Source organism: Primulina tabacum, chromosome 1 (assembly GCF_025594145.1).
Source record: "Primulina tabacum isolate GXHZ01 chromosome 1, ASM2559414v2, whole genome shotgun sequence".
In the NCBI taxonomy this organism is placed as follows: Eukaryota; Viridiplantae; Streptophyta; class Magnoliopsida; order Lamiales; family Gesneriaceae; genus Primulina; species Primulina tabacum.
This window is the reverse complement of record NC_134550.1, coordinates 54,561,112-54,700,173: the sequence shown is the minus strand read 5'-3', so window position 1 is coordinate 54,700,173 and position 139,062 is coordinate 54,561,112. Positions and strand designations below refer to the sequence as shown.

At 33.9% G+C, this 139,062-nt stretch overlaps 21 protein-coding genes, 1 long non-coding RNA gene and 2 pseudogenes across 35 annotated transcripts; 17 read left to right on the top strand and 7 right to left on the bottom strand.

Moving 5' to 3' along the window:
* The first annotated feature begins 1,882 nt into the window (after positions 1-1,882).
* Positions 1,883-5,564, top strand: LOC142550677 (F-box/kelch-repeat protein At1g55270-like). Its single transcript, XM_075659753.1, has 2 exons — positions 1,883-2,366; positions 3,942-5,564. The coding sequence occupies exons 1-2, from the start codon at positions 2,304-2,306 to the stop codon at positions 5,181-5,183; spliced, it is 1,305 nt and encodes a 434-aa protein (XP_075515868.1). The 5' UTR covers positions 1,883-2,303; the 3' UTR covers positions 5,184-5,564.
* Positions 5,565-5,603: 39 nt separating this feature from the next.
* Positions 5,604-7,303, bottom strand: LOC142550681 (uncharacterized). The gene is made up of 2 exons (XM_075659758.1): positions 6,790-7,303; positions 5,604-5,899 (listed from the first exon to the last, which is right to left on the bottom strand). Exons 1-2 carry the CDS (start codon positions 7,291-7,293, stop codon positions 5,855-5,857), a joined length of 549 nt encoding a protein of 182 aa, XP_075515873.1. The 5' UTR covers positions 7,294-7,303; the 3' UTR covers positions 5,604-5,854.
* A 2,611-nt stretch (positions 7,304-9,914) lies between these two features.
* On the top strand, positions 9,915-14,882 carry LOC142550673 (uncharacterized). The gene is made up of 9 exons (XM_075659749.1): positions 9,915-10,083; positions 10,607-10,993; positions 11,361-11,486; positions 11,573-11,612; positions 11,704-11,786; positions 12,558-12,635; positions 12,762-12,815; positions 12,923-13,057; positions 13,151-14,882. Exons 2-9 carry the CDS (start codon positions 10,703-10,705, stop codon positions 14,627-14,629), a joined length of 2,286 nt encoding a protein of 761 aa, XP_075515864.1. The 5' UTR covers positions 9,915-10,083; positions 10,607-10,702; the 3' UTR covers positions 14,630-14,882.
* Positions 14,883-15,836: 954 nt separating this feature from the next.
* On the bottom strand, positions 15,837-16,718 carry LOC142519812 (uncharacterized). The gene is made up of 3 exons (XR_012813801.1): positions 16,636-16,718; positions 16,260-16,462; positions 15,837-16,167 (listed from the first exon to the last, which is right to left on the bottom strand). It is a non-coding gene; the product is annotated as an uncharacterized LOC142519812 (long non-coding RNA).
* A 124-nt stretch (positions 16,719-16,842) lies between these two features.
* On the top strand, positions 16,843-19,887 carry LOC142513382 (cytochrome b5, seed isoform-like; annotated as a pseudogene).
* Positions 19,888-28,742: 8,855 nt separating this feature from the next.
* LOC142550664 (E3 ubiquitin-protein ligase SINAT2-like) lies at positions 28,743-30,859 on the top strand. The gene is made up of 3 exons (XM_075659742.1): positions 28,743-28,974; positions 29,806-30,189; positions 30,401-30,859. The coding sequence occupies exons 1-3, from the start codon at positions 28,762-28,764 to the stop codon at positions 30,722-30,724; spliced, it is 921 nt and encodes a 306-aa protein (XP_075515857.1). The 5' UTR covers positions 28,743-28,761; the 3' UTR covers positions 30,725-30,859.
* A 575-nt stretch (positions 30,860-31,434) lies between these two features.
* LOC142513366 (UDP-glycosyltransferase 87A2-like) lies at positions 31,435-32,169 on the top strand. The gene is made up of 2 exons (XM_075619721.1): positions 31,435-31,646; positions 31,755-32,169. The coding sequence occupies exons 1-2, from the start codon at positions 31,435-31,437 to the stop codon at positions 32,167-32,169; spliced, it is 627 nt and encodes a 208-aa protein (XP_075475836.1).
* A 1,560-nt stretch (positions 32,170-33,729) lies between these two features.
* LOC142513350 (uncharacterized) lies at positions 33,730-37,030 on the top strand. Its single transcript, XM_075619720.1, has 2 exons — positions 33,730-36,148; positions 36,891-37,030. Exons 1-2 carry the CDS (start codon positions 33,730-33,732, stop codon positions 37,028-37,030), a joined length of 2,559 nt encoding a protein of 852 aa, XP_075475835.1.
* Positions 37,031-37,960: 930 nt separating this feature from the next.
* LOC142513319 (secreted RxLR effector protein 161-like) lies at positions 37,961-39,953 on the top strand. Its single transcript, XM_075619719.1, has 2 exons — positions 37,961-38,539; positions 39,849-39,953. The coding sequence occupies exons 1-2, from the start codon at positions 37,961-37,963 to the stop codon at positions 39,951-39,953; spliced, it is 684 nt and encodes a 227-aa protein (XP_075475834.1).
* Positions 39,954-46,152: 6,199 nt separating this feature from the next.
* LOC142519804 (uncharacterized) lies at positions 46,153-47,269 on the top strand. Its single transcript, XM_075622830.1, has one exon. It carries the CDS (start codon positions 46,236-46,238, stop codon positions 47,127-47,129), a length of 894 nt encoding a protein of 297 aa, XP_075478945.1. The 5' UTR covers positions 46,153-46,235; the 3' UTR covers positions 47,130-47,269.
* An 11,840-nt stretch (positions 47,270-59,109) lies between these two features.
* LOC142550659 (xyloglucan endotransglucosylase/hydrolase protein 2-like) lies at positions 59,110-60,842 on the top strand. Its single transcript, XM_075659737.1, has 4 exons — positions 59,110-59,362; positions 59,740-59,840; positions 59,904-60,097; positions 60,179-60,842. Exons 1-4 carry the CDS (start codon positions 59,173-59,175, stop codon positions 60,567-60,569), a joined length of 876 nt encoding a protein of 291 aa, XP_075515852.1. The 5' UTR covers positions 59,110-59,172; the 3' UTR covers positions 60,570-60,842.
* Positions 60,843-61,357: 515 nt separating this feature from the next.
* On the top strand, positions 61,358-66,191 carry LOC142550650 (uncharacterized). The gene is made up of 5 exons (XM_075659731.1): positions 61,358-61,657; positions 62,386-63,636; positions 64,122-64,268; positions 64,363-64,543; positions 65,820-66,191. Exons 1-5 carry the CDS (start codon positions 61,445-61,447, stop codon positions 66,002-66,004), a joined length of 1,977 nt encoding a protein of 658 aa, XP_075515846.1. The 5' UTR covers positions 61,358-61,444; the 3' UTR covers positions 66,005-66,191.
* A 1,222-nt stretch (positions 66,192-67,413) lies between these two features.
* Positions 67,414-71,190, top strand: LOC142550637 (uncharacterized). Of its 3 annotated transcripts, none has more exons than XM_075659721.1 (6): positions 67,414-67,698; positions 68,151-68,321; positions 68,422-68,711; positions 68,860-68,931; positions 69,021-69,083; positions 70,885-71,190. In XM_075659721.1, the coding sequence occupies exons 1-6, from the start codon at positions 67,596-67,598 to the stop codon at positions 70,927-70,929; spliced, it is 744 nt and encodes a 247-aa protein (XP_075515836.1). In that variant the 5' UTR covers positions 67,414-67,595; the 3' UTR covers positions 70,930-71,190. The 3 variants fall into 3 exon arrangements, with proteins under 3 accessions (XP_075515836.1, XP_075515831.1, XP_075515840.1); XM_075659716.1 differs by having other exon boundaries at positions 68,422-68,720; XM_075659725.1 differs by having other exon boundaries at positions 67,416-67,698; positions 68,257-68,321; positions 68,422-68,720.
* Positions 71,191-72,284: 1,094 nt separating this feature from the next.
* On the bottom strand, positions 72,285-75,461 carry LOC142550624 (uncharacterized). Of its 3 annotated transcripts, none has more exons than XM_075659710.1 (3): positions 75,034-75,461; positions 74,580-74,917; positions 72,285-72,861 (listed from the first exon to the last, which is right to left on the bottom strand). In XM_075659710.1, the coding sequence occupies exons 2-3, from the start codon at positions 74,857-74,859 to the stop codon at positions 72,491-72,493; spliced, it is 651 nt and encodes a 216-aa protein (XP_075515825.1). In that variant the 5' UTR covers positions 74,860-74,917; positions 75,034-75,461; the 3' UTR covers positions 72,285-72,490. The 3 variants fall into 3 exon arrangements, with proteins under 3 accessions (XP_075515825.1, XP_075515821.1, XP_075515816.1); XM_075659706.1 differs by having other exon boundaries at positions 74,580-74,935; positions 75,034-75,460; XM_075659701.1 differs by having other exon boundaries at positions 74,580-75,460.
* A 2,863-nt stretch (positions 75,462-78,324) lies between these two features.
* LOC142550617 (RPM1-interacting protein 4-like) lies at positions 78,325-81,311 on the top strand. The gene is made up of 4 exons (XM_075659694.1): positions 78,325-78,515; positions 79,729-80,277; positions 80,556-80,738; positions 80,834-81,311. Exons 1-4 carry the CDS (start codon positions 78,510-78,512, stop codon positions 80,855-80,857), a joined length of 762 nt encoding a protein of 253 aa, XP_075515809.1. The 5' UTR covers positions 78,325-78,509; the 3' UTR covers positions 80,858-81,311.
* Positions 81,312-82,223: 912 nt separating this feature from the next.
* LOC142550595 (uncharacterized) lies at positions 82,224-89,305 on the top strand. 6 transcript variants are annotated; one of them, XM_075659688.1, is made up of 6 exons: positions 82,224-82,246; positions 86,055-86,311; positions 86,446-86,503; positions 87,392-87,501; positions 87,999-88,236; positions 89,041-89,305. In XM_075659688.1, exons 2-5 carry the CDS (start codon positions 86,084-86,086, stop codon positions 88,233-88,235), a joined length of 633 nt encoding a protein of 210 aa, XP_075515803.1. In that variant the 5' UTR covers positions 82,224-82,246; positions 86,055-86,083; the 3' UTR covers position 88,236; positions 89,041-89,305. The 6 variants fall into 6 exon arrangements, with proteins under 6 accessions (XP_075515803.1, XP_075515790.1, XP_075515787.1 ...); XM_075659675.1 differs by lacking the exon at positions 82,224-82,246 and adding an exon at positions 84,520-84,639; XM_075659672.1 differs by lacking the exon at positions 82,224-82,246 and adding an exon at positions 84,526-84,677 and having other exon boundaries at positions 87,401-87,501.
* Positions 89,306-89,935: 630 nt separating this feature from the next.
* On the bottom strand, positions 89,936-93,228 carry LOC142550584 (ethylene-responsive transcription factor-like protein At4g13040). Of its 2 annotated transcripts, none has more exons than XM_075659660.1 (7): positions 93,092-93,228; positions 91,800-91,859; positions 91,568-91,698; positions 91,040-91,124; positions 90,571-90,751; positions 90,291-90,412; positions 89,936-90,201 (listed from the first exon to the last, which is right to left on the bottom strand). In XM_075659660.1, exons 2-7 carry the CDS (start codon positions 91,840-91,842, stop codon positions 90,095-90,097), a joined length of 669 nt encoding a protein of 222 aa, XP_075515775.1. In that variant the 5' UTR covers positions 91,843-91,859; positions 93,092-93,228; the 3' UTR covers positions 89,936-90,094. The 2 variants fall into 2 exon arrangements, with proteins under 2 accessions (XP_075515775.1, XP_075515780.1); XM_075659665.1 differs by having other exon boundaries at positions 90,571-90,745.
* Positions 93,229-96,642: 3,414 nt separating this feature from the next.
* On the top strand, positions 96,643-97,668 carry LOC142550577 (wound-induced basic protein). The gene is made up of 2 exons (XM_075659653.1): positions 96,643-96,822; positions 97,423-97,668. The coding sequence occupies exons 1-2, from the start codon at positions 96,752-96,754 to the stop codon at positions 97,493-97,495; spliced, it is 144 nt and encodes a 47-aa protein (XP_075515768.1). The 5' UTR covers positions 96,643-96,751; the 3' UTR covers positions 97,496-97,668.
* Positions 97,669-100,938: 3,270 nt separating this feature from the next.
* On the top strand, positions 100,939-102,569 carry LOC142550570 (uncharacterized). Its single transcript, XM_075659646.1, has one exon. It carries the CDS (start codon positions 101,138-101,140, stop codon positions 102,389-102,391), a length of 1,254 nt encoding a protein of 417 aa, XP_075515761.1. The 5' UTR covers positions 100,939-101,137; the 3' UTR covers positions 102,392-102,569.
* A 4,772-nt stretch (positions 102,570-107,341) lies between these two features.
* LOC142550562 (nuclear transport factor 2-like) lies at positions 107,342-112,212 on the bottom strand. Its single transcript, XM_075659638.1, has 10 exons — positions 112,021-112,212; positions 111,796-111,863; positions 111,570-111,707; positions 110,961-111,240; positions 110,630-110,868; positions 110,267-110,438; positions 110,047-110,168; positions 109,873-109,938; positions 108,171-108,237; positions 107,342-107,934 (listed from the first exon to the last, which is right to left on the bottom strand). The coding sequence occupies exons 2-10, from the start codon at positions 111,844-111,846 to the stop codon at positions 107,648-107,650; spliced, it is 1,422 nt and encodes a 473-aa protein (XP_075515753.1). The 5' UTR covers positions 111,847-111,863; positions 112,021-112,212; the 3' UTR covers positions 107,342-107,647.
* A 2,944-nt stretch (positions 112,213-115,156) lies between these two features.
* LOC142550554 (uncharacterized) lies at positions 115,157-118,432 on the bottom strand. The gene is made up of 6 exons (XM_075659631.1): positions 118,027-118,432; positions 116,447-116,646; positions 116,115-116,255; positions 115,939-116,019; positions 115,692-115,819; positions 115,157-115,351 (listed from the first exon to the last, which is right to left on the bottom strand). The coding sequence occupies exons 1-6, from the start codon at positions 118,355-118,357 to the stop codon at positions 115,306-115,308; spliced, it is 927 nt and encodes a 308-aa protein (XP_075515746.1). The 5' UTR covers positions 118,358-118,432; the 3' UTR covers positions 115,157-115,305.
* Positions 118,433-120,727: 2,295 nt separating this feature from the next.
* Positions 120,728-123,387, top strand: LOC142513303 (cyclin-C1-2-like; annotated as a pseudogene).
* Positions 123,388-124,604: 1,217 nt separating this feature from the next.
* LOC142550541 (GTP cyclohydrolase 1-like) lies at positions 124,605-127,328 on the top strand. Of its 3 annotated transcripts, none has more exons than XM_075659618.1 (3): positions 124,608-124,972; positions 125,243-125,446; positions 126,022-127,328. In XM_075659618.1, the coding sequence occupies exons 1-3, from the start codon at positions 124,957-124,959 to the stop codon at positions 127,191-127,193; spliced, it is 1,392 nt and encodes a 463-aa protein (XP_075515733.1). In that variant the 5' UTR covers positions 124,608-124,956; the 3' UTR covers positions 127,194-127,328. The 3 variants fall into 3 exon arrangements, with proteins under 3 accessions (XP_075515739.1, XP_075515733.1, XP_075515736.1); XM_075659621.1 differs by having other exon boundaries at positions 124,609-124,972; positions 125,127-125,446; XM_075659624.1 differs by having other exon boundaries at positions 124,605-125,446; positions 125,964-127,328.
* A 4,334-nt stretch (positions 127,329-131,662) lies between these two features.
* On the bottom strand, positions 131,663-137,430 carry LOC142550533 (serine/threonine-protein kinase MHK-like). Of its 2 annotated transcripts, none has more exons than XM_075659608.1 (18): positions 137,272-137,430; positions 136,245-136,621; positions 136,057-136,135; positions 135,890-135,958; positions 135,664-135,753; positions 134,884-135,022; positions 134,682-134,784; positions 134,540-134,592; positions 134,177-134,243; positions 133,785-133,893; positions 133,614-133,679; positions 133,477-133,545; positions 133,350-133,401; positions 133,171-133,275; positions 132,767-132,798; positions 132,641-132,686; positions 132,431-132,506; positions 131,663-132,088 (listed from the first exon to the last, which is right to left on the bottom strand). In XM_075659608.1, the coding sequence occupies exons 2-18, from the start codon at positions 136,250-136,252 to the stop codon at positions 131,959-131,961; spliced, it is 1,293 nt and encodes a 430-aa protein (XP_075515723.1). In that variant the 5' UTR covers positions 136,253-136,621; positions 137,272-137,430; the 3' UTR covers positions 131,663-131,958. The 2 variants fall into 2 exon arrangements, with proteins under 2 accessions (XP_075515723.1, XP_075515727.1); XM_075659612.1 differs by lacking the exon at positions 137,272-137,430 and adding an exon at positions 136,761-137,129.
* Between the last annotated feature and the right edge of the window lie 1,632 nt (positions 137,431-139,062).

Sequence of the window (139,062 nt, the reverse complement as noted above, 5' to 3'; positions counted from 1 at the left end):
GAAAAATGAGTTCATATTTAATTTTCTACTCTATTTAATCAAAGTCTGAAAAAATAGTTGTTAGAAAGTGAAATGCACCAGGGTGGTCCGTTGATATTCATAATTCAATTATATTTTATGATGAAATAAATTAATTAATAATTATGCAGCCGGCATTGTCATACTCCCCAGCTTTAATTTTCCATGCAAAATTAATCACCGTTTATTTTCATTCGACCAACTCACTCATATTTTCCTTCTCTTGAATTACTAATCAAAAGAAGCTTTGGGAGTGAGTCTGATCATGTGAGACCGTTTCACGGATCTTAACCTATGAGACGAGTCAATCCTACTAATATTCACAATAAAAGTAATACTCTTAGCATAAAAAGTAATATTTTTTCATAAGATCCGTATTACAAATACGACCCGTGAGACCGTCTCACACAAGTTTTTACCTTTGGGGATAATAGTTAAGATGATCATTTTTAACTTCTGAATTTGCCTGTTTCGGATCACAGTCGATAAATATTCAAATTTAGGTTGTTGTCGTAAAAGTTAGATTGTGTTTTAGCTTTTGATCATTTTTTAATACATGAAATGTTGATGTGACGTTGGACACATTACGATTTTTGGATATAACCTAAGTATTTTGGCTTCACGTCGATATCTCCCACGAAAAAAACCCAAGACCAAGACCAAAACCTAAACTTACTAACAAGGCCAAAATCCAAATTTGATTATTTATATGAAACTCAGTGGACCATTTTGATTATTTATTGTATTTTGCAAATTGATTGTGGATTATATACATTTCATGTAAATCACTCATTTCTCATGTAATTTTTTTTTAAAAAATTAATACAATACTGTTGAATTTTGTCAAAATTTCGTATTTTTTCATGAGGAGTCAAATTTTATGCAATGTTTTTTTCTTTTTGGGAGAAGGGGCCCATTTAGGTAGAGACATTAATGCTTGAATTTATTTGCAAATCATTTGTCAAATAAGATATATTAAAACTTGGAGAATAAAGTTAAGTTTATTTAACTTTAATTGTTAGGTTAAATTTTTTTTAATTAATATGTTCAATTACTAATTTTATAGCTTATAAACCATGATAATCATATAAATCACCCTGAACAAATCATATGCGACATACTCATGCGAGAAAATGTTCGTAAGTTTTTTTAATATTTTGATAATTATAAGTTGGTATATAATTTAAAAATATTTCGAATAACTTATTAAAAAAAAACTGGTCTAATTTTTTTAAGAAAGAAATACTTTAAATCGATTCCATGGACTTGTTCAAATGTAATAATTTTTCAACCCAAGACGTCGTTTTCTAACTAGTAGTTTAAAATTGCTATATAATGTAATATCACGCAACACATGGAATAACATGAATTTTTTCACCATATATAATTATATTTTATTTTATTTAAAGAAAACTGTCGACCAAGTTAATTGATATATATATATATATATATATAGTTTTTCCAATCAATTGAATCAATCTCTGTGTCCATCAATAAGATATCATTCATCTATTTTCACAATACATGTGTTGAAATATATCAAAATTTTATATTCATTTAACAAATATCACTTCATTGATAGATGCACAAGTTGACACGATTTATAACAAAGCAAAACTATATATTTATATGTAATTTTAATTCAATAAATGAATATCATTCCATTGATAGATTCGAAAGTTGACACGGTTTATAACAAAGTAAAATTATATATATTTAAATACATTCAGAATAATAATTTTATAGACTATATTGGCCCTTTAATTAATGCAAAAATTGAAAAATCTGACCAGCTTTCAGGTCTGCAGCACAAGATTGGAAGTCAATGAGGTAATTTACACATATCTTAATTAAGGATGGCATATTAATGCGGAATTCTGCAAATAAATCCAAGTTTGTTGACGCTAAAGACAATGGGACCAGCTGTAATCTTCAGTTAGCCTTTTATAAGTCTACCACTCGGTCAGATATCTAAAAATACCAGCTTGTATGTATGTGTATGTATAGATTCAAGTGCGTCTTTGTGGTGTGTAGATAGAGAAAGCCGGAGAAAGAGCTGCCCTTCGCGGTTTGAAGGGGCTGTATCCAAACACAAGTTTTGCGGTTTGGTTTTCTTGTTTATGTTTGAAGAGCTCGAAAAGGGATCCGGAAAGAGAGCTCTTTCCGTGGCCTTGTGGGTTTTTCGTTTTCTGCATCAACTTTTGAGATATCCAGATTTCATTATTTTGGCTTTCGGGGGACGGTGATCTGTATTTACGAGAGAGAGGCGCATTTTCTGCATACTCATGGAGCAAATTATTGAGAGGTCTTCAAATGTACACAGGAATTTTAGAGCTCGAGCTCCACTGGTGAGACTCACAGCTTGTGATTTTTTAAATTTGTTTGATTTTGAAGATGCCCGGATGAGATTCTTGGTAAATGTGGTGTGTTATGTCGCTATATTCCTTTGTTTTGTGAGTAGAATTTGTTCTGGGTCTTTCTTTCGTCTTGAAGTTCACGTTGTTTGGATTCCGTTTTCCAAATTTTTATGGTATCCAGCTGAATTTATGTTAAAGATACTATGTTATTAATATTTGACTTCTCGTTCATTTAGTTACCTGTTTATAAATGTTCTGCTTTTTTCCATTAATGGCTGTTCTTATCTACATTTTATATGATGGTTGCACAGAGACTTGGATGCTTCTTCTATGTTGTTGCCGTGATTTTCCTGACAAATTCAGGGTTTGGAACCTGATTTACATCTTAACTTGGATTTGAATTCGTTGGGAAGTGGGAACACTAACAATTTGACAATTACTCCATTAATTTGATCTTGTAACTTAAAATTTCTTATTGCTTGAATTCATCCTCGAATGAGATTTACTAAGCCGTTTTGTTTCTGGAAAATCAATTATGGTAATTGACCGGATGTGTTATTTGTCTCATGTTTGACAGTTAAGAATATCTCAACTTATCATTTTTGGTCTTTAAGTGTTGGCCTTTACTTGATTCTACCGTTTACATTTCACCATAAAATGTCTCATGTTCGATCTCCTAGCTTTCCTTCCAACTTTTATATTGGCTCTTCTACCCTTTTTGCATTTTTCTGGATGTTCCTGTTTATCTCACTGATAAGTGACGCTAGAATAGGCACCAAATCGGTTTTATATCCCTGCTCCATGAAGATGCACATGTTAGCTCAAGTATGTCAAACTTATTTGGCAGGATTTGCTGTTCTCTATGCCAAGTGAGCTCACAAACATGTGTAGTAAATAACTCAACAGTTGCCAACACCCCTAGTGGTTGAGTGACGTAAACCTCTCATATCTTTCCCCCAACATGGGAGAGGCATTGGATCAAACCCAAGTATAGATGCACAAAACAAGAATGAATCCTTATGACTGGATCAGTCAAAGTTGTCCTTAGATAGCCTAGAGTGCACATTTAACGGTTACTCCTAAATTTTATGCTCATCTGCCAGGGATATTGCAATGTTGCTGTCTTCCAATTTCCGTCACAATGTTTTTGGATGAAATGTATAACCGAAGTTGGCATATGAATTCCAATCATCATTGATAGGGATATTCAAACCAACCCGACTTTGCTAAAGTTAAATCTTTCTGAATCCCGAAATTTCTCCAGCTACAAAAGAGGCTGAAACACGTGATTTAAATATCATCTTTAAATGTATTTTTTTCCGCTTTTTGGGTACGTTATGGGTATTGTGAGGAGATTCAGCTTCTATGATGATGCAACTATTTCAAAAGGTCAGATGCATAATTTGTTTCGGGCAGTTGGTAGGTATGTATATGGAATCCTGGCTAATATTCGAGTGCAAATGATGTGGTACTTAATGAACGTCAGAGTTCCTATTAATTATTTGTTGTTCCTGTTACAGTGCTGTTATTGCCACTTTGTGTCATCCTGACCAAGAAATGTTGCAGGTTGACTCGGTATCATGTTATTGCAAAGTCGACTCAGGGTTGATTGGGGCAGGAAAATTTGTTCCAGGATCTAAACTTTGTATCCAACCTGATATTAATCCTCGTGCGCACAAGGCAAAAAACTCACGTAGGGAGAGGAGCAGGGTTCAGCCACCACTTATACCTGGACTCCCTGATGATCTTGCAATTGCTTGTCTGATCCGAGTCCCTCGCATTGAACATAACAAGCTCCGCCTAGTTTGCAAGAGATGGTACAAGCTGTTGGCTGGAAATTTCTTTTACTCTCTGAGGAAGAGTCTTGGAATGGCTGAAGAATGGGTGTACGTAGTTAAAAGAGATCGTGATGGGCGCATCTCCTGGCATGCTTTTGACCCAACCCACCAATTGTGGCAGCCGCTTCCGCCTGTTCCCATCGAGTACAATGCAGCAGTTGGATTTGGCTGTGCTGTACTTAGTGGCTGTCACCTTTATCTTTTTGGAGGAAAAGATCCACTGAAGGGCTCAATGAGGCGGGTCATTTTTTATAGTGCTCGAACGAATAAATGGCACAGGGCACCTGACATGCTTCGTAAAAGGCACTTCTTTGGTTCCTGTGTAATCAACAACTGTCTTTATGTTGCAGGAGGAGAATGTGAAGGAATCCAGAGAACTTTACGTTCTGCTGAAGTGTACGACCCAAGCAGAAACAGGTGGAATTTTATTGCTGATATGAGCACGGCTATGGTGCCGTTCATTGGGGTAGTTTATACTGGAAAGTGGTTCTTAAAAGGTCTTGGAGCACATAGGGAAGTTTTAAGTGAAGCTTATACCCCAGAAACGAATTGTTGGAGCCCGATTAATGATGGTATGGTTGCTGGTTGGCGAAACCCGAGTATCTCTATGAATGGTAAGCTTTATGCGTTAGATTGTCGAGATGGGTGTAGACTTAGAGTTTATGATGAAGGCACAAATTCTTGGCACCGATTCATAGACAGCAAGCTCCATTTGGGCAATTCTCGCGCCCTTGAGGCTGCTGCTCTTGTTCCTCTTAACGGGAAGCTCTGTATAATTCGGAACAATATGAGCATTAGTATGGTTGATGTGTTGAATCCGGATAAACAGGTGGAGAGCAACCCTAACATTTGGGAGAATATAGTTAGTAAAGGTCATTTCCGAACTTTGTTCACGAATTTGTGGTCTAGTATCGCTGGGAGAAGTGGATTGAAGAGCCACATTGTGCACTGCCAGGTGCTTCAAGCATGACCGTGTAGCATATTTCTCCCGCTTCATCATCTAAAGATTCAGTATGGCTATCAAAATTGGATATCTGCAGATTTTTCACTCGAATTCATGATTGAAAAACGCACGAGTCGAGTATGAATAATAGAGCATTTGAAAGGCTTGTGGCCGGACGTGTCAAGAATCATGTCTGGTTTCTGGTTCTAATCGGGTACATCTTATGAGATGGGATCATCTGTTTTTTCACACGAGTACATTTTTGTTGTTCCAATCAATAGTCTGTTAATTGCTTACCTGTGGTATTACTATTGTGATATTGGAGATCCTTTCTTGTAAATACGAGTGGTGTAGAAAATTGAGTCAGCATTAGACAAAATGTTATTCAAATACTTGATTCTTGCTTCACCTGCTCTTTGTCAGCTCTTGCCAGCTAAAGACGAGATATGGAAAATCCCCGCACTGTTACATTTGGTCAATTTAGCATTTCGACGTTTCTTATTAATTTATCTGAGTATGAGATGTTTCTCCATCGCTCTGTTACATGATCAAAACCTTTAGCTAAAGTACATATAGTTACAGGTACACTGGCACTCGAATAACTAGCAGTCGAGCTTGAATATATAGTCCACACGTGGTAGCATTTTATTCAGATTCTTCACAGCTTCACCAGCTATAAAATGTTGCATGTTCCAACACTAACCAGCTAAAAGCATAGGTGCATAGTTTCTTGGAACTGGAAGCTGTGATTACCAAACGAACCAGGTGAGATACAATACAAGAACACCACGTGAATGAAAGTTCAAAGTTGTTTCATAATTTCACACAATCCATTTTGTAAATGCTATAAAACAATGGCAAGAGAGATCCAAGATTACCAAGCAAAATACACACCAAATAAACGTAAAAGTAACAAAATCTTAAATTGTTGATCACACAATCAGATCAGAATACTAAAAAATATATGCTATGTTTCCTATCTTAAAAATTACTCGTTAGACTCGACCTTTCCCCTTTTATATGATTATATCTGCATCTAAAGTCCCAGATGAAAATTAAATCCCTACCTTGGGCCAAAGGAGATACAACTCATTCAACTCGTACAAAGAAATCTTCTCCCATCACAACAGATTCGTTCAACTTCAAACAAACCCATCGAGTTTCTAGAATCGAAAATTTTGCGTCATGTTTGTTCATGTTATCTGGATGTGTTTTTCTCAGCAAACACAAACACAAACGCATACCCATATTATTTTCAAATTCTTGAGCCAAAATTTCATCCCACGAATACTTTCCTTGGTAATATTCGTGATTTTGTTCAACTTTCCACCGCTCTAAATGTAAATTATAACATGGTACTTTATTCTATATCAAAATAGACATAGTTAGATTTTAAAGGGTACACAAATTCACATGAATATCAAAACAGAGACATAACATCAAAGCAAAAATCCTCCTGGAATAACCACGAGTTCACACTTTGTGTACACAAAAATAAAACACATGATCCCCGGAGTAAGAACGAACTTTTCAGTTGTTCAAGAATTTAAAAGCAAGAAATCCAGTTAGAAAATGCGTTCAACAGTTTAAAGATTTCAGTAAAGAACAGCAACTTACAGATGATGATATTTACCTGCTTTAAAGTGAAGGCCTTATCTTTGCAGGAACGCACAGTTAAGAACTGATCCACGTCAAGCTTCTTGTCGATGATTCCAACACTGAAATAAATACTACGAGAAGGAGGCAAGTCAACCTTGATCTCACCAACATTGAACCAGAAAAAAAATCTTTGCACCTCAATACCCTTCAAATCAGTGATAGACCCAATACTCAACTTCCCGGTAATCTTTTTCTCGTAATAAACCGTGTACTCGAACTTTATGTAACAGGGTTTCTTTAAATCCACCTCAAAATTTCCATCTTGATCGAGCGTGTAGTTGGTGACAGAATCAGGCAAGAGACCACTGGGGAGGCCGTATTTTGGGAGGAGTTCATACACCGTTGGTTCGGGATTCGATGCAGTGGGGAAAGAAGAAGAACACGTGATTAGGTGATGGAAAATGAAGAAGAAGATGAAGAGCTTTGGGATTTTGGACGCCATTGATTTTTCTGGATGTGTGCGTGTGCGTATGGTCATTTGTCAGGTTTAAATATATATATATATATATATATATATATATATATAAATATAAAATCGCGAAATGACAAAATAGCGGTGTGTGGTAGGTGGTCGTACTCTGATTTATTTTATTCTCCTTTTAATTTATAATTATAATTATAATATATCCAAAAGTAGTGTCAAAATTACAAATGACAACGAATATTATATATAAATATAATGTAAAAATATTTTTTTTTTCAGATTTAGTCCTTTTTTATCAAATTTTTTAATTTATTTCATATTATAACTAACTAATAGGTCTACTGTGAGATTGTGTCAGGACTCTATATTTATGAGACAGGTTGATCCGAGTCATATATATCAGGAAAATTGAAAATTAATAATTTTGGCATAAAAATAATATTTTTTATGAGTTGAGTCATGTTGAAGATTTGTCTCATAAAATTGATCCGTAAAACGATCTCACGATAATTTTTTTGATCAATAAATTATTACGATGTAGTGCGCTTGATTAATAACTAGTGAGCAAGATTAGGAAAATCGAGAGTTTAATCACACTATGGATATCGGATTAATTAATATTAGAAAATATAACAATCAGTTGTCAATCCTAGCTACTATTTTTTGTAAAATATTAATAAAAATGAACAAAAAAAATTGTCAATCCTAGCTATAAACTTTGATAAAGTTTTAAAAAAATTAGTTTTTTTCATGAGAGACTTTAAATTGGATTGACTCGATCCATATTTAGAGTGAAAAATATTATTTTTGATATAAAAAATAATATTTTTTTATAGATTGCGTCGAGTCAAATATGTCATGTATTTATCTCATAAAATTAAAATTAAATAATTTATTTTCTAAAAAATGTCATCTCCCACTAAAACAATGAGGACAATAGACTAACTTAAAAACAAAGAAACATACTTTACTATATCCTATCATTATTCCAATATATTTAATAATTAAAGGAAAATGAAAGTAAAGTCTACAGTGAGATTTCGAATTTTTATTTATGAGATGAATCAATCATGTTCATGGTTGCAATAATAAGAAATATTTTTGACATTAAAAATAATATTTTTTCATGAATAACCCAAATAAGATATTAACTCACAAAATTGACCAGTATGAGTTTTTGTGTAAAAATAAATTAATCACCGGAAAACTTCTTACATTATCTTGTCTTTATCTCATTATCACGTCTTATTTACCACTATCTCATTATCCTAAAAAAAAAGTTATTAATAAATTCAAATTTACAAAAAACATATCAATAATAATTATTATATATGAATCAAAGATTATATCATACCTTATTCAACGTACAAACAAATGATATAATTAATTAAATTATGATAGTGTTAATAAAAGATTAATAATCAAATTCTATTTCGATATCAAGGACAAGGATCAAGAAACATATTGTAAAATGAACCATAACCGCCGCCACCTTCTACGAGAGCCATAGCGCAATCTCCGGCAGTAAGAATCCTCCACCACTCTGTGGCCTCGACTTGGTTTCCGTCCCATTATTCGAACTTCGAAAGCCTACCTTTAGTTGAATCATGCAAGTCACTCAGTTACTAAACGAGGTCTTCCTCTACGTTGGTGAAGCCGACATCTATGCGAATCAAATGTCACCCTACCCTTAAATCTAGGGGTGGGTACGGTACGGTATACCGTACCGAAAATATCGGTATGAAATTTTTCCATACCGATACCTATACCGGAAATTCGGTATACCGCACATTCGGTATACAGAATTTTCGGTATGAAAAAGTTCATACCGGTACCGTACTGACACCGAAAATTTTGTCGGTATACCGAACTTAAATTTAAAAAAAATAATAATAAAAAATTATTTTCGGTATTTCGTTATATACCGAAATACCGAAAAAAAAAATATTCTGTACCGATACCGATACCGAAAATTTCGGTACGGTTTCGGTATTTTTTCGGTACGGTATTTCGGTATTTGGGTATTTTTTCCCACCCCTACTTAAATCTCATCACATAGTTGTAAAAATTGTACCAAAAAAGGAAATCAAGCAAAACAAATTTCAAAGATCAATATTTCATCTCTCTAAACAAAATTTAATACAATAATCCCTTCGGTGCCATTGTTCGCAAAATTATCGAACAGTTAAGCATCGGGTGAACCCCATGCCAAATGCAAAAGGCTTTTCAAGAAAACATAAACATAAAACTATCCAGACATTGAATAGATTTTGGCGAAAACACTGAATTTAGTCTATTGATTCGAAGTTCAAATCACACCAGATACCTGAATAATGATAATGATGATTATGATAATGATATATAATAGAGTAGGTATCTTGTGAGACGGTCTAACGAATCTTTATTTGTGAGACGGGTCAATCCTACCGATATTCATAATAAAAAATAATATTCTTAGCATAAAAAGTAATATTTTTTTGGATGACCCAAATAAAAGATCCGTCTCAATAAAATACGACTCCTGATATCGTCTCACACAAATTTTTTCTTGCGCAGTAAAAATGATGCAAAGTGTATTAGTTCGAGATTTGTGGTAACAGCTACAGGTTTTATCTTTTAACAATAAATGCTGGATAAATTTCAAATTTAGTAAATTCTAACCATGATATGTAAAATAGACCTAATCAAAAATGGAAATTTACTCTCATTTCAGAGTAGGAAGGAGGGGAAACCCTAATTAAGCTCTCAAAATAATGAAGAACCAATTTCCCCAAACTCGCGAATGATCAGCATAATCATTCACATGGTCGACCGCGAACCCCTTATCTGTCAATCCCCTTTCAGGTATAACTGTAGGCGTAGGCGTATATGAACATTTGCTTCGTGCATATGGTTTTTTACGCTTCTGATTGGTGAAATGATTTTTTTATATTGTGGAATGTTGGTTGCCAAGGAGGATACAAGATAATATTGGAGTGAAAATGACTGATGTATCAACTGTATTTCCATGATTGATCTTTTTCTCTGATATAACTTGGATGCCGTGTGTTGTTAAATTTGTAGCAGTTTTTGTTTTGATACTCTTCGAGTATTTTGCTGCGACTGCACTTTTTATCCTCTTTTTATTCTTCAGTGTAGGCATTTGATTATGCCTCTTTTTTACAAACGATCTTAAGCACATAAATTTTGATCTAAAATCCAAAAGTGCAAAGTTTATTTTGTTTGAGGACAATGCAAAGAGAGATAGGGAATGTATTCTGGTTGAAACTGTGAAACCAGCGGTTTGTTTGGGAATTAGATAAATTTGGAGTTTAGCCTTTCATTTACATGTTTTGATGTCCATCACAGTAATCATTGACTATAACAGGGATCATTCCTAGAGTTGGATTTATTAACCATGACTCATATCCAAACCATTTGTTCCTGAAAGTAAAGTGATTGGTGGGAGCATTTCTGTTGTAAGATGGGAATAGAGGTTGAGCATACATCTAGCCCTATCCAGACTGTTACACTGACTCAATCATCTGCATCAACTAGTGGGCCAAAGACATCCATGTTCACAAAAAAACCAGGATTTGTTATCCCAAAAAACAAGTTATCTGGTTCACTTGTTCCTTTATTTCGGGGTGCTAAAAAGGGAGATGGTGACGCACTGAATGAGGAAGCTTCTAATCGGGTTCAGAGGAAAACCAAATGGGGCCCTGATCTGAACCTGGATACCACTGTTCGAAAAGGGAGAGTTTCGGCGTATCAGGTATTCGGATTTTCTCTTCCTTGGTATATGAACGTCAATAGCTTTTTTTTTCTTCTCCCCAAAAACTCGTGCAATTATGTATATGTATACATTTATGCCATGAAAATGCTTTTTTTTTCTTTTCCCAAGCCATAGTATTTAGTTGAAATTTTGCTTGAATAGAAGAATTTAGTTCATCGGATTGGGCTGAAGGCACATCGCCCAACTATTGGGTGGGAATTTAATCGCTCTCTGGAAAAATAAATATCTCTGTTCAAAATGGGCGAAACATGTCAGTATATCATTTTCAGCAGCTCTGATTAACTTCACATATAGGGGCTTTAACTGATGCTATTTCTGCTTTTGTGGTGGTGCACATTTTGGACAGGCTCGAATCAATCAAATATCGCAGCAGCTGGCCTTAGGGTCGCTGGCAGTGGATAACAACCAAGGACCATTATCCACATCTGAATTTTATGACGGGAAGTCATCGTATCATCAGCTTAGTCGGGAGGTAAGTTAACTTTTCAGAATGTATTTTTTGGTGCTTTGTATTTTCTTTATTATTCATAGACTTACACTATGGGATACGGATGATAGGCATTGGAAATGCTGGAAGTTGAAAAGCGAGAAATTATCGGTATGTAGAAAACAGAATCCAAAAATGTTTTTACAACTTTTATGTTTTTCTTGTGAAGTGACTCAGTTTGCTTATTCTGCTCTATTTTCAGGTGAATTACTAAAGTTAAATCCAAGTTACAAGGCTCCCCCTGATTACAAACCTCTGTTAAAAGAGGCAAATGTTCCAATTCCTGTGAGTATTTCTTGGCTTGGATTTGTTTTTTGTACCTGTGCATTCATGTTATTGTGATCACATTCAATCATTGCAAGCTGTATGGAAATGTTTGATTCATATATTTTTATGAATATATGTCAATAAACAAAGACACTTCTTTCAGAAAAGATTATATAGATGATCTCTGCAGTGAAAAACAGTTTGCGAGATATTAGTATTATGCCAATGTGTAAATGTCGTTACCATCTTCTTAAGAATCGCGAGAATACCAGAAATATGTAACAAGCGTTGCATGTGAATTGATAATAAGGTAGAATAACTAGGAAAAATGAGAATGTGACGGCAAGAAATACTTTATAACAGAGATGAATGGGCGAGTCTTTTTTTTTTTAATTATGAAACAGAGCTGGAATAGCAGTAAGATAATGATATATGCCTGCTGAAATATGCAAAAACAAGAAGCATGATTGTGCATGAAAGAAGGCTTGGATAGTGCATGAAAGAGAGATAAATCACTCGTAAAAGAGTATTCCCATGGAATGTACTGTCCATGTTAAAAAATTGTCCTTTCTTTGGTCACTTCAATTTGTTCAGACTAGATACATTTATTTGCAGCTTACTGTTCTTGCATAAATTGTCCCTTCTGTGGTCACTTCAGTTTGTTCAGACTAGATAATTTATCTGCGACTCACTTTTCTCGCGTTACTGTAACAAGCTTGTCATCCTTGTGTTTGATTATAAATGTTGTGATGGTTCGTTATGAGAGCCTGCCTATATCTCTCTGTGCAGATCAAAGAATATCCTGGATACAATTTGATTGGTTTAATATTTGGTCCTGCAAGTGATACTCAAAAGAGATTGGAAAAGGTATGTAATCTTTATTACTCTTTTGCACCATTATGGTTGGTCTATTTGGCGAGTTTTTTCATTGCACTAACTAAAATATGCTGTCATATGAAATGATATTTTCTGCTTTCTTGGCTTACAAATCAGGAAACAGGAGCTAAAATACGAGTTTATGGCACAAAAGCAGATAAGGGAGGGAAGGTAAAAGACTCCAGCAATATATTCCGTCCATTCATGTCTTAATCTTGTCCATATCATAACATTTTACTCGACCTGACCTAGCTACTCATTTTCCCTGTATTTTATAGTTTGAGGTTAATTCTACCGATACCAAAGAAACAGTCCGTTCTTATGAAGATCTATATGTACATGTATCAGCTGACACATTTGAGAAAATTGATGCAGCTGTGGCTTTGATTGAATTGCTAGTCACCCCGGTTTCGGTTCGTACCTAGTACAAAACCAAGATATTAAGCTGCGGTTTACTTTGTACAATTGTTGTCATGCGTTAACTTGCTATTTCTGCTTTTTGTCAGGTGAACCCATTGTCTTCTTCAACAACATTGACCTCAACAGCTGATGAAAGTATGATAGCTGATCCAATTCAACGCATGCCAAGCTCGTTTAAGGCGCCTACACTGGTAAATCAGGGAATAGCTCAGCCATCTGCAGGACCTTTACCAACTCAGACTCAAGGTTACATGCCACAATATCCTCAGGCATGGTTTTCCGCAGGTCCAACGCAGATTCCATTGTTTCCACAGTCTGGATTAGTCCCCCCAATAAATTCTTCTGCACCATTACTTGGCAATCCTGTCCAAGCAAATTCCACTAGCATCCCTTCATTTTTTGGTCCTCCACCGGTTATACCTGCAAGCTTCAGTCAAGTTGCTCAAAATTCTTCCTTTGTTGCCTCCAGACCTCAACCACCCATTGCTTTACAGCCACCACAAATACCAATGGTTCCACTGCTTGTTCGTTCTCAAGGAAATAGTGTTATGGCTTCTCAAAATGTGGCCATGTCTGTTGCTCCTCGAGTGAACATCCCTAACAACATGATATCATCTATACCTGCTCCAACCCAATCCAATGGAGCCCCATTGGGCCATCCTATTACTTCTTTATCTTATGGTTCTGCTCCACACCCTCAAAGGGGCTTCTCTCCATTGCTTCCATCAATGGCATCTGAGTCGGTAACTTCATCAATTGGACCGATGCAGCCTGCTATACCACCTGTAGCATTGCGTGCTCCATCCCCGAACATTATGACACTGGTTCCTTTCCCGAGAACATCTTCAGCGTCATTTCCTGGAATGAATATTTCTATTTCTGCAGCAATTCCAAGACCTCAGCATGGCAGTTCCGGTGACTTCACGTTTCAGCCTCAACGCCCACAGAATACTGTCTCTCAGGTGTCTTTGCAAAGCAGTCAACCTGCGAACCATAATCTGGCACCCCCAATTCAAACAGGGCACACACCTTTAACGCCACCGTCTCCTTTGGTCAGACCGTTGATTAATAATATGAATCCATATCAGGTTCAGAGTTTCCCAAGGATTCAGGTCAGCCATCAGATGAATCAACCAAGACCACAGATTTCCACGAACTTAGTCGGGAGTCCAGCAGCCCCTCTTGTACCACCTAGAGGTCTGTCATTACCAGGTCACAACACCATTTCATCTGGTACATTCCAACATATGCAACCAAGAAACTTTACTCCACCTCACGTTATTGGTAATCAAGCTGGTCCTTTTCCTCCCAGAGCAGCAAACCAGATAAATAGTTTTCCACGAAGTCATTCTCCTGGAGCAACCCCGCAGAGGTTCCCAAGCCCACGTCCACATTTTGGTAACTATTCTGGCAAGCCATTTTCTGGTGGCACACAGCAAATATATGATCCCTTTGTACCCACTTCTGTACCTCTCAACCCTCAAATGGGTGGTGATGCAGCCAAGGTACATAATGAAACTGATCCAGAGTATGAGGACCTGATGGCCTCTGTGGGAGTTAAGTGATTTGTTTTGTCAACCATAGTTGCGAAGTTTTTGGGCATCGGTTGTGGCTTCGTCCAAATGATTTCTTCAGTAAATTTGGATGTTCTGAGGCTGGATCTTGGATTGTACCGTGCAAGAGCTGCGACATTATTTGTTGGTCTCTTGTAATTGTTGATTTTATGTCATTGAGTCGCATTCTTAGCAAGGTGTAGCAACTAGCTAATGCCAAATGGAAACTTGATGAGTAAGATCAGCTAAAATTGATGTTATGTTTTATATTTGGTATGTTCAAATTCGATAAGAGGGTGCATGTGAATTCAGTAGATCAACCAAAAAAACTTGAAAATGACATGGTCTGGTTTGCATGCACGCGTTGTGACCTTTTATGTACGACCAACCACTGCGGATGTGTATTTTGCGCTGTTGGCTATACAGTTTCCGATCTTTGTGAATGCATGTCTTTGTGATTATAATAATTCAAAATTTTTATGTTTTGTGGGACTTGAGAGATTTGTTTTGAGAATGAATGCAACGGAAACATTTTAATGGATCTCTGACTAATTTTCTACTGATTATGTTTTTTTGTGTATTGTCCCCCCCATAAGTAGTAGTGTACACCTATTACTTTACCATCAATTATCTTTGAAAATTTGCTTTGTAGTGTGCAACGAATGAAAGATTATTTCCGAACTCTCTCTTCGATCAAAAATGAAAATGGACTAAAAACATGAATATTAGATGGTTTGTATGCTATAATGCAATTATTGGATGCTTGGAAGATGAGCTCCTGTCTATATAGTGTAAAAATTTGGAGGCGCCTTTTCACAAATAGACATTAGATCATAGTCTAATGGTCAATATTGCACCCTTCATAAAGGATCATGGCCATTCAATGTCTGCATCCATCATATCGAACCTGATGCATCAATATTGTTAGCATAGAAAATATATTTAGAAGGGTCGAATAATTTTTTTAAAAATTTTGAGTGACTTCAACTGAATTAGCAATTAAAGTCATTCTCCATCCAACTAGCGCTAGGTGCATAAAAACCTTGTAGCAGTTAATTGGCTAATTTCCGAAAATCTATACATTTTTTCATTTAAATGTTATTAATGAAGTAGAGATATTTTTTCTAAAAAATAATAATAAGAAGAAGCAGAAAATTTCTTTAATACTAGCAATATAGCACACACTTCGTGTGAAAATTACATAAAATATAACAACGGAAGGAAAAAAGATAAAGAACATGAAGAGCTATTTAATTTTTGGATGCAAGTATTTTAGACTGTTAGATTTCCCACGGTTGAGACTTATCATTTCGTTTGCAAAAACACGTCTTAAAAGTGATACAGGGAAAACTCTAAATCAATAATCTGTGAAGATGAACTTGAAAAAATCTCATTCATGTATTGATTAAGCATGTGTTCTGATACTATAAGTCAAGAAAGGTGAAATCAAGTATTATGAGACATAGAGAACTCAAAAACTCTCTGCACAGATTAAATCCAGAAGGATGAGACAATGGCAACCCTGCAACACATCTTCAACCAGCAAGCAGCTGAGTACACAGATATCAAAGAAAAATGTGAGAAAACAAAAAAGTATGAGAGCGAGAGACAGAGAGAGTGTGCTGAGTGAGAGAGGTAATACCTCAGGATGAAACCACTGAACTCAACAGTAACACCCGAATCGTCCAGGTTAGTTGAATAAAACAGATTTTTGAAAAATAGTATAGTAATTCAAGTGATTCAAGTTATTCAGGAAATAAAGAAGTAAAATCTTTGTCTAAATTTAGACTGTTAGATTCCCCACGGTTGAGACTTCTCATTTCGCAGCCAAAAACTTTTAGTCCCCTGTAATTGGCAAAAAATATAATGTCATAGCTACTTCATGCAAGCACTTCAGAAGGGTAATAAAATAACAATAACTAAAGAAAAACACGGGTAGATGAGTTCACAGCAATAGGTTTTAAGAACAAGAAGGTTCCATTTTCTGATATTTTATTCTAGAGAAAAGAAGAACTTACTTTTGTGTTAATTTCCTTCAGAGTCTCCAATGACTCCGAAAGTTCTAATTGTTTGGATGCCGTTGCAAGCAAGGCAAGCAAGGCCTGTACACAACAATTTATCTCTGTAAGTCATAATCATCAATCATTTCAAGGACCAGATTCAATGGAATCAATTTATGCATATCATGTTAAAGACTGAACCATTAACTACACATAATACCTTCTTCGTCTTCTGTAAGTCGTACTCAATTGATTTTATGCGGTCCAGAGATTCAAGTAGTATGTCATCTTTTTCTGGTGGAATTCTTGCAGGTTTTTTCAACAGTTCAGTCACCGCATTCTCTAAATGCTGCAATTTCTGGCAGCATGGATGGAGAAGCTCCACAGTGTTTGGCTGTGCAAACTGTTGATCCTGAGAATTTCCTTGATGATTTTCTGTTGCAATCTCGTTATTTTGCTCCTTGAATAATCTTCCTACCAGCGCACCGAACGATAGACATATATATACAAGTAGTCTGAAGATTATATCTGTCAATGTTGTAGTGATTGATCCCTTTAATAGCCTTGTTCGATAAGCCAGCCTAGTCAAATCTATATTTGGCAAGGTCAAGATTTGTATCTGATGCTAGAGATACATGTAAACTGCTTCCCAACAACTATGAAATACTCAATGACCTGATACTGATGAAACTTTATTCTTCTAGAAATTGATGCAACTTATAGATGCAGAACATGGTAATGCTGCATTAAATGTTTTGACAGTAGATCTTCGTCGTCTCACAGATTAGTGAACAGAACATAAGCTTCTGAATCCATTACTTACATTCATAATTTTCCAAGAACACATAGAATTGAAGTAACTTCTGATGCACAGCAGAAACGAAAAAAGTAACATAATTTTCAAAGCACCTTTAGTTTAGCAAATGCTATACTACTGCACATCTATGCTGCAAGTAAGACATGCATGATTCCAGCAGGTAAATAATCAGAATATGAAAGACATGATTAAGCAAAATCAGCCTGATGTTTATGTACCAGATGGACCATGACTGTCATCTCTCGCCACAAAATTATAGGGTCTCGATATTGTTCCCTGAGTCAAACAACAAAAAAGAAAAAAGAAGGAAATAAGATTTTTCACCTTAAAATAGTTAGCCATGTGGCATTCTTCAAATAGAGCAAAAGATTTAAAATTGTGGTCTGAGAGTCCAGTAGTAGGGGAGGGAATGGATATATTACTAAGATGTAGGAAGAAGGCTAGAAAATATTATCTCATCCCATCCTCAGCCAGACTTCTCTTTCTGCCTCTTTATTAAAATTTGGCTACCTCTGTTAGGCGCAGAACCCTGTGAGTGTGAAGGCAAAAAAAAAAAAGAGAAGCTCTGGAGACTCGCTTGGTAAACTAGATCACTTTAATTTCCATTCAATAGGTGTGTAGAACAAGATAGTGCCGCCAAATGATGAAACTCTCATAGCATCAATAAAATTATAGTCCTTAAAGTTGCTAATCAGTAGAGAATCACTTTGCTCATTCCCACCCACTTGATTCGCTGAAAGACATCCATTTGACAGGCGGATCTTTTAACAAACGATAAGATCTTCTCTCACCTCAAGAAATTGCATACAAGTGAAGTGCATGATCCCACTTTCTAAATGAAATATTCCTCCATCTTCAAGCGTGAAACGGAAAGAAAATCTTGCGATCTCATATTTAGACCATGCCAAATATGAAATCCAAATTATCTTTTGTTAAAATAGTAAGTTGTTTCAGGGAAATATGGCACATCCTTGTAACGCATCCTTGTTTCCCGTGACCGGTTTCTTCATATATCCTTGAAACAGAGCCCTTCTTCCCTAAATGGCGGCCACGGTTCTTTCCTTTGCGGAGGTTTCCGAGCATAACACCAAGAAGGATTGCTGGCTCATCATTAATGGCAAGGTTCGTTTCATGAGATGGGTTTTGGTTGTATCCATGTCTTCTAATGTTTTGATTGATATACATGTTTTTCAGTACCATCCAGTGTTTCTCGATATCATGTCGACAGGTTTATGATGTGGAAGATCACCCTGGTGGTGATGAGGTAGGTAACGTTGTTTCTTGTTTCCTAATATTTATATTATCATACACATATGCTGGTGGTTTAACCATTTGGCAGGGAAGGACGCAAGCCAAGATTTCGAGGCTGTCGGAATTCTACGGAGGCGATGTTAATTTGTCGACAATTCCAACCAAGATCAACTACAGGCCTCCAAAGCAACCACACTGTTAGAACTCGTGTTGTTTGACCGTTAATAAAGTATATCCAATATAACCAAATCGGTATAAGATGCAAATTCGTGTTTTATCAGAATTAAATTACCAGATGTTACAACATTTCAAACAATGAAAATTAAAGTTTGTAACAAAAATTTAATTAAAATAAATAGATGAACGAGATTAAATATGCACAAGTATTTATACTTGTGCGGTGCCTTATGACAAAAATTAATCACTAGAAAACCAAAAACGTTTACACAAAAACCAATCACTAGTGATTATTACTAAAATCAATTTCTTCAAGAAGGTGAGAAAATAAATGTTTTCTAAAAACAAATAACCAGAAAAAAAAACTAAAACAATAAAGCAAAACGTGATGCCGAAAGGAGATCCACGAAAAACAGTCTTCAGCCAACTTCTTCACAGATGTTGTCCACAGATGTTCTCAACATTCACGGCAACACGCTATCACCACTCCTCAAAACACAGCACGTCTCTTGAATATGATTTTCTCTGAAATTCTGAACGTGCACATGTGAGTGAATATTGACCGAGGAAGAGGAAGAGCTACAATGATGTCCTTGGTCTCTTATTTATATATTTATAGTTTTACCTCCATAAGAAAACCTATTTCATAAGTAAAGTAGAGTTTAATTAGAAATAAACTATATTTAAACATTGATATCATATTTTATTAAATCACTCTAATAAATATCATATCTAGAAGATATTTTCATAGTTATCTCATCATCTTAGAAAGACAAAATTATATTAAATATTATACTCAATTAGATGAACAAGGAAACATAATATTAGAGAAATAATTTAAATCAATAGAATATATCAATTAAAATCGGAAAGATTATTTACCTTCACACACTACAATCAGGACAAAACACCTCAATCATAGTGAAGTTGCACCAATTCTTGGTTCCCCTTTCTATATTGGGCTTGGCATTCGATTCTATACCAAACGGGTTTTGTTTTTTGTTTTTCCTCCGAGCAGGATGTAAAAACAGTGTTTTAGGCTGAGTTACACATTGTAGCTGTCTAAATTACTGGGTCCAGTTTTGCACGTGAGCAACTAAATTGCTGGAAATATTAGTAAGAAATTTTGATAATATTTAAATGAATTAAAATATGACTAATATCATTTATTAATTGAAACAAATCAAACCACAAAATCAAAAATCATGACCATAGACGGTATATGAATCGGAGAAGTTATCTTATCCACATGATTCACTTTTCAATATATTTCTTGGTTGATTTTGATAACTCAACAACTATTTGTCGTAGTTTGTATAATATACATATAATCATTTTGGTATACTCAGCAAGTATTTGATCGTTTTTAACATCTATTATGTTATTTAAAATTCTCATCTGAGATCCGACATGCTCGTAGTTTACTTCCCTATCAGGACGTTTTTTCGGGTTTCTACATTGTTTTTATCCAGTAATCTTATTTTCCAAATATTTATTTTATTGTTGAATGATTTTTTAGTTTTTGACAATCATCAACTATAACTCATAAAAATAAATGTTGTTTTTAGTTGTGATTGGTTTCTACTTGTGTCTAAAAGTATGTATAACCTATATATTCTTCAACAATATAACCAATGAATGCTGCTGTAATTTCTTCAAATATCGTGATATCTGTAATATCATTTTTATATATTTAGTATCAATATCATCATCAACATATATCTATAAGTTTAATAAATTTTTAACAATTATTTCTTAATTTGTGTGAGAAAAAAATTGAAAATCTTTTCAAATGACTATATCTTATAATTGTGTTATTGTTTATTTTGACGTAATTCAAGAAAATCATTTCGTTCGTCATTTTTTAGAAGATTTGGAACAATGATTGCGTGCATCATGTAACGCCCCAGATTCGACGACTGTCCTCATTGTATCAAGATGGGTCTTCCAGCGTGCTAATGTCCTCACTCACACGCACCCTAGAAAACTTCCTAGGGGGTCACCCATCTCAAAATTGCCCCAAGTCAAGCACGCTTAACTTTGTAGTTCTTGTGTGATAAGCTACCGAAAAGAAGATGCATTCTTAACTGCACAGTCCCATAACTGAACAGTTTCGGAATCCCTCTTCTTCCGGTGTAAGATCAGTTCATTCATGTTCCCTCCGCCTAGAAGCCTGTCAGGAGCCGCTCATTGTCCGTGCAACCTCATGGCACCGACGATCACCCCCGTCCTCTTCGGCCCCGGGCCTCACATGCCCACCAGCTTCCGCTTGGTTCGTCCCCAACCACACCGTACTCGGAGAGGTCGGCTCTGATACCAACTGTAACGCCCCAGATTCGACGATTGTCCTCACTGTATCAAGACGGGTCTTTCCAGCGTGCTTATGTTCTCACTCACACGCATCCTAGAAAACTTCCCAGGGGCTCACTCATCCCAAAATTGTTCCAAGTCAAGCACGCCTAACTTTGGAGTTCTTGTGTGCTGAGCTACCGAAAAGAAGATGCATTCTTAACTGCACAGTCTCCATACCTGAACAGTTTCGGAATCCCTCTCTTTCCGGTGTAAGATCAGTTCATTCATATTCCCTCCGTCTAGAAGCCTGTCAGGAGCCGCTCATTGTCCGTGCAACTTCATGACACCGGAGATCACCCCCGCCCTCTTCGACCCCGGGCCTCACACATCATATCATGGGGATTATATAGTTTCAATCTGATAAACAAAACAAATTTTATTCTATCGAGTTTACATTTTATTTTATAATATTTTATATATTGTGGAACGACATACAATATTAATTATTGTATTTTAAAAATCTTGAGAAGGACACGGATAACGTAATTAAGATATGTATATGAGATATCATTCAAATATATATATCAAAGTTTTTGTCTTATTCAATATCTCATCTAATTGTACAACTGTTTAGATTTCATGAGCATCTTATAATAGACAAAATTAATTTGATGAAATATTGTATAATTCAATTTGAATTTCATTATTCAGCTAAGTGAATTTATTTGGCGAGTAGTTCTCTACGTTATCATCGTATATCTCACGAATTAGTTTGTTAGCCACTTTAACTAAAAAATAGACAAAAACAACCTCTTAGCCACCTCGAAATCTATCGAGATAATATTGGAAGAAATAAAGTGCAACCAACTCAATGTCCCAATTTACTAAAAATGCACAAAATTGATCTATTGTGTCCACAAAGCTATAGAATTGTTCTCATACCATTAAAAATAGAATGAAAATTATACACAATTTTTTTCATGTATTTCTTTTTCTGAATGAATAATTTTTTCTTTTTGTTTATTCTTTGAGAAATTATTGATATTTTATGTGGCATCAATATGTTGCAAACCATGAAGAAACAACATAATCACTATATAACCCTTAAAGGTTTACACATACAATTTTCCAATTTCTTCTTCATTGTGATGCGTTGAAATTTAAATATGAATCATTCTTGATCTTAATATTTTGCTTTAAATACGCCTTCAAATATATATGTATATGTTTCATGTCACTTAGTTAGACCAAATTTCAAATATCTAAAAAAAATGTGTTTGAATTATATCATACAGAAATAGGAACATAGTAATACACAACATTATTTTTTTTAACATATTTTTTTTCATCCACTATCTATTTAATTTGATATTGTAGTTTGTTGAAACATTTCATGTTCGCAATCTTGATTTTGATGTTAACAAAATTATATAATTCACAGAAATCATATATTACCCTCTGCATAGAACATAAGACACAAAATATGTGGCTTTGATTGGTGTACTCTCATACATATTTTTATATAAACAACAAGACAAATAATAGAATATCAGAAAAATCAATTGCCGCCAACAATACTAAACAATATGAATTTAAAAAATTCTTGACACAAACAACCTTAATAAAAAATGATAACTCAAAATTCAAAAATAATTTATTTAGTACAATAACAAAGAAATTGAAGTGTATACGAACAACAAAAAGCATAAATCACTCTCAAATTAAATACTAACTCATATTATTCAAAATTTTTATAAATTTTTCAATATTTTTTTTCAAATAAAGAGAAGGCGCCTTATTAACGTCATGGTTTCATAAATATTTTACTTTTAAAAAAAACACACAAAGAAAAAAATGGTGCCTCAAAATCATCATGAAAAATCTTTTAATAAAACCTTAAGAAATAAAAATATAATACGAAGTGATACAATTTTCCTTAAATCAAAGAAAAATATTAGACCGTTGACAAAATATATCTGGCAATGACAAAACATACGTTAACTTGTGATACAATTAAAATTTAGAATCATGCATAATCATTTAATTAGAACAAAATCGTATGCCAAAAATCTACTTGATATTATCTCTTTTAACAATTTATCCATGTTTGTCGTCCACCAGAGGACTCATAGATCCACTAATTTTTTTAGTCCACATATTAATTTCACAATAAATAATACTACAAAAATAATATAATCAAATACATAAAAACTCAAATTCAAATACCTTCAATCAATTTTCAATTTAAATAAAAAATTTTGAACAGAGAATATAATAATGTTGTAAAAATTTTGAATAATGATTTATAGACAGAAGTCTGGAAATATATTTGTCCCAATAAATAAAAAATATTATATCTTTATATTATGAGATATAAGCTAAAACGAAGAAACATTTCATCATTTTTAATATTTTGTAAGTCGCTTCAAACTAAGTCATCTAAGCAAACTGAAAACATGCATTATGTGTTTAAGAATTAACAAAATATCTCTAGGAAAAAAATTAAAAATAATCATTTTTGTGGGATATATGGTTTTGTTTTATATTTTCTTTCGGTGAACAAACAAATCACATAAGGAATCCAAACACAACATGATCAATACAAACGATATATAACACCAAAACATATAATGATATGTTAAAAAACTCATCTCATTGTAAGAACACAAAATGATCAAATGAAGCATATTATTTAGTGATATTTATTTAGCAACATATATAAAAAATTGACTAAATAGCTTAAAAACAATGTTTGAAATAACTTACATACAAACATTTCTCTCAATCATGTATCTCTATTGACATATAAAGAGTTTGAAAATATCATTGTTCTAAATGTGAGAAAGAAGTTTTATATAACCTTAATATTTATTAATAATTTATTTTTATTCAATCCGACTCATCTCCTTTCGTCTACCCATTATTACCTATCATCAAGATGGTAGATATTTTTCATGAAAAATGGCTTAAATAACATCATGAACATGACAAATTGTAAAACAAAAAATGGTAAAATGGTAATGTTATAAATGAAAATCATATATTTAATAGATAATATTTATTTAACATCATATATCGAAAATTGACTAAATAGCTTAAATGTTTATATTGAAATCACCTACATATAAATATTTTCTCTCAATCACATATATTTGTTGATACATAAATAGTCTTAAAATATCTCTATTGTAAATGAGAAGAAGATGTTTTATATGAACTTAATATTTTTTAATTATTTAATTTTTTTCAATGTCACTCATCTCCATTCGTCTTTCTATTATTACATTAATGTTCGTAATATTAATAAATTTTTTAATGTATAACATTATGAGAGTGATTTTCTATTAATTTGATGTCATGATATAAACTAAAGTAAATAAATTTAAATTTAAAAATAAAAGTAAAATTTAAATTTAAAAACAAAAGTAAAATTAAAATAAGAAATAACTTGATTAAGTTAAGTGCTCTATTAATAATCCTATTAAACTAACCTAGAAAATAACTTAAAGAACATCATGAACATTATACAAATTATAAAACAAAAAGGTTAAAATAGTAAGTTTACAAAGTAAAATAAAATCAAAATAATAATTAATTTGATTGAGTTAAGTACACTATTAATTATCATATTAAACTAATATGAAAATGAAAATAAAAAAATCGGTAAAATAGTAAGTTTACAAATAAAAGTCACATATTTATAATAATAAAATAAAATAAAATAAATGTTAGTAATATTAGCAATTTTTTTAAATGTATAACATTATGATAAATTTATAAGTAAAATCAAAATAATGATTAGAAATTTTTTTAAATGTATAACATTATGATAAATTTATAAGTAAAATCAAAATAATAATTAATTTGATTGAGTTAAGTACACTATTAATTATCATATTAAACTAACATGAAAAATGACTAAAAGAACCTCATTAATATGACAAAATATAAAACAAATGAAAGGGTAAAAAAAAAACTCACAAATGAAAGTTAAGTACACTATTAATTAACATATTAAACTAACATTGAAAATTACTTAAAGAACCAAATGAACATGACAAATTATAAAATAAATGAAAGGATAAAAAGGTAAACTCACAATTCAAACTCATATATTTATACTAATAATAATAATAATAGATAATAGATAATAGATAAATATAAACACATATGTCTTTGTGTATATGCATAATAAGAATCTCAAAGTATAAATCAAAAAGATGATAAACAAAAACATATTTTTCTTTCTTTCTTGTTTTTAACACAATATATCTTTACCAAAATATTTATATATTTTAAGAGCTATAAAAATAAATACATTATATACAGTTGTGCATTTTTACTACATTCAGAATAACATTATCGGCTTTCCACATTTTAGTTTCCTTGTGAATGATTTCACATGTAAATAGGTATTACTAAAAATTAGCAATATGAGTTATCAGCTATCAAAATAAATCATGTGTTTGTATCTGAATAGAGTGATTTGACTTCTAGAGAATGATTTCATAAGTGAATTTATAGATGCAAAAACTTGTGTGAGACAGTATCACGGATCGTATTTGTGAGACGGATCTCTTATTTGGGTCATCCATGAAAAAGTATTACATTTTATGATAAGGGTATTGTTTTTTATTGTGAATATCGGTAGGGTTGAGCCGTCTCACAGATAAAGATTCGTGATACCACCTATTCTTTATTATAATTTAAATCTCATTATCTTTATATATAAACAAGTTTAAAATGAGAAATTATAGATTTTAAATCAATGAGATTGGAAAAATGTAATAAATTGAAGGGGAAATAGTTAAAATGAACTTTTAAATTTGTATATTTTGTATTTTTTTAAAGTCTATTATGTGTTTTAGTTTTGTTAATTAGGTTTTATTTTCGGATTTGATTTTTTTTGTCGAGAAATGTTATGTATTCGATATCATGTTAATATTATATTTAAAAATTTAAATACAAAAATCTATATTTTATTAATTAAATACATATAATCTAATATGTGATTACAAGGCACACGTAATGTCTACAACTGTATCTTTTTTGACGTTTTGAAGTCTTAAAGTCCAATTTTTAGACAAAGCATGGGAAAATAAAAACGGGATTCAAGGATCGAGTTCCAGTTCGGAACTCCCCTGCGCTCTGTCTTGTTTAAGATCCCAGTATTGATTGCACTCGAATATGCGTTGATTTCAACATATTTTGCCTTTGGGCTGCTAGTTCCTCTTCTGGGTTTTTTTTGCTTTTCTTGGTTAGATTTTGCTTTCTCTATTTTCTTATCTTTGTTGTTTGTATCTAATTATAGGCGAAAATTTGAACTTTTTCCCTTTATTGATGGATTTCGATTTGCTATTAATGTTCATTTCGTCCCTGGTTAATTTTTCTTGGAAGAAAAGCGCAAGAACGTTGAGTCGATTTTTTGTTTATAGATTCCGAGCTAGCTAGTCTATTCTAAGCGATGGGAGGAAGTTTAAATTCTTGATTTTTATTTTATGGGGAGCTTGAGCGGATCAGTACTGGTCCTTGTGTCGTTTCACTATTTTTGTTGGTTGGTTTGGCAAGGTATTACTAAATTTGTCGGAATTTGATGTGAAAAAATTTGAACTTTATCTCATAAAAATGTGATATAAGGATCCCGAACTATATTGGGTTTTTAGTTATTTTATTTACCATGTGAATCTTTTAGGAACATACGATTTTCAAGTTGTGTATGTGATTGATATTTCTAATTTTGTGCCCAAGTTGAAAGACTTTACTGTGATGTGACTGGAGTTATGCATTACATAATCCCTACTCTGGGCTTGTGAAAAGGTTATGTAGGGGGTTTTTTACTGAATAATATAATGTTAGATTATCTAATGGGAGTAAAAGGTGTTTTATTTGCTGATTATGTGGAGTGAAGAGATTTTCTGATTGCTTGGCTTTTCTTTTCTCGTGTTCAATGTTTTTGGTTTTGCTGCTGCCTTTATGGCGTCTCTTTAGGTGAAATTTTTTGGTGTTACTCTTAATTGAGCAATCTTTGAGTAAGAGGGGTTCCCTTTTCAACTAAAAGCAATGATCTCAACAATTTTTATTCTCTAGTAAAACCAAGATAGCTGTGTGTCTATGCTTAGGAATCAAGTATGAATACATAGCTCATGTCAATGTGCTGGATGCTTCTGTTTTTGTTGCTTTGTTGTGTTCTTAAAGTAATGATTGTATTCAGGAAAAGAGTAAGGAAATTTTGAGATCTTGGTTGGTGGTTCTAGCTTTGAATATTTTCTAATCTTGATTTTGAATAGAACTAGAATACTTAGTGTCCTTGACAGCCTTTGTTCATACTTTTCAGTGTGAACCTAGGCCATCCTCCCCACACGGCTCTTGTTTAAAGTGAGTAGAATCTCACTTGAATCTGATCGATGTTGATTAATTATTTGTTTAAAGACAACATTTGCAGTTCTATTTGTGATTCTTTGACTTTACTCGTGGCTACATGATGTTAAAGTTGCTCTTCTATCTTATTGTGATATAACCAGATGAATTTACAGCCAGAATCTTTAGCCATTTTCTTCTTTTATTTACAACTTTAGACGAGGAGCATGCCCTTTTTATCCAAGACTATATAGCAATTGTTATGCTCCAGGATTGTTGGACTTTTTATTGTTCGCGTCGATATTGTGGGGTAAAAAAACGAGATTTTAGTATATCCCCTCTTGAAACAAAACAAGTGTAATCCATGCATGTATTTTGATATTTGTTGCATTAAATATTAACTAACTCAACCGCCCTGTTGTGGTAATTTCGGGTTTCTCTTGCATATAAATGAAAATGGCCATCTCAATCAAACTTAATATTTTTCCATTGTACAGATGCCTTGCGTGAATTGTGCTTGTGTTGATTGCACAGTGCCATAATGTTAATGGTCACCGTAATTAATTAGTAGCTTAAATGAATAGTTGGCACAGACAAGAAAAGCATCGGTTTTTTTTGTTGTCATCCCAAGTGGATAGAAAACACTGAATCCTAGCCAAAATTTGCAGAACTTAAGCATAATGTGTGAATTTGTTTTTGATGGGTTGTACTCTTTTCACCCCAAAAAGTAGCTGCCGCTCAGCGAGTATTATATGTTGTCTCCAAAAGAATGCTAATTAACTCTCGTTGAAAGTAGAGGAAAGCATATAACTGAAATTATTTATATACTTTATGAGAAGTGATCAGTTAATGTGTGAGGTACTTAGTTGGCTTATTGTTTAGAAAAATGAAAACAAGACACCACTTGGCCAATGAGATATGATAATATAGTGTATAGGATACGTGGATAATAAATTGAAAGATACGGGTAACATAAATATTTTTAACCTCAATTATTCTAAAGAACTCGAGCCAAAAGCGTGGTGAAACAGGGATGTGGAGTCGCACCGAACGAAGCCTAAGTTGAGAAAAAAAGAATTAATTGAACTTTGTGGATCAGTTATTATTTTGACACCCCCATGTCTTTCGCCTCTTCATTCTTACAACAATTTTAAATTTTTAATTAAGTAATTTTTTTTTCTTTAAATTAATTTTTTTGTATTTCTTCGTGGACAGACTCATAATACCGATATTTTGAAAAGGAGGAAACAATGACCCCTGGAGGTGGCACTTATGAAGGAGTAATTGGATCTCTCAATGGAAATTACGATATTGCACCTGAAAGTGTTGAACTTAGGGTGTCTCCTCGTAGAAAAGTTTCGACTCTTACCGGTGCAAACCGTGGCGTAGCATCAAATACCTCAGTTCATGAACTTCTGGAGTGCCCTGTCTGTATGGGAGTTATGTACCCCCCTATTCATCAGGTAAGCTGTCACCTGATCTAGTTACGGATTTTTTGTACTTCATCTGTACTCTGAACATCTAAAGGAGCTCCAAGTAAGACTGTTTCAGGTTTAGTTTAAACTGTCTTTCAGTAAATGCTAATATGGTAAATCTTGTAAGATATCACTTATTGTTCATGTATTAGATGGTTTAATTTTTTTTATAAATAGATGGTGTAGAATTTTAATGTTCTCTGAACCTGAGGAGTGCATACTACAGACTTGTATAGTCAGTCAGTTTGGAAATTTTCCCTATTAAATTTAGCTATTCCCATCAAATTTGGCCACACTAAAGTTTGTTTAACTTTTAAATGCTAAGTTTCTAATGTATCCTTTTCTACCATATTATTATTTTTAAATGACATGTTCAGTTCTCTAAACTTGCAATAAAACATTATTTCGGTACACCGTCATATATCGTAATATCAAGATTTTAAAGAAGTTATATTCTAATTTTTAATGCACTTGCTGGAATATTATTACTGAAGGAAGAGAAGTGTAGAGTTTTCCATTAACATTTTTGTTTCCGGAGAGCGTGATCACGATAATACAGATTTTCTTAGAACAAAAAGGTAACTTGAACTATATTGTGTGTATCGAGCGTAAGACTTTGCAACTATGCTCTTCTACGCTGCTTTACTGGTATAGTTATCATATTGTTATTATTGCTACCCAGTTAATACATTGTGCAAAAATTAGAATATGGGCTACATCATCACAATCTATTTTCTTCATCTGAAAAATGTACAATTATTATAGTTAGATAGATACCATTATGCTGACAATAAAGCGACGTCATTTTTCCCATTCCAGTGCCCAAATGGCCATACTTTATGCTCCAAGTGCCAGTCGAAGGTGCATTGTTGTCCAATATGCCGGCACGAGCTTGGGAACATAAGGTGTTTGGCATTGGAGAAAGTTGCGGAATCACTGGAACTGCCGTGCAGATACCAAATCCTAGGCTGTCAAGATATACTTTCCTATCATAGCAGGCTAAGACATGAACAGAATTGCAGGTTTCGTCCCTACAACTGCCCATACGCCGGAGCTGAATGTCCCGTTACTGGTGATATTCCATTCCTCGTGGCACATCTCAAGAGTGATCACAAAGTTGATATGCATGATGGGTCAACTTTTAACCACAGATATGTCAAGTCTAATGCCCAAGATGTTGAAAATGCCACATGGATGCTCACAGTAAGGGGTCCATCTTTCATCTTGTCCCCGTATATTTTGGATTATAGTTCAGTTTTGATCTCGGTTTCTCCTTTTTCTTGCTGAACAATAATTTTCAAACGACGCACCGGATTTCATGTTTCTTGATGGTCAATGATACAAGCATCTTGCATCATATAATGACCATATCTTGGAGAATGGAAAAAGTGATGTTACTCTTGCATTTATGCAGGTTTTCAACTGTTATGGGCATCAGTTCTGCTTGCACTTCGAGGCTTTCAGTATAGGCATGGCCCCGGTTTACATGGCATTCATTCGTTTCATGGGGGATGATCATGACGCTAAAAAGTTCAGCTACAGCTTGGAGGTTGGTGGAAATGGCAGAAAGATGACATGGCAAGGAGTTCCGAGGAGCATTCGTGACAGCCACTCAAAAGTTCGAGACAGTATGGACGGGCTAATAATTCAGAGAAACATGGCCCTTTTTTTCTCTGGAGGTAACAAACAGGAGCTTAAGCTGAAAGTGGCCGGACGCATTTGGAAAGAACAATCATAACTTTTTATATCCAAATTTTTGCGTTATCTTAGTGCTATGTAACTTAGCCAATAAGCTTATGTAAAACTAAATCTCAAGTATTTCTGTTATCTGAATGTAAATGGCTTACTTACAAAAGTGGATGGATTTGCTATAGTCCCTGAATTGAACGAGAGAATGATGCGCCAGGAATGGGAGAGTGGCTGAAGACTTGTGGTAATTTCTTTAAATGGCCCATTCATTTGGATACTTGTAGTCCCCCGTGTAGTTTGAACCATTGAACACTCCCCGTGTACCATAGGATTTGGTGTAACGTCGGGACAAGGATAGGTGGTGGATATGGCTGGAAAAGAGCATCCAGTGCGTCAATATATCTGAAACTTATTATTCACCCAACTCTTATTATAATACCACATCCATCACGGATCTTCAGATTAACTTGGCTTAGCATTTTTTTGCAACATATGAATAACAGTTAAGTTTTTTATGTTTAAAATTAAAATTGATATGATTAATAATGTCATAAATTGATGTGATCAATGGGAAGATTGGCACAAACCCTTTCCCAAACTGGGAAAAAGTATCGATTTCACTGTTTAGTTAACATCAATATCTCAAATTTAAGATATCGAAATCGAGATATAATGGTAACAAATCATCTTTCAAATGTAAAAATATTAAATAATTCTAAATAATGTGGTAACTTTTGCTCATTTCTCCTCTTGTAGTGAATGGACTGTGGAATTGTGGATGGTAATCCGGGCCTTGCTCCATCTCGTGTTGCAGATCTTCCAAGCATAATAAGAGATCAAGAAATGGCCTCCGCTTTCCTAAAAAGTACAACCCCAAGAGTCCAAAGCAAATATCTCATCAAAGCAAATATCTCATCTTCACTGCTATTTACCATCTTGAATCCCAAGCATTTGATGCTTTCGAGCAAAAGGTTGCGTTTTCTATCTACAATGTCGGACCAGCTACCTCATTTTTAAAATCCAAAGCCATGACTACGTACGATCAACTCTGCGACTGATAAAAGCAACACCAATGCCAGCTACTTGGAATGGTTGAACCTCCAGTCTCCTGACTGGGTACTGTACAGTTCATTTGGCAGTTTCTTCCCCGTTTCGGCAGCCCAAATGGACGAAATCGTGACCGGGTTGAATAAAAGAGGCGTACCTTTCTTGCTGGTGATGATGCAAAACGAAACGAATCGGCTGCAAGAAATTTGCGGAGATAATGAATTGTTTGTGGAGTGGTGTGATCAAGTGAGTGTGCTCTGCGATCCTCGTGTTGGATGGTTCTGGTCGCATTGTGGGTGGAATTCGACGAAAGAAGCTGTGTTAGCAGCCGTGCTCCTGCTTGCTTTCCCTATAGTAATGGATCAATTTCTTAATGCAAATATGATTATTGAGGATTGGAGAATCGGATGGAGGGTGAAGGAGGAGTTTGGGGATGAGTATTGTTAGGCGAAACGCGACGATATCGCGGATCTTGTGTGGAGGTTTATGGACATGGAGAGTCCAGAGAGGAACTAAGAAGAAATGCAAGAAAATTACGGGAGGCTTGTGAAAGTGAATTTTCGGACGGAAGATCGTTTCAGTCCAGCGTTGAGGAGTTCACTAAATCAATCCTACAGAACGGATGATGTGTTCATACTCAAAGTTTGGTAAATGCGGATTGCATGCAAGTTGTTGGATCTGGTGATGACTCCCAAGGTTAGTAGCCGTTGGAATACACCAAAGAAATGCTAAGGGCGGTTAATGGTCATAACCGAAATCAGTTAGCAATAAGCTTGGGTAAAGGTATTCAGCTGGACGACTTGCATGAACCAGAAAGAGGAATCAGTTAAGAGGCACCCCCATGCAGTCAGAAATAAGAGGATGTGTATAAAGGGGTGGGAAAAAGAACAACAGACCACAACACAAAAGGAACTCAGAAGCCGAGAGAGTGCATGGATAGCATGACGAAGATTGAGAACATTTGAGAGGAAAGAATCTTTCATGTGTGATTCAATTGCTTGGCTATTGTTCTTTGCGATTGTGAGTTTCGATTGTTGATTTGATTTATAAAGTGATTGGCGTGTTCTCCCGTGAACGTAGGCGATTCAAACTTGAAAGGAATTTTATTCCTTGATATATTTTTCTTTTTTATCTTTAATATTTTGCCTTTCTAGACATGAGGATAATCTCGAAATTGATGATATGATCTCTTATAAATTCAATATGTGATATAAGACTATATTTTGATATGACTCGTAATATCTTTAAGATATGATATCATAATATCTTTAAGATATGATATCACGATATCTTTAATATGATATCCTTGTTTTAATAAGAGTTTGTTTCCTAATGAAATTGGTTTTTCTATGTTAAATAGGACTCAAAGGAGAAGAAAAAAAAGTGTGAGAGAGTGACGATACAGAGCAAAAACTTTCGGAGAGACAGAGATGCATTTGTACGAAGAAAAGATTTTCTGATTGAAGCCATCTCGTGATTGATAACTTGTTGCTGTGAAGTGCTGCCAACATCCGAAGACAACACCTAATCACCGTGTTGATTAGTGTGTGGAGTTTTGAAGATTTTTTTCACTTCTCAGTTGATGCATCCTATGTATTTTGGTTATACGGTTTGTTAGAGGTTCAGGATGCAATTTGTTACTCGCCTTAATAAGGGAGTTGTTTTATTCTTTCACTAGTATTGGTTTTTGTAAACTTACAAGTTTTTCTAGTGAATTATTTTGCCCTGAGGCACCGCACAAGTATTTTATACTTGTGCATAATTTATATCTCGTATTATTATCATTATTCCAGCTACGTGTAGGTGTGTTAAAATCATAATTTCCGCTGCATGTTGTCGTGGGTGTTACAACACCTACGCACAACACCTACATTCTGATACACACAACACTCACTCTCAACTCACACATACACTGTGGAAACAGAACTTTCAATTGGTATCAGAGCTTCCACTTGACGCTACTAAGTGAGATACTGTTTTGTTTTGTTTTCAGAGTGAAAAGGAATTATGGAAGGATCAACAAATACTGTTTTTAGGCCTCCCGTGTTGGATGGATCAAACTATGCATTGTGGAAAGTAAAGATGAGGGTTTTTATTAAATCCATTGAAGAAAGAGCTTGGAAACGTGTACTTGATGGTTGGAGTCCACCAAAACTCGAGGATGCTGATGGAGACACACGGCTCAAACCTGAAAGTACATGGACTGTCGATGAAGTGCAAACTTCAAACTTTAATTCCAAGGCTCTCAATGCTATATTTTCATCTGTTGACACAAGGATGTTTAATTTAATCACCACTTGTGTATGCGCCAAAGATGCTTGGGAGATACTCCAGAAGCACTGTGAAGGATCCGCAAGTGTGTGTAAAACTAGGCTAAGGATGGTGACATCAAAGTTCGAAAGTTTGAGAATGGAGGACAAGGATTCTATTCTTGAGTATGACTGCCGGTTGAGACAACTCTCAAATGAATCACATGGCCTAGGAGATCCCATACCAAATGAAAGATTGGTGAACAAGGTTCTAAGATCTCTTCCTGAGAGATTCAATGTCAAAGTTTGCGCTATTGAAGAATCTAAAGACACTTCAACGATCAACTTGGATGAACTAATGAGTTCTCTCAGAACTTTTGAGATGAATCTTGATCTACAAAGAAAGGATAAAGGGAAGACAATAGCCTTTGAAGCCTCAACCGAATCTTATGATGAAATCCTTCAAATATCTAAAGAGGTGGATAAGTCTGATTTAGGTGAAGAATCGATCTCTCTGTTTACTAAGAAATTTGGTGATTACTTGAAGACTATGAGAGAAAAGAAGAAAATTGGACAAAAATCTGAACTGCCCAATAACACCACTTTTGCAAAAGCTCAAAAGTTTACTCCTATGAAAGGACAGTTTCGACCAAAAACCGAAGTGCAAATCCAATCTAATGTCAAAAACCTGGACTCGGTGCAATGTAGAGAGTGTTCGGGATATGGACACTATGCCAATGAGTGTGCCAATCGACTTAGGAAAAACAAAGGCATGACTGTCACCCTGAGTGATGAAGAGTCTGATGATGATCAAGGATCAAGTGAATCTGAAAATCACACATCGTTATCTTCTGTGATCAAGGAAAAACGCTCAATGCAAATCAATCCTTTGGGTGTTGCCACAGGTGTTGCAATACCTGACCGCAACACCTCTTCGAATTCAGTATGTCTTAAATCTACAACCCTTGCGGAGGCAAGTCAGTCTGAAACTCAAGAGGTAGATGATGATGAAGTCACTCTAAAAAGTGTGCAGACGATGTACGAAGAATTATATGAAGACTGGATCAAAAGAACTAAAGAAAATGCAATTCTCTCCAAAGAGAATGCTGAGTTAAAGTCACAAATTTCACGACTTGAAGTAATCTTAAGCAAGAAAGATTTGGAATTATGCAAAGTCAAAGAGGAACTTGGAGAAGCAACTCAGATTCTTGCCAAGATGAATTCAAGTTCATCCAAACTTGATTCACTTTTGATGATTGGACAAAATGACAAAGCTGGACTTGGTTATCCGAACAGTCTGTTCGAAATTGGAGAATCTTCCAATACTGAGAGAAAACCAACTGTTTTTGTCAAAGGAAGTGTTGAAACCTCAAATGCTACACAAACTGAAAAAGGTGCTCCATCTAAAAGGCAAATATCTACCAAGAAGTCCAAATTCAGAAAATGCCACTTTATCTGCCACTATTGTTTTAGACCTGGTCATATCAAACCCTACTGCTTTAAACTGAGAGATGATTACAAGAGATGGGAATCAGAACAGGTGTTGCCACAGGTGTTGTATAACACCCGACGCAACACTGCCAACAGAAAACCAACGGTAAAAAGGGTTTGGGTACCAAAGGCTAAGATTCAATGTTCCGTTATTTATACTTCATTAAAGACTAACATTGCAGGAATATGGTACTTTGACAGTGGCTGTTCGCGCCACATGACAGGTTCTAAAGACCATTTGATTGACTATGTTGAACCGAGGAGTGGTCATGTGACGTATGGTGGTGGTGCTAAAGGAAGAATTGCTGGCAAAGGAACCTTGAATGTTGATGGACTGCCTAATCTACACAATGTGCTGTATGTCGAAGGGCTTAACTCAAACTTAATAAGCATAAGTCAACTTTGTGATGACGGTTTGCATGTTAAGTTTGATAAAGACAATTGTGAAGTGTTTTATAATTCTAATACTCGTATTTTGAGAGGTACAAGGTCTGCTGATAATTGCTATCAACTTGGAGAAGACTTAGTATGCAATCATTCAAAGGTGAGTGAATTAAACTTGTGGCATCAAAAATTGGGTCATGCAAACTTCAAGACATTAAAGAACCTTGGTAAGTACGATGCTGTGAGAGGTATGCCTAATTTATCCTCTGGAATTCCGTATGTTTGTGGTGCATGTCAAAAGGGTAAGCAAACACGTGTTCCCCATCAAGTGTTGCAACACTTTGGGACAACACGGTGTCTTGAACTCTTGCACATGGATCTTATGGGTCCAATGGAAGTGGAAAGTCTTGGAGGTAAGAAGTATTCATGCGTTTGTGTGGATGATTTCTCTCGCTTTACTTGGGTAAAATTTCTTAGAGAAAAATCCGATACATTTGATGTTTTCAAGAAATTACATGCTAAGATTACTAATCTACATAATCTGAGGGTTGGTAAGATAAGGACTGACCATGGTAAAGAATTTGAAAACTCACACTTTATATCATTTTGTGAAAAGAGAGGGATAAACTCATGAATTTTCGGCCCCTAAGACTCCTCAACAAAATGGAATAGCCGAAAGGAAGAATAGGACACTGCAAGAAATGGCTAGGGTCATGTTAAGTTCAAAGAATATTTCAAAGAGATTTTGGGCCGAGGCCTTGAACACAGCATGTCATATTTCAAATCGTGTGTACTTAAAGAGTGGTTCTACTATGACATCCTATGAAATCATCATGGGAAAGAGGCCGAACCTTAAGTATTTTCATGTCTTTGGGTGTGTATGTTATGTTTTGAATGACCAAGACCATCTTGCAAAGTTTGACTCTAAAAGTGACAAATGTTTATTCGTTGGTTATTCATCTAATAGTCGTGCCTATCGCGTGTATAATCTGAGAACAAGAACGACTATGGAGTCTATTAACGTTGTTTTTGATGATCTTGCAGATCTAACGGGAAAAACAATCGAGGATGATATTGATGGGCTGCTGAACGAAAGTGAGACACTGCCTAACACAGATGTTGCACCCGGTGTTGTAACACCGGAGACAACACCTGCACTGGCAGAATCAAATGATGAACTATGAAAGTATACTGAGAATGATGACAGTGTAACCAATGAAGAGATTGATGTTCCCAGCAAGGTTCAGAAAAATCATCCATCATCTCAGATCATTGGAGAAACATTTGGAGGAATGCAAACGAGAAGAAAGGAGAAGGTAGACTATCGCAAAATGATGGGACTAGTATGCATGACTTCCGTATACTCTCAAGTAAGTCACTCTTGTTTTTTTCACTCATGGAATCCAAAAATATAAATGAAGCCTTAAAAGATGAATTTTGGGTTGATGCAATGCATGAGGAACTTGAACAATTTGTTAGGAATGATGTGTGGGATTTGGTTCCCAAACCCGATAATGTGAATGTTATTGGAACCAAATGGATCTTTAAAAACAAAACTGATGAATCTGGAATTGTTGTGAGAAATAAAGCTAGGCTAGTGGCTCAAGGGTATACTCAAATTGAAGGAATTGATTTTGATGAAACGTTTGCCCCTGTTGCCCGGATTGAATCGGTTAGACTTTTACTTGCTATTGCATGTTACATGGACATAAAATTATATCAAATGGATGTGAAAAGTGCCTTTTTGAATGGCATCTTGAAAGAAGAAGCTTATGTAAGCCAACCTAAAGGATTTGAAGATCCACACCACCCGAATCATGTCTACAAGTTGAAGAAAGCACTCTATGGACTTAAACAAGCTCCAAGAGCATGGTATGGAAGGCTTACTGAATATCTGCTTGACTTAGGCTTCAAAAGAGGTGAGGTTGATAAAACCCTTTTTATTTAAAAAAAAGAAGCATGATATTCTTGTGTGTCAAATTTATGTGGATGACATCATTTTTGGTGCTTCTTCTCAAAAGCATGTTGATGAATTTGTTAAATGCATGTCTACCACATTTGAAATGAGCATGGTAGGAGAATTAAGTTTCTTTCTTGGATTGCAAATTAAACAAATGCATGATGGTATCTTTCTATGTCAATCCAAGTATGCCAAGAATTTGGTGAAGAAATTCTCTACTGAGAACACTAAGCACATGAAAACACCAATGGGGTCGACTGAAAAATTGTCCAAAGACGATGTTGCGGCAGGTGTTGACAACACCCAGTATCGCAGCATCATAGGCAGTCTTCTTTACTTAAGTGCAAGTCGTCCCGACATCATGTTTAGTGTTTGTTTGTGTGCTAGGTACCAGGCTGATCCTAAAGTCACTCATCTAAAGGCTGTCAAAAGAATTTTGCGATATATATCTGGAACAGTTGACTTAGGTTTATGGTACACCAAAGAAACAAACACCAATTTAGTGGGTTTTAGTGATGCTGACTGGGCTGGAAACTTAGATGATAGGAAAAGTACCATGGGTCGGTGTTTTTATCTTGGTAACAATTTGGTGTCATGGTATAGTAAAAAGCAAAATTGTGTATCTCTGTCCACTGCTGAATCTGAATATGTTGCAGCTGCTAGCTGTTGTTCACAACTTTTGTGGATGAATCAAATGATTAAAGACTATGGTTTCAACAGTGACACCTTAATTGTATACTGTGACAATTCAAGTGCAATTGATATTTCAAAAAATCCAGTACAACACTCTCGAACGAAACACATAGACATTAGACATCATTTTATTCGAGATTTGGTTGATAAGGGTACAATTCGAATGGAATTTGTTGGAACTAAGAACCAACTGGCTGATATCTTTACAAAACCATTGGATTTTTAGAGATTTTTCAATCTTAGGAAGTCTCTCAGCTTGTGTACACAATGATCACTCACGGATGTTGTCCTCGGTGTTACAACACCTGTGGACAACACCCAGCATGCATGTACATTTTATTTTTAGGATGCTAGACATATTGCATACATCCTGCTTTGTGTGAAGCCTGTACAAGTGTAGGATACTGAATGGCGTGCTCTCAGTTGTGAATCAAACTTTCCATCAATATTCTCCAAAGAATGGTGTGTGCTCAATCTAAGTCATAAAGCTGTTGAGGATGATCGTGTACCACATGATCTTGTCCAATGTAGATAATGACTTAGAAAATTCTTGAGCAATATGGTGAAAAATAGAAAAGAGAATAAAATAGAACAAAAAAATATTTAGAAAAAAATGGAAAAAGCTACCTACAGGAGTCCAATGAAGACCGTTCTTCTAGTGTGGGAGCTACCACTTCTAAGTCAAAATACAGATGGAAAAAGCTACCTAGAGGAGTCCTATGAAGACCGTTCTTCTAGAGTGGGAGCTACCATGTCTGAATTAAACATATTCAAGAAAGTTTGAGTCCAATCTGTGAGTGTTGCCAAAAGGTGTTGCCAACACCTGAGTACAGACCGATCACTGTTTAATCACATGTGTGTGTATTTCATTTCTTTGATCATATTTTAGGCATAAACTTAGGTCATTCATACTGTTGTTTTGTGAATTCATCATGTCCAGTGGGCTACTAGTTTTTGATTCATGAAATTCGAAGAACACCCTAACCAACGTAATTTTGAAATATCTTGATTGCTAACTGTTTGTGGGGTTAATTCGACGTGGTGTTTTATCCTGCCTGATTTCTTGAAATAATGATGGCACTGTTTCAGAAAGTTACCGTTGGGTGAGAGTAAAAATTGAGTTGAAAAGGTGCTGAAGTTGCGGCTCAACAGAATGTTACCGTTGGAGAGGTGTGCTTAAATATTTAGGGATAAATAAGGAACAACTTTACGGCTTACTATTTTCCCTCATATTCTAAAATCTCTCCTACCCTAACTATTTGTTTTCTTTTTCGCGCAAAAGTATCTGTGTTCTTCGTAAATTTCTGTCTTCTTCGAACTTCCCTACTTTGCTATTCTCTATTTCGCAGATGGCTGGCTTTGATCCTCAAGACATTAGGAGTGAAGTGGCTGACTATGAGCTTCTGCTGGGTGAAAGTGTCCATTCTGGACAAAAATGGGGAGTAGATATGTAGATACAGATATAGCTGGAACCAGTGGAGCAAAAATGGCTGATGATGATGGCAGTAATGAAGGATAATGAGATTTTGAGTTTTTTTTCTCTCTTGATGGTTTTAGTATTTTAGTTGTCCTTTTATTCTCTCTGATCTTTATCCCTCCTGATTAATGAACTATTTCGGTGTTATGATCTGAATGTTGCAACATCTAACATACAACATCTGTTTGAACTGTATTTTCATCAGGGGAAGGCTTAACGGTAGAATTCAGGGGGAGTCAACTAAAGTTGGCTGAGTCACTGATTTGCTAACTCAGGGGGAGCTGAGATGTACAACCATTTTTGGGTTGTTTTGTCCAGAAAGGCAAAAAGGGGGAGATTGAAAGGAATTTTATTCCTTGATATATTTTCCTTTTTTATCTTTAATATTTTGCCTTTCTAGACATGAGGATAATCTCGAAATTGATGATATGATCTCTTATAAATTCAATATGTGATATAAGACTATATTTTGATATGACTCGTAATATCTTTAAGATATGATATCATAATATCTTTAAGATATGATATCACAATATCTTTAAGATATTATCCTTGTTTTAAAAAGAGTTTGTTTCCTAATGAAATTGGTTTTTCTATGTTAAATAGGACTCAAAGGAGAAGAAAAAAAAGTGTGAGAGAATGACGATACAGAGCAAAAACTTTCGGAGAGACAGAGATGCATTTGTACGAAGAAAAGGTTTTCTGATTGAAGCCATCTCGTGATTGATAACTTGTTGCTGTGAAGTGCTGCCAACATCCGAAGACAACACCTAATCACCGTGTTGATTAGTGTGTGGAGTTTTGAAGATTTTTTTCACTTCTCAGTTGATGCATCCTATGTATTTTGGTTATACGGTTTGTTAGAGGTTTAGGATGCAATTTGTTACTCGCCTTAATAAGGGAGTTGTTTTATTCTTTCACTAGTATTGATTTTTGTAAACTTACAAGTTTTTCTAGTGAATTATTTTGCCCTGAGGCACCGCACAAGTATTTTATACTTGTGCATAATTTACATCTCGTATCTCATATTATTATCATTATTCCAGCTACGTGTAGGTGTGTTAAAATCATAGTTTCCGCTGCATGTTGTCGTGGGTGTTACAACACCTATGCACAACACCTACATTCTGATACACACAACACTCACTCTCAACTCACACATACACTGTGGAAACAGAACTTTCAAAACTGAACCACGTAATTCTCGCGTGCATTTCTTGTTTTGCATGACAGAATGTTTGCTTGCATTTGATCGAGAGAGTGCGGTGTGAATCGTGAACGAAAAAAGTTAAGACAAGTTTAACCCTCGGATTTTGCATAACCCGTAATGAATAGAGTAAGTATTGTATGAAATGATATTAATGATATATATTTATAAGATGATCGATTTGATTCATATTTATAGTGAAAATTTATGAAAATTACGATGACGATGATAATATATATAGAATATGTCTTTTGTGAGACGGGCCAATCCTACCGATATTCACAATAAAAAATAATATTTTTTCATTGATGATCCAAATAAGAAATTCGTCTTACAAAATACAACTCATGAGACCGTATAACACAAGTTTTTATCATATATGATTTGTGAATAAGATTATAATTTGTGAATAAGACCGTCTAACACAAGTTTTTATCATATATGATTTGTGAATAAGATTATGTTGGTAATATATTAATAATCTATATCTATATAAATATATGAATGTGAATTTACATAAATATCATTACCTTCATTTAATAATAATCATTAATACATGTTTTCTTTTTCATATATTCTTTTAATAATAATCATTAATACATTTTTATTTTTTCTCATATATTCTTTTAATAATAATCATTAATACATTTTTATTTTTAAATTTAAAATTTACTTTTTTCATATATTCTTTTAATAATATTCTATATCTATATCTCTATTATCCTTACCTTCATTTAATAATAATCATTAATACATGTTTTCTTTTTCATATCTTCTTTTAATAATAATCATTAATACATTTTTATTTTTAAATTTAAAATTTATATAAATTAATACATGTTTTCTTTTTCATATATTCTTTTAATAATAATCTATATCTATATAAATATATGAATGTGAATTGTGAATCTAAATATATCTACAATTCACATTCGAGATCAAATTCACAGAAAATCACTATCATAATATTATAAATTGTTAGTATTACGAACATTAAGGTAATAATGAGAAGACGAATAGAGATGAGTGTGATTAAATAAAATTAAATTATTAATAAATATTAATGTCATATAACACATTTTTTTCTCATTTAGAATGTAGATATATTTAGATTACTTATGTATCAACAAAAATACGTGATTGATAGAAAATATTTGTATGTAAGTGATTTCATTGCAAACATTTAAGTTATTTAATCAATTTTCAATATATGATGCTAAATACATATTACTAAATAATATATTATCTATTAATCTATTAAATATATGACTTTCATTTGTGAGCTTACTATTATATTATTTTTTTTGTTTTACAATTTGTCATGTTAATGGTGTTATTTAAGTCATTTTTTATCTTAGTTTAATAAGATCATTAATAGTGTATTTAACTCAATCAAACTAATTATTATTTTAATTTATTTTTAAATTTAATTTTAATTACTTAAATTTATACATTGCCGTCAAATAATAATAGGAAGACAAAGGGAGATGAGTCGGATTGAATAAAAATAAATTATTAATAAATATTTAGTCAATTTTTTTTATAAATGATGCTAAATAAATATTACTAAATAATATGCTCCATTTGACCATTTTGTATTCTTACAATGAGAGGAATTTTTTTAACCTAGCGTTAATATGTTTGATTGTTATATGTCATTTGTATTGATCATGTAATTGTGTTTGGATTGTTTATTGATTTGTTTGTTTGCATAAAGAAAAGAGAGAACAAAATCAAATATCCAACAAAAATGGTTATTTTTCAATTTTTTGTTGTTGAGATATTTTGTTAATTTTTAAACACATAATGCATGTTTTCTGTTTGCTTAGATTACTTGGTTTGAAGTGACTTAGAAAGTATTAAAAAAATTGAAATATTTATTCGTTTTTACCTTATGTATCAGAATATCAATAGATAATATTTTTTATTTATTGGGGCAATTGCAATTAGAGGAGTTTTTTTACCCTAGCATTAACATGTTTGATTGTTATATGTCATTTGTATTGATCATGTAATTGTGTTTGGATTGTTTATGTGATTTGTTTGTTTGCACAAAGAAAAGAGAAAACAAAATCAAATATCCAACAAAAATGGTTATTTTTCAATTTTTTATTGTTGAGATATTTTGTTAATTTTTAAACACATAATGCATGTTTTCTGTTTGCTTAGATTACTTGGTTTGAAGTGACTTAAAAAATATTTAAAAAATTGAAATATTTCTTCGTTTTTACCTTATGTATCAGAATATCAAGAGATAATATTTTTTATTTATTGGGACAATTGCAATTAGAGGAGTTTTTTTACCCTAGCGTTAACATGTTTGATTGTTATATGTCATTTGTATTGATCGTGTAATTGTGTTTGGATTGTTTATGTGATTTGTTTGTTTACACAAAGAAAAGAGAAAACAAAATCAAATATCCAACAAAAATGGTTATTTTTCAATTTTTTATTGTTGAGATATTTTGTTAATTTTTAAACACATAATGCATTTTTCTGTTTGCTTAGATTACTTGGTTTGAAGTGACTTAGAAAATATTAAAAAAATTGAAATATTTCTTCGTTTTTACCTTATGTCTCAGAATATCAAAAGATAATATTTTTTATTTATTGGAGCAAATGTATTTCCAAACTTCTGTCTATAAATCAATATTTAAAATTTTTATGACATTATTATATTCTCTAATCAATTTGTTTTACTTAGATTGATAGAAGGCATTTTAGTTTGAGTTTTTATGTATTTGCTTATATTATTTTTGTAATATTATTTATTATGAAAATAATAGGTGAACTACAAAATTTGGTAGGTCTAAGAGTCATCTGGTGAACGACAAATATGAATAAATTATTAAAATATATAATATCCAGTAGATTTTTGGCATGCGATTTTGTTATAATTCAATGATTATGCATGATTCTAAATTTTTATTATATCACAAGTTAACACATGTCTAATATTTTTCTATGGTTTAAGAAAAATTGTGTGACTTCCTCCAATATTATCTCGATATATTTCGAGGTGACAACAAGATTGTTTTTGTCTCTTTTTTTAGTCAAAGTGTCTGACCAGCTAATTCATAACATATATGATGGTAGCATAGAAAACCCCTCGTCAAATAAATTCACTTAGCCAAATATTGAAATTCAAATAAAATTCTACAATATTTCATCAAATTAATTTTGACTATCATAAAATGCTCATGAAATCTAAATGGTTATATTATTAGATGAGAATCATGAGATATTGAATGAGACAAATACTTTGACATATATTTGAATGATATCTCATATGCATATCTTAATTACATTATTCGTATCTCTTCTCAAGATTTTTAAAATACAATAATTAATTTTGTATATCGTTCCACAAGATATAAAATATTATAAAACAAAATATAAACTCGATAGAAGAAAATTTGTTTAGTTTCAATGAATAATATAATATTATGTTCTAAACGCAACAAATGAGATTGAAACTATATCATCCTCATGACATGATGCACGCAATCATTATTTCAAAGCTTCCAAAAAATGACGATCAAGATGACTTTCTTCAATTGCGTCAAATTAAATGAGGACACAATTCTAAGATATAGTCATTTGAAGAGATTTCAAGTATTTTTCTCACAGTGATTGAGAAATAGTTGTTAAAAATTTATTAACCTTATAGCTATATGTTGATAATATTGATACTAAATATATAAAAATGATATCACAAATATCACAATATTTGAAGAAGGTGCAACATCATTCATTGGTTATGTTGTTGAAGAATATATATGTTATACATATTTTTAGTCACAAGTGAAAACTTATCACGAGTAAAAGCATTTTTTCTTGATGATTGTCAAAAGCGGAAAAATCATTTAACAATAAAAAAATAATCGGGAAAATAAGATTATCAGATAAAAACAATGTAGAAAACAGAAAAATGACGTGATAAAGAAGCAAACTACGAGCATGTCAGATCCCCGATAAAGATTGTAAATAACATAATAGATGTTAAAGACGATCAGATACTTGCTGAACATACCAAAATAGTTATATGCATATTACAACAAACTGCGACAAAGAGTTGTTGAGTTGTCAAAATCAACCAAGAAACATATTGGAAAGTGTGTCAAGTGGATAAGATAATTTATCTGATTCATATACCGTCTATTAGGTGCACGTCCAGCTACTGAACTCCACTTAACATTAACTGCTCTAAATATTTAATTTCTTTTATATATTAATATATATACATTAATATATATTCTGAGTAGGTCTGAGGTTATTTTGTTGAGATGAATTGACTTGATCTATATTTAAAGTTCAATATTAATATATATACATTAATATATATTTTGAGTAGGTCTGAGGTTATTTTGTTGAGATGAATTGACTTGATCTATATTTAAAGTTCAAAATTATAATTTTGATATGAAAAATAATTTTTTTATATCAATTTATAAAGTAGGTCGAGTGGCGTCGGATAAATTTTTTTTTTATAAAATTAACTTGCGAGAACTTTTCGTTTTTTAGTTTTTGAATTTTTTTTGTTCTAGAGTGTACCGATAAATGCTTGATCCTCTCTCCAATTATTGGTTTTTGTTCTCCGCACTTTGTCATTCTTTATTGTCTTATCTCATCGATTTTGCTGATATCGCTTTAAATTTGAGCTACGCATGAATATTTCACTTGAATGCATGGATGTTCTTCGAACGAGGGTTGGTTACACTGTTAAGAATTTTAAATTTTTGAACTGTAAATTTTAAATTATGGATAATAAATGTTAAATAACAGTTTTTATAGAGATTTTTGTAAATATTTCATTGGATAAACTGGTGCAACAGCAGTTTATATACTCCCAAATGTTCAAAGTTCAAAGTACTGAATAGTATTTTTACTATGGAAACATAAATGAAAATGTGAGGTTTACATTTGTTTTATTATATAATCCGATAGCAGGGGTATCCAATGTTTTCATCAGATAGCGAGCGGGCCAGTAGTTTCAATTTCTTCCTTTTCAACTGGTCGTTTTCCAAGAAACCCGCGTTGTTTTTCCGCTGAATGGCAACCACCAGCGGCGGCGCGGGCAGATTGAGCTCGCAGAACTTGCGAGACTTTCTGAGAATCGAAGAAGAAGACCATCACCACATCCTAATCAACAGAGCCACCACAAACAGCGCCGTCGAACGGAACTCTATTTCCGGTCTAACATTAAGCGCCATTCTCGGAGATAAAGTGAGACCACCAGCCGAAGAGCCGCGGCCACGTGTACAGTCTTACCGGACTCTCTTAGATATTATCCAAGATGATCAAGACCCCCTCGGGGAAGACAGCGGACAAAGCTGGCGACAGTTGACGGAGAGGCTTCGCCTCAGATCCAGCGGCTCCGGTTTGACCTCAGCAGCCCCCAGCCTCACCGTTAACAATACTGACGCCGGAAATCGCATGATGCCCTACCGGCTCTCCAGATTTTCTTCCGATTCGACTGAGCCCAACATTTCAACAGAAAGAGCAACCGGGAGATTTGAGCACACGAGCTCAGTCCTCCCAATGAGAAGATTGCAAAGGGAAGTCGATAACATCAACCAAAACAGTAATCCAAGCGAGGGAGGCGGCGCCGGCGCCGACGCCGTGGAAATCGAACAGCAGCAGTACTCAGGGAGAGTATCTCTGATGACGTTGTTGGCGGAAACGGATGCACATCTAGGACTAACGGATGGATCGATTTATATGCTGGAGGATGAAGAGAAAGGAATTGATTTGGAAGAGGTCGCCGGCGGTGGAGGTGGCGGAGGAGATAACCATTGCTGTGTGTGTATGATTAGGCGGAAGGGGGCGGCGTTTATTCCGTGCGGGCATACATTTTGCCGGCTGTGCTCCCGGCAGCTGTTGGTGGAAAGACGAAATTGCCCCCTTTGCAATGCCCCGATACACGAAATTCTTGATATCTTCTGATCATCAATCACCCGTTGCTTTTTCTTTCTCCCACTTTTTTCTTTTCATTGTGACAATTTTACAATTTCTACGAGAAAAAAAGGAAAAAAAAAATCATCGCTAAGATCTTTTTTTATTATTATTATTTTTTCTCGGATTTGATTCTTTAATTTCGTCTTACGTTGATATTGTTGTGAAAAAGTAAAAATTTATGGTAAAAAGTAAAAATCTCAAACTCTCAAAATTTACCAAACTACACACTTTATAATATTTTTCTCTCTACTCAATTGTGATTTTCTTCACAAATGAGAGATCTATTTATAGAAAATCTTTACAAATAATCCAAAAATAAAATACATCATTACCTACATCATCACACACTAATTTTCAATATTTACAACTCTTATTTTCAACATTCAAATATTCAACATTCAAATATTCAATACTCACATTTTAAATATATTTTTCAACACTCCCCCTTGTGATGATGATCATAATGATTGTCTTCATTACGTGTTTTTATACTGCCTCATTAAAAACCTTACTAGGAAAAACCCATTGGGATAAAAACCATAGTAAGGGAAAAAGAGTGCAGTCACGTAAACTCCCCCTCATGTTGACACGAACAATTCTTCACAAATTTCGTAGATTGCGCATCCCAATATTATATATGTGCTTTCTGAATATTGACGTAGGAAGTGCCTTTGTGAAGAGATCTGATGAGTTTTCACTTGATTGAATGTGACGAACATCAATATATTTATTCTTCTCTAGCTCCTTAGTGAATGCGAAGAACTTAGGAGGAATATGTTTAGTTCTGTCGCTTTTTATGTATCCTTCTTTCATTTGAGCAACACATGCAGCATTATCTTCATATAGTATCACAGGCTTCTCATCAGATGATAATCCGCATGAAATTTGGATATGTTGGGTCATTGATTTTAACCACACACATTCACGACTTGCTTCATGTAGTGCAATAATCTCGGCATGATTTGATGAAGTTGTTACGAGCGTTTGTTTCTGAGAACGCCAAGATATTGCAGTGCCTCCACGAGTAAATACATATCCAGTTTGGGAACGTGCCTTGTGTGGATCAGATAAGTATCCAGCATCAGCATAACCAATTATACTTGGATTAGCATCTTTTGAATACAAAAGTCCCAAGTCTGTCGTTCCTCGTAGATAACGGAATATATGTTTAATTCCGTTCCAGTGTCTCTTTGTTGGATATGTGCTAAATCTTGCCAACAGATTCACGGCAAAAGATATATCAGGCCTTGTACAATTTGTAAGGTACATAAGGGCACCGATGGCACTTAGATATGGTACTTCTGGACCAAGAATATCTTCATCATCTTCACATGGACGGAATGGATCCTTTTCTATGTTTAATGATCTAACAACCATTGGAGTACTTAAAGGATTTGCTTTATCCATATTAAAACGTTTAAGGATCTTTTCTGTATAATTTGTCTGGTGAACAAACATTCCACATTCTTTTTGTTCAATTTGTAAACCCAGACAATACTTGGTTTTTCCAAGATCCTTCATTTCAAATTCTTCCTTCAAGTATGACACAACTTCTTTCTTTACTCGTTCCAATGATGTTTAAATCATCAACATATACAGCAATAATTACGCATCCGGATGTTGTTTTCTTAATGAAAACACAAGGGCATATTGAATTATTTACATATCCCTTTTTCATCAAGTGATCACTTAGTCGATTATACCACATTCGACCTGATTGCTTTAACCCATATAATGATCTTTGTAATTTCACAGAATAACATTCCCTGGGTTTTGAACTTTGTGCTTCAGGCATCTTAAATCCTTCAGGGATTTTCATATATATATTACTATCAGGTGATCCATATAAGTAAGCTGTAACAACATCCATAAGACGCATTTCTAAATTTTCAGATACCGCCAAGCTAATCAAATACCGAAACGTAATTGCATCCATCACAGGAGAATACGTTTCTTCATAATCAATTCCAGGCCTTTGAGAAAAACCTTGTGCAACAAGTCGAGCTTTATATCTTACTATTTCATTTTTCTCATTTCGCTTTCGAATAAAAACCCATTTGTATCCAACAGGTTTTACACCTTCAGGTGTAAGGACTATAGGTCCAAAAACATTACGTTTATTTAGCGAATTTAATTCAACCTAGATGGCATCTTTCCATTTTATCCAATCCTGCCGATTTTTACATTCACCAAAAGATTTTGGTTCATGATCTTCGTTATCATTTATGATGTCGATTGCCACATTATAAGAAAATATATCATCAATTTCATCTATATCTTTTCGGTTCCATATTTTTCCAGTATTAATATAATTGATAGAGATTTCATGATTCTCGTCAGTTTGTGGTTCTGATAGAACATTTTCATCATCATGTGTTTCTTCAGGAACACCATTCTCTATTTTGTGATCATCATGTGTTTCTTCAGAAACGTCATTCTTTATTTTGTGATCATCGTGTTTCTCTATGAATTTTCTTTTTCGAGGATTTTTATCCTTGGAACCGACTGGCCTTCCACGCTTCAGGCGTTTAATGACATCATGAGTATCTTCCATTTGTTTCTTTGGAATTTCAATTCGAGCAGGGGCATTTGCAGCATGTATATATGATTTAGTTACCCCTTTTGTGTCTGCAAATGCATCTGGTATTTGATTTGCTATTCTTTGCAAGTGTACAATTTGTTGTACATCTTTTTCACATTGTTTTGTTCTTGGATCCAGATGTAACAATGATGATACATACCATGTAATTTCTTTTTCGGTATGTTTCTGTTCTCCCCCTAACATTGGGAAGATTTCCTCATTAAAATGACAATCAGCAAAACGTGCTGTGAACACGTCGCCTGTCTGAGGTTCAAGATATCGAATGATTGATGGACTATCATAACCGATATAAATTCCAACCTTTCTTTGAGGTCCCATTTTCTTTCGTTGCGGTGGTGCAATAGGCACATACACCATACATCCAAAAATTCTCAGATGAGAAATGTCTGGTTCTTTACCAAATGCAAGCTGCAATGGGGAGTATTTATGATATGCACTTGGTCTGATGCGAATTAATGAAGCAGCGTGTAAAATTGCATGTCCCCATATAGAAATAGGGAGCTTTGTTTTCATTATCATTGGTCTAGCAATCATTTGCAGACGTTTAATCAATGATTCAGCCAATCCATTCTGTGTATGTACATGAGCAACATGATGCTCAACAATGATTCCCATAGACATACAATAATCATTGAAAGTTTGGGAAGTAAATTCACCAGCATTATCAAGTCTAATTTTCTTGATTGTATAATCGGGAAATTGATTCCTCAATTTTATTATTTGAGCAAGTAATCTTGCAAATGCAACATTTCGAGTTGATAATAAACATACATGTGACCATCTGCTGGAGGCATCAATCAATACCATAAAGTATCTGAATGGTCCACATGGTGGATGGATTGGTCCACAAATATCACCCTGAATACGTTCAAGAAACATTGGTGATTCAGTTTGGATTTTGACTGGTGATGGTCTTATAATAAGTTTTCCAAGAGAACATGCTTTACATTGAAACTTATTATTCTGAAAGATCTTCTGGTCTTTCAGTGGATGACCATGTGTATTTTCTATAATTCTTCGCATCATTGTTGAACCAGGATGTCCCAATCGATCATGCCAATTGGTTAATATCGAAGAATTATCAACTACCATGTTTGATTCAATGGGACTTATATGTGTATAATGCAATCCAGTAGGGAGCATTGGTAGTTTTTCAATCACATATTTCTTTCCTGATTTATATGTGATAAGACACATATATTTCTCATTCCCTTCATTCATTGTTTGAGTATCATACCCATGGGAATATATATCATTAAAACTCAACAAATTTCTTTTCGATTGTGGTGAATATAAAGCATCATTGATCAAAAATTTTGTACCATTAGGTAACAAAAATTGTGCTTTACCACATCCTTTAATCAAGTCTACAGGACCTGATATTGTATTCACCGTTGTTTTTGTTGGTTTTAGTTCCAAGAAATATCTTTTATCTCGGAGGATAGTGTGCGTTGTACCACTATCGGGTATGCAAACTTCAGCTTTGCTCATAGCATTTTCCATATTTGAACTTCAAAAAAATATGCAATGAAATAAATTACTTGCAATATATATTTAAATATAACACAAATCATAATTATACAATAAAACATTATTCTATGAAAAATAGATTATTGTACATTTATATTCTACCATTATATTGTTCATTTTCAGAGAAATCGTTGAGAAAATCTGCAGCATCAATATTGTTCATTTCTATCCCACCAACATATTGATCATTTCCAGAGAAATCATTCATAAAATCACCAGCATCAAAATGAGTTGAATCACTCAAACGGTCACTACGTTCAGTGAAGTTGGTCTCCTTTTCTTTCCCCTTTAATGATTCTTTATAGAGTTTACAAAGGTGCTCAGGGGCTCGACAAACTTTGGACCAATGTCCTGGAGTACCACATCTGTAACAAGAACTTTCATATCTTTTTGAGTGCTTCTCATTAACACTTGTATTCTCATGATGCCTTTTCTGTGGATGGTTTGGGACGTTCTTTTGAGATGAGTTATAAAAATAACTATCTCGATTATTTTCAAAACCACGGCCTTGACCACGACCACGGCCAATTCCACGTCCACGTCCACGTCCACGACCTCGACCTCGACCTCGACCAAAACCTTGTCTTTGAATTTGATTTTGGTTTCCAGGTTTAAATTCATTTTTACTTACAGCATTTACTTCTGGAAATGCTGTTGATCCAGTGGGTCGGGACTGATGATTTCTCATTAATAGCTCGTTGTTTTTTTCCGCCACAAGAAGACAGGCGATGAGTTCAGAATATCTCGCGAATCCACGTACTCTATATTGTTGCTGTAGAGTAATATTTGATGCATGAAACGTGGAAAATGTTTTTTCAAGCATCTCAGATTCTGTGACCTCATGTCCACAAAATTTTAATTGCGAGATTATTCTATACATCGCCGAATTGTAATCACTGACTTTTTTAAAGTCTTGGAATCTCAATGTATTCCATTCATCCCTGGCGGTCGGAAGTATAACTTCTCTTATATGTTCGAATCTTTCTTTTAATCCCTTCCACAAAGCCATGGGATTTTTTTCAGTCAGATATTCACATTTCAATCCATCGTCGAGATGTCGACGCAAAAATATCATGGCTCTTGCCTTTTCTTGTGACGTGCATATGCCATTTTCTTTAATGGTCTCGCTTAGACCCAATGACTCAAGATGCATTTCTACATCTAGAGTCCATGGCATATAATTCTTTCCCGTGATGTCGAGCGCAACAAATTCGAGCTTTGTTAAATTTGACATGGTGGTACTAAAAAATTACGATGCATTTTATTAGTTAATAATTATTGCAATACAAAGTAACGGATAAACAACAAGTACAAGTATTTGTAAAAATAAAGAAAACACACGAGGAGTATATTCTCCGATAAATAAAAGACTCGTGAGTATGATAACCAAAATAATTAAAAATAACCTTGAGAAAGCCATCTTCTTTTTTCTTCGAAAAATTTGATGATGAATAATTTTTAGAGAAGAAGAGAAAGTTGGAGTGATGGAATGTGTTTGTGAGATCATATTTATAGGGCAAAAAATAGCCGTTGTTTACCATTTATGACCGTTGGGGTACAAAAAAAATAAAGGTATGTATTTGTATAATTTTATGATAATAATATGATATATATGATATTAGACATGTTTAAATAATTATGTATATCATATCATAATATTATAATGAGTGTCATAATTTATTTTGTTTAAAAACCTTATAGGCTTTTATACTTGTCGTATCCCTTACCGGGAGTGTGGGATGTCGTCTTAACATCCTCCCAGGATTTATAACAAGTTTATGAAAAATTTATTTTTATTATTTCTAATAATAACATTATATTGTATATTAAATAAATACACAATAAATAAATAACAGTAAAATAAATATAATTATTTTTGTTACCTTTTTCTTCTGTTTGGAGCTTGGAAAAGTATGTAGGACTTTTAGAGCTTCGTGCTGATAACGTGTTGTGAAAAAGTAAAAATTTATGGTAAAAAGTAAAAATCTCAAACTCTCAAAATTTACCAAACTACACACTTTATAATATTTTTCTCTCTACTCAATTGTGATTTTCTTCACAAATGAGAGATCTATTTATAGGAAATCTTTACAAATAATCCAAAAATAAAATACATCATTACCTACATCATCACACACTAATTTTCAATATTTACAACTCTTATTTTCAACATTCAAATATTCAACATTCAAATATTCAATACTCACATTTTAAATATATTTTTCAACAGATATTTCTTTTTTCCAATTTTTTCTGGACATTCGTTTTCGTTATAATATCCACCACCTCCATATATCACATATACATTATATAAATCTCACATTTGATTCATTCATTTTATTTTTATTTAAAAGTAAATAAATTCAATTTTAAATTAATAGTTAATTAGTCGATAAAATATTTTTTTAATATTTTTAATAAAACTAATAGTTAATATTTTAATATTATTAAAAAAACTAATTTTTTAACTATTTAAATAAATTATTAAATTAAATAATATACATATATATTATATATATAGATACATGGAATTAATTATGATCACTTTTTCACTTTCAAATTCAAAAGAAATACAATAAAATATAAAAAAAAATGAAGTGACGTGGGCTTCACCCGTATTGGGTTTGAACATGAATGTAGATGTCCTTGTAATTTTATAGTTTTCTACTAATTTTTGTCATGAATGCATCGAATAACTATGATCAGTAATAATTAATATTTTGAAAACATGATTGTTGAAAAAGTCTATTGCTATCAGACATTCTACACTTTTTGTCAAATTTCTTTTTTGAAGATAATGAATATGGATATATTAATCTATTCTATCTACCTTTGGATACTGATGTTGTTGAAATCCGCGATGATTACTGGGAGGTCGGATTTTTGTTTGGGGAGCTCGGATCAGACCTTCGAAAGGTATCTGGGAGGTCGGATCTTCGCTTGGGGAGCTCGGATCGATCCTTCGAAATCTGGAAACACAAACAAGAGTGTTAGAAGGGGGCCAGAAGATTGTTCCGGCGTAGCCCCTCCGACGCTCAAGTCAGATAACAGAAAATTGAGAGAGCAATGTGTGTGCTGAGAGAATGTGAGTATATGAATCAATAAACAATGAACGAGACCTGGTATTTATAGGAGGATGATAGAGTCCTGATTTGGTAGATTTAGATCCTCAGAATATTGAAAGATTTGGTTAGATCTTTAATGGGTTTTATCTTTCTGGGCTTTGATTTTTGTGGGCTATGTGCTAATGTCTGAGTAAGAGCTCTCGTAGGTATGAGCCTGCCTGAAGTCTGGACCCTATGAGAGCTCGGCGTGGGAGCTCGGCCGAGACGTTTTCAATCAAACCGATACCATAATCTTGGAGGTCGGCTCGGCTTCATGTTGGGAGGTCGACATGGGAGCCCGGCGTGGGAGGTCGGTTGACCTCTCTAATCGACGGAACTTCTGATATGAGAGGTCGGCTTGGATGACCTCCCAGATGACATCCTGTGCTTATCTGAATGCCGGGTCCTCAACTAGATGGGCTACCGAGAGCGGGCCGAGCTCATCCTCAATCCGGGGGTATCAGATACCTTTGGAAAAGTTGATCCAATTGTGGTAAAACAATCACATTAGAAGATGAAATGAAAATTTTTCCCAGAATATGTGTCATCGTGTTAGTCGATCATTTGATATGATATAAATATAATATCATAAAGCTTTTTATCAACTCTTTGATCTCTGTTGCAATGGTTTCCATGTATTCAAAATCCTCATATGGTTTAATGACTGCTTGCACCGTCAATAAAAAATCTGACGTAACACGAACTTTCTTTGTATTTCTTGAATTTTTTAAAAATTCACCTCTTCATTATTAATTATTTTTTGTGTATAAGAGATTTGATAATATTGATAAAAGATTAACAATTCAAGCTTTTCGTAAAATTTGGGTACTGCACGTTGATGTAACATGAAAATTTAATTTTTTTTCTGAATTTTGTGTTCAAGTCATTTAAGATGGAACATGGATAGATAGTCAAGACAAATAGCTGTCGAAAAAGACATGGCACGCACCCTGGTCCAATAAATGTACACCATTTTCTAATCGCACGAAAATATTAATAATCAATATTTTAGAATTTATTTATTATTGATAAAGAAATACAAGTTTAATTAAGTATTAATGCCTTTTCTGATTAATCAAAATAACATAACGAATATAAATGTGGTTAGGATAAATAATTTATCTTTATACCAGAAGATATAGTTTTTAGCTAAAGTGTGATTTTTTTCTTTATACTCGTGGCAGCGTAAAATGCACCTATTTGAGTGCTAATAAGTTGGGTTGTTAGGCCTATGAATCTGGAGAAGTGCGTGTCTATATATTGGTATTGTCTCATATATCATATATATATGTCTTATCTTTTGTCTACGGCTGATCATGTCCCCAACAGAGACAATATTACCCGTTAAGATCTTGTGTCACTTTTTACGGTCCACCTGCCCACAGATCAAGCGGTACAACGTCGGCAGTTTGACGCACGAGAACTTCCCAGGAAGTCACTCATCACAATACTACTTTCATTTATGCACGTTTAACCCAACATTTCCTTCCCCAATAAGTATATAAATATGTTTCTTGAGAGACTTGAACACATGACTTTGTTCTTAAACAAATAGTTAGAATCAAACGTTTATTACTACTAAGCCAAAAGGTATAGCTGTTAGCCAATTCATAATTTTATTTTTTTATACTCGTGACAGCGCAGAGTGCACCTATTCGGGTATTAATTGGTTAGGATGTTATGTCCATAAGTTAAGAAAATTGCACATCTTTCTTTCGGTAATATCTCATATAACTTATATATCAGTATTACGCTTTCATTACAGTCGGCCATATCTCCAACAGAGACATGATTATCTGTTAAGATCTGACGTCAATCTTTTACAGCCCACCTAGCCAATCAAATCAAGTGGCGCAATGTCAGCATCAATAGAACTTCACATGATGTCACTTATTCCAGTCCACTTTTGATCATGCATACTTAACCCAATAATGTATTATTTAGTTTGATATTATTTGGTTGTGCAACGAAATAAGATACACAAAATCCAAAACATAAATGATAAAGCATCAAATTAAAATCTTAACACTTCTAGGTTTGAAAACTCTTACACACAAAGAACAATTCCGAACATTGACAAAAGCTTCAAAATTTATTATTATTATTATTGATAAGTCGACTAATAAGAAATTTTATAGAGTAGATGAGATTATATCTAATTGGATTAAATTTCATGAAAAGACAAAAAACTATAAATTAATTTTTTTAGACTATGTTAAGATTGACACTTGGATCTAACTCATCTCCAAAAGCTAGCTCAAGGGAGGAGGATTGCCCAAGTCCATATATACAACACCAAGGTTATTTATCCAATCGATGTGGGACAATCAACACACCCCTCTCACGCCAGGAATGAACATCTGGAGCGTGGAATTTACAAATGATCCAATTATAGGCAGAACGGGTGATCTAATTATAGGCAGTCCAACACATAACGGTGGAACCTGGGCTCTGATACCATGTTAAGATTAGAACTTGGACCTAACTCATCCCCAAAAGCTAGCTCAAGGGGGAGGATTGCCAAATCCCATATATACAACTCCCAACAGGTTATTTATTTAATCGATATGGGACAATCAACAGACTATTAAAAAATGTTATAAATAGGAATATATAATCGTGTAGAAAATATCAAATGCATGGTTACATAAAAATTTAACAAGTGTGGCGGAGTAGTTCACCAGAAGATAACTTCGTTTGTACCACGATTTAGGTTGTCTGAATATTCAACTGCTCGAATATCAAACAATGCGAACCTCTATTCAAAATTTTAGTCTCTCGTTATTCCATGATATCACAAAGCCACATGACACACACATGACTGATAAAAAAGATAAAAGTAATTTTTTGTTAGACGATCTTACAAATTTTTATCTGTGAGACGGGTCAACTCTACTGATATTCACAATAAAAATAATATTCTTATAATAAAAAAGTAATACTTTTTTATGGATGACCCAAATAAAATATTCGACACACGGAATTGATCCGTGAGACCGTCTCACAAGAGTTTTTGTGCAAAAAGATTTATTCGACTCTATCTTTGTTAAAAAGATCGCATTATATTTTCACGTTGATCAATATATTGTATTATACGATAAAACTACGTGATATCTTTTTGGTCATTTGATTGACCCTTGAAAACAATACATCATAGTTTTCAATTCCACAAGCCATCAAGATTCAACACTCGATTATATAATTTATATTCCCAATCTCACGCCGTAGCATGATACTTCCATTTTTTTATTAAAAAAAAAAAAAGAAAAAGAAAAGAAACAGAAGACCAGTATGAATAATTTTTTCAAATTGTAAGTTTAATTAATTGTTATGTTTCCAAAATGATTTTTTTTTTAAAAAAACTGAATCATGCATTAAAGAGTTGAGCTTAAAAATTAAAGAGTCCATCTTAGATCCTCTCAAAAAGGATTCTATACTAGATTTTCCGAGTTTGCGTTCGCTTCCCCATGAATCTTAGAATAACTAGATTTGTAATTTTAATAAATGAAAAAAAATACTCATCCTTTTATCCAATAAAATTTATTATAACAACTTATTTTGATAGATTCTAAAAATAACTAAATGACTGTTGATCATAATCAATAACTTAAAGTTTTTTTTTTAAAAAAATAATTACGTTAAAAATACGTGCACACGAATTATTTTACGTATAAATTGTGTATAAATTGCTGGTTTTAATGGCAAAAACTTGTGTGAGACGGTCTCACGGGTCGTAATTTGCTAGACGGATCTCTTCTTTTGGTCATCCATGAAAAACTATTACTTTTTATACTATGAGTATTATTTTTTATTGTGATTATTGGTAGGGTTGACATGTCTCAAAGATAAAGATTCTTGAGACCGTCTCACAAGATACCTACTCGGTTTTAATAATATTTACAATGATAATATTACATAAATTCATTTGTTGGGGATCTACCAAATGGCGTTATCAAAAGTGTGAGCCGAAAGAAGATATTTCATGGATCTATCTCATTGAGCGATGAATGAAGTGTGAAATTTATTGATACTAAATGAAGGTGTTAATAAGAGTAGAATTTATTAAACAACGTAAAATGGTTAATTTGTCATAGGATGAATCTCAAAACCGATCATTTATGACTGATGAAATTTTTATAATTCTGAAGGATTCATTTCATAAACCAGTTATAAATATGAATGGGGGATTCAGGCCCTGATCAATATTACAACCAATCTTTTTAGTCGAATATAATTTTATTTTTTTTTAAAAAAAAACCCGCATCCGTAAGCACGATTTGCTTCGCTACTATACTAGTAATCGCTGCGCACGAGTTACCACATGCTCACACAATTTTATTACAATGGTACGTAGGAATTTATTTTGTTTTAGTTCGAAAAGTTTGTTTGATATATTTCTCATGATCATGCATGGCTTCAAATATTTTTCCAACAAGAAGTATACCATTTTTTTCATTTGTGAAAATATATATATTTTTTTAAAAAGTGTCCAACCAAACATCACAGGTATGTAAATGTTCAGATATATTTTGCAATAAAGTTTTTAACTTTTGAAAACCCTTTACAATCGGACACATTTTAAGCCATTACCAAACAAGAAAATGTGATCTAATAATCAGTTATGGGTAATAGCTAGCATGGACAAAATTAATGCCGTGCGGACAAGTTACAACATAATGATCACACAATCCTTGCCCTTATTTAATTTCCCATCTTAATCCATATCTAGTGTAATAAGATTGATATTAAGCATAATAATTAGGGGACGACGTTTCCCTCCTTGTGTTTTGAAACCATGAATTCTAATTACAACTCGAGTACTTCTCTTGCAGTGCTTGCTCTGGTAATGTGTGGCGTGCTGGTGATTAATGTTGGAGCCAAAGACGTAAAGTTCGATGCCAACTACGTTGTTAGATGGGGAAATGGCCATGTTTTTACCATCAACCAAGGAAGAGAAGTTCAGCTTTCGCTCGATAAGTTTTCCGGTTATATACTAGCTAGCTACCCTTATTTTAATATTTGTTCATTAAATTTGGGAAATTCATTTTTTTTTTTGGCGATTTGACACTTTTTGTCATGACTAATTGGGAGTACTGATGTTGTGCTACACGAGTCACAACTGCATTGATATCACATCGAAAAATAAATAAAATTGCAAAAATATATATATATATATATTTGTCTCAGACTTAAATTTGACAGATATATGACCAAAAATGCGATTTTCTCTTTATATGTATGAAACTTACGTAGACAAGGGTTACGCGTATGAATATCACATAGGGTGAACTCATTTTGAATTTGATTTTTGATTTATATAGCAAAATAGCATAAAAAATATGTATATATATATATATTATAGGGGCGGGATTTGGATCCAAGCTAAGCTATGGATCAGGATTCTTTCACATGAAGATCAAGCTGCCTGGCAAGAACTCTGCTGGAGTTGTTACGGCCTTCTACGTACGTATAATTTCGTATATTTTCATATTCTATATTATATTTATGATACATTTATACGTACAGCTGACTTCAACTGGGAAGAATCACGACGAACTTGACTTGGAATTCTTGGGCAATAGAGAAGGTAAACCTATCACACTACAGACCAATGTGTTCGTCAATGGCCAAGGAAATCGAGAACAACGAACCCTTCTCTGGTTCGATCCCACCGCAGATTTTCATTCTTACAAGATACTCTGGAACCAATACCAAATAGTGTAAGTAGACCGACAGTACTTTAAAACACTTACCTAATCGATCTTCACCATTGGTTGTAATAATTAATTTGTCGTCTTCAGTTTCTATGTGGATGATATCCCGATTAGGGTATTCAAGAACAACACGAATATTGGTGTAATGTACCCAACACAAGGCATGCAATTAGAAGCCAGCCTGTGGGATGGAGATAGCTGGGCAACAGATGGAGGACAAACCAAGACTGACTGGTCCAATTCACCATTCACAGCCAATTTCCAGGGCTTCAACATCGTTGGATGCCCAGCAACTTCGACTTCAGCTCATTGCTATTCATCTAAATATTACTGGTGGAATCACAAGAAATTCTGGACCTTAGATCACCATCAGAGAAAGGCATACGAACAAGTTAGGAAAAAATACATGAATTATGATTATTGTGCTGATAGGCCGAGGTATCCTAAACCTCCTCCCGAGTGCGTTCGACCATATTAGCAAAATTTTCTATACACACACACACATACATACATGTGTGTGTGTGTGTGTGTGTGTTAGTATGGATATTGAAATGAAATTACTATGATTATAAAACTTAATAGTTTAAAGTAGACGGAAAGTGGATACCCATATCGTATAAAAAATCGAAGAAATCACAATTGATTTAGAATCTTTTGTGACCTCTCTTCTGATGACAATGATGCTTATCGATGGTCCGACGCCAATTATGAACGGAAAAGAATCTATTTATCAATCCAAATTCTTAAATAATTATGATGTGTTTTAATTTTTTGCTTTCAAATGAAAATCAAGTCACGAAATTTACTTTGTTTCTGATGTGCCTTTTTTCATTAACTTTTTTTTATCCAAATGTGGAAGTTATGAGAGTTATTATTCAAAGAATTCAAAATGTTCTATTTTAATGTATTTGAGTCGGGTCCGCCTTCATGTACGATTCGTTTGACGCTTTAGTTATTTCTTAAAACGACGAATCGAACCAGTTTGTGAGTAATATTTGAAGCTACTCTATCTCAACTCGATTGAACTTTTGGAATTTTTTTAAGCTTTATTAAATCACTTACTATAAAATGAATCTAAACTAATGACAGATTAATTTTTTAAAATAATATTGATATATATCCTCTTAATTTTTTACAGATTACATGAGAAATATGAATAAAAAGGTTTAATCGGAGAGGAGACTTGCAAAGATCTAATAAATAATAACTAAATGGGCCAAGCCCATATCAAGTCCAGGCCCATTAATTAAACACTTTGACCGTAGTCCCCTCCCTCATCCCTGTCCTGCAGATGTCGAGCTAAAATTGAATCTCCAATGGCGGAATGTGTCTCTTGACAGAGCTTCCTACGAGATGACTCGTTTAAAAATAATTTATTTGGCTTTTTTAGTATTGATATTTAATTGTGAGTCTCTAGAATTGGATGAAGAGTTTACAGAAGCATTGCTTTTGAGGCCCTTGCCCGATCGGAAAGTGTTGGCTCACTTTCACTTTCAGAGCAATTTGCCGCCGACTCGTATCTATGGCCGCCACCACCATCTCTTCCCCAAAGCAATTTATCAGTTGGTAATTATAATTTTCAGACTTTGATTATGTGCAGCTGTTTTACTGATTTTCTCGAAACTAAATTGAAGCGTCATCGTTTTGTGCTGATTCTCTCTCTTCCTTCTGTTTTTTCGGTAGTTTTGCATATTTATGTTTTGTTGAATAGTTCGAATGAAATGGATTGAGTGGTAAATATTTTGTCAGATTTGTGAGTTGTAGTGAGATGAACTACAATGGATGAACTTTTGATGGCTTTGCTTTTAAGTTGGTTTAATTTTGATGAGAAAACAGCTATTCGCATTTTCTCGACAGAGAAATTCAGACGAATATAATCATTTATTGTTATTTGTGAATTCGATGTGATGGAGATTAATAAGATGAACTTGTGAATATTAAGCTGTAAACATGTCCTGAGCGAACAGAGTTATTTCTCTTCCGGTTTGTGTACGTGCAGTTAAGTAGAATACCAGATTATTGAAGTACCAAACATGGTGTAGAATCTGATAGAAAGCAGCTATCTGGATTCTGGAATCTCTATGATAATTTAATTTAATTTTACTTGTAAATTTTTTGTTTTGATAATTATTTCTTATTATGAAGTTTTCTGTTTAATTGTTATTAGAAATTGTTTCTTTATTGGTCCTTATTTTTCTGTGCCAATTTCGGGTTCTTTGATGACTTTAATGCTCTTTACCACTGCTTTATGCAGTCCTGCTCTATAACTAGTTGTCATTTGGGTGCTCAATCAGGTTCACAAATTCCAAATCCGAGAAATGGAGTTATCATTCACACAAGGTCGCTGGAACTATGAGCGCTGGGGCGGATATGACCCCATCTCAAGCAGCAAAGCGAAGCCTCCTGGAGTTGAATTATGGGCTGAGTTTGATGTTCCTCAATACCAGGTTGACGAGTCCTGGAAAAATCTAACCCATGCTCTTTCAGGACTCTTTTGTGCTTCAATCAATTTCCTGGAGCATTCAACTGCATATTTTGCACCTCAGTGGAGCTTTCGCTCCTTATCAGGCAAATTGCGTTATGGTACATTACCCCGTGAAGCAGTTTGCACTGAGAATCTCACTCCTTGGTTGAAGTTGCTTCCTTGCCGAGACAAAGCTGGGCTTTCTTCATTGATGAACCGTCCTTCAATATATAGGGGCTATTATCATTCTCAACGCCTGCATTTGACATCAGATGAATTCGACGTGTCTACGTCGACTTCTGGGATGATGCTCGAACAAACCCTGACAGTCGTTCTTCAACCAAGCACTTTGGGAGCTGGAGTTTCTTTTTCTGACAAGTTATCACAACCAAGTTGGTCTCTGAGCTCATTATTTGGCAGGAAAGTTCATGGAAAATGTTCTCTTTCCAAGTCCAGCAATGTGTACATTCAATTTGAGCAGAATCTAGTGTCTGAACTTAAGAAACTATTGAAACAAAGTGAAGAGTCAGATAAAGAAATTATTATTCACGAGGGTTTTCTGAAAAACTCTGTATGTGAGATGTTGCATTCTCCCAAAAGGGTTATAAAAGAAATAGAGAATTTGGCGAGAGAGGGCTCTATCCTCTATGAATTTCCAGTTGATGGATATGATGAATCTGAACCACTAGATTTGGGATTGAGATGGAAAATTCCAGTCATCTGGTCATGCCAACAGGCACCTTTACATGCTAGCAGATTTTTATTGGGAAGTGGGAACGAAAGGGGTGCTATAGCCATCCTGTTGAAGTCTACTGGGAGCAATTATGGGGAAAAAACCTATTATAATGAGAAAGAATGCTGGATGAGAGTTGAAATTTTCCAATTGGTTCCTTGGTATGTCAAGGTTTATTATCATACTCTGCAATTTTTCATGGATGGAGTACTTCAATCTACATCAGATAACATAGAGAACATACGTATTTCACCTTCTGAAGACAAGGTTTCTCCTGGAGTAATGGAAATGGTCTTGAGACTACCTTGTGGAGTGAAAACAGCTGCATTGACTCTAGAGTTTGATAAGGTATGTTGGACTTCAATTGAATCAGAACTATTGGGGATCATGGTTTAGTCAGTTTTTATTGCTATCCATTGATAATGAGTTGAAAAGCAGCCGATGGGATGCCTTAACGTGGAGATTTCGGTTCTTTCATATTTGTTGAATCTAGAGGGTAAAAAACTGGAGCCTTGTGACTTCCTACCTCGATTTTTGAACACTTCAATCGAAACATCGGTTAAAACATAAGTTGTTTTAGTAGTTAAAAAGTTAATTTGGTTTAAAAAAGAGGTGTGCCAATGTGCAAAATTGAGTGATTTCCGTCGGAAGAACCAAAAGTGTTAAAGTGATCACAGATATATGCCAAATATCGATAAGTGCGTACGTACATGACTAAAAATGAGATACCCCTGTAGTTTCAGGATCAAAATTGCCGAAGTAACTTAGCAGATAACGTTAGTTGCAGGATCAAAATTGCCGAAGTAACTTAACAGATAATGTTCTTTTGACAGGGATTTCTGCATATTGATGAATATCCTCCAGATGCTAACCAGGGCTTTGACATTCCATCAGCTATAGTGAACTTTGCTGACTTTCAAGCAAATATAAGTTTTGATGATGGATACTCAAAAAAAATACCCATATTAGCCAAGTTACAGGTATTGAAACAAATTGTCTCGATACCTGTTGGTTTCTTGGTGCTTCTCTTTTCTTTTCTATACATTATCTAAACCATCCTTAAATTTTTTTCAGGAAAGATATCCCGTTCTTTCTTACACGGAAGTACTTCTTGTGCCTTTGACAACTCCTGATTTTAGCATGCCTTACAATGTTATCACTATTACGTGTACCATTTTTGCTTTATACTTTGGATCGTTGCTCAATGCACTGCGAAGACGCGTCGGAGAGGAAGAAAGGCTTCTAAAAAGCAATGGTGAGATGTTCTTAAAATCTGTAGCTTTTGGGTCCTGTTATCACCATGGTCATCATGACATGTAGTTACTGCTTTTTATCAAAACATATATCACCATGGTCATCTGGACATGAAGTTACTGCTTTTTATCAAAATATGTTTCATTAGTAGTTTCTTAGTTTTATCACTATTCTACTGATTCCACCATCAATTTAGGAGTACATATTCCACCATCAGTTTTGCATTGTGTTCACATATAATTTATTTCATTCAAACTTTTGCAGTTTCGTATTTGTGGAGTCCTTGTTTGATGACAAAGATGTCTATTATTGTTGATAATCGTTCTGACGCTGCTGATTCATGATATAGGCTGCTGGGGGTTATAGCCATCACAATTATTTAAGAAAAATTGGGTGATTCAGTATCTTGAATAGTATGATGTCATTACAGGAATATCTTGTTCTTTCCCCTGTTTTCATGCCATTTTGGCTTGAAATAACCCTAGATGTGCCCTTTTCTCACATTTGATCATGAATTGGCTTTTGCCCTTCTATGTGCTTCTTTTCACTCGTTGCATCTTTTTCATAGTTACGTGAATATGGTACTCTTCTTTTCACAAGTCTTGTTTATATTATCTTCGACTTATTTTTCTTTTATCATACCAAAGTGCACCTTGTTTTAGTTTCTCTTACTGGGTACCGGTTCTACAATTATAAAGCTTTGTATCTACATAATCAACCCCCCACAACCATGAATCTTTTGCTAGTTTGGTGCTCGGTAATTAGGAAATATGCTTCAAAATTGCAGCAAACTTAGACCTTGTACTAGTTCCACGTTACAAATCACACATTAGAAGCGTTAATATCACACATTAGAAGTGTTAATAGAAACACAGTTTCTAAATTTCTCTGATGTTTTCTGACATGATATATGTCGATGGTCTCAAACTTTTATATGCTGAGCATGCTGTTTTGAATCTCAATCTGGTCGTTATAGAAATGAAAAAAATCTCAAGGATAAAGCTTTATTTATCATGTGCCATCTGTTGAATTTGTGCTTAATCAGCTCAAGACTTCAAAAAGTCTCGGTTTGTTCAATTTTCTTGTTGATTTAATCGTGCAATGGCTCTGATCACGGGATTAAAAATTTATATCTAGATTTGAATGTATTAACGAAACTAATAATAGCATTGAAGAAATATAAGGGGGTGGACAAGTAGAATAAATTTGCAGGATAATTTGTTTCGTCCATTTCTGGTTATCTTTAAGCCTTTCTTGATGCAATGCTTTGCTTGCAGCGGCAAAGAAGGCAGGCCCATTGACGTTGATGCTATCAAAAATATATGCTAAGTTGCGGGGAAGGCAATGGGAACCACCAAAATCTTCGTCATCACCTACAGGATCAAGCACAAAATTTAAGCTGATTGCAAAAGTTGTATTAGTAGCTGGGCTTGCCGTTGCTTGGCATTATTATTCTGAATGAACATGAGGAAAATAGAAGACCTATTTTTTTCGGCCGTTAGTATGGATTAGTGATATGTAACATATTCTTCAATGTCCACTTGTACTGAATCTAGTAACATTGAATCACATAATGCTTAAATTCTCCCACTGGTTTTGTCAGCTGGGAAACAAATGCAGAAAGAGCAATGAACAACATTTATGATTCATTCGGGTTTTTGTATTCGCTAGTTCGAGTGGAAAGAATCCAGCTTCACCGAACATTTCATTATCACATTTAGTACTTCTAATAGACCAACATGCTACACTATAATATGTTTTTTGTGTTATACAAAATTTTGTTAAAACTAACAAAGACCAGCTAATTTACATCAGAAAAAACTGCCCAGAGATCTGAAATTACTTCTCTGTTTTTCCCATGATGTGTTAAATAATTAAAGTGGAAAAAAAAAATTTGAACCCAATGTAAGAAGTACATATAAAATTTGTCTAAAACTAGGAAGAGTAGTTGTTGTTACTTTTAAAAAAAATATTCATATAGAAATTAAATGTTTAAGAATATAATAATGTTATTCTCATTTTATTTATCTGATTTATTTACATTCGGTCCATTTAATAGATTTTATGCAAGTTCTAAAATCAGTTTTTTTTGCCGATTAATATTACTCGTTTATATAATGAATTTTCTTATTTTTCAAAATGTAGGGATGCAAATGAACCAAACCGTTTGTGAGCTATTTGAAGCTCGATTCGATAAAAGCTCGTTTGAGCTCGTTTAATTCGGCTCGTTAAGATAAACAAACCAAGCTCAAGCTCTACAATATTCGGCTCGTTAGCTGGTGAACATGTTCGTTAGTAAATTCATAAGTAATATCTTAGATGAAAAATAATAATTTTGATATTTAATTTATTGATTTAACACATTAATTATGAAATATATAGAAAAATATATTAAATTTATTTATTATAATAAATTGACAAATTTTAATAAGAATATTATATTTTTTTCTAAATGTATAATGTATTTTTTAATGAATATTTAAATGTACAATTCATATTTATTGAGCTCGTTTAGGTTCGATAAAAGCTTTTTGAATAAGCTCGTGAGTCATGAATATATTCATTAAATAAAGCTCGAGCTCGGCTCGATTATAAACAAACCAAGCTCAAACATTCAAGAGTTCGGCTCGGGGCTCGACTCGATTACATCCCTATCAAAATGTAATCGAGATCTTCTTTATCAAATATAAAAATTATAATACATAAGATATTTAAATGTCAAACATCTTAAACACAACGAGGATGAATGCAAAAAAAATAAAATTGAATGTAATCTAAAATGCATTTCTTAATAATTAAAATTATTTTTGTTTTAAATAGATATTTGATTTGATAGAGTATGCGAGGGATTGATTATTAGTTATAAAAAGCCGGTTCGAGTCGGTTCCCTCCTACATGACATATCAGAATTCCGAGTTCAGAATTCAGCGCTCTCCTGCAAAATTCTTAACCACAGATTCCAATCTCTCTGCGGGCTTGCGAGAATCATTTGTTAGGGTTCGGTTCCGAGCGTCGAATTGTGCTGTGGCCTAACGACAGCGGCCTCACCATGTATGCTGATCAAGTCGAGGCTCAATCCAATAGGTCAATTAGAGAGCGACTTAACGGAGGTACCACAGCAGACTCCGGTCGTCGGGTACAAGTTCCCCGCAAGAGGTTAACCTCCTCTCCGTTCAATACGTCAACTCGCGTCGGTGAAAATAATATAATTTTTTCTAGGTTTTCTTGTGTGCTTCTGCTTTTGACAGAAAGGAATTGTTTTTGTGTTTCTAAACACTGATCTGATACTTCTTCTATCGTTTCATATTTTGATTACGAATTTTTATGCTGTGAAGCTATTTAGTCTTTTGTTTAACTGCAAATGACAATTAGATGTTATGATTTCAGAATGTTTCTTTTTTGGTTGGAAGAAATTATGTGACGCCTGGTTTCTTAACGTGTTAGTATAAAAGTTTACTGAAACCCATGGTAGTCTGCCATAGAACTGTCATCTACCGGGTGAATTGGGGTTGAGACTTGAGATGGGGTTTGTGGTAACCCATTTGTTTGTTGCATTTTGTTAGCATTTAAAGAGCTATTGGTATATTCACATTTGATGATGAATGCAGACATTTTTACATGTGGGAGACGTATCCAGAAGATAACAAAATCGGTGCTCTCTCTTTCTTTGAGAAAACAGACCCTTATTTTAGCAGATTGTGAATTTTCATGCAGACAAAGAGAAGATGATGACAAATGGGAACATGATCTTTTTGAAGATGGTGGATCTCAAGTCTCAAGTATGGAGTTTTTGTAGTAAAGTGCTATTAAATATGAGGTTTTGCATTTATTTTTCATAATACGTTGTTAGCTCAATCCTTGCATTTATGGGCTGTATAGATCGTCAGATAGGTCATAAAGATCTTCGTTTGAAGCTCCAAAGGAAGAATATGGAGCGAGCTACTCAAGTTATACGGGGATCTATTGTGGGAGGCACAAGGGATTTACGTGAGAAACTCTCTGGTACATTATATTCTCGGCCTGTTGAGTTCGAGCCTCCTCCGTTGAGACCAAAACCAACAACTGAAGTCATTAAACCTACCAGGAGAAGTGTCATTGCTGAAGCCGCCCCTGTTTCAGAAGCAAAGAAAGTTGCTAGCTCTGTGCCCAAGAAGAAGGCAAAGCAAACGGTTGGAAAAGTACCATCATCTCTTTTCTGATATTTATTTCTGTGGCATGAAAATGTTATCCTAATTCCTTCTCACCTGGGAGAAATATTGGGAATGCTGATAAAACCCTCTGCAGCAATGTGTTTCACCCCCTTAAATTTTCATGCAGGTCCAGTCGGTAGATAATTTCCTGCAGTCCCTGGGCCTCGAGAAATATTCAATTACATTTCAGGTCGAAGAAGTAAGCTGGCTTATTGTTTCAGTTCGATATTATCCATAGATATATTTTCCGAATGTTACCAATATATATTGTTTGCTGTATTTTGACAGGTTGATATGACAGCCCTTACGCATATGAGTGATGAAGATCTTAAAGTTTTGGGAATACCAATGGTCAGTATTGACTCATTCGTTAAATTGCTTTGCTGATGGACTTCATGTCGGTTATTCATGTTGTGGAATTATTCATGAATAAAATAATTATCAGGAAGGGACAATTGTATAATATAAAGTTTTATAAGAGATAGCTCTTTTTTCCTTGGGAGGCCAAGTACGCATATTTATTCCCGTCTGTCTGCGTTATTATAGACATCAGTCCTGAAGCCTTATTTGTGTGTTTGCTGAAGCTTTCTCATTATTCAGCTTTTACTGAATTATTTGTCACTTCTATTGGTTGTGTATAACTGTAAATATATTTTATTTATCTCTCGCAATTTTTGCTGCTTCTTGCCTTTTTTTTTCTTCTGGTAAAGCATATTTAATTGACAAGCATTTTGGCATGCCTATGATTTTACTTCAGTAGCTGTGATCAAACTGAATCTTATTGCTTTATGATTTTCAACTCGGTTTTCAACTTTTATAGTCAGTCCTTGCCTTGCGCAACTGAAATTAATACTCTGACCATACTCCATCTTCTGATATGTACACGAAACTTGCTCAACCTTGTTTCTGGCATGTCCTGAGCTTCCTGAAATAATGTTTGTCATCCAACTCCGAATTAGCCTATCCTCATCTCTTAACTCAGGAAAGTCTCATCTCATGTATGTCTGGAATCAACTATAGGCATCATCTTCTTTCAATATCTATACTTGATTATAGAACCATCTTGTTTCCTCCGAAATATTATCTTTTATGTAGAACCAGAGGGGTTTTACGGAAGACTAACAAAATCTCTGTAGAGAAATAGATAATCCTTGTTGTGACATTGGGATGCTGCATGTTTCTGGTTGGAGTCTTGATCCTCATTGCACAACGGTAGTATAAAATCAATAGCCCGACATGAGAGTTTCGGGGAAGAGGTTGCAAGTGATCCTTCCCTCCTACTGAAACTGGGCACTTACACGTCAATTTATTACCCCTTCTGAGCTATCTCAACATGATTATAGAATAGGCTAAATGTCTTAAAAATTGTAATCTATGAGAGATCCAGAAGTTTTTCAACACTACCGAAATCATGCGTAATAATGCTGCATGTTTGTGTATTGGCAAAACTGTAGTGGCAGGCGTAAACGTTAACTACACGGTTTAACCCGAGAAGATAAATGAATATTATACCTGTTTGAGTAAAACATTGTCAAATTGATTCTACGCTCTAGCTTTCATGAGCTAACCTCATGGAGTAAATTGGCTCTTTGATTAATCTTTGAACTTCGCTTGATTGGACAAATAGTATGCTGGTTTGAGGAAGTAAAACTTTTATCAATTGTTGGTTAATCTGTAGCTCCATTGACAGGATTGACTTCTCTACATATCTCCTCATATTCCTTCCTGGGAGGGTATTCATTCCATGTATTTACATGTTGGAAAATATATCGGGTTGGCCTTTGTGAGTGCTATAATATTAATACTTGGGTATAATTAAAAGCTCTATTAAGTGATGAATTCACAAAGAATGTGAAACGAGCTTCTAGTGGCAATTCTCGTGTATAAAAGTTGCTACATCTGTTGTTTTTTTCCATCTTCTCATATTCCCTTGAACACAATGATAAAAGTGGCCAATAAAGTGAAAGAGTCGCTGGTGGTTGCATTTTTTCCAGTCCCTTTCATGTTTACCGTTCTCTTTCGTGTTCTACTTGCTATATTTTGTATAAAAGTATCAGGAATGATATAGTCAAGGACTGAACTATGCAACTATACCATTGTTATTCTTGATGAATTGGCGGTCAAACTTAGTGGTTTGCTATTAATTTTTCAGGGTCCAAGAAAGAAGATTCTTCTTGCTTTGGAGGCAAAAGTCTAAGTAATGCCTGGTTAGAATTGGTCATTCATTGGCGTACTAGATTTTTTATCACACAAAATGTCGACCATCTCGCAGACCAGAAGTTTAACGAATGTATGTTATGAGGTCATCTTATCGTTTCGAGTAATTTCAAGTTGTACTACTGACTATTGGATTCGCTTATGGTTGTGTTTGGATATAATAGATAATTTGACAGGATTTAAGGACTTGTGATCCAAGTTGGTGAATGAGTTGCTTTGTCTATTTCAGTTTATTCCTTCATCCTTTGTGTGAAAACATTAATTAACATGCAATGCTAATATTTTTGCACATGAATATTTGTGGGTGATCTTTTTTTTTCCCCTGTATTTTTCATGAATTAATACGCACGTGACGTCATTTTTTAGGAAAACCGTACAATCATTTCTATTTTCGGCCACTTAATTTAGTTAAAAACCGACAGATTATGCATTGTTTCCATAAAACTAAAAACAATTAGTTCATTTCATATCGAACAAAAAATAGTTCAACAATCGAAGCATACATGCTGTCAAAAATTTCGAAGTAAACTATGTATACAAAAATGATACACCTAAACAGTAAGTCATCGAACTATTCTGCTGCTACTAAATGAAAAATCATTACACGAAATCTGTCATAATAAATAAATAGTTATATAAGAAAATTAATTGGACAAGTATCAATTCATATACACACGGACTCATGAAGTTGTCTTTATGTAGAATGAGACTGAGAGGTGAAGTTTCTTTTAGTATGAGATGAAACAAGAGGTATGGGGATATAATGAAAAATTTAAGAAAAATCATCGCAACACCAAAAATAGCTTTATATACTACTCAAGTCTAATAATATAGTAAGAGATGAAATAAAACAACTATAACTATAAAATATATGTCCAGGACATCAGTAGAATCAACCCATGTAGGATGAAACCGATGGTTGATGTATCACATTTAGAGCTTGCAAAATAGAATTATGTTTGATTATGAGAAACCGATGGTTGATGTAACTGTTCGGAAAATACAGATTCACTCTTATCGTTGCATCCCAGAAGCTATTGACATTGTGTGTGACTTTACTTAGTTAGCTTCTCTGCTGATAATGTTTTCATGATGTGTTGTTTTGTCGTTGCTCTTGTGTCTTTTCTTAGTTGTCTATGATGTTGCTTTATGATTTTTTAAGGTTGCCCGATGTATTTGTATTCGTAACTTTTTTGCCTTTTAATGAAATTAGTTTCATTAAAAAAAAAAAAAAAAACAATGGTGCCTCCTATTCCACGAATACCATTTTACGAATCCATTTGAAAAAGAAGATGAACAGTAGCCCAGATTCAAGTTTCTCTAGGAAAACCAATATATTGCAAAACATGTAAGCCAGTTGTCATTCCACGATCGATTATATCCTCTTTCTCCAAACGGAAAAACCAAAACAAATGAAAATATCGTGCCCAAAGTTTGATAAATAGACACGACTATTCGATATCCCTCTTCCAACCAGAAAAGTCTGTCAATCTAAATTTACTGCCACCAAATATATTTTCAACTCATTGTTGTGATTTTTGTCAATTCCGATAGCCAAGAGCTTGATTCTGAAGATTTTGGTTATCTTCCAAAAGACGATCGTATTCTAGGAGTAAATCTGCAGCTTGTTTCTGAAGGGCAGTAACATGACTTTCTGCAGTTTCAACTTTCTTATCTTTTTCTGTAGACTCCAACTTAAGCTTCTGTATATTTTCGGTCAAGCTAGATACTTCTTTCTGCAGGCGCTTCACTTCGCCAGAAGCTTTCTCTTCTTTTTCCTTGAGCTGTAATTTTTCTTTTTCGAGTCTATCAACTTCTTGTTTTGAAACTCCAGTGCTGCCCCTTAGCTTGATCAATTTTCGCATATAATGATGCATACGGTCGATTAAAAATCCAAGGAAGAGAGAAAATCCTGCAAGATGAGTACCGAATTGAAACAACACAGATGTAAAGGATGGAAATGAGAAGGGAAATAGAAGTTCATGAAAATGGACAATCTAATGTCTCTCGAGATTTTACTTGTACAAGAATTAACTTCTAGTTCCAACTAATAAATATGCATTTTAATTTTAATCCAATAAAATACATTTAGTTAAGAAATTGAATATAAACATCACATAACTTGGTATGATCAGTAAAGGAAATGCCAAATATGTGTTGGACTAGTTCTATGCCTACTTAAAAAATGGAACTGCAAGAGAAATAAAAGATATATGCAATAATATTTCACTTTGCGGAATAAGTAAAGATTCTCAACCTCAGGAACTGGTGTCGTATCCATGGAAGTCAAACAAAATACAGTTAGATCAATGGATGTCAATCTCTATTCTACTACGACGGACGAAGGTTTAAATTAGAAAAAATATTGCAGTTGGTGTCGCCCAGATGTTGACACGAGGTTCATAACCATAAGACATGGTTGAACTTTGAAAGGCTTCACGTGAAAAACGAAGCAAGATGACATATTTCTTGCAATAAATTCAAGCCCTACTGTAACCTACTGAAAAAAGATTGAGCATGGTAGTTGAGGGGTTGGTACACACCCCTTCCTCAACCCTTTCATCCTTTTCTTGGGTAATAACTACGTCCCACTTCAATTTGTGGAAGGATTAAAATGAGTTTACAGAGACACATGTGAAACAATCTCTAGCAGAATCCATCACCTACCAAGGATATACTTTATCCTTGGCCACTAGATTCTGTATCTGAAGATTAATGTTAAATCAAGTTTACTCCTACGACAACTGCAAAGCAGATTTTCGAATAACCACAAAACGGATTGTGTTCTCTTACAAGTACATAACCATTGAACGCAAATATTCAATGACATAGAGAAAAGAGCATCGAGAAATAAGCAAGAACAATGCACTGCAGCAGCTAATGTTTCTTCATTCATTTTAAAAGACTCTGTCTACAATGAGTTGGCAAACTTCATGCAGTCGTTGCTATATAACTTCTACAAGTTATGCAAGTTCGGAAATTACAAGACTAGAAAAAGCAAACATACCACAAAGAAAAGTATGTCAACAGGGGATTAAAGTCATCAATATAAAAATATAAAGTGATATTAGCTCATTGATCTGTCCTAAGAGAGTTTTAGCCTTCTGAAAAAGGGAGTCACCATACAATTTACCCTATAGATTATGCATGGGAAAGTTAAAATATGAAAACAGCTTTGACAGACTAAAAAATAAATGGATATTACAAAATTGATAAATGCACATACAATTATACAAAGCAATAAGAACATAAAAATTTTTCCTCATATCGATCCTTCAACTGAAAGTCTATCACATTAAACAAATTTTATATGAACATTAATCTGCTAATCTCTGAGAAATCAAATCATCAATGAAACACCTAGACAACCACAAATTGCAATAAAATGTACCAGAAAAGATAGAGCAAATGAGCATTGAGCAGAACATTTCAGGAAACAATATCAATATCTAGAAATCACAAGTGCAGACATTTGTATTAAAGGGCATAGTATCCATATGCCTAACTTCAAATAGACAAACATTTTAGGGGGAAATGAAGTAAAACAATATGCTTGCACATACTCAAAAATCGAGAATCACAATAAGTAACCTTATTGGGCATTTTTCACCAAAAAAATAATGACCATACCCATCAGAGTAGCCTCTAACAAGTTGGTCCTCCAAAGTACTTGATCCATTGGTGTCATTGTTCCATGCTTCACCCCCTTATTCTGAATCTTGAGTATGCTAAATAAGTTTGATAAGAGGATAACAAATATAGTACCAGCAATGGTTAAAACAGTAGCCCTTCTCATTTTCACTTGATCCAAACCCTTCATTACCAGTTCCCTAAGTGGCCCGATCTTCACCATCAAAAGGAATGCCACCAAACCCTCCGTACACACAACCAGAAAGAACAACGGAATCATTTTTGCCACGAGAAGAATACACCTTTTCTTCAGCACTTGATCAGTTTAAATTTCTTAACTTGAGAACATACACAATCTGTCAATAAATAAACCCCATTTCATATTTTCAGATATCTTCGAGAGATGAACATAAAAGTAAAAAAAATTAGATTTATGTTTTAGAAATCAGCATACCACCAAATTCAAGCTACAGTTTAGTCAAAATTGAATCTTGGAGAACACAGTGCAGAAGCTTCTGTAAAGAAAGAATCTTTTAAGCTCTATAGCCTCTTCTAACAGAAGAATATCGCCTGATTTTGGTAGAGGTCAGGAACCCATTTCTCAAACTGCGGTTTAAGAATAATGTGAGGGGTCGAAACCACAGATCTGTAAAAATTAGCTGCTAACGAAATAAGAGCTTATTTAACCAACTCCCATTCATCCTTTCCCCCCTCCTTCTCTCTTTGTTTCGTTGGAGGTACTATTACTCGCTGAAGCCTGATTAATGGCGAGGTTTTTTCGGGATTAGTGGGATGATTATGCTTTACAGAGGACAGAGGATTAGCATAAAAAAGTAGAAAAGGGGCGCGGGCGCGGTGGCAGTCAAAATAGTTACAGAGTACTTTCATAGTACCTGAATGAAGTCCTAGTTTAAGAATTAAGGGAAATATGAGTACACGCATTCGGACACGAGTGAATTTTGAAGGTGGCTTGTATGATTAGTCCCAAATTTTATATCTTCAACATTTTTGCTTGTTTTATATTTCAACGATGGACACCAAATATTACTACATTTGAGCGGGACACTATTATGTTAGGGATAAATAATTTTTTTTTTTGTGTCCGAAGAAAATATAATTATTTTAACTTAATATCTTGAACATTTTTTTCTTTCCATAAAAAAAAAATCTCGATTATATATTAATTAGAATCGATGAAGTTCGGTTAAATCGAGTGAGCTGGGTGAGTAATTTATCGAGTCATGTTATATTTTTTCGCTGGAAACATAGAGAACCGTACTAGTCTGAGAGCTCAAACTTGCATGAATATATGATGATCTAATCGTCTTCCCTAATTGTTGCATACTCAATGATAATTTATGCAAGAGCATTATCTTTACTCGAACTGATCGTCAATTGGGCTATAGTTGGAATTTTGGGCCTGCATATATTTTTACATACTTACTATATTGATTCTTTATGCTAAATAAATATTTTATAGTCTAGATCGAAAGAAAGGCCACCCTCGTGGTCGTGGGTACTTGGATGCAACCCAAAAGGAAATGTCCCAAATATTATAAGTATATAATCACATGTTCGGAAAAATACACGTATCTCCTCGGAGAGTCAAAAGAGGGTTGCGGGCACTTGGCAATTTCCTTTTACTTCCACGTGGGCTTCATTTGATCATTGATAATGACACGATTGTTGGAAAATTTTGGCTTCTTGGAATAAAAAAAAATGTGGGAGAAATGGACCGTAAATAGTAAAGACCAATAATTATGGACGATGAGGTTGTCAATGCTTAGGAATTGAGAGCCTTTTTATAAATAAAAAAAATTAAAAAGAAACGCAAATATCATTCTAGAATCTTTTCGCAAGTTGATATCAATATTTTTTTATCCCCGGAGAAACTAAAATTATTGGTGGGAATTTCCAAATTAATATATATATAATATAATATATTAAAAAAAGGTTTTTTAAAAACTTAATTTCTTTAAAATATATATAGTAATAAAAGTAATATTTTTTTTAAAATAAAATATTTAAATTAATAGTAGATAGACGACCTGAGGAGGAAGCTGAATTTTTTGAAGTGTTTGGGGTCTTGGTCGTCGGGCAGACATTGACTTGTTGAATGGTCAACGGGCAGCCAACTACTTGCCAGGTAAGAAGGAATCTAAATTCATACTCTCCTACATAAGACTCTCCTGCATAAGACGCAATTTTCGTATTAAATATAAAAATTGATAAAAAAAAATTGTGTGAGACGGTCTCACGGATCATATTTTGTGAGACATATCTTTTATTTGGGTCATCCATGAAAAATTATTATTTTTTATTGTGAATATCGATAGGATTGATCTGTTTCACTTATAAAGATTCGTGAGATCGTCTCACAGTAGACTTACTCATAAAAATATATTATTATTATATTTATATATTATATAAATATTTCCCACGTTACCTCGAACCCATTAAGTTCAACATTCTCCTCTACACCAAAATATTCCATAGTTCATTGTCCTCGGACAGCCAACTTTGTGGCTAATAAATTAGTGAGAAATAGCGTGATGTTGAACAAAAATGTAATATATAGTTATATTATTCTTTTCTCGTTAAGAACGATGTAATATGATATTTAATTTAATAGTTATGTTATCTTTCAAAAAAATGAATAACTTTTTAAATACTTTAACTTCTGTAATAGTGATTTCCCAAAACAACGAAACAAAAAACAAAAACTACTACTTCTCTAATAGTTGCCTAGAAAAATAATTTTCAATTAAAATTTAATTAAACTCAATTGATTATATATCAGCATAATTAATTGATTTTAATAATTAATGTGCTGGTGTAACTATTAATCAATAATTTAAATACCGAATAGATCAACATGCACTCTAAATACGATAACAATAAAGAAAAAAAATCTTAAATCTACACACACACACACACACACAAAAAGGCAAACGAAAGTTCCTTATTTTTCCTAGGAAGGGCAATAATTTAATTTATTTGTATTTTCTTGAATGCCGATTGTCTTGATCAACTAATAAGTCAAACAATTAGATATGATTTCTTGTTATATTTGAATACTTCAAGATTGAATTACATGACAGTGTATTTGTCTAGGTGTGAAAACATTTGAACGTGCTTATTACAAAGTAAACAAGCGTGCATGAATTTTAACAGTTTAATTATTATATTATTTCATATAATGTAATTAATTGAATTTGAGAAGGGTTCATGCTACGTCTGATGAACAGATAAGTAAAACAACTGCCTCCCTAATGCATACACACGAAACCGAATAAGTTATTCATCTGTAAATGTCTTTACGAATGAGTTTGTTTCACAAGACTTGTTAACAGTTGAAAGTCATTTAGAAAACCCAATAACTCTACTATTTTTACTTCTTTTTTTTTTGAGTTATTCTTGTCGTCTTGTCTCATGAATTGATCAAAAATAGACAACACTTTCAAATCTTAAAAAAACATGTTACTACCTGATCATGGAATATATTTTATTTAAAAAAAATATCTATAAATGACATATATTCAAATATATTCCATGTACCATATTTACACCTGGAATCAAAACAATGATCCCGTTGAAAATTGAATCAAGACTTTTCTCTACTCCGTTTTGGTTGGGCCGTGTCGGCTTTGAGAGACAAGCAAGACGAGTGAAGAGTTGGTTCCTATAGGAGGATTCAAACAGTCAACTTTAACCGGAGGCTCCGGTCAATCATTCATTCGTTCATAAACACCTCTTCTCCTCCTCTCTCCCTCATCATTATTTCAATCTTTTTTGCTTCATACTTTTATTTTCTTGGGGGGGAGCTTGGTAGATTGATCTTTGTGTTGGATTTATTCTTTTACCCGAAACCTTGTTTGATTACCTTTTTTTTTCCTGGGTTTTCTCCCACAGAAGTATTGCTGAAGAGAGATGGCTGTAAGTCTACATTTCTTGAACATGGATGCTTACTGGTTGTGTTTTTGGCTGCAAAGTTTCAATCTTTTCTTCATGTTGCAATTCTAATGATGCTGATTGGTCAATAATTTTGGAAATCAACTCAAATCTTGAATTATTAGCTTATGATAAATAATAAAATTGAAATTTTATTGGGAAAAAAGTAGCTTGATTGGTCCAGCTTGTCCTTTCTTTCTGTCTCACTTGCTTGGTGTTTTTGCCTTCTTTTTTTTTTTTTTTTTTTTTTCCAGTTTACTTCTTTCTTTTTATGTTTTTTGCTGCGCGGGAAAATCGTGGTCGGTTGCTTTGATTGAATTGTACACGAAAGTTGTGTAGTCAACAGATCTAGTGCAGAGTATGAACAGGGAAATAAGTGCATAAATTTTGATGGAGGAGAAATAGAAGGATGGTTAGCAGAGAGGATCCTGATTCATGTTGATTTTGCTGCGGCATTGTTGGTTTATATCTTAATTGGTTATTGAAACTTCAAATGCGGAGAAAAACTTTAATCCATTTTGTTTGAGATAAATAATCAACTCAAACCTGGGTTTAGTTTGGTTTTTACATCAATCCACTGGACTTGAATGGATGCTTCCACTTCCACTAGACACTGTGTTTTTCTTGATTTTTGTTTCACGAATTAAATATCATTATGATTCAATTTTTGAGCCAAAATAATAGTACATATGGTAGTCAAAACGATGCTTCTATGATTGTTCTTTGGGGATGTTGGGAATTAACTTAGTCCACTGTTTTAGCATAGCTTTCGAATTTTTTTTCTCTTGAAGCCCTTAAAACAAGGGACATCACTTGCATCATTTTTCGGATTGAGGGATAATGGATAGTATTTAGTTCAAGAAAAGCTAGTGTTTCATTGTTTATGTTAAATGAAAACTTCATTGTGTTGCTTCCGCATTACTTGTGGGTGTGCTTTTCTTCGATTTATCCATCTTAAAACATGAAATATAGATTTCTTAAATGGTATATTGACGGCCTTAAAAATATATGGATGCCCGAATATCTACCCAAATTGGATTAGTTAATCAACACACGCGTGCCTTTGATAAATATTGTTTGTTTTTATGTTAAGAGCGTGATATTTTTTGTATTTATATCTTGAGTTTCTCGTGTAAGAACTGATTTCCTGCATTTAGTAAAAGGTAACAACATTACCCTTTTGCTGTCGTGAAATCAGCGTTCAAATGTGCCAAAATTCGGCAACTGGGAAAGTGAAGACAATGTTCCTTACACGGTTTACTTTGACAAAGCAAGAAAAACTAAAGGTGGAAAGATAATCAACCCGAACGATCCCCAGGAGAATCCCGAGATGTTCGAAAATGTTGACTCTTCGCCTCTTGCTCCTGCTAATGCTCACGTTCCTCCATCAAGACCGAGAACTCGAACTGAGGAGACTATCGTGAAGGGAGCACCTAAGCCCTCGCCCGAACATGGAGTAGCCGGGGAGGATGTAGAATTCAGGCAGTCCAGTAATCCTCCTGCTCGATATGAAAATACAAATCAAAAAGCTGCTGGTGAATCAAATTACGGTGCCCGAAGACCGAAGCAAGCTAGGTCCCCAATGCATAGTGCAGGATCCGAGCAAAGCTTTGATCATCCTCATCAGCATGCGAAAGTAGGGGGGAGAGTCGGCGGACCTCAGGGCGGGGAAGGAAAGAACTATGAGGGTAGTCAAGGTATCACTGGAAAATCACGTATGAGACAAGCTAATCTTGGAGATGACAGTGTAAGTTACTAAGTTGCCATGTTGGTTATCTCGAGCTGTTTTGCATTCAATATATATTGCTAGAAATAAAAAGTATATATTTGGAGCGAATAGGAAAATTATGAAGATTATTAGTTTACTACCTTTCAAGAACCATTTTCTTCCTTTCGTTTTACCATCAAATAGAACTCGCATTGTGTGAAAGAACTGTGGTTCTTATGTTCTGGCTACTTCCTAATTATGCTTACCAAACATTTTACTGGTCGGGTCTTTCTCATTGTGTTCATTGCAATTGGCAGCCTGATAAAGCCGCAGCAGTTCCAAGATTTGGTGATTGGGAGAATGATCCTCAGTCTGCAGAAAATTTTACCGATATATTCCAGAAAGTTCGGGAGGAAAGGAATGCAGGGCCCGGAAACGTGTCGACCACACCTAAACATTCTTATCATCCAACACGCAGCCAACCATCCAATCAACCAAAGGTTAGTTATCCAGTCTGTTTACAGCATCATTTAACACATGACATTCTATAGCCCTTGAATGTTTCCAAGTACTGATTCATCTGTTTTTGATGCAGAGATGCTGCTGCCCTTGGTGGTAAAACTAGATAATTCATCGTTTTCTGTGAGAGTTTGAGCTATGTTAAGGTGTAAATTAGCTCGGAAAGTCTATGATGCAAAGATGGTGGCATTATTTCAGTTACAACTAGTGTGGTTCTTGTGGACAATAAACATGAGGTTTTCGTAGATCGCTTCTTCTTCTTCATCGTCGTCTTCTTCTTTGTCGTCGTTGTCGTCTCTTCTCTCTGGTGATTACTTGTACTTCGCTTTCTCCACTTGTGTAATCTAGCTAAAGAGATATATCTACTGTTGGTAGGTAGGTTCTTTGGTTCCAATTTTCGATTTGTTTGCTTTGAAAAACTATGGCGGATCTTCATCAAGTCTGGTATACTATGTGAGCTTGCATTCTTGAGTTGTAGGTGCGTTCATGGCTACTCTATATATTTTTTTATTATCTTTCTGATTCAAATTTAATATATTTTTATTTGAGCTCTACCAGTACTTACATGTGTTTCCACAATCATTATATTTATTCATCAAACAATTCAATATTGAGTAGGTTCTCGGGTTGAAATTTTTAATGTTTAATGTTGCCTTTCGATCGATGAATCATTAATTTCAAATGACAAAATCCGAGGTTGGAGTATTTAAAATAATTATTATGATTACAAATTATTGAAACTACATGCATCACTTCTGCGTTGAAAGCATTTGAAACCACAAAGAAACAACCATTAAATTTAGACAAAAACTTGTGTGAGACGGTCTCACGGGTCGTATTTTGTGAGATGGATATCTTATTTGGGTCATCCATAAAAAGTATTACTTTTTATGTTAAGAATATTATTTTTTATTGTGAAAATCGTAGGGTTAACCCGTCTACAGATAAAGATTCGTGAGACCGTCTCAAACAAGACGTATTCTTAAATTTATTATATTGAGCTAAAACTTAGGATGAGTTTTACGAGCAAGTTAATATTTTATTATATTAACTATATAAAATGACATAAACAAAAAACCCAAGTGGAAGCTCTAAAATTTATTATGTTGGTATTTTCTAGAACTGATATTAATGTTCAATAATAAAATATTTTTTTTTTTAAAAATGGCAGAAATAAAAAACTTACCCATATTTTTAATCTCTGTAAGTAATTTTTTTTTTACAAATTCCATTAAAATGCGCTCAAAGAGTATATATAGATTAAAGACAATTATTAAATAAAAAAAAAGATATGCTAACGTGAAATTATTTGAGGGTGTCTTCGTCTTTCCATCATTAGCGGCCGTTCAAAATTCAGAAATTTCTCTGAAATTTGAAACGAAAAATGTCGACGAGATTTAAACCAATTCAAATCTTTCTCTTACCCGCTTCTACAATTAGAGAGCATCTGCCATGGATGAACGATTCCTCAGCTAAATCTGATCTTCTGGTACATCTTGTGAATCAATCTCTCTTCTGTGCGTTGTATTCTTCCACGGAATAAACATGACTTATTGCTGTGTTGGTTTTTGCACTCCGTGTTGATTGGATGTGAGTAATTAACTCTATGCCGACGTGAAATTTTTGTATTTGAACAAAATATTTTTTGTTTGTCCCGGAAAATATTTGATTTTCGGAGGGATCGAGCTATATTATGGTGGTTCATAGAATCCAATTTCACTCTTATATCCTTCCCACTGAATATCTACTTTTTGGATCAAAAGCCCAATATATGAAGACCTCGTGGTTCGAATGAGACATCTGAATGTCCAACACTTTTGCTGCCACATGAGGAGGAAATGAGTCAAGCACAATCTGTTCATTCCACTGTCCATTCAAAATAAGAGAGCTGACCTTGTCATAGTTTCCACTGTACTGTGGTGGCTTCGGTTGCACTCCCCTGCCAGGTATCCATCGATTCACAAAAGTTTGTTCCCCGTTTCCCACATGCCAATATAAGCTTTTTTCCAATAGGGGGCGACTCCACCGTATTGATCTCCAAATGTAAGAAAGATTACTTCCAAGTGAGGCATGCATGATATCTTGATGTTTATAATATCTTGCTTTGAGAACACGGGCAACCAGTGAATCAGGGAAGTGTATAACACGCCATATTTGTTTCGTTACCAATGCTTTGTTGAATGTCTCGAGATGGTGGAAGCACAGCCCACATATACACTTTGGCTTGCAAAGAGCTTTCCAAGATTTTCAATGCATTTTATTTTTTCTGTCATCCACACCCCACCAAAAGTTAGCACATGCGCTCTCTATCTCGTCACATATTGATTTCGGGATACGAAAGTAAGACATAGCATAGGTTGGAATCGATTGGATCACAGACTTTATCAAGGTTTTTTTAGTGCCACTTGAAAAGGTTTTGTTCCCCCACCCTGTAATCTTTTCGCTACCCTTTCCACAAGGTAGCGGAATTGCAGTTCTTGTTTCGGCTAGAGAAAACAGACAGCCCCAGATACACTTCATGTCCTTGCACAACAAGGATAGTTAACATTGTTTTGATGGTGTCCTGCACTCTCTCATTCGTGTTCGGGCTAAAAGATAACGAGGATTTCTCAAAATTAATTAGTTGTCCCGAGGCCCACTCATACATGTTAAGACAGGTACGAACAACTGCACAATTTTCCATAATAGCCTTGAAGAACATGAGGCTGTCATCTACAAAAAAAATAGGTGGGTTATTGAAGGACAAGAGAGTGCCATATGTATTCTAGTGATGAGTTTTCTGCTTTCAGCAGCAAAAAGAGCATATGATAAGCCATGAGTGCATAAAACAAATAAGTACGATGATAGTGGATCGCCCTGTCTTAGGCCCCTGCTTGGTATGACGGTGTTGCTTAATTCACCATTTATGGAAAAAGAATATTGAACCGTGCAGACACAACTCATTACCTTCTCCACCCATGTATGCGCAAAGCCCAATCTATGCATCATTCCCTCAGTGAAACTCCACTCTATCATGTCATATGCTTTACTCATATCGAGTTTAAGCGCTGCTTAGGATTTTTGTCCTCTTTTTTTGCTGCGTATCTAGTGTAGGGCTTCAAATGCCAGTATAATGTTATCAGATATTAAACGACCATGGATGAAAGCAATCTAAAATTCATTAACTACTTGGTGAATTATAGGTCTTTAACCTGTTCATCAAAGCTCTGACCACTATTTTATAACTTACATTACATAGACCAATTGGTCGGAAACCTTTCATTGTCTTGGGTTGCTTGATTAGTTCCAGTCCTCCGTGCGATTAATGAGATCCTACCTATGTGGGCACTACCCTCACTTCATTTCAACGGGTAAGATCTTGCCACACATACAATTTAAAAAAAAAGTGGGTCCTATATATGCATGAGCAAATCTTGGACATCCATACTATCATGGGGGCAATGCCCACATGGCCCCATCATTGAGAATTTGTAAAGAAACCTCTACGGGTTTAATTTATCCTACTCATGTGGGCATTGCCCCCATGATAGGATGGATGACCAAGATTTGCCCATGTATATATAGGACCCATTTTTTTTAAAAAATTGTATGTGTGGCAAGATCTTACCCGTTCAAATGAAGTGAAGGTAGTGTCCACATAGGTAGGATCACATTAACCGCCTCTATGACCTATGGGCTAGTATAACATATAAAAATATTAATTTTTATTTTAAAATTATATTAGGAGTTACAATTAGAAATTAATTATTAATAATTCCGCAATTGTGACTTTCCTATGGGCTTTACGTTTACTGCTGCACAATTCGTTTCGACCTTTAAGACAATCTCAATAAAACATAACCCTTTCCTCGGAATTGCCTCTATTAACTGTCGTAGAATCAGGTTAGATTTCCAATTCTCGTTTCTTTTGGATTTAATAAGTAATTTTTTTTCTCCTTTTGTTGTTCGCTTTGATCGGATGAATGTTGGGTTTTTTAATTCATCGTTGTAAGTGTTAATTTCTTCACCGCTCGTTTTGTGTTTTCTCGGTGTAATTGTCTGCAATAGGTGCCAAAGATGAGGTTTTGTCGAATCCGTAATTTTCCATATTTTTTCATCAGTTTCCGACCTTAGGTTTTTTTTTTTAAATGTCTGTTTAATCAGTCCTTTTTTGTTTTTTTTTACCCTTTTTGGTTTTTGGGTTAGACATGAAATTTTAGCAAATTTCTATGAATCCCTTTGTAATTTTTGTGGTTTGATAAAATAGAGCTCCTATTTTTTAGGAAAGGCTCGCTTTGGCTGGGACCATTATTTTTACGCGATTTGAATTTTTTGAAGACGATTGAACCGTTTTTTTTATGTTTATGGGGAGAGATTAGACGACAAATTTTGTGGCAGGGTTTCATTTTCTGTGTAACTTGTAATTTGTGCGTGTGTTATAATAGATAATTTTAGATTTGGTTAAAGTTGCATCTTTTTAATTTGTATGAGTTGAAACTATGATGAAATTGTTTGAACCTGGAGTTGTGTCAAGTTGAAAACATGACAAATTGGGTATAAATATTAAATCTGAAGGATGTGAGGCTGATGAATTTAGTTGGGTGTGAGTTTGGAGGTGTTAACTGTTAAGTTGCTGTTTGTCTTTGTGTTGCATGGTCTACCTTGGTCATGTGCGAAAACAATTATTGAATCCTTAACAGATATTACAGAGACAGATGAGGTCAGTTTTGATGCAAGCTTAAAGGGCTTTTGGTCTCCTTAACTGCTGTAATCTAAAATGAAATGCATGGACTTATGAGCCCTAAGAATGTGCAGTTCTCTATTTTTTCAATGGGATTTTGATGCTAGATGCTCTTGGCTTTATAGTCTTTGAAATCAAGTCTCTGGTTCTCTTTTTCTTACTTCATGACTTGAGTAGCTAATATTTGTTATGCAATACATTTCGGGGCAGATTTTTTATGCATGATGATAGCTCGTGATGTTATAGCAATCATTTATTTGAGATTGGGTTTTGGGAATTAGAAGTAATGAGTGATCAAAGCATACGAACGAGAGACATATGTTAAAATACAGAAATTGGAAGTTCCTTTTTATGCTAGGCTTCTTCATGTTTTTATTTCAAATTGAAAGTTTTGTTAGAAGTATTTTGGGCATGAATGTTTTAACCAATCTGACATCAAATTGACTTTGTGATGTATACCATCTGCCGATTCGTTCATTATCCGTTATTTTCTGTTAAATTTTTCTTCCTTCATATCAAAACATTTTGTGGATACTTCAATAATTTGATTTAAGTTGGTGCCATGGATGAATTTTAGGAGATTTGAGTGCTTGGATTACATATAACATGAGCAGCCAGGATCGAGTGAGGAGGTATACGAGGAGTAGACGGAGAAAGCCAATGTTAGATGTTGATCTTAATGTTGTGCCCCAAATGCCATGGGATCAGGAGGGGACTTCAAATCATGCAAGCTCCCAGGACAGGCAGGAAGGAACCATGCTACTGACTGCAGCAATCGACCTGGATGCATATGATGATGATGTTATCATTTCTTCCCCGAGGGCTTTTGCAGAAGTATCACATCTTTTACTACCACTTCTTATTCTTCTCATTTGTCATTTTTATCTTCATTTGTCTTGTAGTATTTAGTTGAATTCTTTTCTAGGCATGCATTAGCATAATCAAGCTGTAACTGTGTGATAATTCAGGCTAAAAACAATTCTAGAAGAAATCATGGACGTGCTGTTGTGGTTGATCTTGAACCTGGTAAATTTGATTTGCCTTTATTTCAACTTTATCGTAATGCCTATCTTGTTCCAATTTTGGATATCTTGCAAGGGCTAGCTTATGTTGCAAATATGTGGATGAACATTTTCCTTTGACATGAGGCATGTTGTTTCTGAACATCCCTATTCCTTAATGATGATCATGTTAATTATTGACTAAAATATATGTGGATGGTGCTTGAGCTTCCAATGTACACAGTGCATAAACATTTGTTTCCATAACAAACGGAGAAAAAATAAGAAAATGATGGAAAGGGAGAACATAGATGAAAAGAATGATTGTAGAAAACTCTGTAGGGGAACTTGAATATTTTTACTATGTACTTGGTAGATATAATGTTCCTTAAAACTAAACCAAGCATTAGTGTTCACGTGTGCTCTTATGCAACTTTATAATTTAGAAAAGTGACGCCTGTGAATACCGTGTAAGGATTCATTTCTTTCACTTTGTTAGCTTCTTCAATATTAAATTGCTTGGAGATGAAAAAATAAGTTTTTCAAGTTATTCTCCATTCTAGATTTTCTGAGACAATGTGTGGTAGCTTTTAGATTAGTGCAGAATCTTCTTTTTGATTTTGTTTTTGCTCTGACTAGTTGAAGTGACATTATAATGTCAATGGTTTAAAAGAAGTTGCAAGTGGAGACATGTTAAACTTAAACAGAAAATAAAGTAACTGCTTTTTGAATTTTGATTTTCCCCTGCTTCAACAATGTCTATTCTTGGTCAATTGTTTGGAATCTGAAGTTAATTAGACCTCTTTATGCTTCGCCCTTCTGATGTTATACTGTTGGCTTTAGTGATCCTGTGGTTTCTTCTTCTGTCTCCAATTTTCAAATGTGAGGAAACTGTGTGCTGATTACATAACAGTTGTTTCAGAAGAAAGGCCAACTCGCAACAAGCGTGCAAGGTTTCCTACAAGCCAAACAATTTGCGATTTCTACATAAATCTAGAAGGCAGTAGCAATTCCAATTCCGTGGTAATATATTTTTTCTATGCAGGGCACCTGCATCTACCAATTTTAATTGTTTAATTTTTTATTGTTTGTTCATATCTCAGTTATAGTTATTCATGTGATGATATATTTGTTGTGCATATTTTCTTTGATTCATCGTGCATTTGCATCAACTCTAATGAATGTTGGACTAATTAGCTTTTGGCCAGCCATTGATTTGTCCGCATGGCATGCGTCCGGTTCCTGCGTGGGTTCGTATTTTTATTTATAACCTGACAGTTCCGTTGCTCTGGAAGATATCATGGTTGTTTTGTATTTGTCTTTGTTATTAAGCACTGTAGGTTGGTTTTGTGCATGGTGTTATTTTTGTCTTGCTAAGATGAATATAGTTTTAAACTTCTAGTTTGCTGAGTTGAACTCCGTTAAGTTCTTTTGTATTCTTGTCTTAAGCTTCTCTTCCTAGGAGGTTTGGCTGTTGAAATCAATATCTTATGTTGACTAGCTATGTTTGTGAACTTCAGAGAAACAGAGGACAGAGAGCGACGTTGACGCTGCCACCACCAAAGGAGCCTACATTTAGTTGTCCAGTCTGCATGGGCACATTGGTTGAGGAGACGTCCACCAAGTGTGGTCACATTTTTTGCAAAGCATGCATCAAAGCTGCCATAGCTGCTCAGGGCAAATGCCCTACCTGTAGGAGGAAAATAACTATGAAAGACATGATTAGAATTTATCTTCCCGCCACAAACAGTACTTAAGGTCTCTCTCTCTCTCTGTATGCTTGCTTGTTATTCAGTGGCTTTGGGGTGCGGGGTGGGGGTGGGCCATTTGGCACAGTATTCCCTCAGGTTTGCTCCAGCTGATAGATTCACACACTGCTAAGGGGTGACAAATAAAAGGCATCATTAGATTTAGTTGGCCTCTTCTATGTTACGTTGAATCCTGAAGTTTATTTTTGTCATATTATTTTCATTAAGGCAGACAAAGCCTGCTGATTGCTAAACTAACACCATGAACAACTCATTGTTTACTTTGCAATGTTTGTTCAATGCCAATAGATAAGTGGAGGGATTTTACAATGTCAAATGCCACTTGGTGTCACGATGGGACTGAAAATTTCCTGGTGGAGAGAATCGTTATTCTCAAAGTAGAGATTTTTAAGTTCACAACAAACCTCAAAGGAGTTGGATATAATTTTACAGAAATAAGAAGCCATATATTTGATGTTGTAGAAGTTAAACAGATACTTCAAACAATTGTTTTAGGGGCCAATGTCTATGTTAGATCAATTTGTTATGACTTCTATATTGAGGCATTGAAACTGGGTTAAGTAAACAGATACTTCAAACGATTGTTTTAGGGGTCAATGTCTGTGTCAGATCAATTTGTTATGACTTCTGTATTGGGGCATTGAAACTGGGTTAAGTTGTTACATTCGCGACGGTCCTTATTGTTGCAAGAACCCTGAACATATCAAGTCTTTGGTGAATTGAGTCAAAATTTTGAGATTTTTAGTACACGGTTGCTCTGGATTGATGTATTGTCTTTTATCACATGCTACAGGATTGATCCGCGGATTTAATGGTTCGAACTGAAATGCGCAAGTTCTTTCTGGAAACCATCGCGGATGATGCATATATGGAAGAATTGTTTTGGGTAGACAGTGGAGATATTTTTTTTCCATGTTATATATTATAGCATCGATATAAATTTTATCGAAGAATATCTAACTTCGGATTCTTGAAACTTTGATTAAATGGACGGTAGAGAGAATTGTAGCAACTTATCAATTGCACTCTGTATTTGTGGCGAAACTTATCAAATAAAATAGGGACATTATCAAAAACTTATCATTAAAAGCATATAAGTTATAATACTAAAAATAAAATTCGTCGTAATATAATCAAAAGCGAAAAAATACAAATTACGTGATTAAAAATGTAATCTTTCTTATATAATGATAAATCAATTTTTAGTATATCTTGGAACTTGTATGTTAAAAATCGAAAGGATGAATTCTGAATATATAAAATAAAAAAAATTTGGTGACTTATGGATATAAAACATACGATTAGACTTTTTGATTGTTCATATATTATAATCAAAATTATATTATTTATATCTAATATATTAACAAGAATTATCCTAATTTTTTACAACATTGGATATTTTTACACCAAATGTAAGACGACAAAAGTTATTTCCATAACTTGAAATTTATATATTTTTTCAACATATCGAGGTCAAAGTGTACTAAAGTTTTAAAATATATTTTCTACTTTAAAAATAATATAGCACGCATGTTTTTTTATAATAGATTTGAATTATTTCAATTAATGTTATGTAAATTCATATAAAACTTACTACAGGTTTTTGTTTATTCATTTGAGTAAAATAAGGATTTTTTTGTGTTAGTATATGAAATATAAGACACTGCGGCTGATCGTAACATCGGATTGGAACCCACTCTTGCCCCTTTTATTTGTTTATTTATATGATGTGATAATTGCTTCAAACTATTGTACATACAGAAATTGAAAAATGATAGCGCCTATATATAACAATGGAGAACAACTCAATGATGTAATTATGCTGCTAAACCAGACATAGCATTTTGCTATGTGTCGTCTTCAGATGCGGAAAAAAAACCGCGTTCTTGCTCGCCTTCTGAATCATTGTTTTGGTGTTTTCTCAGTGAACCAGGGCTAGTTCGTCTCTGAACCTCTGAAAGTTTGAAAACAATTCATTTCGTCAAGCTTGTATCACTGATGAATCAATCATTTGAGAAATTCTACAGGGCTGGCTTGGCTTACTTTTGTAAGAAATTGCAGAACGAGTCATGGCTAAAAATTCTTCCCACTTAAATTTCTTGAGTTCCCGCTTTTCTTCCTCCGAGAGTTCGAAGTTTGGCTCCCTCCCACACATAAATGCAGCCCTTCAAGTTCATGAAGATGCATTCTTATATTTATAGGGTCCTAATAGTTGCTACTCAGAGTAGAATTAAGTGCACTGTTCAAATTATATTACGGTTTGGGACCGGCTTCTAGTTGCTGTTGAATCTTTTAGAGGATTATAGATTGCGATATTACATACCTGTCATACAATCGAGCAGCCTCTTCTTGAGATCCAACAGTCCCCAAATGTATTTGTTTCTTGTCAACTTTAATAGCGGCTTGCCATTTAGCATTCTTTAAATAAACACCTCTCATGATACATGGTTCTTGATTCTCGACATGCTTTCTCCTGTGCCTCTTTCTGCGTTTGATCTCTGCCATTGTAGTAACAGAGAACAACTTTAACAAAATGGGCAGTAAATAGTTGAAAGAATTGGTGGAAATCATTGCATGACAATCACACCAAATTAGGTAAATAGAGTCTCGTCAGACAATGTGAGCATAAAAGAATGACTGATGATATGTAGATTGAATCAAAATATTAGAACTGATAAAAACCTCCAGTATAGTCGTCATCAAATCTTGATTTTATTTATAAAAAAATCAAGCAAAATTGGTCAAAATCGATGCATGACACACACGGGAACCACAACTTAAAGAAAACGAACCAGGGAATTGCTGAAAGAAGTTGTCTTCTCGTAGAATGGAAGAAGATCCCTTTGATGAACCAGTCCCATTATCGAAGGTAGATTCCTAGTTGTTGCGACAAATGAGAAATTGTAACTCGGTGAGTGAATTTCGATTTCAAATACAAAGTGGAAGTTATAAGTATAAATCCCACCAGCATCTTGCACATGACACGTACAGCATATAAATCCGTAAACGGATTAATTGAACCCCTCTCTGCCTTTTCGAACTCGAAAAATACAAACAATGTTACAGCTGAGACTAATTGTTAAACAATTAGCAAAATGCAGCAAGACAAAATCAGAAATTACAAAAGCAAAAACTCCAATCTTTGAATGTCCAGATAACTCAATATTCATTTGAAAACCAAAAATATGACAAAAATTGGATCACTCATGTGTTAGCCCAGCAGAAATGACGTTCCTATATTCCGTTCTAGCTAATTAATTTTGACATATTGGGAATCACATGCATAGAAGTGCAAGATGCATGTTGAACTATGTTCTTACTTCATTTGGCATGTCATTATTGGTTGGAAGGAAAGGATGAACGCTGCTTGGTCTTGCACTCTCCACGCCAGTTTCGGGAGTATGTCCATGCTCAAAAACTCTGGGAAGTGGAGCAAAGACAGGATTCCTCCCTAGAGAATCATGCATCGAGTAAGCACTAGTGGAAAGAGGTTTTGAATAGGCCGGCCATAGGTACTTTAAAATTTTTAAAGAATTATATAGCATGAAATACCAGAAGACAATCCTAATAGTCTCCGTCTTCGGATGCTGACCATGGCTGTGTGGTGTCCTCCTAAAAGACACGGTAATAACTTAGCTAATGGGACCTTATTTTGTCGGTGACAGCGAAAATGGAGAACATGATTACAAATAACAAAAAAATGCAATTAAATTAAGATGTGTTCATATCATCAACAGTGAGTTATGCAAAGACAAAACGATGACAAAACACGAGGAATTCGAATATATGATGATCAAACTTCCCTTAAACAAATGATAACGAGAAACAAAGTTATATGCTTCCTTAACTTGGAGTCACACAAATTTTTTTCCTTGCTATTCAAACCACATTTGCCTTCTGACAAAAAATGCATGACATCGTCTCGCAATTATGGTATTTTTAGATAATCTAAAACCGACGCTTCAACTCCTATACATTCGTGAATTGTACAGAATTCTTGAAGTTCAAGGCAAACCTAAAACTGGTGGAAGAATAACCAATACAAAAGAATCGGAAAAAAGTAAGACCTACACTGATGCCAAATCTATTATTTACTAAGAATCGCAAGTCAATCCTACCATCCACCACCTTCCAGGAAGGTGAGAAAATGTAAAAATTTCCCTCAGTTTCCCCGTCATTTAGAAAATATAACATAATTCTCCTCTTTCCTTTCTTCACCAGCTAATAAATCACATAACCTCAGAAATTTAGCATCGTATTTTAAAGTCAAGCTGGAGGTTTGCTCAATCGAAGTATCAATTACAGTCAAGACAGCAGTTTTCTTCTGTTTTAAGAGCTTGATCCCCAAAAATTTCCATTATCTTGTAATTAAACTTCGTAATATCCTCCCCATTTCTTGCTGTTCTTAATTCATCCGATATGAAGACTGGAATTTGATTCTCAATAGTCCGGTGGGGTCTACAATCCTCACGTGGGCCTCATGCAACCTTCAGTCATAGACTCCGATCATGAATACAGGTATCCAGTTCCCGCAGCCGTGGAACCGCGGAATCCCGGTCCCAACACAAATAACCACCGGTACCGACAATACCCGTACAATAATACTTCTCCAGCAAGATAAGAAAAATGACGAAAAGCCCATGCCAACCCTCTCGAAACACACAAATTTGTCAACTTTTGTAAACAAATGGCAGAGCCAATAAAGCAAATGACCAATTAGCACAGAAACTAAAAGTCAACCGATGCAGAAGCAGCAGTTTATCAACATTTCATTCGCCAAAAAAAAGACTCAATACCACAATAACCCATAAAAAAAGGGACGGGGTTTTCCGTAGTAACAGTACCTGAAAGCACCCTGATGAATCAGCGTAGAAACCAAGGCGACGAGGTTTTCTTGGTTGGATTACAAAGGAAAGGTGGTGACTGGTTAGAATAGCAAGAGAGAGAGAGTAGTTGATGTCTTACTCATGCATCTACCACCTTTATTTTCTCTTATTGATAAAAAAAAATTTATTTATTATTATAAATATGATATAATTGACTTGTTTTATAAAAAAAAAAAAATATCTTGTGAGACGGTCTCACGACTCTTTATCTGTGAGACGAGTCAACCCTATCAATATTCACAATAAAAAGTAATACTCTTAGCATAAAAATTAATATTTTTTCACGTATGACTCAAATAAGAGATTTGTCTCACAAAATACGACCCATGAAACCGTCTCACACGTGTTTTTGTCTAAAAAAATTATTTCATGTTTATTATTTATGTAAAATAGTAAAAATAACATGTGAAAATCAATTAGCTGTTTAATCCAATTATTTAGTAAATTTTCATACATTATATATTAATTTTTTAAAAAAAAATTGTGTAATGTATTATGTATTTTTAAAAATAAGAAAAAATGAAAAGAATGAATAAACCAATGGAACCGGAATATTTTTCATTTTTATTAATGAGATAAGTTCGAATTTAATTTAATCAGTTGAATTTTAACGATCATGTCACTTACTATAGTTCTTTTAGGCACCATTGGTTGCCATACATATGATTTTGTATACGAGATTAACCTGGTTCAAGGTCGAGTTAACAAATTATATTATCTATATATTTCAATTTATTATCTCGTACTGTATTGTCACACCAATATCGCGTTGATGACAAAAAATTATGTGAGATGGTCTCACGAGTAGTATTTTATGAGACTGATATCTTATTTGGGTCATCCATGAAAAATTATTTTTTTTATGCTAAGAGTATTACTTTTTATTGTGAATATCGGTAGGGTTGACACGTCTCACAGACAAAGACGTAAGACCGTCTCACAAGATACCTACTCCGCATTGAGTTAGTCTATCTTTTTTTTAAAAAAAAAAAAATCATGACTATACAAAATTAGCATGCGGAAGCAGTAATATAGCAATAAGGATTTCACTACCTGATTTCAAAATCATCTTTAATAATTTGTAAATCCAATTTTTTCATATATAAAAAAAAAAGAAGGAAAACTGAGGTAATTATATGGAATTGGGCTAATTTACATGATGGACAAAATCAAGGATTTTTCCACTATATTTTTACACAAATGACTTGATAGTTAACGAATTACATTTGTCCTAATAAACACTTTTTCGAAATAAGATAAGAAAATTTAATATCTTTCTCTCTGATTATTTTCAATTGTAGATTTTAATGTACTTAAAAAAATAATATAACTAAATGAAATAGAAATATGTTCGAATATAATGTGTGCCTAGTTTCCGAACATTATTGCCTGTTTTACAAGCAATTAGGGATATAAAGAATCCAAATCAAGTCAAATAATATCAGGTTTGAGCTTGGTTCATTTAAAATTGATAGAGAGCTCGAGCTCGATTCGAACTTTTGTCATCAAACTCGAGTTCAAATTGTCTTGAAATTATTAAACTCGTGACAAGCTCGATCTCGGCTTGTTAAAAGCTCGCTTATCATGTTAATCAAGCCGGGCTCGAGCTTGATTCATTTAATAACTTGTTTATCATGTTTAACAAGCTTGACTTGAGCTTTACTCATTTTCGAGCTCTTAAAACATACAATTGAGCTCGAGTTTGACTTTGATTCGAACTTGATAAAGATTAAATATATCTATGAACTAATTCTAAGTCATACATAAAAGTGTAAATTTTATCAGTACTAATATTTTTATTTGTCAACTCAATAAATGAGCCGAGCTCGAGCTAGCTTGCGATTCTATTAACGAACATGTTTCCAAACTCACGAGCCAAATATCCTTAGATTTGAGTTTGGTTTGATTAAATTGTCGAGTTCAAGTTATATAGTTAACAAACGAACTCAAATGAGCTTTTTATCGAGCCGAGCTCGGAATAGCTCATCAACGGTTTGATTCATTTACATCCCTACAAACAATCATGTCATAAATATTTATATCAGACTATACTAACTGAGAGGATGTCAAAACAAATTTTCTCTTTTAACTCATTTATTATATGAATTAAGAATACACACTAGATCGAAAATCATCTTTCTATTTTTTTCAGTAAACACAGTTTCTTAAATTCATTATTTATTTACTAATAATCTCTTGATTTCTGGACACCTTGTAGTGTTTTAATCTATCGAGTCCGTGGACTAATTGCCTACGTGCTTAACGAAAAATCACAATACAAGACCAATCTTTCACCGGTTTATTAAAAATTATATCTAGTCATAATGTGATAGTTGAATAATCGAGTTTTTTTGTGATTGCAGACACTCTGGTAATCGAATAATGACTTACCCGCTTAATGTAACATCACACTACGCGAATAATCGAATTTTTGTGTAATTGCAGACACTCTTGTAAACTGGTTTGACAGTTTAAAAACTTCACAATTAACATCTTATTTTATATGAATTCTGGTTCATGAAATTTGAAGCAAAGCAGTGGCAATAATAATGTCATTATTATGGGGTAGGTTAGCTGCCCACGCAACGATACAACAAGGGTTGGATAGGCCGATCGTCATTTAATCGCCACGCTAACCAATTATTTCCATAACCTATATCGCCCCTCCATTATTTTTTATTTTCAAAAATCTTCGTTTGAAATTCATGTTTGCGAATAATTTAAAACCTATTATGATTAATATAATATAGATTAAATTTTTTTCCTTTTTTTAAAAAAGTTATATGAAGATGCATTGTGAATCTTGTACTTCCCATGATTTAATCAAAATAAACGCTTAGGTCATCGAGTAGGTCTTTTTTTATATGTGAGACGGATCAACCCTACCAATATTTATAATAAAAAGCAATATTCTTAGCATAAAAAATAATAATTTTTCATGGATGAGCCAAATAAATTATCCGTCTCATAAAATACGACTCGTGAGACCGTTTCACACAATTTTTACCTAGATCATATACATGTACCCTAAATTTTACATTTGGGTTTGTTTTCTTTAGATGGGCTTGACTTTGAATTTTAAAATTTGAAGATTTTGAAAAGTCTGTATGACAAGGTCAAACCCATAATTAAATAATATTATTTTCTTGTCAGTATGAACACAAAGTCAGTATGAACACAAGAAAATAATATTATAAAAGTCAAGAATCCATAATTAAATAAGAGTTGGACAATATCTGGATTTATAATCGTGAGACTTAGGAAAAATGTTATATTTTTAACATAAAAATAATATTTTTTCATAGATAATATAAAAAATTTGTCACATAAAATTGATTAGTGAGATATTGCGTATGAATTTTTTAAAACAAAAAATGATGTATATTATAACAAAATATGTACAAATATTTTGATTTTTAAAAATTTGAAAAAAATAAAGAAAAAGAGGCCTATTTATTATTGGGCTTTTTTAGAGAGTATTATTGGGCTTTGGGGGTTGGTTTTATTTGATCACCCAAGCCTGTATGTAGTTTACAAGGCAGGTGGACCAGACGAATTAGCAATTTAACCTGGTGTTACTACCTAGGGTTCGTTCCGCCGTGCAAGCGACTGGGTAAAATGATTTACGACGTCAATTCTCCCCTTTTCCGTTCTTTCCTCAGTCAGAAGGGTGGCTCTTCCGACAAGAGGTATTTTCAATTTCGTCAAGAGTTTGTATATGATTCCTTGAAATGATTGTTTCATCTTGTTCTGGTGATTTGTAAAGTTTCGAGGGAACCTCTAATCTTTATGAATATGTTTCTTACTATAGATTTGTGTACTAATTTTCCATCTACGCTTAGTCTTTTAGGATGTAGTATAATAATACTACATTTTAGAAGTGATGAAAGTTGAATTAAAAGGGATGAAGATGTCTAGAGAAGTAAACATGAGATGGAAATGATAATGCTTAGTTTTGTTTCCCGAGATGGAAAACTATTTCAATAAATAAAACCAAAAACGGTGTCTGTGTGACCACAAGATTGTGAGTTTTTTTACCCTTCGTTAGTTAGCATGGAGATTTTGTGATTGCATTGTATTTTATTTATTTAACAGGATACACTTTTAGTCCCTTATCGATGCATGATGGTATTTACATATCATTGAGGTGTTTCTTTTGACAAGATTCAACTTTTTGTATGAATATATCATCCGCAGGAACTTCTTGTTCTGAAATTTTTAATTGTAAAAGATTGGTACGTTTCTTGTTTTTCCTGTATCTTATTGAATACTTATGAATGTGAATCCAGGAAAACTGAAGAGCAGAAGCCAAGGGAACAGAAGCCAAAAGCAAATGAAAACAAACCTGTTATGAATGAGTAATAGATGCATGCTATGTAAGATCTAGCTTGGATTTAATTTCCAGAATGCAAGTCAGTGTGTAATGGAAGATTTTCGTGCACGAGTTTGAAACTTGAACTGGTATCATGTATGAACCAATGCTGTTTTGATAAACAAGTTTACTATCTCTTATATGCAAGTGTTCGTCTTTTAATGTGGTTATGATGCCTTTGTCTCCTGTTTCTGAATTTAGATATTTGAAGTACGTTTCTTGGTTTTTTAAGGAACCGTGTTTAAATAATGAATGCTATTTTCTGTTTGTTTTCGTTTATGTATCAATCAAACTCGCTTTATTGGACAACATGCTGGGTATATTTCAGTGTCAGGGTAAAGAATACTCACGCTACCATTTATAATGTTGAGGTTGTGTAAAGGGATGCATTGATCAATTATGTGGAACAAGATGTTACCCTGAGTAACATATCATGTGTACCCAGGCGACGAACAATTATTGGATTCACTCAAGATAAGGTTTCCAGTGGGAACCGTTCATCGGATTCTTGCTCTAGTGCACCATGTATTTTCACAGTTTGCAGTATCATTTTCCTCAGCTTTTGATTACTTCTAAATATTGACTTCATACTTTATGATGAGAACAAGAATAACTAGAAGTTGTTTCCGCACTCGGATATCCTATACAACTTTTAGTGATATATTCCTGTTCGATTGATGTTGAAGATTATTTATGGAGGCTATTGGAACTCCTCTCTGTATCTGCATTGATGAGTTCCTGGCTCCAAACGAGATCAAATCCTGTTCTGAGTTCAGATTAACTGATCCCGGATCAACTTAGGATGGTCTTTCTCCAGTTCCATGTTCAAAACATTTTGCACAGCTGATCGATCCATCGACCAGTTTTGATACTGAGAACCGTAGAATCTTTTTGGGTTCTTTTTTTTCAAAAAACAAATTTATTGGTTTCTACCCAGTCTAAGTTTTGACATTTATTTGGAATGCTTGATGGCTTAAATGGACCAAACCCATTTTCGGCCTTTGAACCAGATCGTGTAGTAATGGTCCTCTCCCAACCAAGTTGTTCTGTAATCTGACTCGGTTTAGGTTAAAACTGTGGTACACCTGTTTAAGTTTATCACTTGTAGTTGAAATCTTTATAGTGCATGAATCCCAAATGAAAAATTTGAGGATTTCACTGTGTATTGATAAGCTGAAAGGATTTCACCCGGTGGAACTTGATGTAAAATGAATTTGATCCAATATTTGTGAATATGGAGTCAAAACTTTAATATTGTATTTGGATGGGATGATTTTGAATGAGATGGTTTCTAATCTTTCAGATAAATCCACTCAAGTTAGTTGTCTAATTTCTAAATCTATGCCCCTACTCTATCGTTCTTAATTATTTTTTAATCACGGTTATTTAAATCAAAACCATTATCCACATGAGAATTAAGTGGCGTCTCTTGTTAAGAGATTGAGTTATGGAAACCAACATGTAGTTGTCGATAAACTAACTGTGAAAGTGGAAGAAATTTCCGTCGGAGGTAGATGATCACCACGTCATGTGGTAGAGGCTTAGCATTTAATGTTGGAAGTATTAAAGGTGAAAGCGTGAAAATGGGTTATCAGTTGCTTGTGTGAACCAACTTGGTGGTTGGATTTTCCTGGCCCTTTCACCTTTTTCAACATGCTTTTGACGGATTTGAAAAGTTAGGGAAGGCATGTAATTGAGTGGTTCCCCATGTGGGTGTAAAGATCCTTTAACTCACTGTCAATCTACCTCCTGTTCTCCAGTCTCTTTAATTGATTGCTTATCGAAGATGAATAGTTTATTTATCTATTACAAAAACTGTTTGGTTGGTTCGTGCAGGATGATAATATATTAATTATAAATCAATATACACATATAACAAAATGATTTTTATATATATGTATATATATATATGTCATCTTTCACATCAAATAGTAATGTAGTTTTAGATAATTGTAAGTTGTTGGCTGATGCAAAAAATAATAAAATCTATCAGTTTGATCATGTGACTTGGTTAAGATGCATTAGTTTTCTTCGGACAAACAGAGGAAAGTAGAAATTCTTCATTGGTTAGTTGAATTCGGTTGGGTATGATGGATTGTTTTATTTACCATAAAATATATTGATATGAATTGAGATCCAAGAAGTATTTTTGTGTCAGTTTGACTTGGTGGGATTAATTTTAAAATTAGAGGTGTGAATATTTTGTTATTGTTTTAAGTTTGGATATAAAAATCTGTGACTTGAAATATTTTGTCATTTTGTGCATAATAAAATATACATAGTGTGTGTGTGTTGGTTTCATATAATTGAAAGTGGAAATATATAAATTGAACAATTGGATTTGTTCTAATGGAAGATCACTTTATTTTATGGAGGACTAAATGAAGAGCAAAAAGAAACCATAATGATTGATATTTATCTTTACTAGCTAAATAGGTTGTGCGTATATTAATTTTTTAAGGTCACATAATTACATAACGAACATTTAAAATTGATATTTAATAGTAAATAAAGATGTTAGATGGAACATAAGACGCCAAATGTCGGTTTTGAAAATGATATGATAACTTTAAGGTGTGTGTGTGTTAGTGAATTTTACATGTGAGACGAAATATCCATATTTAGTTATAATACTTTGGGTACATCGATATACGTATAAGTAGGTCTCTTGTGAGACGATCTCATGAATTTTTATCTGTGAGATGTGTCAACCCTAATAATATTAACAATAAAAATTAATATTCTTAACATAAAAAGTAATATTTTTTCATGAATGATTCAAATAAAAGATCTGTCTCACAAAATACGATCCGTGAGATCGTCTCACACAAGTTTTTATCTATACGCATATATAGGAGAAAGGGAATGTATGTACATATATTTTTACAATGTCACATTTTCGAATCATCCTATGTTGATTTATCAAACTTTCATGGATTTAAACAATTTTACTTTAATTTCCATTAAATAATTTCAACTATGCACATGAAAATAACCATTTTCATTTATAATTGGATAGCAAAGCAGATTTTATTCCATGTTTTGTAATAGTTAGCTGCATCTACCGGTTGAAATCATGGTTGGGATTGCACATTGTTATACGAGTAGGTCTTTTGTGAGACGGTATCACGAATTATTATCTGTGAGACGGGTCAACCCACCGATATTCACAATAAAAAGTAATATTCTTAGTATAAAAAGTAATATTTTTTCATGGATGATCCAAATAAGATATTCGTCTCACAGAATACGACCTATGAGATCGTTTCAAACAAGTTTTTGTCTTGTTATACATCGATTTATGGATACGACACATAAAAGTTATCAGCCAGAAGGGATTTATTATTTGTCCTGTAATTAAGATGGATAATGTGTAATTAATAGCACGTGCATCAGAAAAAGGTAAATTAATTTGATTAGTTAGGCAAAAAAGAAAAAGTTTTTCCAAAGGAAATGGTTTTTTTTTCCTCCAATTCTTGCTCTCTTATTAATGATTCTCCCTCCTTTATTCACGCCGCAGTTTGTTCTATGAACACTTGCCCTCCATTGATAAATCAAGAATCCTTTTCTTCTTCTTGTTCACCATCTCCCATTTTTCAAGGTCCATAGACTAAGCAAACAGAGAGACATAAATGTCTGAGTTGTGCGATTCCAAGATTAGAATTTTCACGCTTTTATTCTCTGATTTGGTTTTATATTTTTCAGCCATTCTTTCTCATCCGCTCTACTTTTCTTACTTCGTTTTCTTCTTACCTTACATTCTCAAACTCGTATCTTTTATCTACCCTCTTTTCATTACCACTTTCCTTGTCCTCTTTGCTGTTCTTAATGGTCTTGTTCATGATAGTTTCTCCACTGAATTTGGTCAAAGCTGGGTTGGCTATCTGCAGATTGCTTGTGGGTCTGTTTTAGAAAGGTTGCAGTCGAAGAAAGAAGTTGAAAATGGAGGGTTTGGCTGTTTGGAGGATCTTGAAATGTATAAAATTGTGTTTGGCCCTTCAGTGATGGGAGTTGAAGGAAACCAAGTTGAGGTTATGGAGGAAAAATCAGGAGAACATCCTCTGCAAGGATTACAATCAAGTGTTAAAGAAGAAGATTCATTCGATGGAGACCTCAACCTTAACAAATGTGAACTTTTCACTGCTGATAAGGTAAAAGAAAGTTCGGCTGTCGGTGCTAAGATAGAGGAGAAGAGAAAGGAGAGTTTCTTGAAATTGTTGGATGAATTCGAAAGGATGAATCCAAGAGTGGATGACAAGAAAGTCGAGGCACGAGTGAAAAAGGAAACCGAAAAAATAGGTGAAAAACAGATTGCATTGTCGTCACCTCAGGGAAATGCATACCAGGCAGCAGCTGATAAAATAAATGTGACGAACACCAAATGGAGAAAAGAGCACACTCCCAAAGTCGAAGCACATTCTCAAAGGCTAAACTTTAATGATGATTATACTAATGAAAATGGCGTGGAGAACTCTCCAACAACGGGTTCAAATGTTGGGACTTATGGATCCATGAGGAAGGAAAAGGAGTGGAGAAGGACGTTGGCGTGCATGTTATTCGAGGAGCGACACAATGTGGATGGTGGTGAAGGGATGGACTCGTTGTGGGAGACATACGAAACGGATTCAACTAATCCTGAGTCGTCGAAGAAGAAGAACGATAAAAAGAAGAGTGAATTTGAATCCGATGAAGAGTATGACTATGAAGACGAGATGGAGGGCAATCTTTGTTGCTTACAAGCCATCAAATTGTCGGCAGGAAAGATGAATTTAGGCGTGGGAAAGCCTAATCTTGTTAAGTTTTCCAAGGCTGTCAAAGGGTTCGGATGGTTGCATCGAGTCGGCAAGAAGAACAAGAAGGTGCATAATAGTGGAGACAGATACTAGCACACTACCTTTTTGTTATATTTGAGAAAAAAAATCTCATGGGATGTTTGGTTATGCTTACGGAGATGTTTTCTTTCTCCGGACAGCAGATTTGTGTAATTAGACACTGGGATACCACGCCTCGGTTTCTATTTCTCATGAAATCGGTCTAACAGGTAAATATAATAACTTATATGGATGACTTTCTATTGCATCAAAATTAAACAGGCTTTTGATTTATAAAAGTACCTCAAGAATTGCTTCTGGGAATGTTTATTCCGAATATTTACTTAAGAAGGCTTCGATTAGCTTCAATTTTAGGATGTCATTAAGTATGTAACTTCGTAGTTGTTTAAATGTAACACCAGAAGTGAATGTGACCTTATGAGCTAAGTGTCTTAATCAACAGAAATTTTTTGTTCTTCCTACCTTTTCCCATTCCTCAGCACAGTCAACAATTTATATATCCTGGCCAAATCCAGGACTTCAAACTCAAGGCCTAATTCAAACTGAATGTTGCACACTCCATATGCAACAACTCTCCATTTTCTCCAAAATTACACCTTCTAATCTTGAAGGTAACAAGCGAATACTGATGCAAAATTAACATTATGAGGTGAAATGTAAGTTATGTAACTATTATTTACTTACCAGATTCTTGTGTAAAGTAGAGAAGAAATGTAAGTTTTCCATAATTATGTGAAGATTATTCTTGGCAAATAAGTCCAGAAAATTTATCAGAGCAGCCTTTATTGCACAATGGTTTACTCTAGCACCTGCGTCGATGACTCAGACCCTTTGTTAAATCCTGAAAACTAGCTTCTCAAACGATGAACTACTTGGTTAGCTACAGTTCCTCCGGATTCCTCCTACAATTTTTTTTATGCAGAGAATATATCGTAGGAACCAGTACTTGAAATCTTTATCGTCATCCCAAAATTTACAAAATACTGGCAGTTGCTTATCAAACATTTCATGCATGCTACCAACTAATAGGCTCTTCCATAAAGCTTTAGATATACTAAAAGAAGAAGTGCGCCATCTGATCAAGTTTCAAATTGGGTAAAAAGGTACGTAATATCTTCTCCAGGTTTTAGTTTTTGCATCCCCTGAACTTCGAAACTTCCATGCTCGCAAACACTATACATTGAGACGATAATTGTCACTATAAGGCTAGGATTTCAAAGAAACTGATATCCAACGGAAATAGGAACAAAAGATGCCCGTAAGATCATCTAGGATGGAGAGCTTGAGCAGCATTGTTCCGATTTGCTCCATTCATGAATGCCATCTATCAATTTGCTTCAGATAATCAATAGTTCTTGTATCTTTTTCCTCTGATTCGGTACCTAAATTCTCTCCACTTTTGGCCATTTTCGTGCTTTCTTGATCTTCTCCTTCATTTCTTCTTCTGTCTATTTGCTTCAGATAATCTTTTGTTCGCACATCTTCTTCATACGATACTGCATTTGAATTCTCCCCGCTTTCTCCCATTTTCAAGATTTCTTGATCTTCTTTGACTTCATTTGACACGACGTCAATGAGTTTCAAGAAATCTTTTGTTATTATATCTTCTTCGTCTGAACTGGAACCTGAACTTCCCCAACTTTCTACCATGTTCATGATTTCACGTTCTTTCTGACACTCCTCACAAATTCCATGTTCTTGATTCATATATTCTTCATTAAACATCCCCTCGCTGATCACGCAATCTGTGGTTCCGATTTCTTCAAAATCTCCTGTGACAATAGTTGATGTCGGGCTTGAATCCTCGCCACTTTCTGCCATTTTCTTGGTTTTTTACACCGATTTTGTGATTTGTGTGTGAGAGTGAGATGGAATAGGATACCAGATAGTATCATCATGCATGCTTCAATAAAAATATATATATACTTCCATAGCGCACAGCTGAAATACCTTTTCTCAAATATTTTATAATTAATAATTAATACATTATATTTTTTTAAATAAATAAAATTGGCTCAGTCCCTTCACCTTCCATTACATCATTTCATGAATCGTGTATATTTATTTTTAAAAATAGTTATTCATCATTTATTATGAAAAGACATGTATTTGTAGATAATTTATATTTAGTGATCAACTTGTGCTCACCCAATTCCCTATTTTTCGAAAAAATATGGGTTGAGAAAGATGCCAAACAAACTAATTTAAGAACACCTCCAATGAGAGGTTCAAAAATTTCGGTCACAAAAACTCACGTGAGACACTCTCACGGATCAATTTTGTGAAATAGATATTGTATATGAGTCACCCACAAAAAAATATTACTTTTATGTCAAATATATTAATTTTTATTATAAATATGGACATAATTGATCCGTCTCACGATTAAAGATCCGTGAGACCGTCTTATGAAAGACCTACTCTTTAACGTTATTATAAGTATGTAATTTTAGATTTTGATCTAATTATTTTATTTTTTGATTTTTAGTCATTTTTTCATTCATACGATTTCGAAAAATGCTGATGTGACACTCATATCAACACTTATAATGGAAAAAAGACTAAAATCAAAATATAACCTAACTAACATAATTAAAATCATAAATTAAATATTACATACCAAAATATAAAATGAGAAAACTTACATAACTATTTTGATTATGATCCCAAAAATGAAATCACTACCAAGACCCAAAAAATGATCATGGTTCAAAATCCTTTCTTAGCGATAGTGTAAAGAGGCCAAGTCTTCTTCTTTTTTTCCTCTTTTTATGCCTAAATTTAGGTACAGATTTTTATATTAAAAAATAGTATCTTTTTTTTTATTAAAATTTACTTCAATTAGCCGTTTCATTAAATAGGATTCATATAAAGAATATATGAATCAGCAATAATCCTCACTCCATTTCTACACCAACAGTATTATTTGTAACATTTTTTGGTGAACAGTGTTCTTTTTATCCTAAAAATGAGCACGCTACACCAATAATTAATTATCTTTATATTTTATTTTATTGATTATTTATAATGTTTTTAATCGTGCTCTTTTATTTTGAATTTTTTTTTTAATTTTTAAAAAATCAATATGTATGATTAATAAATTAAAAATATAGATTAAGAAGATTATTATAAATATATATTTAATTGAATATCTAAGTGAAAACTATAGATAAAGTTAGTAAATTAAAATTAAAATAAAGATGTGTGCGGTGTGTGATTGGATAACGGAACCTCACAAAAGTTGTTTTTAAGTTAGGTTAATTGCATATATATTATGCTCATAAAATCTCGAGATTGCTAAAAATTTCTCATGAAAAAATGATTAATTAACTATTCGTATTCTCAATTTTTGAGCACAAATGCGCTGAAAGTTAATTTTACTAAAATTTAAGAAAAATTAGTTTAATTGAATAAATACCTGTAATATAACCACGCCAGCAAAGAAATTTCTGAGTGGCGGCCCACCGGATACATCAACGCTGTAAAAAAAAAAAAAAAGAAATCATATTGCATAATAGTATAGTTCAATATAAGAAAATAAGAAAAAAATTAATTACGCATCCATAAATAATCCACCATCGCTCAAACACTTCACATTAGTATTTCTCGGAAATAAATTCCGAAACTCATCACCGTGCAGTATGGAAGCTAAACCACCCCGCCGGAAAAATGGAACACAAAAAGGTGGCAACCGGCCGGATAAAACAATGTTTATTACTTGGTGAGCATTGTGCATTCCTTTGGACATAAGGTCTTCTATTACTGCAAGCCAAATGCGTTGACCTCTCAATTTTTTTTTTTTTTTTTTTTTTTGACAAGTATGAATATACTATCCTCACTCCATTTCTACACCAACAGTATTATTTCGTAACAATTTTTGCAATTCACGATCCAACAATGTTATTTCATTTCCTTTTATCCTAAATGAGCACGCCACACCAGCAATTAATTATTTTTATATTTTATTTTATGAATTATTTGAAATATTTTTAATTGTTTTGAAGTTCTCAAATTCTATATTTTTTTAATTGTTATAAAATCAATATATATGATTAATAAATTAAATGTATAAATTAAGATGATTATTATAAATCTATATTTAATTAAATATCTAAGTGAAAATTACAAATAAAGTTAATAAATTAAAATTAAAGTAATGATGTGTGATTGGGTTGCTTGCATATATTATGCGACGTTGCTAAAAATTTAGCATGAAAAAAAATATTAATTAATATTTCGTATTTTTGAGTACATATATCTTCATGTTTTCAAATACTGAGTAGAAACACTTTTGTCCATATGAGTTTTTAGGGGTATGTGTTATCAAAATTTGAAAAATCAAAAAATTAATAGTCGAGAGATTTTCAACAATCTTGAGATTTAACACATATAGTATATATAATTAACCTGTTTTGAGTTTATGATTGGGTAGAAAAGTTTTAAAAAGTAATTGATTTTTAACTTTTGATGTGTCATACTGCAAAAATTAACTCATTTTTTGAGTTCATGACCGCACATAACCTGTAAATCCTTCTTTTATTAAGAAACACTGATCGGATGCCAACTCCGCTCGTGGAAACTGCTCGACGATATTCGGGTGCCAACACCAATCATGGCTTTCAAGACCAAAGTACCGCAAATTTGTGACTTCTGTAATAAAACCTTTGGGCGACCATTTACTCTCTTCATTTCAATCATCATAATGGATTTTAAACCATCCCGATATTGGAGCAACAGAAGTATACCCTGCCAAGGAAAATTTGGCAAGAAAGTTTTGCTCATTTGTTCTGCTCAGTCGCATATGCTACATGGTAGTAGCTTGACTTATATTCAAACTTTAAGCGTCAATACACTGATGGTATAAAAAAAGTGACATCCAAATTTTCGCCATCAACATAACGACTCAAGTACATAGAACACAGAGTAGACGATACAAAGTCAGAAATGGGTGTAGATATTACGTAACGGCGTGGGCTGAACAAAAAAAAAAAAAACAGATGAAAATGAGAATTACAAGGCCAGAAGATTAATTCACCAAATACAAAATGTATGAAGAATTCCTTACCTGAGGCCTTAGGCGTTACCAATATGTGCTACTAAAGAAAACCTACTTGATCTCATCTAACAATCAACTATACCCACAAATGGGGTGACATGAACAAATTAGTTAGCCGATGGAAGTTTTAGACATTCCACTTGCAACAAAATTGTCGACCCAAAAGATTTTCTAACCATGTAAAAATTACAAGAAATCAAATTAAATGCAAAATGAAACCATTCACTCACCACTGCCCTCTAAACTACAATTCCTCAAGCAGTTGCAGAAACCCGCTGCGTCATGTTTTTAGCACTACCATTGCCCATCCCACCAGGACGGTTCATGCGGCCTCTATTGCCATAAGCATTATCAGACCTCTGATATCCATCGTGATTTGAAGATCCTCCACGATTGCCACCCCTGTTAACAAAATCACTCCTGCCATTAAAATCGCCCCTGCTGTAACCCCTGCCACCTCCTCCATAGTTTCCACGCCCTCTGACTCCCTCATTTCTGAATCCAGAACCCCTTCCAGTTTGAAATCTCCCTCGAAAATTCCCTGTGGAAAGAATAAAAATTACACGTGAAAGTAGAAAGTGACGAATATTGTCCATGTATAACAAACTTTAGATTTTACGGTTGCTAAAGAGAACCAGCCACAAAAAGAAACAAATTAACAAACAATACAAAGCCACAAGAACCACAATAGAATAAGCAAAGTAGATTGATCCATAGTTTAAAATATTCCTAGACACTATGAGCATGCTCAACAGGTTAACTACAGTATCAACTTACCTCGAGAATTTGTCGACCTCTTTTCCTCAACAAATGCTTGGCGACCACTGATTGTCACTGGAGAGGCCTGAAACAAAAGAATAGTGTGATAGCAGCAAAAAAACCAGTAAATCGGATTCACTGAAACATAAAAGAGAGAACAACATGGTCTGAAGTAGAATCACAACCATCCTAGCCCCCAAAAACCCAAAAAAAAAATTTTCATCCGATCAACACAAATTGTGGTCAAAGACAGGTCAAATGCGAGCTAGATGATAACTCCAATACAATGGTACAATAAACCAAAGATCAACAAAAATTTGCTTCTACTAGATGACAGAATGATAGAATCAAGGAACACTACTTTGTGATGCATGCAAATGAAAATCTTAGTTTATTGCTGTTCAGAGTTGCTTCCTGAAATTCCAGTCTTCATTTCTTAGTCTGTCTCCAAAATTGGATGTCCAGCTCAGAAATTAGGCTATTTTCATCCATTAAACTTATTAGCAAATAGCAAATTGCACAGTAAGATCTCTCTACATGGAGTCTCATACAATTAAGACTTTCATGTCTTCTACAAAACACGAACCTCTTGAAAATAGAACGTCTAGGATCGTGTCCACTAAGCAGGAAACTTCTCAAGTAAAAACATACACAAGCATTCCAAATTAAAATTAAACTAAGAAAACTTTCAGGGAATATAAGTAGAGTATAACTATTTAGCTTCAAAAAACATGGATCTTCTCAACCTGTAAATGACTCAATTGCGGACATGCTGTTTTTTTCAGAAAAGTAGGGAATCCCCCCAACATGAAAGAGGCAATCACAGAAGTTGCCTAGAATGCAGCAGAATTTTAATGTTGATAGAAGACATAATAGGAAAGCTACAGACAGCCGCTCTCCTCAAAATATGTGTTCAAATTTTTTACTGATTTAGAGGAAGAATGGAGTGAAACGTCTAAACTGAAAAGGTTTAAAGATAATTTTCCATTAAGGGCAGAGGGACCACAAAATATCCGGAAAGTAATTCTTGTCACATGGAAGCTGAATATAGCACTTACGTAATATTGCATCACCTTTGCAAATGCTGGTAGGAACACAATTATCAGACAATGGATATTACACTGAAATATTACAAGAATTATAGAGTTGATCTTTTTTACTTTTTCACAGCCTCTCCATATAAATGCTTGTAACCTCAAACAGCTGCTGAAGTTACAGAAATTTCTAGGTCTCAATTTAAGCAAAGGTTTTACAATCAGTTCCAGAAATTATACGTCTTACTGTGAAATGAGGATTGAAAGTGGTGCCTTTTTTCTTGTCTACAGTGAGTCGGTCTTTTCTATCTAACTTCCCATGAATTCTCGACTTCTTCCATAGTATTTTAATGGGTATCCATCCAAAAATAACAAATTATTCAACACTTTTTGTTCTCAAAGAACTCAATGCCCAAATACTCATTAAAGATTTAGACAGTTCAGGGTAAGTTTCGTTGGCTCAATAGGATAAACGTATTAACTTTTAAAGTTATAAATTGTGTAGTTTTGTACGAGAAGATATGATATGGGATGATTATTGAGTTGTATGGTTAAATTAAAGTGATTGGACAAATTAAACCTTTTTAAAAAAATATTTGTTCTACCCACAATTAATCATAATTGTGCACCCCATAGCAGGAAATAGAACAATGATCCAATCTCATCAACATACAGAATAAACATACCTCAAGAGCTTTTTGCACAGACCTTGCCTCTTCAAATTCAACAAATCCAAAACAAAATCCTTGTTGCTGTGACAATATATTAAAATAGCTTTAAGTTATTAAGCCATCGACAGGGAAAAGAAGCATCAATCATGTCATCCGCCCATAATAAAAGACTGGTAGATCTGAACATACTCTGTTGCTTCTAACTTGAATTCCATCAATCTTGATTGTCCCAAATTTCTTGAATACTTCCTCAAGTAGGGCTTCGGTAGCATTCATTGGAAGGCCTTTTATATATACCGAGTAACCATCAGCTGCACGAAGTGGAGAACGAAAATTTTGAAAATAAATAGTGAAACAAGTATCGAAATGACAATATCACTCTATAAATAGATCTATTAGCATATTGTACCTTCACCCTCTTGGTTATTTCCATTATCAGTGGCAGATTCCGCATTGGAAACAGGTTCATCATTTACTGGGGTAAATGTTGGGATCTGCTGCTCCACGTTCACCGGCGGAGCTTTCCGAGAAGCAGATGGTGGAGGTGAGAAAGTTGCTGCACTTTCCTTGAGATCCATCACCTGAATTATTGAAGGGGTGAATATTAGACAAGCGGAAAAGCAACAACAAAAACTACAACTGAACCTACCTACCTCACAAATATCCAGAAATAACAAAATAAACTAAAGTATAAGAACTAAACTCAAATCAGATATATAAATCAACTCAATAAGAGTTGGGATCATTTCTTTAACCACCCAAGACCACTTACAATAGAAGCATAAGACTTCTTTATCACTTCCTCACTTTTAGCATTCGACTCAACTACGATCTGAGAATCATCCTTTGCTTGGTCATCAACCTCACTGATGGGAACCTCTTCTTCAACAACGGGCACATGTTCATTCACATCTCCATTCTCAGTTGGATAGTAAACTTCTTCTAAAATGGATACATCAGCAGAAGGCGTACTGAGCTCGGAAGTATGATTCTCCTGAACTGAAGATGGAACTGCCAACAAAAAGAGAAAAAAGCTTATTTCAACTTCAAAAAGTTGAAGAAAATGACAAAGGGGAAAATAACCAATTGAATGGCATAGTCACCTGGCTCAGCTCTAATGGGCACCACAACATCATTGACCACTGCTGGATTCACATTAGCATTGTCCACAAATCGAAACATGTCATTCAAAACAAAGTAGCCTCTCTCTTGTGGCGCGAGGAAGAAAGTTTGAGCAAAATTGCGAACAGCTTTGTCCTTCCCTGTCAGATAACCAGTAACGAGAACCTGAAAACCACCACCAAAGGACTCTTGTGCATCCACAGATTTGATCTCAGCTTTGAAATCTCCGTAGTTGAGGGAAACAATTTTCTCATTAATGGCCTGCACAATCACATCACACTCAAAACATGGACTGCATTAAAAAATCGAGTAAATAAATGGCATCGATCCATTAAACACCTGGGCATATGAACCAGATCATTCAAAAATAAAAATAATAAATAATCAAACAATTAACAAGCTGCTTTCTCCCTTCAAATTTTCTCATCATGGTCATTTCAGCAACCAAACAGACAAAAAGTAAGCATTACATATCTGATAAACTTAGCTTGACCGTCACTCATAACCATGTTAGTTTCTAAAATCAAGTAATCAACTAAAGATAAAAGTAGAAGACACGTCAACAATTTCGATGTAGAAAGAAAGATTACTTGCATAGTGGTGGTAATACTCATGGATCCTTCGGCCTCAGGTCGCCCAAGTTTGCTGGTGTCCTGGTAAAACCGGTGAACAAGCTCCGGAGAATGATGCAAGATGTGATAATACTGCTGCACAAATGCGTTCCCAACCTAAACTCCCAACAGAAATAGAATCGAGTTACCACGAAGAAATTAAATCACAGAAAAATATCAAAACCAAACAAGTAATAGAACATACAACTTGAGCAGAAACTGGGGTCTGCGTAACTGCAGCTGCCTCCGCCGCCATCACCAAGTCAATTAGCTCTGTAGCAAAACGTACAAACCAAATCAAGTAAAAAAACCGCGTACACATATAACTGTAACTTCACGGATTCATCCTCGCACTCTGATTACGTCTTTATGCTCTGAAACACAATACGAACCATGTAAATGACTAATAGATCATCGGATCAGGTCATACCTGTAAGCGAATCTGACTCGAAAGAGCTATTGCCGTGAGAGATAATCAACTCTGGTCTCTCTACTCACGTTTCTGCGAGGACTTCCGCAGCTCAGGTAGTGGAATCTAGGGTTTTGGAGAACGTAAAGGGAGGGGTCTTTGGTTTATATATTGGCGCAAAGAACCTGAAATCTTTATGGGATTGATGGAACAAATAAATGTGCTTTCAGATATTTTATAAATCGCTAATGATTATTTGTTGCTTCAGAAGTTAAATCAATAAGGTTATATTTCTTAAATATATTCCCATTCATTTATTAAATACTAATAAAAGATATAAAAATGTTGTATGTATGTATTATTATTATTTAATTTAATTAAATAATATTAAATAATTAATATGACATTGTTTTTAATTCAGAAGATCTGTTCGATTTAAAAAAGTTTAGTTTAGATTTTTTTTTATTTGAGAAACTTTTTATGCAATTAAATTTTTTGGTGTCTGGGAAGTTTTGTTTAAGTATTTGTATGAATTGAATGTTTAATAATAAATATATGATGAAAAAATTGTTATTCGAAATAAATGAAAATATTTTTTTTAAAAAAAATTATTTATTATTTAAAATTTCGATAAAAAAAACAATATGTTGTTTTTAAATATTTTTTCTGTTTTCTATTAATAACATTTCAATTCGTCTAATATATCGAATACAATAATAAAATAAATTAATTTGACGACAAAAAATTAATATTGTTATTATCATATTGTATGGTATAAACATTTTTTATAATAATAATATTTAAAATGTGAATATATTCATTACATGATATTAATAATATTAATTTTAATAATTAATTACATCGATGCATCACCCGTGCAAGAGTTGTTTGGTCTCAAGTGCAATATTTTGAGATATAATTATGCAAATTAAAAAAAATTGAAAACCGAGATTTACGTGAAAAATTCCTAAAATTTAAGAGGGTAAGAAAATATAGGCAATACGATTTCACTATAATATTTTATGGTGTACAATCAACCACTATATTTCCAAAGAAAACACAATCTTAATACAAGATAACAAACATATCACAAATATTATAGAAATAATTAGAAGAATAGAGAAAGTTGAGAATTGAGATTCTCAACTTGAGAAGTGGATGATTTCATTTGATGGTGAATGGATCTATTTTTAGAGTTCATAATAGCTTGTGAACACGAGAAGCAAATTCTCAATTGAATGTCTTCGATTTTGTCACATATTTTTTGAAATTGCACGTGAATGCATTAATGGTTTGAACCATATGTTCACATGTTTCACACATACTTTGCAAACATTTCTCCAACTTGGATATTTGATTGAGAATCAAACATCTCTCCACGCATCTTTTCGAACTTGTCGTTTCCTGCTGCTTACGTTTCTGTTAAGTCATATAAGGATCTACACCACTCGAACTTATCTGTTTTCACTAGTTTGGTCAGAAAATCAGATACATTGTTCTTTCTATGAATCTTCTGCATATCTACATTTCTTTCATCTACTCCTTGCACAAAGTGAAATTGAATTTCAGTATGTTTGGTCCTGTAATGAAAGGTCGGATTCCTTGCAATGTGCAAGGCACCACTGTCACAAAACAAATGAACTTTATCTTGTTTGTACTCAATTTCCTCCAATAACTTTTAAATCCATATAGCCTCCTTGCTTACTTAAGTAGTTGCCATATGTTATGTCTCCATTGTAGATAATACCACAAATGTTTGCAACTTTGAAATTCAGTTTACTGCTCCCTCTATAAGTGTAAATACATAACTAGTAGTAGATTTCCTATTATCATCTCCATATTGCCCATGAGTATAAAATCTGATCATTCATAATATAACGCAGCATTTGATGTACTCTCAATGTATCCAAGGATCATGTTAACAATAGTTCAATGCCCTCATCCAATATTCGACATGTATCGACTAATTGCTACCATTTCTTGAGCAATATCCGGTCTTCTACAAATCATGACGAATATCAAACTTCTCACTGCTGATGTATATGGTACTCGATACATCTCCATCATATATGGTTCACTGCTATGACACATCTTAGAATGTCTAGAGTGCTGATATGATCGATCATTGATGAACATTCCACAATCTGAAGAGTATAAAGCCTTCTCTTTAGGAAAATCTCATTATATATTGACTTGACTTCGTATATCTTTGTCAGAGTACCTCACATAACTTTTGACGTCTTTATCTCAGAGATACTTGACTTAATGTAAATTAGCAACAATATTATCATTAATTTTATCCCATTTTCCACCGTCCGTTATTTTCTTCGGTCTACCTCCAACATCAGCCAAACAGTTTCTTTTTCAAAATTGCTTGTATTTTTATTTTTACAGCATAAATTGCTTTCATTGAATGTTGACATCTCGTACATGCCCGCAATTATGTCTACAATAATTTAGTAGACTAAACAAAACAATCTCACCTTAATACATCTAAAAAAAAATCTTTTCTGATATGAAAGATCAGTATACGCTACAACCACATAGCATATTCAGTATTTTAAAAAAATTCAAATCAAGTCTCTGATACGCCTTGTTGGTCCCAAATGCGGTATCTTGAGATATAATTATAAAAATAAAAAATAAAAATGGCACCGAAATTTACGTGAAAACCTCTAAAAATTATTAGGATAAAAACCACAGATAAGATGAAAAGAATTTCACTGTAACATTATATGATTTATAATCATTCACTGTGTTTCCAAAAAAACTCACTATCTTAAAACCCCTCACAAATATTATAGAAATAATTAAAAAAGAGATAAATTTGATAATTAAGTTTCTCAACTTTAAAACGGCATGTTTCATCTTATGGTGGAGAGATCTATTTATAGAACTCATCCCGACTTGTGAACACGAGGAGCAAATTCTCAGCTGAATTTGCCTTCAACTTTGTCACACATCTTCTGAAATTGCATGTGAATGCATCAATGGTTTGGACCATGTGTTCACATGTTTCATACATACTTTCACAACACACTTTCACAACACAGGTGAGATCCTAGTATCTATGACAGGTGGGATTTTATATAATTTTTGTGAAGCTTTTAAGGAAAAATAAAATAAAGTTCAAAATTAGACCTTGGAAAAGAACCAACAACGGTCTTCTTAAATCAATAAACAAACATTGATATAAGAGACTGAAGTTACATAAGATAATGAAATTCAAATCCCCATACTCTTGAAATATTGGAAGTCAGTAAACAAAATGGGACAGACTTGAGATTAAACCCAGCCAGCCACTCTTTATACAGGGGAAGGGAAGCTGACCAAAAGACGACCATTCACCACGCTGCAAAATGGAAAGGAATTAAGCTTTGTTATATCATGTTATTATTATAACACTATATAAATGCACAAAACACTTAACAGATTATTTCGGTTTAACCGAATTAACCGAAAATCCTTCTTATACATATTTCGATTTCACTAGCTCCCCTATTTTGGGGATCTTCTTAAATTCGGTTCAGTTGGCTTGGTTCTTAGAAGTATGATTCAGTCGACAACTGAATGGAACAAACATTTAACCCAAGTCGAGACCAAATCCTCGTACCCAATAGAAATCGAGCAAAGAGTGGTGATCCAATGACCCAAACATTTATATGCGACTTGCGAGATGGAGGGAGGTTTACCTCTTCACGTAATAGTAACAGAAGTCTGCCAGGATAAAAGTCTGAACAATTTCTGCTAACAGGACCATAGGAACCCAAGCATACCCAGCGCCAACCAGGAACAAATACTTTCCAGCAGAATCATACACCTGATATCAGGCATTGATCAAGGAAACAACGGCGCCAACAAATTGAAATTTATCAATGAGTTTATAGGTTTGACAGATTATTATGCAAAAACGGAACTCAAACACCAAACATAAACTACCTGAATGATCCAATGAGCACATCCGAAAAATCTCGAAACCCCAAGCGCAAAAACGTAATGGGCCGTAAATGGTTCGATCATCTGAATTGAAGTTGTGCAAAGCAAAACAACATTAGTACCTATCACTAAGTATGTTCTGTTAATATATAATAAACTAGAGGTCTGATAAATTAAACCTCGGTGTTCTGCATCATCCGAAGTTGCGGCAAAACTGATACGGATTCCAAATATACAGCAAATGCCCAAAGCATTCGAGCAATACGTATGTGATGGGTGTAAGGATGGATGAGTATGGCAAGAATTGCAGCCGGCGCCACCTATAAAAGAGAGGCAGAAAGTACAAGTATTTTAATGAAATCCGATTTACAGTTAAGCACTTTAACTTGTCTAATGCAGCACCATGAACGGATTTAAACTCTTTCCAGGCACCATTTTTTTTTAATTAAGACAACTATGAGCATGCATGAAAAAAATGGCTAAAGAATAGAGCTTTAAAAACTTCATTTACCACATAATACAAGGGCATGCTGTCCAGCTTGGAAACATATGTTGATTTTAACTTGAATCTTATCATATAGATAACCCACAAAGTTGATAAGAGCGTTGAAAAATCGAGAAGAGTGTGAATGTCACCCTCCATAATATAGCTACAGCATAATCTGGCCGCCAAGAATATTGCTGTGAGCTCTTGAGACTTCAAAGAAATGCCTAATACACGCGAAAGAAGCAATATATTACAATAAAGATTTCAAAAAAAGAAGAACCAATCAATACATGTGACAGTGGGTGCAATTTTCTGTAGTACGTTTATAGATTGTATAGGTATCTATCAATCAATAATTCATGACCAAAAAAATCCAATTAATCTTTAATGATCGTCGTCGGAGTTGATAAGTCTGAAGTGAACCAGTGCCAGTCTCGACTTTCCAAACTCTTAGGTTCAATGGAAGCGTGCAATCGAATCCAATCACAAGCTTTTGAGTAAACTCGAAATTATTAAAAAGAGTATGATAAAAAAATAAAAGTAGAAACTAAACAGCGATCCACACAGTTTAAGAAATATGGCATAATTCTTGGGCTAAACCTTTGAAGTGATAACATGGAACCTCTAAAAACTTGATTGTAAGGGAATATGCTATTTGGGTATAACATAAATCTCATACGAATTGATGAACAAGGAAATTACAAAATCGTATGTCAATCATTCTTCAAGTGAGCGTTTACTCCAAAGAATTGAAGAAGAGGAGGGAAGATCGAGTGGGCAGCGAGAAAAGAAACAGAGGAAAGGGGGAAACTTAAAGGGAAGTGAAATTCCAAGAGTTTTAGCATATCCAAACAATAAATGCACTTTAAGGCACAGCCCAAAGGCAACATGTGAATCTAGGCCACGACTAGAATCAATTTTTTTGTCATTCCTGGTATCAAAAATAACAAAAAAGTTGCCTTCTCAACAACTGATCGGATCGATGAAAACATTAATCGAAATATCTCTCATGATTCGGTAATGTGTGGCTTTATAACACAATCTTTCGCAGGAAATACACATTAGTACTTTGCTGTAAAACTAACTACACTGAGTGATTATATTGAAAATTTATTGGAACACAAATTTAGGTACAGGTTTGGACTTTGGAGCATTTCAGTCAATCCCTTACTTCTTAGACATCACAGTTCACAGATACTGTCAACAAGACATATTTTTCCTTATTCCAACTAGTTTCTTATCAAAAATCCAAATCCTTATATAAAATCATAACTTGATTTAACGTTGAGAAATAATAACCAAGTTAATTTTGTAATATCTGTCGATCCTAACAGTATCATTATATATGAATAAATCTGGTCAACGATAAATAATTCCAACTTTTTAACCGGACAGGTGTAAAACAAAACCTGAAGCTCGGACCACCGCAACCCGTTGGGCCCTTAAATGAGACCAAAATGCAAAATATATGGAAAAATACCAAAGACAAAATGGAAACAAATCCCCGACGAAAGTAGCTTTAAACCCAAAAAAAATCCCATCTATGAACCACAAGATTGAAACGAAATCAATGGGTACAGCTAAAGAAGATCAACATTTGTTACCGGTGCAAGTCTTCTGAGTGGTGAGCTTATAAATCAAGACCAAAATCCCAGTAAAATGGACGGATTCGGAGGCGATGAAGAAATGGTTATGCTTCTTGACCAGGAATTTCACCGCCACCAGCGCGCATAGCACGCAGGTCACGCCCAGAAATATCTTCACTTTCGTCGATTGCCGCCGCACCCATGCAAAAAGCTTATTCATCGGCGCCGAAGAACTGCTCTTCTTCCCCATCTCCCACACAAGAATTTCCTGCAGAGAATTAAATGGAGCTACGTGTATATGAAGCCTGGGAAAGAGGGAATTTAGAGCTGACACGAAGTAGAGGGGCATGCAACGGTTGAGTGGTCGGGTTACGGTTGGCAATAAAACGGGGACGACGTTTGGTTTGGACACCAAAATCAAGATTACGAATAATTTATAATTCAATAATAATTTATGCCAATGGATCGTCCAATCAATGGCAGCAACTAATTATGACAATTGGATTACATATTTATGGAAAGAAAGATTTAAATTTCATAATATAGGAAGTATTATTCTTGTATCAACATGTTTCCAACGTATAGTAAAGTCAGTGTATAAATATTTTGCAAAAAATAAATTTTGTAACGATAATGTACTATTTCGATCTTGACTCCTTGGAGGATCTTGTCTCATTTTGGGTCCCCATCGAGGTCTTTTCTCTCACGCGCTTTCTCATGCGTCATTACTCATATCTCGAACCCATGATCTCCTGGCATAAGTACATAGTTCAAAGAGATTTGGTACCAGTTGGGCTAGAGCAAAAACTTGTGTGAGACGGTCTTACGGGTGATATTTTGTGAAAGATATCTTATTTGGGCCATCCACGAAAAAATATTACTTTTATGCTAAGAGTATTACTTTTTGTTGTGAGTATCGGTAGGGTTGACCTGTCTCACAGATAAAGATTCGTGAGACCATCTCACAAGAGACCTACTCAAATAAATTTAATAATTCCCTAAAATTGACTTACATGTAAAAGAAGTACAAATTTTTGCAGGAAACAGTTTCACAAACACAATTTGATTTGATTTCAAAATCATTATCTTGTTTGAACGAACAAAATCTAAGTTAATTTTACATCCTTTTTATATCAAATTTTAATAATAATCGTCTTCGAATTCAAAATGACATCCAATGAATCCAAATTTGTAATCTTCACTCAAGATGAAATGTAATTCAAAAATTTGTGAAATAACGGGCTTGGATATAATGTTAATGATATCTTATAAAATAATAGCTAATCAATGAGTGGTAAAAATAAAAATAAAAATAAAAAAATAAAAGTAATGATATCATTGTTGGATATTTTAAGATTAATCGAGATTATCTCCCCAAAAATTTGTGAAATAACGGGCTTAGTGTAATTGTAATTTTTTAAAATCCGTAAAAAATTTGTACAAAAACTAATTAAAAAATTTAAATTGTTGAAATATGTTTTGGGGTCGATATTTATTATGACAATTGTTTACGTCGTTTGTTTTGAAAATAAAACGTATTTTTGTTTACCTCGTTTCCTTTCCCCATCCCTCTATCATATGCTTGAGTTCTTTTTCTTTTATTTTTTTGGTCATTGGATGGGTTGAATACGTTATTTTTTCCTGCATTTGATTTAGCGTGTGATAGGAATACGACACTACCTCGTTCCAGTGTCGTGGTTAAGTGGAAATGTTTCTTTCTATTTGCTCCTCTTAATTCAACAGCATTTTTTTAACGTTTATTATCGTTTTCTTTGTCCGGTCAGACATTACAAGATTGGCTCAAAACGTGGAAGTACGACAAAGGTCTTTTTGGTTTCTGTATTCCTGCTTCTCTTTTGCTATAATTTTAATCTTTAGTATTGTAAAACTTGATTGCCATAATCTGTTGTATGGTCAGTACATAGTGGTAACTTCCATTGGATCGAACAAGTTTATGAAATGTTTTTCTATATGACTTGTGCATCTCTTAGTTGCTTATTGGCACTGCTCTTATTCTAAGACGTGGAAATAATGCAATTTTCTAGAATGAAATGCCTAAAGTTGTCAACATAATCCGGACAAGTCCATTTGTTAATGAAAAGTTTGGCTTTATATCGAGTTAATGTATCTATCCAGAATAAGCACTGTGAGTAGTACAAACAGTAGTGTATGTTACTTAACAAGTCGGTTGTTGGCATATCCATTCTGTTAGAGAGTAGGTTGAAATATGATGCTCTTAGCGGATTTCATTTCAAGGAAATAAAATGAATTAAAGAGATTGTTATAGTTGGTTCTGATTAGGGCCTCATTGTTTTACCTCTTGATTTGTTCCCTACACATGAAAAGTCGTCATTAGCAGATTTAATGTCTCCAAGTGGATCTGTGCACTTAGTTTGATGCCTGATATTCTCCTTTTTTGATATTTGTAAGGAATGCAAATATATTTACTTATTCTTGCTGAATATTAGACAAGCATAATTCAGTTTCCTCCAGGAAAATATTGTGAAGCACTTGCCCATAAGCAATTGAGTATTTATTCTGTCATGATGTACTGGTGAAAAACATTATGGATACAAAATCCTGGAGGACTTCATGTTATTTGAGATTGCCTCTCTAACTCCTACTACCTCACCCATTCAATGCATACAGCAAGCACACTTGGGTTACAGGAAGTTTTTTGATTCAGCAATGTTCCAGAAAAGCAGTGAATGAAACAAGAATGTACTGGATGCCCGTTTTCGAGAGTAAATCAACAGCCCCAGGGCCTGGATATCTATATTTTGGATTAGATTGGTCGTTCTTGATATTATGTGTTTCATGGAAAATCTCTCACAAAATCTAGTTATGCAATGTATACATTACATTGTGAAACAGTTGTATACATGCGAGTTTCAAGTCAGTGAAAGATTTCAGTTAAATGAGCTTGGTATTCGTATTTAACCATATGAAAGACAAGTCATCAATGGTTAGCTAGTTTATACTTGATTATATCTCTAAACTGATGAAACTTAGGGTTTGATTGAAGTTCGAAGAATGCACATTTATTTCAGCCTTTTCATCAGTTGCGAAGATCCCTCACATGTTAATTAACTCTTCAGGGTTGTTGCTACTGCCATCACATATATGAGACGTGTGTATGTCAGGTATGCATTATTTCTTCCCTTTTGCCATGAAATTCCCTTTCAATATCTTAACCAGATGTCGATGCGAACATCTCATTGTGTATTAGCTAGGAAATGAAGGTTTTTAGGTTCATAACTAAATGAATGTAATGTGCTTGGGTAACTGAATTTAAACAGTAGCATTGCTATTTGAAATTGCTCAAGCTCAAATGAAAGATTTTGGCTTCGATTCTAGATCCTCGCTCAACGCTGTATAGCACCACACAGTTCGTCTTGAGCTTGTGTGGTCTTTACCGTTTGCTCCTATTACTGCAATGAAGTTGCTCCAAAAAAATTAAAATGCGACAGTTTTCTACTTCAGTGCCAATGTTCAGGAATGTGATAATCATTAAATACTTATTAGCATTATCAATTAATTTGTTATCAGGAGAAGTATGGCTGAATACGATCCTGGTTTGGTTGCTCCAACATGCTTGTACTTGGCATCAAAAGCTGAAGAAAGCACCAGTGCATGCCAGACTACTTGTATTTTACATCAAGAAATTATGTGAGTACGTCGTTATCCTTAGGTTCTTTTGTCTTCCTCTGTTTTGTATCCGTCTTGCATGATTAGTGGCAAGAACCATCACCCTTTCGCTTTTGCAGATTCTGCTGAGAAGTATCGCTATGAAATTAAAGAGATTCTGGAAATGGAAATGAAAATTTTGGAAGCTCTCAATTATTACTTAATTGTTTTCCATCCTCACCGGGCACTGTCTCAGTAAGTGTATCTCGATTAAAGGTCATATCTCTAATTATTTAATTGTTGTGGTTGACTGTTCCTGTAAGGTCATGTGACATCTCATGTTATACCAAGACTTTGCAGTTGATTTGCTTGTGGTTGTTTATAGAATAACTTCTTGTTCCTCTTCAGATAATTAGAATCTTTTCAAAATCCCAATGATAAATGTTGCTAATTCAACTTCAATAATTTGCAGGTTGCTCCAGGATGCTGGCATGAATGATGCCACACAATTAACTTGGTAAATTATCACATGGATTTGTTGTTCATTGTTTATTGCTCAAGACACGAATATCAACTCTCAGCCTCTGTTGCCTTTTATAAATCCATCAAGGGCAGGTTTCGCTCATCTATATGCACATCTTTTAAATCCTTCCATGTTTTATTGCGCAAAGTTGTCATTATCAGTGCATTGGATCTATTATTTCTTCTCGACGCGTCTAATTTTCCTCGTAATATGATGATTATCGAATGATGGATAAAGACTTCGGTTTGATTGTATAGCATTTTGTAGGGGCCTTGTTTGTTAATGACACTTACAAGACGGATTCGATTCTCATACATCCTCCCCCACGCAATTGCATTAGCCTGCATATACATCGCGAGCGTCCAAAAGGATAAAGAAAACACTGCCTGGTTTGAAGAGCTTCAAGTTGATATGAATGTGGTGAGTACCCTAAAAAAAGTCATCTTAATGCTATTGCAACCCTGTCTATATCACGTTCTTTTTGGGATTTCCGGGGAAAAAGTATACCCATATCACGTATTCTTTGGGCCAGGGGAAATTGAAAATATGGACAGGCAAACAAATCTTTATCAAACCTCATTCGAGGCGAATCATGACAATGCTTGTTAGAGTTGAATGTTGATGAATAACTCAAATTTCATACATCAGTCAAAGTTGCATCCACGACACAATTATGTTTTTCCAACTTCAGTTATGATGAGTAACTCAATTCATACTCGGTTTCTAATAGGTGAAAAACATTGCAATGGAGACGACAGCCACAAACTGATTATGGACGATAGAGTCAATGCTGCCGTGAACAAGCTAGCCACCAAATAATGACACGCTATCGTAAAATTACCAATGTTTTTGAAGTTTCAGTCTTCAGCTGCAGTTGAGGTTCTTGAACAGTAAGCTGCTCAAAGTAAAAGTGATGAGAGATTTCCGTAGTATCTTTACTTATCTGACATGTGAATGGGAAGTTGAGTTACTTTATAATCTGATTTTCTGCATCAAAGAGCTCGTGGGGACTAAATGTTGTATGTATTTAATCGGAGAAAAGAGTGAAAATGTTGGTAATTATCTGCTGTTAGAGGTTGTACTTCGAACGATGTTATGAAGTGGCGTAGTTGATCTCTTATATTTGATAATAAATAGTTATTCCTCATTTTTCTTACCTACCCTTCTAACTACCTCTTACATTAATTCAAATTCAAGAGAAAACAGAGAAACTATTCTACCAAAATCTATTTCAGATACCAACTACTATTTCAAGGGAGTTTTGTAATCATAAAAACCGTGTGATTATTGGTTTTTGACTTAAAAAAACAATTTTGTGTGTTTCTTGAATTCTTATTTCATGTTAACTTCTACTTAATTTAATTGAAAATGAGAAATTAGTGGGATATTGATTCTGTTTCTACGAAAATAACTCCGATAAAAAAATCAGTATTAGAATAACATATTTATAAATACCGTCAATTTGTAATTTTCATTTTTTCACTTGTGTTTTCAAAACTACTAACTTCTTATTTTTCTTTACTTATTCGTAATTTTTAAATTTAATCATTTATTTTAAAACAGAAGCTGTTGCAAACTCGCCCGTAAATATATAAAGTTACACTGTCATAGGTATATAACATCTATCATTCATTGGACGTGAGGCTTATATATTCCGTGGGTTTAGTGTAGAGTCTCTTACTCAATGAATAACGAAGATTATAGTTGTTAAAATGAGTTGGGTTTGCTCGGTCAAATATGTGAGTCGGTTTAACAATTTTTCAACCTACCTAAATGATGGACTGTGACAAATTGTCGGCCAGGCCACCCGAACCCGTCAAATAAAACTAAAAATGGATGGATTCATCTGCCTCATCTCATCAAATAATGAGTTCGACGGATTGTGAGTCGATCCATCCCGCTGACCCTTTTAACCGCTGTGACAGTGAAGCATAGTATCTCCACTGAACAATGTATTGAAATGTTACATATATTATATTTGTTTTGGTTTATTGTGCTTTATCTTTTTAAATTTCTTTTATTATAATATTGGGTGGAGTGGGGGACTGTCCTAAATTCACTTTGGATGAATACATGTGCAAGTATATAAATTATAAATTCTAGTTTTTTCAAAACTAATTTTTAACTTTTTCTTTAATTGAAACACAAGTGAAATATACGTGTTTGATTTGAATAACAATCCAAAATATCTCCTTTTTTATTTCAAATAAAGTAAGACCGAGTGCTTGACTCAATGGTTTCACCTGAATTTTTCATGTATTGACTCAAGTTCGAACCTTACCCACCCCTAGATTAGGATTTAAAAAAAAAAGTTCAGAAGTAAATATATAATCAATCGAAAAATATTAATAAAAAGTGAATTGTAAACAAGCCTCACACGAACAAAGGGCATATAAATATGGGCCTAAACGACATATTTTCAAACGTTGAAGGGGTGAATTGAAAAAAGGGTTTCACATCAAATTCAGCAGCCGCCGCGACTACGCGTATTGTTACCGCCGCCATCGGGGGAATATGCGGTCTACGGAAGCATCAGTAAACGAGAAGATAGCTCGCCGAACAATATCTTGCGGCCACGTACAAAAGCATATTCGTTCAGATGAATAATTTCTAAGTAAATTTCTGTTGAGGAGAAAAAGCGAATGAAGGGAAAAAACCTTCCACATATTCAAAAATCAACACCAACCCTACATTTTTATATATCTCATCCCACACCCACACCACGCCATCTCTTCCTCATCTTCCTCCTCTAATTTCAACTCTTCATTCCTCTCCATTGGCCACAACAGGGAGTTTCTATGTCTGAAGCGTTTGGTATATTGTTTACTGTTTTTTTCTTTTATTTATTTTTTTATTCGTGAGGCTGGTTTGTGTTTTTGGTCATTTTTATTTATTTGGGTACTAGCAAAGTTTCGATCTTTCGCAGTTATTTCCATTAAACGGATTTTTTTTGCCTTGTACCTTGTAGCATTAGACGTATGATTAAGTGTCATCCTCTGGCTTTTACGAATCTTGAAACTGTGATTCGAGTTGGGTGGTCGGTGGTTTGGATTTGAATTTTTTTTCTGTCAATGGGCGCTTTAGATGAGGATCATTATAATGTGAAACTGGAGAATGGAGTGAATCTTGGAGGCTGTGTTGAGCTGGATTTTGTGGAGGAGATTGAAACTGTGGCCACTGAAGATGCTGTAAAGGTCCTGTTGCAGGGATTGGGTGAAGATATCAACCGTGAAGGTCTTTTAAAAACTCCTATTAGAGTGGCGAAGGCCTTTAGAGAAGGGACCAAAGGTGATCTTTTATTGCCTTGTATATACTGTAAAAATATTATTATTGCGATTGGATCTTCTCTCTTTTTTATTACATATATAGAATATATGTAATAACAAATAAGAAATGTAAGATTTATGTGACGAGGTCCATCACTCGTGATATATGGGAGCTGTAAGTTTTGAATGACTACTGCTGATAGTTCCACTGAAAAGTTGCACATATTAACTTTGGTTGACACCTTCGAAGATGGGTATAGTATCATAAGGAGAGTGACGTGACAATAAGCAAGTCTGTCAAAAGGCGGAAGCGTCAGATCGCTGAGTTGGGTTTTGGCAGATCTGGAGATGGAGATTTTGGTAATAAGAACTAATATATAAATATCGATCCTTTGGTATGGGTGCCTGAATCATGATTTTTTTTACCTTGGAATAAATATGAACCAAGCAACTAATTGAGCAGCTAAGTCAATTTTATGATGTTCACTTCTTGTTTCATGCATATTTACTTTCTGAGGCTTCGCTTTCATATTTTGTAGGGGTTGAAAGCATTTTTCTGCTAAAAGATGGAGTTGTGATATCTGCTCATGTTTCCAGGTTATAAGCAGAAGGTGAAAGATATTATTGATGGCAGTTTATTCCCGGAAGCTGGGGTAGAAAGCAAAATTGGTCATGGTGGTGGAGCAGGTGGACTAGTAATTGTTCGGGATCTTGATCTATTCTCATATTGCGAGTCTTGCTTGCTTCCTTTCCAGATTAAGTGTCATATCGGCTATGTCGCATCTGGTCAGCGAGTTTTAGGCCTAAGCAAGCTCTCTCGAGTTGCTGAAGTTTTTGCTAAGCGGCTTCAAGACCCTCAACGACTGGCCAGTGACATTTGCGGAGCTTTGCAGCATGGTATCCAACCCACTGGAGTTGCTGTTGTCCTTCAGTGTTCCCACATTCATTTCCCAAATTTTGAGTCTGCACTCTCCGATCCAAATCATCAGGGTTGGGAAAAGATATCAGTAAAGTCAGGATCAGGAGTTTTTGACTGTGAGAAGGCAGGTATCTGGACCGATTTTATTGGTCTTTTGAGATTCCGGGGCATTAATGATGATGACACCCGAACTGCATCCTCGAATGACAAATATTGGTGTCCATATCAGACTTTTTCCAAGAAGCTTGGATCAGATTCGACAATGCTTGATGCTGCAGCTTCAATTCTTTGTTCCTTGGGCGAGAATCCATTGAGGGAAGAGCTTATAAAAACTCCATCCTGCTATTTAAAGTGGTTGATGAACTTTAAAAACTCAGATTTGGACCTGAAGCTTAATGGATTTGTTCAAAGTAAGAGAGATACTTTAACTTCTGATGTGGATCTAAGTTGTAACGAAAAACAAAGTCTCTGTTCTGAGCTGAACCTGTCATTGTGGTCATTATGTGAGCACCACTTACTTCCCTTTCATGGTATGGTGCACATAGGCTATTATGGTTCCAACGGAGCCAAGCCTATTGGAAAATCCATTCTACAATCAATAGTACATTTTTATGGTTTCAAGCTCCAAGTTCAAGAAAGGCTGACCAGGCAGATAGCTGAGATGGTTTCCTCGTTTCTAAGTGAAGATGTAATGGTGGTGGTTGAAGCTAGTCACACTTGTATGATTTCTCGAGGGATCGAGAAGTTTGGAAGCAATACAGTTACAATCGCTGTCTTGGGTCGATTTTCCACTGATCCCACAGCAAGGGAAAACTTTTTGCAGATTATTCCCAACTTCACTTCGTGTTGATTTTTACTTGAAATATGTATTCCCTGGATGGTTCTTTTTCTGTCTGTGATGGCCACAATGCATGGAGGATTTGGAACCAGTAAACATTTAAATAAATTGAGATTATACAAAGGATTCTTGCTGTTTTATGATTTACCTCGTCGAAACTCTATACTGCAGATACTGAATTCTCCACTGCTTTGATCTTCTGCCCTCGATATGCCGTGCTTGTATTATGTCATTCATTCTTTGAAATTTTCCTTCTAAGAACGAAATTGAGCTCAACATTCGTTTTGCTGCTATTCCAAAATTTGAAAACGTTAAGAAATCTTTATCTCGAAATTTGTGGGAGGAAAACAAAATAGTTTACGATAATTACAAATTTTTGTTTTGATATATTTTTAAAGAAAAAAGTCTGCAAGTACTTAACGTATATATTACATTCGTCTTGAATATATATATATATATATATATATTTGTATATTTTTTTACACATTAAGAAAATTAATGGAAACAAAATTTATAAACAAGTTTATTTTTTATCCTTATAATTATTAAAAAAAATTGTACATTTTTTTATATTTAGTTGATAGAGATATACTAATAAAAAAATAAGAAAAATATTATTAAATAAAAAAATTGATTTTATATTTGTTACATAATAACATGTAATTATCGAGAAATTTTCATATTATCCAGTAACTTTCTTTTGTGGGCCCAAGTTGTAATTGATGCAATTAATAAGAAGCGGCTGGAAAATTCTTCGGTTTTAGTTATCAGTCAACATCTTCCATTTTTTTATATCTAATAAAAAATTATTTCTTTATATATTTATTTTTTTTATTCGATCTCAAATATATAATCCATTTCTTTATATTTAATATTACTTATATAATTAAATACATTAATTATTTTTAATAGTTTTTTTTATCGTATCAAAATATTTATTAAATAATAGTAAAATAAGAAATTAAATTTACTTTTTGTATTTTAATTTTTATGAAAAGATATGCAAATCTGAATACGTGAGACGAAGTGAATATCTATTTAATTTTACTAGAAAAGTGCATGTGCGTTGCACGTGAGCAACTAAATTGTTGAAAATATATGAATGAAATTTTGATAATATTTAAATGAATTAAAATATGGATAGTAGCATTTATAAATTGAAACAAATCAAACCACAAAAAATAAAAACCATGATCATAGATGGTATATGAATCGGAAAAGTTATCTTATCCACACGACACATTTTTCAATATGCTTCTAGGTTGATTTTTATAACTCAGCAACTCTTTGTCGTAGTTTTTATAATATGCGTATAACGATTTTGGTATACTCAACAAGTATATGATCATCTTTAACACTTATTATGTTATTTAGAATACTCATCGGGGATCTAACATGTTTGTAGTTTGCTTCTCTATCACGACATTTTTTCAGTTTTCTACATTATTTTTATCCGATAATCTTATATTTCGACTATTTGTTTTTTTTTTTGTTTAATGCTTTTTCAGTTTATGACAATCATCAACTGTAACTTCTAAGAAAAAATTCTTTTAGTCGTGATAGATTTTCACTTGTGAGTAAAAGTATGTATAACCTATATATCCTTCAACAACATAACCAATGAATGATGTTGTAATTTCTTCAAATATCGTGATATTTGTAATATCAATTTTATATATTTAATATCAATATTATTAACATATAGCTATAAGATTAATAAATTTTTAACAATTACTTCTCAATCACTGTAAGTAATAATACTTGAAATCTATTCAAATTACTATATATTAGAATTGTTTCCTCGTTTAATTTGACGCAATTCAGGAAAGTCATCTCGTTAGTTATTTTTTTAGAAGCTTTGGAATAATGATTGCGTTCATCATATCATGAGGATAATATAGTTTCAATCTCGTTTGTTGTGTCTAGAACATAATATTATATTATTCATTGAAACAAAACAAATTTTCTTCTACCGAGTTTACATTTTTTTTATAATATTTTATATCTTGTGAAACCACATACAAAATTAATTATTGTATTTTAAAAATTTTGAGAAGAGACGTGAATAACGTAATTAAGATATGCAAATGAGATAATAGATATCATTCAAATATATATAAAATTATTTTTTTATTCAATATCTCATCTAATAATACAATTGTTTAGATTTCATAAGCATTTTATGATAACCAAAATTAATTTGATGAAATAATGTAGAATTATATTTGTATTTCACTAGTTGGCTAAGTGAATGTATTTGGCGAGAAGTTTTCGATGCTACCATATTATATCTTATGAATTAGCTGATTAGCCACTTTGCCTAAAAAGAGACAAAAACAACCTCTTAGCCACCTCGGAATATATCGCGTTGATATTGGATGAAATAAAGTGCAACTGGCTCAATGTCTCAATTTACTAAAAACGATTTTATTCTTTGATAAATATTGACATTTTATATGACATCCATACAACATAATCAACACAAGTGACATATAACAATAAAACATGTTAACGCTAGGGTAAAAAACTCATCTAACTGCAAGAACACTAAATGATCAAATGAAGCATATTATTTAGTAATATTTGTTTAGCAGCATATATAAAAAATTGACCAAAGTTTTATTGAACTTAATATTTATTAATAATTTATTTTTATTCAATTCGTCTCATCTCCCTTCGTCTTCCCATTATTATCTATCATTAATATGTTAGAGATTTTTATGAATTTGTATGCAATGTATAAATTTAAGAAATTAAAATTAAATTAAATGAATAATTATTTCGATTGAGTTAAGTACACTATTAATGATCATTTTAAACTAACATAAAAAAATGACTTAAATAACAACATGAATATGACGAATTGAAAAACCAAAAAATGGTAAATAGTAAGCTCACAATTGAAAGTTATTATTAATGATCATTTTAAAATAACATAAAAATGATTTAAATAACATCATGATTACGATGAATTGTAAAACAAAAATATGATAAAATAGTAAGTTCACAATTGAAAGTCATATATTTAATAAATATTATTATTAATAGATAATATATTATTTATGGATATTTTTTTAGTATTATATATCGAAATTGACTAAATGCTTAAATATTTGTATTGAAATAACTTACATACAAACATTTTCTCTCAATCATGCATCTATGTTAATACATAAGTAGTCTAAAAATATATCTATTTTAAATGAAAAAAGATGTTTTATATTATCTTAATATTTATTAATAATTTAATTTTATTCAACCTCGCTCATCCATATATTTAATAGATATTAATAGATAATATATATTAATTAGGGATATTTTTTTAGCATCATATATCAAAATTGACTAAATGCTTAAATAGTAAGTTTACAAATGAAAATAATATATTTATAAAAGTAAAATAAAATAGATGTTATTAATATTAGCAATTTTTTTAAATATGTAACATGTAATTAATAATTAAATTTAAAAGTAAAATCAAATTAATAATTATCTTGATTGAATTGAATTAAATACACTATTAATGACAATATTAAACTAACATAGAAAATGACATAAAGAGCCTCATAAACATAACAAATTGTAAAAATAAATGAAAGGATAAAATAGTAAGCTCACAATTCAAACTCATATATTTATAATAGTGTATATATATATATATATATATATTAGATTGAGGTTTATTGTATTTGGCTAAAACTCCAACCTTTGATTAAGGAGCTTGTAATATTCTATTTGGGGTCTTTAATTCACCCAAATTAATTTAATAACAAAGTTTCATGTAGGCATGCTAAAAAAATAGAAGGATATTAAGAATAAATAGAAAGAGTCAACAAATCGGTTGTGCTTTCGATGGGAGAGAAGTTAAAACTACTCTCGAAAGTCCAAACCGAAACTGTCTTAGAGTTGGCTCCAACTCGTTGTAATAATGTTGTTTCTTTAACACATGTTTGGAACTAGTTTCTTATCTTTCTGTCCACCTGTGAGTACTACCATCGATTATGAACATCCTGACACATTTGAAAGAGGATCCTCTTGTTCTACCCTGTTCCAAAGAATGGACGAGCTCAAAGGGGGGAGTGAAACAAGAACCATGTTTTCAGAGAAATGGTGGTCCAAATCTTAGCTGAACTGCGAGAATAACTTACTAAACCGTGCCATACTACATTAGACCTTATTCTATATAATTTGAATACTATAAAAATTAATGCTGGCACAAGCAGATTACTGGCGATATCAAGAGATACCTGCCCTTCAACGATTTCAAATTTTGCAAAGGGCTCCAGAATTTATTTCTCCAGAATGAGGTCAAAAAAAAATTTTCTCCGGTAATTCTTTTGAAAAGGAAAGGGTACATTGACGGATAGAACTTGGGAAGTTTTTGTGAAACTAATTAATTAATTTTGTTTAAAATCCGCATCAATCTGGTGAGATCGCGAGATATGAAGGAATAAATTAAAGTACATGGTTAAATAACAAAGTTAGCAAAATCATATCTTACTCCAAAGGGTAAACCAAAACCATCATTCCAATTAACTGTGAGAATCTATAGTCATGCCTAGTAACTTGGTAACAATTACTTGCATGACTATCTACCCTATCTCCACCCTATGAAAACGATGAGAACAGTATTTCTGGGGGAAGAATTTCCCAGAATATATAATTATTTGGATAGTACTTTACAGTATATCACTAGTAAGGTTAGATTTGTAGTCAACTTTGATACGAACCTCCTCCATAAAGACCATACCCCCAGATGAAGCACAGTTGTGCCATGTCAAAGGTGATGAACATGCTGGAACGGGGAGGATGCTGCCATTAAGGGGCGGTCCAGGATGTTGGATTGAAAGGAACCCATGGAAAATCCTGCGGATTGTGGAGCTCCAATTGATGGATGTGGAACTGAACTGCAATTGGTGAAAAAAGTACAAAGATTGATACAGTCATAAGAAACTCAACCATGTAACCTCCAGTAGCCAAAAATATGCTGTACATGGCCATCTAAAGAAACGTAGACATCATAAATCTGAAAATGAAAGCTTGTCCATATCATAATTCATAGATTTGATAACCTTTGTAAATCAGTGAAAAGTCAACCATCAATAAGAGAGGACCGGAATTTTTAATTGCACAATTTTTTTATACTCATCCAGCTGAATTTTACTTTCTCCCCAACATATTATATTGCTTCACCGAACCAGTACGCAGCATTTTCACCACAAACTCAAATTTACAGGTGTGCAACTTACCTGAAAGATAGGGATAGGGAAGACTCCACAGATGTAGTAATTCCACTGGGATCAGAAGGAAATAATGACCAGAAATCTGCAAAGACATAGCAACTATCATTCTTCTTGAAGGAAAAAATCATTGTGTAGGCAATTCGATCAGGAACAAGGCATCGGATGAGCTAGAAAGTTGAATACAATAACAATGACCTACCAAATGGCACAAATTACCTGGTTGTTGAGAATGTTCATGAAAACCAGTGCAGATCTTTACATCCTAGAAGGTGACAACTATGTCAAGGAAAACCTTGAACCCCCATATCTTATCAGAAGAAAGAGAAACAAAAGAAAACATACCTCTTTGGTGCCTTGGCTTTTGTGGACCTTCTCTACAAAAAGTAAAAATACTCATCAAGTAAAAGTAAACTTTCAATAAAAGGTATGTAGTTAGTTACAAACGCATGTAATTAGTTCAAAACTAGATTCAATGGAAATTTTGTATCGCATGAAGCCTAGGCACATCCATGGCACCACAGTTGTCATCGTCTACTTTCTAGTTGTACAATTGTTACCAGGTTAAGCATTAACCAATGCACAAGTTACATTTTCCCTCATATCAGTTAGTCTCACAACAGGATATCTACTGTTGTTTTGGTCCAAAGAAAATGCAAACATATGTCCATATCAAGATCAACATAAAAAATCACGAAAAATCACGAAAAATCACAAACAGAACTTCATTACAAACAGAACTTCATTACCCAAGTTCGGGGCTGTAGGGTTCAATGCGAGTGTCAAGCCAAGAAAACAATCATCTGATGCTGGCCCAAAGTTCCATAGGTTCAGTTCAAGATTTGGCTCAGATCCTACAGTATTGCTAGTAAGTAGAGATCATAGATCTGCATCATTGAGAAGAATGCAAGTTACCAACTGCGATTACCTAGACTAAGCTGCAGTGCATCTCCAGGTAGACGAGGAATTCGCTTGGCAACCTGTCAAATGGCAGAAGTAAGGTTCAAAATGAAGCAACAACAATAGGATTTTAGATATACAATGATGCATATTACATGAAAGAAAGGATGCTGCAAACATTGATCAGCGGTTGGCCTCTTTAATGGATCCCAAGAACATAGTTGCTGTTAAAGAAGAGGATTTAGCACAAAGTTGCCAAATAAAACCCAGAAAAGTATCAGACTAAAGCTACCTTGATTAAGTCAATTGCTTCAAAACTTGCATTTGGAATAACATCCGAAAGATCAACCGGCATAATCTATATAAACAAAATACATACTCAAATAAGTTGAAAATATAAGAGAAGGAACTAAACCTAAAACACGGTAGTAGTAGATGAATGCGCAAATTAAATTGAAATTACGTCTGAAAACGTGATATCAACCAATCGCAAAATGTTAGTAGCCTCAGGAAATGTATTCCAATCGGGTGCTCCAAGTACACAGCAGATCTTGTATAATTGATCAATTTCACTGGTCATGAATGAAAAAGGAATCATAAAAATTAGGACACAGCTCTAGAAACATCACTAATAGTTTACTAGCTTCTTGATGCTGGCATCTCGCATAAACAGTAAACAAGTCATAATTAAAGGTACTTCAGAATTTTAAAAATAAAACACATGCCCATACACACAAAAATTTGTAATTCACCTGTTGAAATTTAACGATGACAGAACTAAGACACATGTGAAGTATGCAAACAGTGATATGACTAAAGACAAATAAATCTGAAAACCAGATCAAAAACGGTCACCTTTCCCCAGGAAAAATTGGGCACAAACTGAAAAGCTCAGCCAGTATAGCACCAACTGCCCACATATCTGTGAGGTTTTGTGCGTATAATTAGCCATATATTCAAATGTAAACAATAAGAAGATAGAAAAATGATTCAAAATCTCTCTTTTTCAGAAACAGTCAAATCAAAATCCACTAAAGTTTGGAGCACCAAAATCCATCCACTCTGGCACAGGTTTCATAATTGTAATGTGTTACAAGAAAATGGATAGCGTAGAAATTGGCTGCACTAGCACACCCAGTAAAAGTAAGAATACAAGAGTTTGATCAAACTTTAAATTAAAGTGAATGAAACTGTCAGAGACAATATGGTTTTGTGTACCAATGGCAGGGGTATAGGACGAAGATTGCAACAACACTTCCGGAGCTCGATACCTAGTAAAAATAATATGTACAATCATCGATCAGACAATTATAAATCACAAGCATGAGCAAGAAATGGCAGGCAAACAAAGATGTCTCACCAACGAGTGGAAACATAATCAGTAAAAGGGGGTGTCGATGAGAGTTCTCTAGCCAGCCCAAAGTCAGCAATCTTTATTGTATTGTTTGTCACCAGCAAATTTTCTGGAAGCAGAAAGAGTATAAATGGATTAGGTCCACAACTATGATTCTTCTCATAATAAAAGTACCAATCCATCTGATGTAGAAAAAAAGATAACATACCAGGTTTTAAATCCCGATGAAAAAAATCATGTTTATGTACGTGAGCAAGCCCTTGAAGCACCTGAGACATTAAGTCTCGGATATCTTCTTCTGAAAATGATGTTTGCCGCTCTTTCATTATTTGGTATAGATTATGTTCCTGAAAATAAAAGCCCATGATCAAGATTGTATGGCAGTTTAGTTCATCTACAATATTCATTTATCAAGTGTCATCCCTCCAAGGTCATCAGGTTTCGATTAACAAGTCCAATTTCCAAATCCATTTTTCCAGCAACAGCAATTTGTGTAGCCCTTCTCTACGAAGTAGATTAAAAAATCACAAAAGCCAAGGCAATGTTTTTTTATCTTTCCTATACTTTTTCAGCATTCATATACAGATATCATTTTGTCATTTCCTGTTTCACATTGCCTCGATGCTCAACAATTTTGTTATCTATTTCACGTCATTGATCCTTGATTTCGTTTGACAGTCTATGAATTTTTGTTCCTCAGTTCTAGTTCCTCTTTAAAAAAAACAATGTTGCATGACTAATTATGTTGCCATTAGAATATTCTGCTACTATGCTGCATTGCTACCTGCTAAATGTAAACTCAACATACAAAAACCAGGAGTTGAGTTCAATGAAAAAAGATATATTTCTATCAGGCATAAGGGAAAAAGAATAGAAGCTCAGAATTTTTAGTGAGGATATTTTCAACAAAAAATCAGTGACTGAGAGAAGCTTTACTATACCTCTAAATGAAGGTCAGTTTAAGAGATAAAAAAGATATCAATCATACCATATACTCAAATATGAAGAAAAGCTCATTATTTTCATGGACAATCTCCAACAACTTGATGATGTTAGGATGATTCAACTTACGGAGAGACTGCACAGAAGGAACAAACAAAAGTGTTAATAGTTTCTTCCTAAATACAAGTACAAAGACCAGCTATATTTAGTTGTTCAGACTCCATCACGCTTTTATAAACTTCAAGCATAAAGCAACTATGAGCATGAATCACCTTAACTTCACGTAGGTTTACACATTCATCCCAGTAATAGAACTTTCTCTTCATTTTTTTTACTGCAACCTGAAATGGATACAGAATGTAAAAAAGGTTCCACATTTCCTACTCTGAGGAGTATCAGAGAGAAATAGACTAGAAACAATTACAGAAAAAGCCCTTACAATCTCATATCTTTCAATGCTAATGGCTTTATATACACTTCCGCAAGTTCCATCTCCAAGCTCCTCCAAAATTTTATACCTGCTACGAAATTATAAATGAAAACACTAAGTCTCACAAGTCTCACAGACTTAAGTCAAAGAAATCGCTGTACTTAAAGAAAGATAGTAAGAAAAACAAAGAAGCTCGCCTTTCCATCCTTCGACACGCAAAATACTGAACAGTCAAGTTTAGGTCAATGGACTTCTAATCTCTTGAGAGAGGTTTCTACACAATCTAAACAGTATTCCTCAACGAACTGTATGTTTGCATCCGCGTTTGTGTCAATCGAATAATACAGTATGTGGTAAAAGACAGGCTTTTCATCATAAGAATGGTTGAAAATTAACCAAAATGCTATCAACATGCTTATATGCAGCCCTCTACAAGCTGCGAGCAAAGATTATCATTTAACAGAAGCCACTGCGCCCTAAAATGCCTGCTAAAAATGTTGCAGCAACTGATGTTCCAAAATAATTAACAATCATTCGCTTTAGCTTTTTGTGTATCTCAAAAAATCTCAACCATCTGCAAAAAAAAGTTGAAGCAAAAAATCAAATTATGATTGACTCATCAATGCCAGTGAAAAATGGCTGACAAGTGGAAAAAGAAGCAGCTGTCATCTGGAAACGCAAGGAAAACCCGAAATCAGCTAAACTCATAGTACCAAGCAAACATCGAAGATTAACTATATCAATCGATTTCTACCCAGATTGAGGTCCAGCAGATCGCGAGAGACAAAGGGAATACACTCGCATCGTTTAAGTACCCTTAAAAAAAATTTATAAAATCACAATAAAAGTTCCACCAAGCCCAGTCTGAATTTAAATAAACTCACAATAATTTAACACCTAAGAAAAAACGAATCACAAAATACAACTAATTAAAGGCTAAGATAATCGGTGAAGTAAAAATAAAATTCAACAAACTAAACAGAACGGGGAAAATTCAATCTCGAGAATCCTACATGCGAGTGAATTTAAAAAATGAACGACCTTTATTCGAATAACTCAAACAATCTAAGAATACACACGCACAAAACAGAAAATTCAAAACACATACAACGATCAAATAATCACAATTTAAAGAAGACAAACTGAGACCCACCCACGCACAAAGTTGTTGCGCAAAAGCGGAAAAAAATAATCAAAACGGAAAAATTAGCGAATTGAACTCACCTTAACACAACAGGTGTGAAAGAAGAAGGATCTAAGGAGGGGATTTGATGCTGAGATCAAGAATGTAACAAGGCAGGAATCGTTGAAAACAAGGCACGGAGAGAAGACTGGAGAGAGAGGGAGAATTGGATGAATGAAAGGTAAGGTAGGATATGAATATATTGACAGCAAAATCCGCAGAATAATAACATATAAATATTAATAAATGTAAAAATAAAATTATTTTATTTTATTTTAATCAATTAATCTATCTACTATCTATCTATCTATTAAAAGAAAGATACAGCAAATATTTTTTCAAAAGAAATCCATATGATATCTATACGTATATATTCAAAATTATACTTGTGAGTCTAATCACGTTTGACTATCAACATTTAAATATTTACAACAATTACTGATATCAAGATATATCCAAGTACCCGAATCATCTTTAGTTAGGATTTTAGATAGTCGAAAAGCCAAGAAAATTGTGCAAATTGACAATTGTTCAGGAGGAGCCGGGCTCTCAGCTGAGCCCGGGCAGTGAGAGTTCAGGTAGTATAATTGGTAGGCAGTACTTCATGTCACGATTATCCACCCAAACACATTGGTACATGTGTCATCTCTGAGCTCACAGGTATGGGACGCTAATAAGGCCAAATCTTACAAAGATTTTAGTGATTTGATTTTATAATATTTGCTCTTATCTAGAATTTTTATCCTTAATTATGTGGTTATTTTGAATTAATAATTGTAGATTTGAATAAAATTCAAAAGTGTTTAAATTGGAAAGATAAGATAAATTTATTAGATTTCAAAGGAAACAAAATATCAAAATAAAGAAAATAAAATATTCTTATATTTTATTCATTGATGATATTGAAATTTTGAAAAAATCTATGTAAATCTTGGTAAAGATCTTATCTACACTTTTTTACTTAACATGAACTTAAAAAGATTTGAATGATAAGATCCATTTAGGAGGATAAAAAAGAGGCGTCAGAGGTGAAAAAAGGGAAGCACAAATAGAAAAACAAAAGCAGCGCAGAAGAAGTGAGAGGAGGAGAAAGGAGAGAGACGTAGAGAGACAAAGAAGAGAAGAGCGGATATGTGAACACTGAGAGAAAAGAAGAGAGAGGTAGAGGAGAGAGAAGAAAGTAACAAAGGAGGAGATAGAAGAAAAGAAAGAGAAAGAAAGTGAACAGAAAATAGCAAAAAGAGGAGGGCAGAGACGTAGAAGAAGTGAACAACAGAGAAGGAAGAGAGCATAGTACTGCGTGTAAGAAGTGAAGAGAAGGCTACAATGAAGACATCAATAGGGAGGAAGACATAGACATAAGCAAGACGAATTCCTCAACATGCCCCATAAATCACTGAGAGTTCCTTTCACTCGTTCTTAATTTTGTTTTCTTCTATGAACTTAAATATGTGTTTTCACCTTTGTTTTGATTTTATGAAATAATTTTATTCAGACTAAGACCACGATAGTGCCAAACAATACTTTGTTTGATATTTGATTTATTTTCAATATATTATTTTCTTGATTTTACTTATTGATTGACGTTGGTTTAATATCTATTGTTAATAATCTGATCAACTATTTACATGTTTGTTGATTAATTATGAATCGAAAGATGATTGATTAAATATAGCAACAAAAACGTCATCAGCACATGGTTAAACTGACTAGAAATAATATTCGGTTTCAGTGTGCGGTTTTAGGTGAAAACTGAAATTCCACGAAAATTTAATGCATTTAGATCTAATTAAATTCAATTAGAAGTAATTGGACTTTTAGATTTAAATATG

What these genes read in the sequence shown, in the direction of transcription:
- LOC142550677 (XM_075659753.1), top strand. Translation starts at nt 2,304, where the DNA reads ATGGAGCAAATTATTGAGAGGTCTTCAAATGTACACAGGAATTTTAGA. An exon ending in TTAGAGCTCGAGCTCCACTG is followed by an intron (nt 2,367 to 3,941) that starts GTGAGACTCACA and finishes GAAATGTTGCAG; the next exon opens with GTTGACTCGGTATCATGTTA.
- LOC142550681 (XM_075659758.1), bottom strand. Translation starts at nt 7,293, where the DNA reads ATGACCATACGCACACGCACACATCCAGAAAAATCAATGGCGTCCAAA. An exon ending in AGGCCTTCACTTTAAAGCAG is followed by an intron (nt 5,900 to 6,789) that starts GTAAATATCATC and finishes TGGTAATCACAG; the next exon opens with CTTCCAGTTCCAAGAAACTA.
- LOC142550673 (XM_075659749.1), top strand. Translation starts at nt 10,703, where the DNA reads ATGGGAATAGAGGTTGAGCATACATCTAGCCCTATCCAGACTGTTACA. An exon ending in GGAGAGTTTCGGCGTATCAG is followed by an intron (nt 10,994 to 11,360) that starts GTATTCGGATTT and finishes CATTTTGGACAG; the next exon opens with GCTCGAATCAATCAAATATC. An exon ending in TGAAAAGCGAGAAATTATCG is followed by an intron (nt 11,613 to 11,703) that starts GTATGTAGAAAA and finishes CTCTATTTTCAG; the next exon opens with GTGAATTACTAAAGTTAAAT.
- LOC142550664 (XM_075659742.1), top strand. Translation starts at nt 28,762, where the DNA reads ATGACCCCTGGAGGTGGCACTTATGAAGGAGTAATTGGATCTCTCAAT. An exon ending in TGTACCCCCCTATTCATCAG is followed by an intron (nt 28,975 to 29,805) that starts GTAAGCTGTCAC and finishes TTCCCATTCCAG; the next exon opens with TGCCCAAATGGCCATACTTT. An exon ending in ATGCCACATGGATGCTCACA is followed by an intron (nt 30,190 to 30,400) that starts GTAAGGGGTCCA and finishes GCATTTATGCAG; the next exon opens with GTTTTCAACTGTTATGGGCA.
- LOC142513366 (XM_075619721.1), top strand. Translation starts at nt 31,435, where the DNA reads ATGGACTGTGGAATTGTGGATGGTAATCCGGGCCTTGCTCCATCTCGT. An exon ending in TTGATGCTTTCGAGCAAAAG is followed by an intron (nt 31,647 to 31,754) that starts GTTGCGTTTTCT and finishes CACCAATGCCAG; the next exon opens with CTACTTGGAATGGTTGAACC.
- LOC142513350 (XM_075619720.1), top strand. Translation starts at nt 33,730, where the DNA reads ATGGAAGGATCAACAAATACTGTTTTTAGGCCTCCCGTGTTGGATGGA. An exon ending in TTGTGGTGCATGTCAAAAGG is followed by an intron (nt 36,149 to 36,890) that starts GTAAGCAAACAC and finishes ATGATCTTGCAG; the next exon opens with ATCTAACGGGAAAAACAATC.
- LOC142513319 (XM_075619719.1), top strand. Translation starts at nt 37,961, where the DNA reads ATGCATGATGGTATCTTTCTATGTCAATCCAAGTATGCCAAGAATTTG. An exon ending in TCAACAGTGACACCTTAATT is followed by an intron (nt 38,540 to 39,848) that starts GTATACTGTGAC and finishes TCTATTTCGCAG; the next exon opens with ATGGCTGGCTTTGATCCTCA.
- LOC142519804 (XM_075622830.1), top strand. Translation starts at nt 46,236, where the DNA reads ATGGCAACCACCAGCGGCGGCGCGGGCAGATTGAGCTCGCAGAACTTG.
- LOC142550659 (XM_075659737.1), top strand. Translation starts at nt 59,173, where the DNA reads ATGAATTCTAATTACAACTCGAGTACTTCTCTTGCAGTGCTTGCTCTG. An exon ending in TTCGCTCGATAAGTTTTCCG is followed by an intron (nt 59,363 to 59,739) that starts GTTATATACTAG and finishes TATATATTATAG; the next exon opens with GGGCGGGATTTGGATCCAAG. An exon ending in GAGTTGTTACGGCCTTCTAC is followed by an intron (nt 59,841 to 59,903) that starts GTACGTATAATT and finishes TTATACGTACAG; the next exon opens with CTGACTTCAACTGGGAAGAA.
- LOC142550650 (XM_075659731.1), top strand. Translation starts at nt 61,445, where the DNA reads ATGACTCGTTTAAAAATAATTTATTTGGCTTTTTTAGTATTGATATTT. An exon ending in TGACTCTAGAGTTTGATAAG is followed by an intron (nt 63,637 to 64,121) that starts GTATGTTGGACT and finishes TTCTTTTGACAG; the next exon opens with GGATTTCTGCATATTGATGA. An exon ending in CCATATTAGCCAAGTTACAG is followed by an intron (nt 64,269 to 64,362) that starts GTATTGAAACAA and finishes AATTTTTTTCAG; the next exon opens with GAAAGATATCCCGTTCTTTC.
- LOC142550637 (XM_075659716.1), top strand. Translation starts at nt 67,596, where the DNA reads ATGCTGATCAAGTCGAGGCTCAATCCAATAGGTCAATTAGAGAGCGAC. An exon ending in CAAAGCAAACGGTTGGAAAA is followed by an intron (nt 68,721 to 68,859) that starts GTACCATCATCT and finishes ATTTTCATGCAG; the next exon opens with GTCCAGTCGGTAGATAATTT. An exon ending in TTACATTTCAGGTCGAAGAA is followed by an intron (nt 68,932 to 69,020) that starts GTAAGCTGGCTT and finishes GTATTTTGACAG; the next exon opens with GTTGATATGACAGCCCTTAC.
- LOC142550624 (XM_075659710.1), bottom strand. Translation starts at nt 74,859, where the DNA reads ATGATTCCGTTGTTCTTTCTGGTTGTGTGTACGGAGGGTTTGGTGGCA. An exon ending in GTTAGAGGCTACTCTGATGG is followed by an intron (nt 72,862 to 74,579) that starts GTATGGTCATTA and finishes CTCATCTTGCAG; the next exon opens with GATTTTCTCTCTTCCTTGGA.
- LOC142550617 (XM_075659694.1), top strand. An exon ending in CTAATCTTGGAGATGACAGT is followed by an intron (nt 80,278 to 80,555) that starts GTAAGTTACTAA and finishes TGCAATTGGCAG; the next exon opens with CCTGATAAAGCCGCAGCAGT. An exon ending in AACCATCCAATCAACCAAAG is followed by an intron (nt 80,739 to 80,833) that starts GTTAGTTATCCA and finishes TTTTTGATGCAG; the next exon opens with AGATGCTGCTGCCCTTGGTG.
- LOC142550595 (XM_075659669.1), top strand. Translation starts at nt 84,533, where the DNA reads ATGGGCTTTACGTTTACTGCTGCACAATTCGTTTCGACCTTTAAGACA. An exon ending in GTTTCTTTTGGATTTAATAA is followed by an intron (nt 84,678 to 86,054) that starts GTAATTTTTTTT and finishes GATGAATTTTAG; the next exon opens with GAGATTTGAGTGCTTGGATT. An exon ending in CCCCGAGGGCTTTTGCAGAA is followed by an intron (nt 86,312 to 86,445) that starts GTATCACATCTT and finishes GTGATAATTCAG; the next exon opens with GCTAAAAACAATTCTAGAAG.
- LOC142550584 (XM_075659660.1), bottom strand. Translation starts at nt 91,842, where the DNA reads ATGGTCAGCATCCGAAGACGGAGACTATTAGGATTGTCTTCTG. An exon ending in ATAATGACATGCCAAATGAA is followed by an intron (nt 91,125 to 91,567) that starts GTAAGAACATAG and finishes CGCAACAACTAG; the next exon opens with GAATCTACCTTCGATAATGG. An exon ending in CTTCTTTCAGCAATTCCCTG is followed by an intron (nt 90,752 to 91,039) that starts GTTCGTTTTCTT and finishes CTGTTACTACAA; the next exon opens with TGGCAGAGATCAAACGCAGA.
- LOC142550577 (XM_075659653.1), top strand. Translation starts at nt 96,752, where the DNA reads ATGATTTACGACGTCAATTCTCCCCTTTTCCGTTCTTTCCTCAGTCAG. An exon ending in GGTGGCTCTTCCGACAAGAG is followed by an intron (nt 96,823 to 97,422) that starts GTATTTTCAATT and finishes ATGTGAATCCAG; the next exon opens with GAAAACTGAAGAGCAGAAGC.
- LOC142550570 (XM_075659646.1), top strand. Translation starts at nt 101,138, where the DNA reads ATGTCTGAGTTGTGCGATTCCAAGATTAGAATTTTCACGCTTTTATTC.
- LOC142550562 (XM_075659638.1), bottom strand. Translation starts at nt 111,846, where the DNA reads ATGGCGGCGGAGGCAGCTGCAGTTACGCAGACCCCAGTTTCTGCTCAA. An exon ending in GCCCATTAGAGCTGAGCCAG is followed by an intron (nt 110,869 to 110,960) that starts GTGACTATGCCA and finishes TTTTGTTGGCAG; the next exon opens with TTCCATCTTCAGTTCAGGAG. An exon ending in TTCAAGTTAGAAGCAACAGA is followed by an intron (nt 109,939 to 110,046) that starts GTATGTTCAGAT and finishes ATATTGTCACAG; the next exon opens with CAACAAGGATTTTGTTTTGG.
- LOC142550554 (XM_075659631.1), bottom strand. Translation starts at nt 118,357, where the DNA reads ATGCCCCTCTACTTCGTGTCAGCTCTAAATTCCCTCTTTCCCAGGCTT. An exon ending in CACTCAGAAGACTTGCACCG is followed by an intron (nt 116,647 to 118,026) that starts GTAACAAATGTT and finishes CGCGTGTATTAG; the next exon opens with GCATTTCTTTGAAGTCTCAA. An exon ending in TGTTACTATTACGTGAAGAG is followed by an intron (nt 115,352 to 115,691) that starts GTAAACCTCCCT and finishes TCCATTTTGCAG; the next exon opens with CGTGGTGAATGGTCGTCTTT.
- LOC142550541 (XM_075659618.1), top strand. An exon ending in CTTTAGAGAAGGGACCAAAG is followed by an intron (nt 125,447 to 126,021) that starts GTGATCTTTTAT and finishes TCATGTTTCCAG; the next exon opens with GTTATAAGCAGAAGGTGAAA.
- LOC142550533 (XM_075659608.1), bottom strand. An exon ending in TCATCGGGATTTAAAACCTG is followed by an intron (nt 134,785 to 134,883) that starts GTATGTTATCTT and finishes TTCTGCTTCCAG; the next exon opens with AAAATTTGCTGGTGACAAAC. An exon ending in TTGATATCACGTTTTCAGAC is followed by an intron (nt 133,680 to 133,784) that starts GTAATTTCAATT and finishes TTGTTTATATAG; the next exon opens with ATTATGCCGGTTGATCTTTC.